The sequence below is a fragment of the Copadichromis virginalis genome, linkage group LG1, assembly GCF_057382275.1.
Source record: "Copadichromis virginalis isolate Kocher_CV1m ecotype Utaka linkage group LG1, C_Virginalis_male_GT1.1, whole genome shotgun sequence".
NCBI lineage: Eukaryota > Metazoa > Chordata > Actinopteri > Cichliformes > Cichlidae > Copadichromis > Copadichromis virginalis.
Genome location: NC_140618.1, coordinates 11680140 through 11824318, shown reverse-complemented (window position 1 = coordinate 11824318; position 144179 = coordinate 11680140). Strand labels below are relative to the sequence as shown.

The window sequence follows — 144179 nt, the reverse complement described above, 5'->3', positions numbered from 1 at the left end:
TTCCCTATGTAGTAAGAAATGCTCTAGCCAGGGTCCTAAGCTTTTTGGACAGTTTACAATTTTCAGAATTTTGCCTTTCTATATCACCACTATAAAAAAGTGAAGTAATATACATAATGAATTGCTGGTCTACTAGCTTAGTAGCATTTAACCAAAGAAGCAAAAATGCTTCAGCTTCTATCAGCAGTTAACACTGCTGAGCCATTTGCAGACATACAAAGCCAAGTCTACCTTTACCATGTTTGATAGGTGATTTGATATGTTCTGAATTATGAATGCTTCCTTCCCATCCCCATAATATTCTCATGTGATCACGGTGGTACAAGTTCATCTTGGCTTCATTTGTCTAAAGAATCCTTTTGGATGTTTACTAGCAAAGTCTACTTCCTGTTCTTGAGTGCTACCACTGACAGGTAAACCCTCATTACATTCATGAATGCACTGTTTGTGGACTTGACAATGACATGCCTAAACAAGTGTCCTTACTTGTCTGTAAAGGGGTATTTCTTGATCAAATAGAAAAGAGTATTTCTTCTTTTTTTAAGACTGTGCCAAATTGTTGATTTGGCCTCTCCTAAAGTTTTTGCCATTGCTCTAAATTGGTCTGTTTTCTTTTCGCCACAATGACAGCTTCTTTTGTAGCACCTCTCTGGTCAACATACTGAGAGTTTATAGAAAGCCCTATCAAAGGTAAATTGAACAATTGGAAATAATTTCACACCAGTTTATTTCCTTAATTTGTCATTTAATAAGAAAAAGCCAGGTCACACATGGCCACGGTACTGCATATCAGTCAAGTTTCCAATTATTATTCAGCCTATGAAAAATGTAAAAATGGGTAACTGTTATATCACCTCGACTGCTTCATTTCAAATCAGTTGTGGTGATGACCAGAGTCACAATTACAACAAATGTGTTATTGCCCAAAAGCTCAGAAACCTGACTGTAGGTCAGTGTTGCTTTTAATTGTAGCAAAGAAAAACATTCTGACAACCTGACAATGCCAAAAGCTTTGCAAAACCACACAGATCAGCAACTGCCCACAACGGAATATAACCCAACAATCCCTCAGAGCTGCTAACAGTACTGGGACCATGACAAATAACATTGCCTGGGCCATAATACAGGGATAAAATTTCCTATACTGAAGGCCCAGAAGAGGACGTCTTAGAGCACTGACAGCAGCAAGTGGCCTGGAGTTAATAATCCTGATAGGAATTAATGTGCTTACAATGGTGCATTGCTGCCTACCTGAATTTATTTTAGATTGCCTACATTACTTCATCTGTCTATTGGGTTGTTTTCCCTAGCTGGGCTGCAGATAACACAGAGCATACATTCAGCAAGAGGAAGAAGGCCTGTTTGTGCACTGGACACTAATTAATACAGTCGAGAAACTTGCTTGCTTGCTGCTCTGCTGACAACAGATTCATTTATACTGTTTTTTTTTTCTGTTTCTCTGACAGCTCTGTTAATTGCATTTAAATTAGACTTTGTTCAACAGAGAACCAGGGCCAACACAGTGGTTTGTTGTGGAATCTAGAAGCAAAACCTTGATTTGGGGCAAAATATTCCCCCAACATTGACGGACAGAGCTTTTGATAAGAGATCCTACTGAAGTAAGATGCAAACATGCTTGTAAAATATGTCATGAATAATTGCAATTACTACATTTCACCACAACAGCTACTCTAATGAGAGAAACTTTAAAGCAGCAGATACTGCATCTTTCTGTTTAGCCCTTTAGCAACTGGAGTACAGCAATGCTTTTACTTCAATTTGAGATACATTAATGTTTCAAACTGCTGCACAATTTTTTTCTTCAGGGATTCTAGGAGAAAATAAATAACGTATATGACAACATTCTGAGAAAACAGTCATTGAAAGTCTTAGAAACAGCAGAGAGCTGGGTGTTTTATGGGTTGAATGAGTCTGGCAGGTGGCTATTTAGATGGCAATATGATGCCAGGATTAAGCTTTGAAAACGTAATGACACAGACTGAAAAAAGTTGTAAGAAGCAAGCTGGCACACATCTAATGATGTAAAATAATACTTCTAAGTGGAATGAATACAGAATATTTTCACAAACCCCACTTACCATTAGCACCTGTGTTAGAATCCGTCTGCCTGACAAAGGTCAATGTTTGTATAGCAATTAAAAATACTTTTTAACCTTGATTTATCCAGCGAAGGTTGAATATGTATGCATTTGTTTCACAATTATACAGTAACAAACAATCTCCTTGGGGATACACTGCAGGCAAAAGTTTGTGGGTTGCCCAGAAAAGACTCTCAGTCTTTCATAAAGCCAAATGAGTTGAGCAATCCTTTAGATATTATGAGCTGAAAGGGATTTAAGGGCGGTTAGTATTAGTTAGAGTTAGGGTTCATGCATGGTAAAAAATGTCATGTACTGCTTACGAGCAAGAAGATTGGTGATTGTTGCAAAGCAAGCAAAACACACACAAACAAAGCCAATCCCAACCATTTGTGCCATCAGCACATTGTCTCACACCAAGAAGATTCTGGGTTTCCACCCCTGTCAGGGCAGAGAAGTTAAAATGTTCGCTGTGCTTGTGTGGGTTTTCTCTTGAGCTCCGAAGGAACCACAGAGGAATCGAGTTTCTCCTACCATCAAAGACACACTAGGTCTTTCATCAAAGTGATCAAGTACCACCAAGCTGCTCCTAATATTAAGGATTATTTAAATACCAATAAAGAATTACCCTACACGGATCAGTATAAAATAACTTAAGAAACTGTAAACTGCCCTTTTACCTAGCTTCCTTAGCTAGGGTCTACAAAGAACTACACAATGCCTTTGAGCACTTGACAGAGGACATTCTAGAAAAAGTTTTTCTTTAATACTTTTGCTCCACAGCAAAACCTTTTTTAGGGTCACACCAACATTTTCACAATAATATAGTAGGGTGCTGGTTTTGAGGCAATTTTAGTTGAGCCGGTGAAGCTGCCTAATGATCATGGAAGTCTTAACATAAGGTGGTAATCACCTCAGAGGCTGCTCCATTCCTCTTTACACAAATAAGGGTACTTACTGAATTAAATCTGAAAAAGACCCAATCATGGCTAAAATATTAAGAGTTGGAAAATGTAAAAAAAAGAAAAGAAAAAAAAAAAAATGATGAGGTTAAAAATAGTCATTTTCCCAATGATTGTTCAGGCAGTGTACAAAACAACAGTGCTAACCTTTAACTAACTCTGCTACCCAATGAAACCTTGAAAAATGTGTAAAGATAGTAAAATCCAGCAGGAAATTTTCCGTGCTGGGTGGGATGGCCTCACATTCCATCTGCAAGTCTATCTCCAGTGTGTCAGGTCATAAATGCCACAGCTCTGGGCTCAGCAAACATTGTTGTTTCCATCTTACTTTCTGTCATCTACTTCATACCCCTCCTAACTCTGCCTCCCTTGCTCCCTCTATCTCCCTACATCATCTCTCTATCTCCTTCCTTTCCTCACTCGATCTCCATCGGCACACTTTTCACTGTAAATGCTGTGCCAGCAGAGCAATGCCGGGGAAATGGTGCCTTTCACATTGAGAGAGCAAGCAGACGGAGTGGGGGTGGTGCTGGAGGGGGTGTTCAGTGACAGTCCTGAAACCCAGCCATCAGACAACACACTGCAGCAATCACACAGCTCCAGAAGATGGGATACACTGCTAAAGCTCTACATTCAGAAAAGGATCTGGAAATCAGAAAAAAACAATGATAGGAGACAAACTGCTGATCCCCAAAACATAATTGTTTTTGACAAGAACAAAGTGGTCAGAATAGGTTGCGAGTGTGAGACAGTGAACGGCCTCAAGAAAAGAGAAGGGGGAAGGGAGGGAGGTTCACAGGCACACTGTCCAGGCAAACAAATAGGCAATGGTTCATTTGAGGACAGAGGCTGCGCCTTTCCATCATTCAACTGTTCATTAATACCAACTATTCCTGTGGGTCTCCCCACACCTAATCTGTGCTTCACTCTGCAAATTTATCAATATCCCAGCAACACAAAAAACGTTCTCTACTCCAGGACCTCAGCTTAAAAGCTGACCAGCACTCTGCAGGGCATTGCTAAAACAGTCTCAGAGATGTCTGATGATATCTGCATATGCTGTGTGAATGCTTTGTTGGAAGTTAAGATGTTTATGGTGCAGAAGTTTAAATTGTACTAACAGGAAAAGAGGTATGAGTATGTGTTAAGGAACACTTTACACAGACTCTCAACATGTTGCTCATGCCAGACTACATAGTGCTTGGCTCAGTTTGGGTAAAGGGTTCATTTTCTCAAAATTAACCTTGTCAAACTTGTGTTCTGCCTGGGGGAGATTTGTATTACTATTGTAATTTTTCAATCAAAGACTGGGGAGAGTGTGAAATTTGAACATGCTTGTTCACACTTTACCTCTTCTCATCTCTCTCTCTCACGCTCTCTCTTTACTCTCTTATTTCTTACTCTTTTTTCCCCCCCACATTCATAGTCCATTTAGAATTTTAAGCAGATTTCACCCATTCTTATAATAGGATTCATCCCTGCCTGAGTGTGGTGTGCTGTTCCTAAGTGTATACAGCAAGCACATTCGCAATATCAACTCAAGCTCGGCACACTCTGCTACTCCAGCAGAAGAGTTCTGCTAGGTCAGAATTAATTACACAAACTGTTAAGTACACACCAGCTGTTGTAAACAAATGCAAATACATTTTCATTTCAAACAAGCCCTCTTGTATCGTGACACACAAAATACTATAAATCTTCTGTGTGTTTACTTACAACTTGGGCCATCATCAAGCTGTGCTGCCGCTCCTACTGAGAAATTACTCTTATTCATGTGCACCCAGTTGCTGAAAATTGCAATCACCACTGCTTTAATTAAGGGTTCCCCTAGTTTATTTGTGGATTTGCTTCTTTTGTTGTCTCCGTTTGTTACAACAAGTTTCAACGCAGTCTTTAGCCAGACACATTTTTGGACTATTTTGGTTTTTGTTGTCTTCTTTTATTGGGTTTCTTGACACAGGTTTTCTTTGATGTTTAGTTTGGGGAAAAAACCAAAACCGTAGAATGATATATAAGAATAGCTTTACCATCAGGGAACAAATCTGTAACGTTTAAATGTCTGGATTCCCATGTACAGGCTGTATTATTAATAAAAGCTATGCAAATAAATAAGAAAAATATTGTTGTGGTATTGACTTGCCTCTCCTAGAAAAAACAAAAAGACCAACTGCATGACCTTTTAAATCACTAGCCCAGAAGGCTTCATCAACATTTTTCAAAATGGAAGACTTTTGTTTGTAGAGAGGAAACAGAGGAGTGAAAGAAAATAACACTATTATATCTATCTCAGCAAAACCAGAAATAGTCCATCAATCCAGCAAATGGAGAAGGGTAATAGCCACCACAGACTATTTTAACAATTACTTTACTTCCCTTCAGTCGTATTTCATTCACACCGTGTTTTTAATACCTTTCTACTCCCCCAATGGTACTTCTGACTGGTTATCTGTGCTGTTTTAAAAGAGGCCAACCAAATTGTTAGAAAGGCCACCTTCCCTCAGCCATCCAGTCCTGCCAATCGGCCATCCTGTTTCCAGACAGCACAGTCATTTCCCAGCCCAGTGGAGCAGCACTCCCTGACCTCTGCCTCGACCTCCGCCTCAACAACCCAAGCTCCAGCACCAGCTTCAGCCCAGAGAGCAGGCTCGGGCCACCTCTACTTATTTATGAGCCATTTCACACAGTGCTGCTCCCATTAGAGACCCAGCCTTGGCCCACCTTACACGGTACTCTCCTTGCACTTAACACATAGAATACACCAGCAGCGCAGGGGGGACATGGATGGTAGGTGGTGGAGGGTGGGTGTAGGAGACTATTAGACCTGTCATACAGGTACTGTCACACATATTGCTAAAGATTACATAAAACAATGAAAGAGAGGACAGCACATCATCCTGATCCCTGGTTAGCAAATGCTTCCTGCAGACAGCTGCTGGGAGGCCAATTGCTTCTTACTGCACATTCTTTCATTATCTGCTGAATAGCTATTTGACTATGCTTAGGGAAATAATAACTCACTGATCTAATTTAACAATGCACAAGAACTGATAGGTTATGCTTATTGGACCATAATTGGACATTTCATTATTTCTCATTCATTTCTTTATATCATTACTGTGACTTAGAAAGGGAGAAAAAAGTTAAGCATCCACAGCAGAAAATTCAACTCATTGATTGATTAACAAAAGCGTACAAGACTTTAATAAGAAATGCTACATATTTATGAATGAACAAAAAAAAATGCAGTGTAAGCTGGTTACGTTAAAAAACGTTGGAAACCAATGAGAATTTGCTTGTTCGCTCCCCACATGAATGAGAAAACTTTTATAAATCCCACCTGTGACTGTAACGGAGATGTAGCCCTCCTCTCCAAGTATTGGGTTGATCAGTCGGCAGCTGTAGGTACTGTTGGGCTCCAGCACCACTGTTAATACACTGGTCACGGTAAACAGCCCTTCTCCATTGGCCACAACTGAAGTGGTGATATTCTCTGTCAGGTTGCGCCCGCCCGCGTCCTGCCATATGACATCACCCTCAGGATAACCACCATAGGAAACACAAGTCAGGGCAACCTCATCACCTGGCCGCAGGTTGGATTGAGGCTCTAAAGTCACCACGGGCTTGGAATAGGGTGCTGGGGAAAAAAATGTGCACACAAAGAAAGATAAGATATGGGTTAGGACTGAAGGAGGGAGTGAAGGAAAAAAAGAGGACTAGGATGAGTAAAGACAGGTGAGAATAGGGATAAGAGAGCAGCAGAGCCATACTGAATTCACTAGTTTTAGATTCTCTGCAGTGAGTGTCACCCTGGGAACTGTTTGACATGATTCCCATTAAATTCTTAATTATATTTAGGGAGCTTAGCATAACACAGTGCTTAAGATCCCACAGACAGCATCTGCGGCACATCCTGATGCTGCATCTCTACACTCTAACGCCACTCTCTCTGGAGACCCAAAGCACTGAGCCACTCCCAGAAAGAAAAATATAGTGCAAGCGAGTGAGGAGGAGGCCTGGGAGAAAACTGCCATGCTGAGAGATTTGGGACGACTCAGCCTATGGCACAGAAAAGAGTGTAGAGGGGTGGAGGTGAGGGGTGAGTCGTCAGCCTCGGCTAGAATCACGCTTTTCCAATCCCTTGAGCTGAAGCATGAGTACAGAGGTGGCGAAGAAAGAGGCTGCTGTATTCCCAGAACCAATCATTGCACAACAAACAATGGGGTGGAGCTGAGGGCGAGATGAAATAAGTTTGTGCTGCTTTTTGAAAAGTGGACTCTCAATACGAAGACGGCTATAGTGTGGCACACACTAACTTCCTCAGCTGTCCATTTGACTGACAGATTTCCGTTGAGAGTTCCATTCATTTTCTTTCAGCGCAGCTGAAGGAAATCTGCAGTGTTACTTTAAATGCTGGCTAAAAATAGAATACCTATCATTCTAATGCATAAAATGAAACCAATTTGTCACCGTTGGAGGCAGTGCTGTCCCTTTCCCCGGCAGAGGGGGAAAAACGAATACATATGAAACATATTCATTAGCACTGCCTGATGCATAAAACAGAAACAAACTCATAACAGATACAGAAATGTGAGAAGGGATGAAAGGCACAAAGTACCACTACAAATAAAAAGAAGAATCCCTGCTGTCAAAGTGGGATGTGTGGTTACCCAGAAGAGAAGATGTTAGCGATGGCTGATTGACCATAACAACGGCTAATAATCAATGTCATCAGATAATGATGACAGAATCAATGTTTGACCAAAATCAATGCTTAATAGCCCAGAGGAAACTATTTACATCTTGAGAAAGGAATTTATCCCAAAGAAGTTAATTGTACGAAAGTTAAATTGATTATATTTAACTGGTGCATATATGCTCATTATGTAGTTGTTGTTAGCGATACTAGATCAAGGTGAATTCATAAAAATGTGCAACTCTATTTCTTTAGCCTAATTCAAGAATCAGAATGAGAATACTTCATTAATCCCTACGGAAATTATGATTCCATTACACCACGAATGTAGAATATAGCATTTATCGATCTTGAAAAACACTTTTCACACTTTGTGCATTTTAATGTGTCACAGACATCACAGCTTGACTTACCAGCCACCTGCAGCAGCAAAGCAGCGCTGCCAAAGTCCTGCACCCTCACAAAGCAGGTATAGCTGCCTTCATCAGCCACCACCACCCTGCTTAGTAGGAGTGAAGCATTGCCCAGGCCCAGCTGGTTGGGAAACAGTCTGGTACGGTTGGCGAATCTCTCTGCCTGGTCTGCCAGCTGGTCGTGTCCCTCCAAGTACCTATGCACACTGCGTTGTGTGTCTGTCAACTGCCAGAAGACACTCAGATCGGACAGGTTGAAGGGGTTGGTGTGGTTAAAGGAGCAGCTGAGTACCACATCACTGGAGTGCAACGCCACAACTGGCTGCTCTGGGACATTCAGTTCCAACACAGCTATAAGAAAGAACAAGCATTACATGAGTATAAATAAAAAGAAAACACTGGGAAAAATACCAGTACTGTAAAGAAATGTTGTATTCTGTCAGCAACAGAAAAAAAATTAATTTATTAAATATACTTTTGGACATTTTTCCAGCAGACATCTGTAGTCAGAAGCCTTTACTATGCCAATCATGCATGCCAAGCATTATCTCTTTGCCCCTTGGCTAGCCTAAAATAAACAATAAATAGTATTATTAAAGACTATTTGGCTCATGTGTAGTATAAACATAAAGTATTCACTGAATCACAGTATTAATTCAGTGTTCAAATGTGAAAGACTGACACCTACTCAAATGTGAATGTCTTTGAAAATGAAATCAATGCTGCATTTTGAAATGGATGCTGTGACTGAAACATCCACTTTGGGCAGCACAGTAGCATAGAAAAGGCGAGACGAGATGAAGGCGAGAGGGGGATGAAGAGTGGAGATCTGGAGGTAAGCATTAGGACTTTGTTTGTGTTCCTATAGGCCTTGCCTCCTGGCGATGGCTCAGTGTGCTGAAACTCAGCAACGGAAGCAACAACATCAGTATAGCTTTAGGTTAAATGTTAGTTAAATCTAAAAAGACTTTGGTGGTGATAGCGGTGGAACATAAATGCAGAAACGTGTGTTTTTGGAGAGTAAAAAGTGACTGTGCTTCGTACTCAGAGGCTGTGCATCTGTATGTATGCATTTTGTCTGTCTAGACTAGGCCAAGCACAAAGACACAGCATAATCATTGTGGATTAGTAGCCATTGCAGGCAGTCTAAAGTACATCCATGGTATTCTCAAGAGTCAGCATTCTCCATTGATCCCTGTCTGCTGTTATACAACTCTGAGACACTCATCAGCATCACAGGAGAGAAAAAAAGCCAGTCGGCCCCTGGAGCAATACACTCTATGCTCAGGCTCTCTAATTGTTATAATCACAGCGTCATTTTGGCCTCAGCACCCCTTTTTGAGCTCTGTCTATCTCACAGCCAATGTCAATGTTGAATCACTTTGCTATGAAGGATATTTGACTGCTGCAGAGGTGCAGTAATTACTTTGCCTATTAACAACAAACAAGTCTTTCATCTGAGAGGGTTCATATATGGATGGATATTGCCAAGTCAAGGCAGACCTATTTTCAATCACATTCAGCCAATCCCAGCAAGGTGGCCTCCACATTACACCCCCCAATACCCTGCTCCTCTGCAGGAACAGTGCCACCTACTGGATTACCTCTCAACTGCAGATGAGGACAGGAAAAAAGCGTCGATTTATGCTAGTAGAATCTCTTGTATGCAGAATACAACTGCATATAAATGGCTAAAACTGAAAACACAATGAGGTTTCTGTGTTTTTACCCAAGTAAAAAAGTTACAGTGAAGGACACGCTGCATAAAGCAAAAACAGTAACATAAAAGCAAAAGCACAAAACTGTTTCTCTTACAGAAGACCATCATATCTGTGTCATAGGTTAATGAGTTGGTATTACCTCAGAGTGTCTGCACCAACAAAGTGCCAGTCACAACAATTCTCTTATCCTCAAGGTGAAAATGGCAGGAGGCTTTTTTTCTGTGATTACAAAAGCTCTACTGTTGTTGTGGGTGTTTTCTATCTCCCTATACTGTGCACACATTCACTCAGCATGGCTACACAATACAGAAGGGTTATCACACCAAAGCGTGGCAGAAGCAGGTGGCATTCTGTCACCACCAATGAGGATAACTGAGCAAATTTCTAGAGTTTGTATTGGCACTGTCTTAGAAGACAGTCCAACCTTTGTGGCAATGAACAGGTTGATGGTATTTTTTGTATAAGTAGAGGGTCAGTGACGGCCTCTACGAGACATGCATGTTGAGGGAGGAGGAGAGAGAGCAATTAAATCACTCCCCGAGCAGCCTGGGATGACTCACACCACTGAGTTCGTACACGAAGGGGGAAGGGAAGAGGGGAATAAGAAAGAGAGGCTGGTGTTGAGCTCACACTTAAAGATAATATCTGGAAACAAGCCAAGGAAGAGGCTGTGGTGGAGCCTCACACACTAATCCCTCAACCCGGACCAGAGCCATGTCAGAGAAGAGAGAGAGATAGAAACTCCCCTCTCTCATTCTACATCTCCACCTCTTCCCACCTCTTTCATTCACTGCTTCTTTAAGCAGTGACCTACCACTCACTCCAAGGCCCTGTGAGGACACAGCTCTACACAGGGACCTTGTGTAGAGACACCGACTTGGGTTTGGAAAGAGAACACAAGTGGGGAATTTTGCATTGCATCAAGGGGAGGGGATTGGACAGGAGAGGAGGGCAAGCTAGGCCGGCTGACGTCATGGAAAACGCACATCTGATGTCCTATTCGTCAGAGGTGAAGCACCACAAGCCAAAGCGAATGAGCACACGCGGTTTTTGATCTGCTGCTGCTTACAACCGAAATCATTTATACGTTTAAGTGCAAACAGCAGAAATCTACATATATTTAAATACGGAAAAAAGAGATATCGGATTGCCCTCTAAAAAAATCATTTGAAATATAATGGTAGCAATGCATGTAAAACATATACAAAAGCACAAAATTGTTGTTTTGTTATGGGGGGTTTTATTCACCTGTGCCTACATAATCTTTGGTTTATAAAGCTGTATGCACTAAATGAAATCAACTCATATAGCATAAAGACAACATCCCCAAGAGAATGCAACTTTACACTAGCATGCTGTACCTTTTTGGAACACTGCTGCACAACAAACATCATCTTCTGTACAACAGTTGACTTTTTGATATATTTCCACAGAGGTCTGCTACCGACACGGAAAAAAAAAACCACGCTTACTGAGCAGAGACAAGCATAAGCAGGAGAAGATAAAGAGTGCAGTGCTTGTGGTCTTCCATGAGGAAGCTGCCCTGCACATTGTCTCCAGGCTATTCATGTCTTCTCAGAGGGTAAGTGAGGATCTCACCTCTCCCTTCTCTCTCTCTCGATAAAGAGATGCTCAGAAGCCATAGAGGGCAGGCTGGGAGATGTCAGGCTGTGGGGATTTACACACTGCACTTTGTGTTTATGGGTCTCAGCTCTGTTTGAGTGCCTGCGAGACAGAGACGGGCACTTTCACAGCCGACATGAAATAAACTCATTACAGCCTTTGCGAGCACTGGCAACGGGCCCCGCTTAGCAGCAAGGCACAGGGCTGGCTAGAAAAGGCTGCAAGTGATCTTAACACTGCTCTCCACTCTACTTTCAAGACTACCCACTACCTTGTCACTATCAACACCTCCTTCCATCCTGCTTTCCTGAGACATGCAAGGTATGGGTGCTACTGGGGTTTCTTCTACCCAGAGTTTTTCATATAGTGAACAGCATGCTCACTAGGCACATGAGATGAGCTTGGAGGCTGACTGTGAGACTGAGAGACAGTGTGATATGCAAGAAGACAGCAAAGGTGAATCTGAACTGTTATACTGGGGCTGCTCACAGGGTAAAGCACAAGTCTGTTGGTAAATAAAACCCACAGATGCCTCGCATCAAACTGACAGATACCGACAGGTGAGTGTGCATGTGTTCACCCACATGCATTTACAGATGCAGTATGTGTTCGCGTTGGATTACCGAGCTGTGACTGTAGGCCTTCAACAGTCAATCTAGTTATTACGATAGGCTTTCATTTCGACAAGTCTGATGTGCACACCTCAATTACTGTGTTATGTGCTGGATTTACAGTTAAACAAAATCAGTCGCTGAGTTTGTGTAATTTTCAACAAATTATTTTTAACCTTGATGTACTTACGTACTTCTGTATATGTAACTGTACAAACAACATCTGGATTAAATGATTAACGTTAGAAATAACCAGATATATGAAGATTAAATAAGAAGAAACAAGAAAGAGCCTCTTAACCAAGTATACTTAAACGGTGGAATGAGTAACTAGTATTGGAAAGCCATGTTTCCAGGGCACTGATATAGTAATAGAGTCTGCTGTGACATTAGTGAAACCAGAAAATACTCCTTACTCCTTGTATAGAGTGAATAAAAAAAACTGACTATGTACAATTTATACTACCAGCTTTAAATATCATGAAAGAAGGGAAAGTATAGTGCCATTGAGCTTGAGTTAGCTTTATACTTGTGGCAGCTTTGTACTCTGGCAAGCTGTCCAGCCCAAACAGCAGACAAAAAGTTGTATTAGAGACAATTTGCAATATTTAAAGTAAAACGCTCAAAACCAAATATATTAAAAAAACAAAAAACAAAACAAAACTGGAAAGATGTCCTGTCATCACTTTCCTCCTGTCACTCACTCACATGCTTCACATGCGTCATGCAATTTACTCATTTCAACATCAACTTTTTTTTATCCCACAGCTCCAAAAGTGAGTCAACAAAGGGATAAAATGTACAAGCACATTCAGCTGCAAACAAGACCATGCACATACACTATTACAGCAAGAGAGAAAAGGATAAGACAGACTTCCAAATGAGCTTGGACATGTGTGTGGGACAAGGACAGTTTAAAAAGGTGCAAAAATGAGAAGAATATCCTGTTGCAGACAAGCATGCACCAATACAGAATACAACCAGGGAGAAGGAAGAAGAGGCAAGTTAGGTAGTGGTTACTGGTCTAAAGCGAAGCATCCATTAGTTTTCTGCTGCTAGATCATAGTACTGCAGAATTAAGATAAAAACCAAGCCTTTTCCAACAAACAGAGGTAAACAAAAATTTAAGTAGAGCAAGAGTGCAAGGGACAAGCTACTACCATATGTTCTTTCTGGAACATACTGAAGTACAGATGAAGACCTGGACAATAACACTCTTATCTTGCATTGTTGTTGATTGTTATTACCTGCTGTGAATCACTTCACAACTGTAATCTAACTGACATGAAATCTCTTTACAACTAGATTTCAAATCTACAAATGGAAGAATTTTTGATAATTAAATAAACTAATATATTAGTGAAAACTTGAGAAAAGTTTCCAATAGCAACAATACACTATGTCTCAAAGGCTGCATTCACTCTTTTGATCAGCTTTAAGTATTCTTTGGGGTGTTTTAGCTTTTATTATGAGCAGAAAGCTTAGAAAGAAAACAGAGGAAAGACACAGAAAATGGCTCTTGGCAGATTCAAACCCAGGCATCTGCAACAGCCTTACGGCATATGAGCCACCTGCTCAGCCTCCACGCCACCTAGCTTTAATCTCTAGCCTTCTCAGAGTCATCATGTTCCAGTGGTCCTAAGTAGGGATGGGTATCGTTTAGGTTTTATCCGATACCGGTGCCAAACCGGTACTTTTGAAACGGTGCCGGTGCTTAAACGGTGCTCAAACCGGTGCTTAAAGAATGGAGAACACAAAATTGGTCCAAAAACCTCTCATGTTCAGCTGTTTTTTTTGTAAAAAGATAACAATGTTAGCCTTTTCTGCAGCTAGAGGGCATATATGGTATCACTCTTGTCTGGAAGCAGTGCTTAAACAATGGAAAAAACACCAACTTTGTCTAAAAACCTCTCATGTTTAGCTGTTTTCCACTTTTTCTTTGGTCATTTTAGCCTTTTTGGCCAGGGTGAAGGGAGCATCTGCCATCAAACAAGAAGACAGCCGCATGTAACTACGACAGTGTTTGCTAGTTCACCTTGCATGCATTAATGTAATAACGTGGTTAACCTACTCAACGTAAATTACACACGAACAACATTAAGCTACTCACGCAGAGAAGAACGGCTGCTGCTGCCTTCATCATTTCTGCTACACTGGCAGGGCTAGGGGCCAGGACTCTCCTCTTCGGGTTTTTGGGGGATGTTGCTAACTCCGGGTCCGATAACAGGCAACCCACCTGGAGTGGATGTGCTCGGTGTGAGGTCTCGCAGCAAGCTATCAAATACGGCGCATTTTTCGGCTTTTAAAAAAAACGCTATGCGTCGCCAGGTGTTTCATCGGATTTGAGGTGTTACCTCCTTTGACAGTATCACAGTATCAGCTTAAAGCACTTGTTGCAGGCTGCTGAGTTTGCATATTTTGCTATGAAGTACAGCCTGACTTTTGACTGCTTCGCCTTGGGCATTTTTAATCTGTAGCTCTGCTCTAAAAGAACGAAACGTACCTGGGCCCGCCTACTATCCTCGGAAACGTAAAATGATTGGCTAGAATTCAAAGTGTATGACATCTCAGGAAAATAAAGCACCGAAATAAAGCACCGAAATGTGCGCTGCTTTTCGGTCTGGTTACTACCGTTTATGTCAGAACGATACCGGTACCCATCCCTAGTCATGAGTTTAATCAAACTGTTGATCGTTGCAAAATCTGATCCCTTCTGGAAAAAAAAATGCTTGGAAAAACAAACTGTGCTGATGCCAAAAAGGGTCAGTTCTGCATGGATGTTACTACAAGATTTAAAAAATAAAAAGATGGTTATGCCATTCCTGCTGTCTTTCAAAGAGCTGAAAGGTTTTGCACAAACAGTATTGTGCAGTAGGAGTAAGTGCTGTACAAATGTGTATATTGCAGTAGATCACTACTATGCTTTGTTGGAAAAGGGAAAGGCTACATAAAGTGTTAGTATTGATGAAATGTATCAGTGTTATCTCTATGAATGCAATTTTAAACAAAATCCAGGTCCATAAACACAATCCTACTGACATATACACATATAGAGACAGAGACACAACTTCATGCAGAAACAGACACCCAAAGGCCAGACAGCACATTGATATTCCACACCTGTATGACTGCTGACAGCTCCACAGCATCACACTGTCAGAGGATTTGGACATGAGGTACCCTGACACTACAATGGAGACACTGTTACAAAGTTGCTCTGGAGCAGAGAGGTTCCATCAGCCACAGACACAAACACACACATGTATACACAGTGCTACATCACTACCCGGGCCCCTTCCAATGTCCTTGACACACACACACACAGACACACACACACACACAGACACACACACACACACACACACACACACGTCATTATTCAAATCAGGAGTTTCTGCAGTAATCTACAAAGATACCTCCAGTCTTTATCATCAATGTCCACTACAAAAAAATATATTTTTAACACTCAGTTCAATAATCATTTTTTAGCACTACAAAAAAGTGTCTTTGCTCCAATTAGAGTTAATTTCATTCCATTCTGTCCCACTTCATAAAGCTAATAATGGCATCAATTCACTAACAGGGAATGGAGCTATTTGCACAATGAGTGTTTAACACAGTAAGTGCATGTTTAAAAGGTACAGCCCTGCTGAAACATGATACAACAAGTGCTAATATGATTTAATACATAAGGAACATCAAGCACAAGCACTGGAGGGGAAATTGCTGGGGCAATATTGACACAGCAAAGCAAACCGGTACGTAAGGTGCAATACTAACAGACTGCACCGACAGTGGGTTTTGGTTGGGCAGGGAGAGACGCAGGAGAAAAATGCTTTTACAATAGTGCCCCCCTCTGTTGATGAATGTAACTGTAGCTCAGCACATTTCTATTCTACACATTACGCTCTACCTGAACATCAAAGGATTTTGCTCAAAGGATCTGCAAGCCCTTTCATACCGATTACTCTTATGATATTACCAATCCCTGTATAAGTCTGAGGGGAACACTAGCTTTTGATTTCATGGTGTCAGAGCAGATGTGCATGTCCATAACACTCCTATTTGAAAAAAAAAATGCATTTGGAAAACATTAACTGAGTGATGGGAGCATGTGCATAGTAAGTATGATATGGATAGAAATCACTGAGGACCGAGAGCTTATTCTCAAAAAATATCATAAATCACAACAGGAATTATCATTGCTCTATTTTCCTTTTTCTCATTCATCTCTTACTTGTTCTCTACCTGTGTTTTTTCTGCCTTTGTTTCTTCATAGAAGTATGTCATCTCATATCCCGTCAATAACTCGTTAACGGATTTCGGCAGTCAGATGGTGTTGGCTAAAGAACAGTGGGCAGATAAAGGCAAGCCTCTGGCTTACAAGCTGGAGGGACAGAGAGCCTTTGATGAACAGGAGACAGAAAAACTAGTGAAGAGATGGTGTACATGAGAGCGCCTGAAGGTAGCAGTAGGGTCATGGGGTCAGATATTAGTAAAGTGAACATGATTTCTAATATTTAAAGCCTAACAAAAATAAGTGCTGCAGTTTGTTTCCAATTACAAAAGGTGAAAAACGAATTCATTTACTTGTTAATGCTCCACTAGGTCACAAATTGTTAGTAAGAACTGTTATTTGATGATGAATCTAGAGCTGATAATTTCTCATACTCTTCAAATGTTTTAGTAACGCCAACAGTGGCTGAAGAAGCTGAAAATTAATCCAAAGTAGGGGAAGGCTATAATTTCAAATATTTGTCACTACGAGGTATCTGAAAGGGATTCAAATGTCACGCAGTTAGGCAAGAAACTGAAACTCAAAATTGGCTCCTACGACAAAATAATTGCAATGAGACCTCAAAATGTACTATGAAGTAGATTTTGCTGTAGTAATGTGCAACATCTACCAAAGAAGGGGTACTGAAGAAGTTTCTTGTACATATCTCACAATTGTGGTTGGGTTTTTTCAGACCAAAAAATTTAACTAAACAATGCAGATCACGCATGCAAATTCAGTTTGATAGGTGTTTGTTGTTGGAGTTGAACATGAAACAACCCGACACATCACGACAAAAGACAGAGGCAGAGTTTTATCCCCACAGCACCTGACGTCACCACCGCCGTGTGTCAGACGCAACACCAGGCAAGCAGGGGTCTCCCTCTGTCAGCTGCTGGGATGCTTTCGCAGCAAGCCAGTAGTAGCTGTGACACTTCCCAAGCACAGATCAGCATCCGTTCAACACATTCATCAAAGCCTACTAGACACACAGCAGGCCCACATATGGCTTCAGGCCTCTCTTCCCCTCCAGAACTGCAATCTCGGCATATTACCTGTATCAATTTTTTAACGATCCACAAGCCAGCATTTTTAAGACTTGTTGAAATAATCATGAGGTGCTTGTTGGGTAATGCACTCTATTTCAATAAGTGCACTGTAAGAAAAGAAGAGCTGGGAAACAGTGAGACAGAGGCAAGCCAACAGAGACTCGTCATTATGTATGCACTGCAGCGAAACCAATCTTTGTTGAGCCTGTCCTCGATTGTTTTTAAAAGGATACTTTACTGGACACAATCAAATTAGCAAAAACATCACTGATACAGGGTAATAACCCTAAATTGAATTTGTGCACAGGCTAAAGTGTCCCCTCTCTGCAGAATCAATTGCTGTGAAGAGAAAAGGAGGGAAGGAAGAGGGTATTCATAGTTAGCAGACCTTTAAAAAGTACACTAGAGATGAAGGCATGAGCGGGCTATTTTCACGCTCTGGGGCCCTGCCATAATCTGTGCCTGGCGACTACTTTACTAGATGCAATCTATCCAATTATGCTAGTTAATTTGAATTACCTTACAGTTGCCATCACTGAGAGTAAAAATCGTGTCTGGTTTTCAATTCTACATTTGCATGGATGCGATTCTCTTTCATTGTTTGGTTTCTAAGAGCTGCCCACAGCGAGCTCTGGCAGCCTAGTGACTGTGCTAACTGAACACAGAGTATGACAACAACAAGCAATTAGCTAGACAGCCCCCTGTTAGCTCTGCAACAGGCTGACACTGCTGTGTGCTGCAAGCCAAGACTGTTACTGTACTCAGCTAACTGTTGTGGCTCAGGCATTACTGTACACAGATCTGCAATTTATTTTGCATTTTGCAGACACCTGTAACCACAATACGTTATAATGAGTGTGTTAAAAAAAATTAAGTAACACTTAAGGTCAGGGGTCAAAGCCAATTCTGAGCAGGGTGGCAATCTTTTCTCTCTCCTGCTTCCTAAATAGAGAAAAACAACATCCACCTACAGACAAGGCTCATCCTAGCTCTGGAGGCAACAGCTGTGCAGTGCTGTATGAGTAACATCAGGGAGAGATTTTACTGAGAATAATCCATCATCTGACTCCTGAGTCAGGATACAGCTGGGAGCTACAGAGACAAAGTTACTATGCTGGGATGACAGTGCTGTCATATGCCTTATTTCTTTTTCTTTTTTTTTACCCCAAAACATACCATTCTCACAAAGTGTTTTGGCAAAGCCCACAAAGTAAAATCACATCTGCTGATATGGGAACTTGCAGGAATTATCAAGAAATGACATGGTTGAGTACAACAAAGATTACAGCAAGTAATCCCAGCGAGGGAGTTAGAGACCTCGGAGACCCTGGATCATATCAGCACAGCCGTCCACACATATAAATAGATGCTCAGTTAAATGCACAAGTCTGTAGGTTTCTGTGTGTGCCAGCAGAAGCTCTCTAAAGCTACAGGAAGTGGTGATAATAATAGTTTAAATAATGTCCACAAAATATGAGACTTTTGTAATATGATACGCTGTTACATAGGCAGACTGTAGTATCAAACTAGACTCCAACTAATTCACTTAGTGCTCCAGTTAGCAGAAAGTGAATCATTGTGTGAGCTACAATATAGCCCATTACCCGTGAGTTAAAGAGCTCCATCAGTCCCTGACACCTCCTCCTCTTCCCTCCCACTGAGGGAAGCGAGTTAGGCAGTGGATGCTATACAGCCAGTAATGAGCAGGCCGCAGGCCCATTTGTGCTGGGAGAGAATGGGTCCCTAATGAACCACTGAAGACACTTAGGTCCACTGAGTCAAAATTGTAATGTGCCACTGATGGCCGATAGGAGGTTGTGTCAGCTCAACCGGAGAGCAGAAAAGGCAAAAAAAGCTCTTTAAATGATGGCATTTTGGACGATAAAAGTTCTTTGTGAACTTTGAGGATTTGCGAACTGATTTTGTCCTTCTTCTTCAGGCTATATATTAATATAGAAGAATGGTACTCAATATGAGATTTAAATTTACATGGCATCAGCCACACACCAACTGAGAAAGGGCTGATGTTGAAATATATGCACTGTTGATACTTCTTTCGGCATATGCCATTCCCTTCTTTTATTTACTGTCATGAGATGCCATCACGTCAGCCCAGGCTATTTGTTTCTTTTTTATGATGACAAGTTTTCTTTGAGCGTCATTTCTACTGAAGTGAAACTTTTGAGTATGCGAGTCATGCATCCTCAGTTGCAACATCAACCACCAGCACCCTGCTTCCCGGTGTTATAAATATAATACGATGACTTCCTCATCACCCTTCTTGAGTCAAGGCAGGAAAACTCAACTTCTAGCATTTTTCACAGCGCACCTTACTTATGCCCAGAGCTCTCGCCACTCCTCACATGCTTGGAAAAGGTCAAAGCTGTTCTCTTTTACAAGCTGAATTATAAAGAAAATACAAAACACCCTCATATGATGAAGTTGTAACCCTTTAAAACTAAACTCAAAAGAATTACTTTGAAAAATATCCCTTTTCTCCTTTAGCCAGACATCTGTTTAAATAGGAATTTGCTCTCTGACAACTCATTTCAGTTGATGTGGGTTTAAACAGGGACAGTTTATAACTTTTAAACTATTGGCACATTATTTTTTGGGAGTAGCCTCATTTGAACGGTTGTTTTTTCCCAGTGAAGCTTTTGAAGGCAAAAGACTAATAGGCCCTGCAGGGTGTATTGTTTAACAAGCGATGACATTTCCCACCGCAGCCGCTCAAATCTAATAGCAGGGCAGAGGGAGCAGCAACACCCACCCATCGCTTGGACAGCCAGCACTGCGGACAGCAGGAGGGACAGCATGGTCTTTCAGGATGGATTCAAAGTGCAGGTCAACTTCTTCAGACACAGCGCTGCGGAGGAAAAAACACAGACATATGAGGAGCCCCGAGATTTTTATAACAAGGACACAATAGTATAGCAACATAAGGTGATGAGCTGATTGGAGGATTACTGAAACCAGACGGGTTGCCTTATACTAATGTGTCTTGGCGTTCTTTAACTTGTTCTCCCAAGTGGAGAGAATTTGAGATGAGAAGACAATATGTGCTATATGAAAATCTCAAATTAATTTTGTCATTTACAAACTTTACTGACAAACCAAGTTACACGTGAAGGTGACTAAGACAGTCCTTTCTCTGGCCTGCTGAAAGCTTCTTTCTTTTCAGAGCGAGTAAAGCTGTGATGACAAATGGGGACTTTCAAAGTTGACAGGAAGCAGCCAAATCATTTTCTCCACTCCCCAGAGGGAAACACTTTGTGAGGACTAAGTACAGCCAGACAAAACTATCTCCTCCTTGTCTACCTCCACTCTCCTATGCATGAAATATTTATAAGATACTTATCTCAGCTAGATTGGTAAAGGTCATTATTTGTATCTGTATTTGCTGAGACAAAGCCCTGATTTTGCATCTTGGATAAAACTGAAGACTATTGTTTTTTCCCCAAAGAAAGAAAGTCACTGTGATACAACCACAGAATATGAACTAGTGGTGTAAAACAGTGTAAAAAACACACAAGTTAGAAAGCACCACTTTGTTACATTTTTTGTTACATTTTGCAACTATTGTACACACAATCTCTAGGTAATGCTTTCTTGAGATAAACAATATTGATGAACAATATTTTGGCTATTAAAGCAGAAAGGAAACTGGTATTTTGTGGATTATAATACTACATGCGTGAGTAATTCTCACATTGTTAACAATGTTAATAACAAAAAACGGTCAATTATTTAAAAAATATAACTTAATTGGACAAGGAAAACTGAACTTTTCATATATGTTTGTGGTCAGAAGTTGACATGTGCTTATCATGGGCATGAATATAAGGGTTATTTGGGGCTTTTAATGATTTTGTTGAACCAATTCTTTTTCCAGAGTGAAATGATTGCACAGCATGCATCTTTAATTACTTAAAAAAATGTATGCCCATGATAAGTATACGTAAACTTCTAACCACAACTGTACATTCTGTAGATAACTCCCATTGCTTCGAGTTAAAAACATCTAGGTAGAAGGAGCAAAAGTCATAAAAGGCTTCTGTAGGTGAAACTGTGGAAGGATCCTTAACGGTTGCCTGCAGCTGCTTTCGTCTCCCATGGTCTCTCATTTGGTCTGGTTTTGGAGGCGTACGACCACAGCATCAGTTGTTGACCTCAGCTTTCCATCTCTTTCTCTCTGGCTATCGTGTAGCTCTCCTGAGCAATGCGAATCTGCCTTTTGTTGCCCCTTTCTGCACCCGCTGACATCCCAGTAGAGACTGTGGGCTGGCAGGGGCCAAATGACTCTGTTTCCTGCAGTATCCCTCGCTTTTTTCATTAAAAGTTCACTCCAAAGTTTTTAAAGATCGAATAAATCACTTGTAAAAAGACACCCTTTAAAGTTAACGTTGGTGTATTTAAATAATCTAGATAATTACTGACCAATATAATCACTGCTTTTGCCACATCCGGGTAGTCCTACCTCGATGCAACTTCTTTGAAAACACAGAAAATTAGCTCAGGGCTTTGTTTTTTTCTTTTATACCACATGAATGAGGATTATCCAGGATTTATAGCAATCACTGAGTGTGATTCACTGCTTTGATGAAAACCCTGAAAATCCAGGTATGACTGTAAGCTGGGCAACGCCCTACCACTCACCACAAGTGATAAAAGTTTCTGGTGGATCATATAAATCTACAAGTTCTGGAAATTTTGCGTTATGTTTTGCATGTGCAAACACATTTCAAAATGGGAAAACAGCTGATGGATCAAATGTTTTGTTTTAGTGCTATGAATCATTTCATCATGTAGCTCCACCTCATGGCTTAGCCAAAGCTTTTTCCATGAGTTTCCATTTATGGCTTCAGCAGAGAGGATGTGGGCCGGAGTGCCGTTTCATCGCATTTTCCACAACAGCTCTGCTCTCCACTCCAGACTTTCTGTATCACAATGTGAATTTTTCTAACCTTAGAGACACTGAATTCTTCACAGCAGCGAGACTCAACAATGAGAATAAATATTCATTGAATAAAAGAGCAGATGTGTATTGTAGCCAGCATTTTTCCAGCTTTACCTAAATATATTCCTAATGGTAGCATGAACTGTAGTCTGCCAACACACCAAACCACAGTCTGACTCAGTCTGTGCAGCCCAGACATCAGTAAGCCATCAAACAGATTTTACTGAATGAGTCACATTGCTGACCCCTTACCAGCTTTTGTTTCTTTCCTTTTTCAATTTAAGATTTCGTTAACTAAACTTGCATGTCACAAACTTTATATAAGAATACAATAAAGCTTAACTGTAGGAAGTTGCAGTTGAATATTATCCATTACCATCTTACATCAATATATAAAAAGTACTGCCAGCTTTTTATTCAGGTTTTGACATTTAAATTATTTTCATGGTATTATAATAGTTAATTGACAGCACTGTCATAAGACCATATAAATGAAAAAAAGAAAGGGGTTCAAAAGCTTGCTTGACAGCAAAAAAAAAGCTCAAATTTCTCTTAGTGATTAGTTGTAAGCTTTTGAGTCATAATTGCCCTTTTATATCATTTTGACACTATATGTTAAGGACTATTAAAGTTCTTATTGAGGTCAGGGGAAAGGGAAATGATTCTTGAGATGTCACAGAACATTAAGATGAACAATTTTGCCCTGCTCATTGTACACAGCAAAATCTCCAGTGTTAATTTAACACTGGAGATTTTGCTGTGTACCATCACTCTATTCTTTCAAGTAATCTCAGTTATAGTGGTCCTCTTTCTTTACTACTACACTCTTGAATCCAAGATATTAAATCTTGACTCACCTTTCTGACTGAAATGTCTGATTGGCATAAAGCATCGTTACCAAGCTCCTCAAATCATCTGGACCATCATTCACCTTAATCACAATACTGACATTTTTTTAACCTTAAAGACAAAAACAGAGCCCCTGAAATTTATATAGAGGCATAACTAGATTTTACCTGAGTCCTCTTAGGAATGACTGGATTCCTTTAGTCAAATCATTTACAGCATTACCTAATAAAAGTATAATATAACATATAATTCGCTCATCAAACTGAAAAGCATATCTTAAACTTTAAAAAAGGGCTTATGGCTAAGGAGCTGTATAAAAGTTTGACTTTTACTACTGAATGCCGAATTTAGTTTTCACTACAGCGCCACCTTGAGTCTCATACTAGTGTTCAACATGTAATTTAGTGACGGCTATGAGGCAGGGGTATACATCTGTATGAATCGATATTTGGCTCTTGGTAATCTGCAAAGTTTAGAGAAACTTTTATCTTATGGCATTCTTGATATATGCTGCATGTGGATTGGCATGGGGAAGCAAAACAAGAACTAAAAGAAGGTAGCGCACCTGTAAAAAAGACTAAATAAGCTCATCCCCTAGCCAGCTCTTTGCTTTTTTTTCAGTGATCAGTTTTCAGAGAGAAATATCCTGAATGATAAATTCTACATCCTCCTGCTTCCCACGGGTAGATCTACCTGCCTGCTAAGCGCAGCTGCACAATCAAGTGACAATTGCAGGATGACGGCAGGCAACATCCTCTTTGTACCATTCCTGTGGCTTCCAACCTTCTAAGCTTGTTTTCTTTAAAGAGCAAATATGCCGACTTCAGAATCAGAATCAGAATACTTTATTGATCCCTGGGGGAAATTATTTTATTGCAACCTCACTTTCCTGACTGTCATCCTGCTGTGACATCCAAGAAGTTCACTCTAGAGAAAAACTTATCCTTCAAGTTTTGCATTAAGAAGCAAAGATTAGGAGAAAGCCTTGTCTTTCTATGGTAGAAATATGAAGCCCCAATCTGTCTTAGAGTACAGATTGGTGACCAATGTAATCTAGGATAACCTGGTTTGCCACTTTATGCGTGCAAGCATTTTTATCCCCCGCATATTGAGATTTGATTTGTCTGATTTGGTTCTAGTTTACAAAAGTAAACACATACAAGTCTCATAAAAATCACATAAGAGATCTGTACTGAAGCAGAACAGCGGCTGAAACAGCAGTTAACAGTTATAACAGTTAATGGAGGAAATATTTGAGTGTAAAGAGACCTCGCACAAAAAAACTTTAGCCTTTATTTAAATTTATAACAGGGGTGTTAAACTGTATTCAAAGTAAATAAAGTATATGTGTTCTTAATATTCAAACCTTTAGCCTGCATAGCTTGTTTGTGTGATTTTAGGTTAGATATATCAAATTATCAGTCTGGTAGGACTTTTTAGTACTACCAGGGTACTATTTACCCCACATGTAGTTTGTTTGAATCTAGTAACGGTAATATAACACGGGCCTCCATCGCCACAGCTCAATCAAAAACACAAAGAAAGAAAATATGAGGAAACTGGAGGAAGATATTGCAGTAGTAAGCAGCTTCTTTATGAATGTTACTTTATTTGGAACTACCGTTAAATGCAATGCTCACTTTCTATCAAACGAGGGCGCAGTCCGTTTAATTCATAAATATGAGCTTTTTAGCTCCATTTTTGATAGAGTACACGGTCTAGCTTAGTAGGCCCACGACTTGTTTAAAAGGTAAGCTACAAACATCTGTACCAGACGTGTCTCTAGACCCGGTGAACAGAGCAGACTAAGCCTGTTTAAGTCAGCCATAGCGCCTCCCCGGTCCGACTTCGTGGAGTTTCCCTTCTCCCCAGCTGTTGCTCGTCTTTTAAAATAACCTAAGTTTCCCGTTAGCTTTTTCACTATGATACAAACAAAACATGCCGGTTAGCTGGTGCTTTTGCCCCCAAACACTATGTATAAATGCTTACCATGACAAGAGGGAGAAACTTGAAAACCACCAACCCTCCAGCGGAGGCGACTCTTTTCTCTGTTCAGCGCTGGCGGTGTGATTTTCCAGAGCAGTTCATTCCTCTTAGAGCAAAGCACGGCTATAACACTTTGTTTTGACGCTGGATAAAACTAGAGGGCGTTTTTCCTGAGTGTTTGGGTATGTTCCATTGATTTGGGACGGGGAGCTCTTCACAGAAACCACTCCTTGCTGCTTCGTCCAGCAGTGATGTCATGCTGACCCCCATCCCCCAGTTAACCATTTAGTGTCGTACCTTTTTTCCGTGAACTCATCGACTTTTCTTGCCACGTTACAGTATTTCAGGATAAATACATGGTTTGACTGAGTACTTCCAAGTCCAAGTGTGTGCAGATCGTATGGTCCTAAAAGGTATGGTGGCCCTAATGTGGTAAAATGTACATTTTTTTAATTAATAGGTTAATAAATAAATAAAATAAAAACACACACACACACAAATAACGAAAGAATGAATTGTATTGTGCTTGGCAAATTTTTGTTTTCACCCGGGGATAACACAAATTATTGTAAATCATTTTTGGATGCTTGCAATTTGGTTGCAATTTCAAAACAACGCCACTGAAAAAAGCCCCCCACACACTGGCACCATCCATGTGCCGCCTAAACAGGAAATTATGGTTCAGCAGTGCTAGTGCACTGGACATCTGTGGCAGTCTGTGAAGAGCTACAAACAGTGTCTGTTGTCAGATAGGGGTTGTGTCAAAAGTATGATACTCTTGCTTGTGCTGTTCTTGGTCCATCAGCCAGCCACAGAGACAAAAACGAAATAAAAATAATGGAAACTGTCCACTGCAGCCACTGTCTGCAATATTCATACAATGTTCAATTATTTGTAATATCTTTGATGGGCTTTTTGTGCTTCTTCCATTCTTGGTGGATTCTGCTGTTTTCTTCTTTTTCTTTTCCCTGTTCTGGTCAGCATTCGACCTATACACAGCACTACCCACATCCAGCAATCTGCAGTTCAGATTGTGGAGGACTGCACTGGAGCACTTTTAGGTTGATTGAAAACCCTTCTCCATAGCCAAATACATGGAAATGGACACAATCATGGTGCCATAAATTAAGCATTATTTGGCACACTTTTTTTCCCCACATGCAGTCATCGACTTTTCTTTCCACATACAGCATTGCTGTATTTCATAAAACACAACATTCAGAACAAAACAACACAATAACAGAGGGGTGTGCTACAAAGTGATATTAATGGCTTGGCAAATTAATTTCACTTTGATCTGCTGACAAACTAAAGTTATGGGCTATGGGATGGTAAAAATGTATCTTTAAATTGATTAAAGTTTGACATTTCAGAGCTCTAATGTGCAGATGTGAAAAAAAAGAAAAAAATATAGTGGTATTTAGAGTGCACTCAGTGATAAATATACATATATATATATATATATATATATATATATATATATATATATATTTTTTTTTTTTTTTTTTTAAACTGGAATTAAATGTTTACCACTCTTCATGTAAATTGTTAAATTGTTAAAGCCCAAGATAAACTATTTTATACAGTATTAATCTTTTGTCTCATTTGCAACATGATTGCATTTTACTGTTATATTTTAGATGTTCTTTATTGATTTTTCATCACAATTTTATCATCATCATCTGCTAATGTCTCTTATTGGAGCAGTCAGCGCTCATAAGGATCATTTTGTGTGAAAGAAGAGTTATGCAACCCATGAAATGCACTTTTTCTTGTGAGCAAGCACAGAGCCTGAAGCAAAAAGCCTAGCTTAACTGAGAAAGTTGATAACCGCTGTCATGATACCCATCATATCCAGCTGGGTTTTGAATTTTGTCGAGCCAGCTACGGCAAAGAAAGCTTGGTTGTGTTGAAATACATTTATAGTATACCCTTCAGGAGAAAACCAAATTATTTGTCAAAAAGCTTGAAATTGGGGCCTAGATGCAGACTGAGAAGGCAGGCAAAGTAAACACACACAAAACGCACCTTTAGTAGCGAATGAATCTCATTCGCTACTAAAGGTAATGTTTTGTTTGTTGCTTCGATCCAATTCAGAAATGAAAAAAGTCCACAAACATGCAAGAATAAGAGTGGGAAACACACTAGAAGGATAAACATGCATGGTGATAAAGGCTGAGGAGAAGACAGTAGACTTTAATATACATAAGGGTAACCAAGAGAAGTGGACAAAGCAGAGTAAGCACACAGATGATAAAAAATAAAGACAATGAGACAGGAGTGTAAGCAAACCTAAACACAAAACTTTAGAACCAACAAGCAAAATAAGACAGAAAGAAATTTCTACAGAGGCCAGACCCACACAGACACCTAAGAGCTGCTAAACAATGAGGGAAACTGGAGTGAAAGAAAGCTGAGAATGTGTCGATAGTTGTGCACATTGTCATTTGGTAGGATATTAGCAGCAAATACAAGCAATGCAAGGGATAATACATAAAGGTTGTTTTTTTGTATAAAGGGTATAATTTTTTGATAAAGTCTATCAATGATTGCAGAACTGGTGATAACAAGGTGATTACAGAAGTGTATAATTTAATGGTATTAGCAGCAGTAGGACTTTTTTTTTTCCAGTTATTCCCTGAAATTTGATTTGCATTATAATACAATCCTGATTTTATGAACTTTAAAAAGCATGTTAAAAATTTTCTTTCCCCCTTCCTTTTCCTTCAGTGACAGATTAGTAATGGATAGGTACAGCTACAGAGAAACAGGCTGACATATTTCCTGTCAATTATGTTTTTCACAAATGTTTACTCGTTAATTGCTCATCTAAAGTAATTGATTAGCTACCCAAGGGCACTTATTGCTCATTCAAAGTGGCCACTTACACTTGTCTAGCGGTTTATTGGTAATTCAGACTAGTCTTTTAAATGTTGTAGCACATGTTAACCAATCAAATCAAGATTTCTAGAAAATAATTGGCTCATTTAATATAATCTATTATTCATAGTATTGTTTACCTTTGTGATAATAGCCCATAGCCCATCCCTGTTTTGTGAGATGTTGTTTTATTTGCTTTGTTGATGTTGATTTTGTGATATGGAAGAATGTCATTATTAATCTGCTTTATGCAACAGACATAGATAGTGACTGATGAATTTACATATTAATGATTCCTTATATTAGAATATTTGCATGTTTGTTTATTCCAATTGGTAACACTACCAGTTCCCTCAGCAAGGCTCTCAAAACACTTTCCTCACACCTGGAAACAATATTCAGAGTTTTACATGTTTCTGTGTAAAACCTTCTTTCAATACTGCATGTAAAAGTGGACTAATTAACCATTCAGTGCAGTATATACTGCATGCACTTTATTGGACAGTCAGTCCAATATAGTTAAGTCAGCATCATCAGAAAACAAAGAAAATATAATATAAAATATAATCTATCCACAGCTGTTAACACAAAGTCATTAATAATCTCTGTCATTAGTAATCTCCATATCAGTAAACTGATGCCCATTCTCTGAATACTGATTTCAGAGCATGAAAGCCCATTTTGGTATTAAGTGAATCCCTACTACAGCGATCAAGGTAGTTTTAAAAAAGTGGTTTACAAAAGGTTTATCAGTTGAGGGCTGGGGAATTTTGGACTGATTCCATCTTGGACAGGTAGGATATGAAAGTCATTCTATGTGGTGTTCCCACAGATGACGTGGGATAGAGATACTGATGTAACAGTCTGACCGAGAGCTAAGTTGGATTAGCATTTATTTTTCATTTGTGTGTGTGTGTGTGTGTGTGTGTGTGTGTGTGTGTGTGTGTGTGTATTAAAGAGTCATCACAAATATTCGAAAATATATCTATCTATGAATATCACAGAAAAGTGAAAACTCCTTCGTTTGGACAGTGGACGTAAACGCAACCTAGACACGTGACTAAAACCAGGAAGTGAATTCAGTGTCAACAAAAGGGTGAGTGTGCAGTTATTCGTATAGAGTTTTAGTTTTATTCTTAGTTCTGTAAGGCTCAGTTATTTAAAAAAAATGTTTTAAATCACCCAAACTAAACGGCATGAAAAGTTTAATTTAGAAAATTCGGCATGCTTCGTGAGCAAACGCTAGGCAGCTAACCGGGTCGAGTGGTAACGTGATTCATTACAACCTCGTAGAAAAGGTAATCGTCAGGTAATAGCGCATTTTGTCGTGAGTTCCTCCTGTGGATCATGGGTCTGAGGTTTATTTTGTGTCAAAAAGACCTGCCTTATCTTCACACTGAAGCAGAGTGAAGTGTAATATTATACTGTTAGCTAACAGTGTATATGTTGTGGTCTACCCCACTGTGTTAAGCTTGTGTTCTGTGGACTAATTGCAGGTGTGTAGGGTTATTAAACAGGAAGAGATGGCCTCGTCAGAATGGAATCTGTCTTTGAAGCTGGTTGATCAGCCCAAATCTACCTTCCACTTCCCGGAGATGATGCCAGGTGATGTTCCACCTGGAGGATACAGGGTCGCCACCCTGAAACAGCTTGTTGCAGCTCAGTTCCCAGACTCCATCCCAGACCCTGAACTAATAGGTACACCCAAAAACCTCCACTGTTAAACTTGGGTTGATATGAGACCTTGACATACAGCATGAAGTGCATGCTTATTGTTCATCATCCTTTAGCTGTCAGTGAAATCTGTGCATGTCTCTATGTGAAAATCTCACCACTCTTCTGTGTGTTTACCAGAGTTGGTCCACTGTGGACGCAAACTTAAAGATGACCTTACACTGGATGCCTGTGGGATTCAACCAGGATCCACCTTACACATCCTCAAAAAGACGTGGCCAGAGCCAGAGAGTAGTCCAGGTCTGTGTGTATGCATCATTTAAGCTTAAAACTGTGTTTAAGCTGTAAATGACATTGAACGTGTGAATCTGAATGTGTGTTTGTATTTTCCAGAGCCAGTAAACAGGGTAACTGCAGCAAGGGAGTTCAGGGTGTTTCATGCTGCTCTTCATTCTCTCAGCTCGGCCTACAGGGACTCGGTGAGTAGAGGAGAGGAAACACACTGACGGTAACTGAGCTGCTTAGGATTTCAGCTAATTTTTAGTGAGTGTTAAAAAGAACTTGATCCTTCATTCACTTCTTATGAGATTTCTCTCTCTCCACAACAACCATTTTGGCTAATATCTAAATTTTGTTTGAGGAAAAGAAGAATCAGAGATCTTTTGCTTGTTAGGCAAATGTGTAAACAAGCTGCTGTTTCAGCAAGGCGTGAATGCTGTTATGCACAGTATATTAGATTAGTTAATGACTTTTAAAATTAACATTGGTTTTCCAGTGTTAGTCCATGATGTGTTAACTCTATTTGAAGTAAAGTACCGGAATAAGAAACTCATTTCAGCACCTGCAACTGACGCATGCAGTAGAATGGGACCACTGAAGGTCACTTTGAGTCTCATGTCTTGTCCTGAAGCTATCATTAGCTTCTTTACTTTCTATCATTAGCTTCTTTACTTTCCAGAGCCCTGCCATTAGACAAGGTAGTTCATCTTTCAGAGAAAAGTACACAAGTGTTGACATTTTGTGTTTTTGAAAGACATTGTACTCTTCCATTAATGACAAGTATGCTTAAAACAGTTGGCCCTAAATATGAACCACTCAGCTGGAAATATTTTGTGGTGGTTTCACAGCTGCTTCTTGTGCTTTTTTTTTATTATTATTATTATTTTTACAGTGATTACATGCCTTGAACAGACAGAAGTGTAGTTCCAGAAAAGAAATGTTGTTTTGTGTTGAGTTAAGGGAATAGTTATCAAGTGAAAACATGAATCAGCTGTAAGAATGGAAAAACAAAAATCATTCATAATTCATTGGCTTAGCTCTTTTTTTTTTTTTAGGCCATGTGGCTTCACAGCTTGCATAAAGTTATTTGACACAGGCACTAAATTTTATTTTTGTCATGCCTTAAACTAAAATAAATACATAAATAAGTAAACAAATAAGCGTTTGTCCTTGACCATGCTGGAATCTTCTCCACTGTCCTTTGGATGATGTCACATCTTTGTTCAGTGGTGTTTACCTCTGATTGCATCACCCTAGTTGCATGTCGGAGCTATGGATAAACAGACCCCAGGCCACTAGGAGCTGCTTTAAACATAAATGAGTTTAACTGTTGCAGCCTTTGCAGCATTCAATCTCAGCAACATTACAGCATGTTGGCTTAAAAAAAGATTGGACTAGGTGGATTCTACATAAACTGGTATAAATAAGTCACTGCTATTGATAGTGCACTATATGAACAAAACAAGTGTGCCACATATGCATTACAAGAGCTGCTTGGCCTTGGTCCACTGGAGCTCCAGGGGCACCTTATTCAATTATTAAATCTTTCCCCCATAAAGACAGCATTTGATGAACTCCCCGTACCCTTAATGATGAGTTTTCTGACACCCCAGAATAAATCTTTTTTTTTTTTTTTTAAAGAGATGTTGTTTAACATTCATTGGAATTGTTTCTGGGTTTTTCCAAGCTGCACAGGCAGAGACCAAACCCAGTAATCTTGTTCTTTAAGCAGGCCTGACATATGGCAGAAGCCATTCACTTCAGAAAAACAAGTTCAACCGTTACTTATAGTGACCTTTAGAATAGAATAGAATAGAATAGAATTCAACTTTATTGTCATTGCACATGCACAGGTACAGGGCAACGAAATGCAGTTTGCATCCATCCAGAAGTGCTTTAGTGATGTCCTTTCAGGGAGTAAAGAGTTATGAAGTGTTTGCCCCAGTTCTTTGGTCCATATAGTGTAGCTCATAAAAGTCAGGTCAGATGATACAGTAGGTCCTGTAGATGTATATAATCAGACGTACTTGTTAGTTCACATGCTTTGGGTGCTGTGTTATGGCCCTCAAACATCATTGCTATCATCCTCAACTTGTCATTTACATTCTATATAATGTACTGTATTTGAACAACTAGTACTTGCCCATGCTACAGTATTGCTTGGCCTGTTTGTACTTTTTGGCATACTGATAGACTGCATTGCCACGAGAAAAGTGAAACAAAAAAAAATCAGGTTAATAGATGTTAACCTATAACATCTACAGTAGATTTAATAGATGTTGTTCCCAACAAGCTCATCTATAACTGGAAGGTTGCCGGTTCGATCCCCGGGCTCTCTGTCCTGGTTGTTGTGTCCTTGGGCAAGACACTTTACCCTACCCTACTGGTGTTGGCCAGAGGGGCCGATGGTGCGATATGGCAGCCTCGCTTCTGTCAGTCTGCCTCCACCAGTGTGTGAATTTGAGAGTGAATGAATAGTGGAATTGTAAAGCGCTTTGGGTGCCTTGAAAAGCGCCATATAAATGCAATCCATTATTATTATTGTTATTATTATTATTATTATTATTATTATTGTAGTAGTAGTAGTAGTAGTATTATATGCTAAAAATGGGTAATTTTAGCCAATTGCTAACTGGTTGCTAGACATGTATAATTCAACTTTTGAGGCTATAAATGAGATGTTACTGGCATGAAAATAAAACAATAAGATGCTTTCATGTGGCTAAAAACAGGTTTTTTTTAGCTCATTGCTTGGTGGCTGCCAAGACACTTGATGACATAATATATCATGAATAATACTACAATTTAGTCATTTTAGTTTGCTAGTTGGTTGTTAGGCAACAGGATGATCTTATCATCTCTGATATCGATTATAAACTCGAGGGTCCTAAGATGCACCCTTGTGCCAAGTTTGGTTACTTAAACTCTTGATGGTCTCTGAGGAGTTTGCGATCAAAGAAACAAAGCTAACCCTAACAGAGAGGCAGAAGTTTCATATGTTATCGTAAGAAAACACTAGTAAATACCACAGCTGTTACTGTAACTGCTGCTACATCACCACTTCTTCTTCTTTTGCTACTATATTTATTGTCTTTTCCCCTCTCATAGGTCTATAAAATGCTGACAAACAAAGAGTCTCTGGATCAGATTATTGTAGCCACACCTGGACTCAGGTCAGACCCAGTTGCTCTAGGTAAGGTCATTCTGAGTTTTATGAACATCTTTAAGCGGGTTTTGTTGTACCATGCAAATAGTAACAATTTCCTTAAATCCACACTCAGGAGTTCTCCAGGATAAAGATCTCTTTGTACAGTTTACAGACCCCAACATGTTGGATGGGTGAGTATGGCTTTCCTCTGATTTCAGCTCTGTTATGACGCATAATATTCATGTACAGTGCGGTGGATGGTTGTCTGTCTCTCATAGGTTAATCAGTTCACATCCGGCCCTTGTCAATGCCATCATCCTGGTCCTGCATTCTGTGGCAGGCAGTATGCCCGCTCAGTCCAGTGCCAGCTCTTCTCGCAATGTATCAGCCAGTTCATACAGCGATATGCCGGGTAAGCAATATAACTGAACTGAAGGAGGAGCATATCGATAAAGTAGTTCCAACTGCAAAATCATCTAAAATTCATTGTGCTGTTTCTTCCTTTTAATAATATTGTGCGTGTTTCTTTTAAGTGAATGTCCAGGTTATTAATCAGACAAAGCTTTTTGTGTTTTTTGGCAGGAGGCTTCATGTTTGAGGGCATGTCAGATGATGAGGATGAATTCCAGTCTGTAAGTCAATACAAAACTGCAAAGATCATGTATAGAAACACTGATGCCGTGTGATGTTTAATGTTGTTAATAGCCATAACGTCACTTGGTGTGCCTAAATATGTGTGACAGAGTAGCCCAGCAGGCCCCTCTAACAGAGGCGGAGTCTCTGCAGGAATGCGTCCAGTGTCCCTGAGCCATAGTGGAGCAACAGGACCGAGACCTATTACACAGAGTGAGCTGGCAACTGCACTGGCCCTTGCTAGCACTCCTGATAGCAGCGCTGTCACTCCGACAACGGCAAGCCAAGTGAGGGTTATTTCCATTTTGCGATAGATATTCAAAAACATGCTTAAATCTTTAAAATAGTACATTTATGCAAAATTTACTTACGATTATAATGTTACACATTAAAAAAAATTACAAAAGCATTATTCCTAACACTCATTGCTTGCTTTTATTTCTCATCCTGTCTTTGATTAAGTCGGACCCCTCCAGTGGCATAGCCCCCATGCCAGCAGGGACACCAGTCAGTAACGATCTTTTCAGCCAAGCACTACAGCAAGCTCTGCAAGCCACCAACATGTCTGCTCTGCAGGTGAACTAACTGAATAAATCCCACATGTGTTCAGTTTATGGAGAAAATAATAATATAACTGCCATTTTCCTCAATGGGTATTGGCTTAGGTATGTAGTGCAGCTGCAAGCTTGTTTAGACAGGGCTATGTGTGGATAAAAGATTAGGCCTTGAACATGTTTTTGTTTTGCTAGGGCCGCTGGCAGTCCCAGATGCAGCAGCTCAGAGATATGGGGATTCAGGATGAGGAGCTGATGCTGAGGGCGCTACAGGCCACAGATGGTGACATCCAGGCTGCCCTCGAGCTCATATTTGCTGGAGGCCAAGGACTCTGAGCCCGTACCCCACGGACAGCCTTTTATAGATAAGAGAGCTTAAAAAAGCTGGTCACCCTGCTGCCCAGAAACAATAGAGCAAATTATGAGTGACAGTGTAAGGATTGCTTAACGTTTCCCAATAAAGAACAGAAGCAATTCAGCTCATCTCCACAGGCCATTTTGTTTCTTATTGATGAGACAAATCTTCTAATAAACTTGTTCATAATTACCATTCAAGCATTGTCCATGCCAGATTTATAGTTTGTTTGCAGTATTAAAACCTTAAAGAATACAACTCAAAGTTCATTTAAAAAGGTATTGGCTATATTTTCTTTACTACCATATATACCATCATTAATAGAATTAATTGACTCGTCAGGTTTAAATGTTGATTTAATTTTGTAATGACTAAAATTAACAATTTTTTTATTTGGTTTCTTTTCTGCCTAATGACTTGAAGGTATGCACAGGCATATGGCCCATTGTAGATTTTTAACATTTCCCACACCTCTATAAAAGATCAGTTTTCAAGTTGTTGTTTCATATAAATGTGTTAAATAAAATCTTCTTTTATTTCAGCTCCAGAAGTTCCATTTAATGCACGTAACACTTATTCTGTATTTACATTATCCTGCCTGCATATGCAATTCCCCTTTGTGTACACTAGATGGCAATGCAGTAGTTTAGTACTGTGGAGAGTTGCCTGATTATCATCTTAGCACACTTGCTGCCCTTTACCCCCCCTATTAATTTAAAGTCTTGGGTTTGATCAGTTTTTTGCTGAACATTTCTTGGTAAATGGTTTGTGTTTGAAGTTGTGTGCCTTCATTTCCTTCAAAGGAGCACAATGCGCCTAGACAGACATCAGCATAAAAGAAAAAGTTGCACAGATAAGGTGAAAGCTTTATTAGCATTCTCTGATATTCCTGTGCTTGTTGGAGAATTGTTACATTAGTTAAGCCCCCTTTCCCCCCCAGCATTATTACAGACGGATACATTTGCTTTGTTTTGTTGTCTCCCGTTGGGGTATTCAAGGGGAGGACATATTGTTAACCCCCCCCCCCTAAACACGCACACACATACACCCTTCCACCCCCTCTTCTTCTGCTACCTACCGTTCTCCATCTACAGTAATTGCCCTGCTTAGTTTTATTACGGCATCTGTGAATGTGACAGCTCAATCAGTGGATTGGCCTTTCATGAGCACAGCACCCAAACAGCGCTTTGTGTCTGTCTGTCCCCATTACCATTTTATATGCACGCACACCTGCGGGCAATTTCCACCTCCAACTGCCTCCAAGGGTATTTTAAAAATAAAGCATTTCTATTGTGCTGAAGGAAACTGTGTCACAGGTTCAAAAGAACAATGGTGAATAAAAGTGCCATTGCCTTTCTTGCATATTAAAAAGGAGACCGTTTCAGTCTTTCAGAAAGAATTGTTTAATTTGAAGCCAACAGAGTAGATGTGGCTTATTGGTGCTTGCTTTAGCTGCAGAATAAATTCAGTTCATATTATATATACTGGTGTTTTGAATGCATACTACTGTATCTAAAGCACAGCTTCCATACTATTCTGAACAGTTTACTGTGGCAAATGGCACTATGAGAAGTTGTCATGGAGATGCTCGATGGTGTGCGAAATGCTGCCACACATACAGTATGGAAAACATGTTATTACACACCATATTTAAGTCCCTTTTGTTGGCAGCTGTAGTATTGACTGTGTAATCCCTGAAATTATAAAACACTATAGAAACTGTTGGTACCTGTCGACTCTGTTTTCACCTTTCCATCTATATCTATATCTCTCTATATCTATATCTATATCTCTCTATATCTATATCTATATCTCTCTATATCTATATCTATATCTCTCTATATCTATATCTATATATATATATCTATATCTATATAGATATATATATCTATATATATATATATATATATCTATATATATATATATATATATATATATATATATATCTATATATCTATATATAGATATAGTAGGGGTGCAACAATACACAAAATTCACGGTTCGGTTCGATATTTTTTTGATACAAAAAAAAAATGTTCATGCCTTTTTAATTTGTCCTTTATTAAATTTTCACGGCACATTCCGCCCCACATCTCTGTGCGTTCATCATTTGTTTGAAGCCAGCTCACCTCCTGCAACTACTTTTCCGAGAATACGTGCTTCTTTTGTGGTTCGGACTCCTTCTGACATTTCTTTGGAGGTGGAGGAACATCACAGTAATTGCTTAAAGGAGCTTGCTTCTTCGACATCTTTAAGAGTTCTAAACAAATGTCTGTCCTCCTCCTGAAAATCTTATGTACGCAAACACGCATTGCAACTTCTGATCTTGTGCCCGTTTTTTATTTTGACAGCGAATGCGCACCTGCGGACCACTTATGTGCAGCCCTGGTTATTTCGCTTGTCATATTGCAGCCACAGAAATTCTTTTGTCCATGAAACCATAAAGCTGCACTTTCTTTTTGCCTTATCGTCTGATTTGTCATAACTTTTCCGTTTTGTGGTAAGCTTTTCTTTGGCTGTCACTTCTTCACCCCGACCTGTCTTATTTGGCTCAGCAGAATTAAAATATTGTGGCGAGCTCAGACAAGGAGGAGACGAAGGTGTCGTTTGGTCTTGCTTCCCGTGAGCTAGCCAGGGAGCACAGCCGTTTATTGACATCTGCAGAAGAACACTGCCGCTAGCTAACTGCTCAGCGCGGCAACAGCACAGCAACAACAACAACAACACACAGGGCTCCCTCTGACCCCGGAAGGACACACCGTCGCAGCGAGAGGGCGTCACCCGTCACTATAGCAACATAAACAAAACATAACTGTACAAACAGAACCCCGAACAGCCCTGACCCGCTACATAGCCCCCACCTAAGGGGTCAGTCGTCCCCGACGACCCCATTACCCCACACAAAGTCCTGCAAATGTCCAGGTGCCTTCTTTTGGCGCACCGGCTGGTCACGACCGGCGGGGGGAAAAACACTCGGGTCAGAACAACATGGGGTGCCACCATCATCCCACTTCTGACACCAATGTGGCGAGTTCAGACAAGGAGGAGACGGAGGTTTGGTCTTGCTTCCCGTGAGCTAGCCAGGGAGAACACTACCGCTAGCTAACTGCTCAGCGAGGCAACAGCATAGCAACAACAACAACAACACAGAGGGCGCCCTCTGACCCCGGAAGGGCACACCGTCGCAGCGAGAGGGTGTCACCCGTCACTATAGCAACATAAACAAAACATAACTGTACAAACAGAACCCCGAACAGCCCTGACCCGCTACAATATATATCCTGCTGCTTTTACACACGCACTCACATAACGCTCAGCGATTCTCTGCGCGATCAACCTCTCACATGTTTAAGCTTGCTGCAGGAGATTTCACTTGTCATGTTTGCATAGTAAGCTAACGATTGATAAGACAACGTCAGAGGAATTGGTGCGCAAATTATCATCACTCACCAATCAGTGCTGTCGCTCTCTATACACAGTTCGCACGATTGCAAAGTGAAAGCAAAAAACAAGCGCAAATTCAAACGCGATTTCAATATGTCACATATTGGCAGTGGCTCACCGATGCCAATGACATAATTACTCAGCTACATTTCTGAAAGAATGCAAAAGCATTGACATATATTTTTCCTTCCTACGATAGCCCGACGGGCAGGGCAGACTGGAAAAATCGCTAGCCCCAGGACGTGGGGCTAGCGACTTTGCGAGCCCTGTATCTGATTGAGGAATCACTCATCTTTGGAAAAGAGAGTTTATTACAGAGAAATGTCTCTTTCCAAAATAAAAGCTATACTATCCGCTTCTTCTGGGCTATATTCTCAGCAGCATATTAAACATATCAGGTCCCCATAAGAAGAATCATGTGCTAACGGCTGTCTAAATGACTGGGGTAAAGTTTGTAGCATGCGTGCTTGTTGTTTTTTTTCTGCTTCCACTTGTCTTTGCACTAGGATGATGTCGGTGTAAATGTGCAGTCATATTTGTTGTGTTCCCACTCGTTGACATGAAGTTAACGCCACAACACGGCAAATCTCTGTTAACGAGCTACCGAAGATCGCCCGTGCATGGGGCTGGACAGCCAACACCTTAACGAGCTAACTGCGCTAACACACTAGCTCCCACCCATGTAATTGAGCATTGCGTGGCACATCCAACATACTGTTTTACTTTAGTCCATGACGCGCTTACCTTCAGGGTCATATGTCACATGAAAACCAAAATAGTTCCAAACGCCAGATCTGAATGAGGGTGGGGGAGGTTCAATTTGCCATGTTGGAAGGAGAGCTTAACTTCTGTCTCGCTAGCTTGCCCTGCGCTCAGTGAATCTGCGTTCGACTACTCCGCTTAGGCTGCACTGTCGAGCGCAGATCCACTGAGCGCTCAACACAGACAGCATCGTCAGGAGGAAAGTTGATAAAATAAATTATATATATACATATATATACATACATATACATACACACATATACATACACACATATACATATACATATATACATATGCATATATACATATACATATACATATATACATATACATATATACATATACATATATACATATACATATATACATATACAGATATTTTTAAGACATGGACCAGAAATGGCTTAAACAGTTGGAAAAGGGTCCTTTTTAATGAATCAGGCCCTGAGCTTTGAAGCTGGCACAAATCTGCCCAATTATTCCCACAGTGACCTGGGATTCAGGTAATGAGCAAGGTTCTGGAGCGTGTCATTAAGGGCAATATATTAGGCCAATAGAAATCATCAATATCAGGCCTTTTGAAATGGTGTAAAAGCTTGTCTAATCAAGCAGCTTCACAGACAAGCAGAACATTACCAACACTATTCTCTAGATGAAATCCTCTGACGTGCTGTTGCAGGAGGATGGGATAGGGCTGGTATAATGGCTTCCATGCACTTTTGTTTTTCCTGAAAGGAGGCAACTCACATGTTATTAACATAAGGTCTGTTACCTGAGATTGCTTTCTGCCCATCGTGACTGAGCAGAATATGAAATGAGCTTCTGATAGACACGAGGCCATTTTATCCCCTTGTGGCCCATTCATTGCTTTCAAGCCATGCTTTTATTCGTTAGCCTTCTTTTGCGGCACACTTTTTGCCCACAAAAGGTTCTTTGATGCATTTCATCCAGGGTGCTTTAACCCTTCACGGAGCTTCTCTTAAGGAGAACAGAATTGAAGCAAAGAGAAGGGTAAATATTCTAGAAAAACTACTGAGGGGAGTTTCTGAGGGTACAAAGCTTTCTCCAACAATCCAAAGACACGCATTTCAGTTTAACTGGTGATTCTAAATTGGCTTTAGGCGTGGATGTGAGAGTGTGAGATTGTCTGTCTCTCTGTGTTAGCTCTGTGATGGACTGGCAACCTGTTGAGGGTTTTCCCCATCTCTCTCTGTGGCAGCTGGGATAAGCTCCAGTTCCCTTCATGAACCTAAGCTGCGTAAGTGGTTAAAAAAACTGAAAATGCAAAGTTCTGTTTTAATTGTCTCTTTTTGACCGAGGTTGTAAGTCAGATTAATTTGTGTTGGGTATGAGAAAATGAAGGAAAATGTAAACCGACAATGTTCACTGTCATTTTTTATTTTATAGTTCTGCTAAGAAATTGCTGAAAAAAAAGAAAATACACAGAACAATTTGATTTAAACTAACCTAAAGTTGTGGCTTTTGCATAGTTCACCGTTCCAATTACCTTCAACAGCTGGACTCAGTATATGATAGTGCCATGGTGAACTGTCTGGTTGAAAAGTAAAGAACTAACAGAAAACAGTGCAGCTTTTATCCATTTACAGGAAGTAAATTTTTTAGAAAAGTTAAAAAACAAACAAACAAAAAACTTGTCACATTAAACAAATTAACGGCACTGATTTTTTTTCTTCTTTCTAGCAGTTGTTTCAGAAACCTTTACAGACCTATGAATAAAACCATCACCAGGGAAAATTAACAGTTGGCCAAGAAATGGCTGCTCAATCTGTCACTTGAGGTTTTTTCCAAATGCTAAAAAAAAAAAATCATGTATTATTCACACTCTGTAAAATCTAGGATGGATGAGTACACCTTACATATAATTCTGATGTACAATAAAGGCCGAAAGATGTGATTAAAGGGAACCGGGAAACTAAATGTAGGAAACGCTGCCAATTAAACTTCAAAGGCAAGTCAAGATAATTGTACTGGAATGAAGAACAGAGTGAAAAATATATTACGAGACTGCAACAAAGTGGATCAATAAAGAACAACAAGGGTTTGCAGTACTGGCTTGATAATAGCTTCAGCATTCTGTCCTTGACTCAAACAATGGTCGCTCTTCACTGTTTATTGAAGGGCCTCACCATGGTAACTGGTCATGGCTGAGATTCTGAAAAGGGTCTTTTTCCCCCGCTTCTTTTACCAAATAATTACGAGTTTGCTTTATTGATCTGAGTCAGTGTAAAACAGGGACTGTCAAATCAAACCCAACTTTATTTTTGAAATGTATTTATTTTGTATTTATTTTGAACCTTGATGCCTCTATGTCCCCATACAATACATTCAATATATACATTTGGCCATGAGGGACTGTACAGAGATATGTTGAAGTAGTGCATACATACATGGCACGAAAATGTACACAAAGAAAACTCAAAGTTTCCACTTTACCACAGTCAAGTCTCAGGGCAAGTCTGTGGCTGATGGCTGCTTACACCAGTGCACACACATGCGCGCGCACACACACTCACTCATTCAACAAACACTGCTTCAAGCATGCACATTGTGTGTGTACGTACACCAACACACACAAGCTTTAAGACACTTCCGAGGGAGGAGAAGGGTTCTTTCAGGTTCTCATAAATAGATACACAAACGTAAAGAGAGCGTCTGCTGACTGCATCACCCTTTTTTCAAGAACACCCTCTCCTCTGTCTCCTTTATTCTTCTTCTACATCTTTCCATCTTCTTACTCTCCAAAGCTAAGGCCTCTCTCTAGACAGTGCTGCCATCATACGCAGGATCTTTCCTATAGTAGGGTAACACTCATCAGCAGCAGTAACTTAATAAAGAGCTACTTTCAACATTTGATCTCTTAAGTAGTGAACATTCGCAACATAAAGAATTCAACACACACACGGTTAATTTTAAATTTGCATTTCCTATTTGGATATCTTCTCTCGAGAAGCACATAGGTCCACTTCAACAATGCACTATTCCTCGATAAAGCTGCAGTGCCGTGATGAGACACCCTCATGCGATAACAGCACCTGTCTCTTCACTTAATGCACCAGCAAAATATACCTCTAAATACATACCACATTCTGCAGTTTATTTTTTACTAATGCCACTCTAGTGATTAAATTTCTTCCTGGCAGACATCTTGTACCATCACATTTGTCATTAACATTTGTAGGAGGCACACACCTGACATTTTCCCTTCAATGACTGTAGTTTATAGTTGCATAGCACACAGCAGAGATAGTATTAAAGCCAAAAGTTAATTTGGCTTTATACAGAGTGGTCATGCTCACATAAGTCAGTTTCTAACTCTTAGTGTCTGTAACTTTTAGGTAGGACTAAAGCCTCTCCCCCCCCCCCCCAACTTTTTTTTCTAATTGCTCATTAAACCAATGGGTTTTTCAGCTCATAAAAAGTGTTAAAGTTCACCAATGAAGAAGAAGTTTGGTCACACATGCATCAGGCAGCCTTATTAAAATCACTTCGCGGTGCGACTACTGTTGGAAAACCGGCTTCTTCGGCTTATAATTTGCCAGTAACATTAGAAGCAAGCATGTCATTACTTTGAGTTGTTAAAATCCAATCAGCTTAATGAAAGAATACAGGAAGAAAGGGGGTAAAAAAAAAAAAAAAAAAAAAAAAAAAAAAAAATAGTAAGCCATAGGTGGGGGGGGTAGAGGTGACAATCTAAGAGGTTTGAGCTGTACCTGTCACCAGGGGCCAGCGGGGTTAAAAAAATAATAATAAGAAGAAAACGACTGCAATTCTGAGTGTGTGCACACATTCTCATGTGCATACAAATACTGCACACACAGACCTGTTGGACACATGCATACTCACGCTTACACCTAGTATAGACATCTGGAGATTTTAATGAAAAGTGGAAGCATGACAGGTTGAAGGTAGGTGATTATCCGGTTTGGACACGCTGGACTGTAATCGATGTGTGTGCGGACGGGTACGCAATCGTCTCTCACACGAGGTTTGACAATCCTGTCGGACAGGAGACGCGGTGACTTGTGTCCCAGAGTGAGGCCACCGAGGCAAACTTGCACTTAGCAGAACTGGAAACAACAAAAATGCTGAAGCACCACAGCAAAAGAGGCTGGAGTAGTCCCATAAAACACGATCACGTTGGCACAGAACGATGAGGGTAGGGGTGGGGGGGAACGGGCCAATCACAAAGGAGTAACACATCAGTAATAATCACCCCAGAATAAATTACAGTCACAGAACAATTGTTAAAAGCAGAATTAGAAATCGACTGATCTAAGCGGACTGATTTGACCCATGCATTTTATAAGGCATTAACCAAACATTTCTTACGTTGCACAGTATTATAATAGTCACTATACATACAGTTGCTGATCTGAAAAAACAAAAAACTGCTTGTGTTTTCATTAAACAAATCTCAGATTAATTGTATAAAAAAAAAAAAAAAAGCATATTCCTAAAACTAATGATGCATTCTTTAAGGGAATTGGGAATGTCGAAGAGAGAGCAGATCAATGTCTGCAATCCCATTGTACCTATTGATCTGCACATGGGTGAATGAAATTGATTTTCTGAGGTAGACAATACAAGCATATTTCATTCTCCCGATGCAAAGCCATTCTAAGCAGGGGTAGTGGGGATAATTTGGTCCATTTGGACAGGCTCTGGTCTTTAGCCTCAGCCAAATGTACTGTGTCAGATGGGTTGACCCATCCATCATGCTCTCCTGCCTGTCTCAACACCACGGTACTTACATCGTCACTGGTGTGATACACCCACTCAATGATGGATAGCAGACAACATGCACTATGACAAGATAGAGAGATCAGTCTGCACAGCTCACAGGCTTGTTGTTTCCACGCAGCTGGGGACGCTCCATTCATACACAGCCAGTTTATTTAATATCCCGGCCACTGTATGAGGCACACGTGGACAATATCGTTCGACATGCATCATAAATGTTGCTTCCCTTACAGAGGTCTTATAATCTTCAAATCCCCTTTGCAATATGATTACAGTAGCAACAGAGCCTAACCGAATGAGACACTCAAACAAACATTTCAAATATAATCGTCATTTTGTGTACTCACAGGGTACAACAGTTTATGCTAAAAGGCAAATCCCAGTGACAAACGTTAAGTTGTACCTTTCTTTTTCTTTACGTCTTAAGTGCTATGGGTAATCAGCTCAACAGTCAGTGAAATGATGTTCTGTAGATAGTCAGTCTGATCTACTAAGCAGATGTCTATCATAAATAAAATAACATAACATAACATAAAATAAAATAATAAAAAACTTCTGCAAATCTGAGTCTGTATGTATGAGATAGTAAGCAGAGGGCCTTCAAACAGGTCTGGAATCTGTTGGCCAGTGAGGTGAGTCAAGATCAGCAGTTTAGGATGCCACTGTTCATCTTCCCGTGAGCCTAGTGGGCTCTTTCCAGAGGGACAGGAAACAGCGAGCCACAGGTTGGCCCAAAGTACTGCAAAGCAGATGCCTGCAAGAGACCTGGAGTACTATAGTGTCCTGATGGCTACAGGGTAGAGCAGGGACATATGTTCAGCACCTTTGATGGGCAGCTTGCGGCTGGAGTAGAAATGGATGATCTCAGGCACGCTGTCGAAAGGGCAGCTGTTCTGGCCCAGGATGTACTTGTTCTCCTTGGTCCGTGACAGCTTCATGTGCATGAAGCCCTGGCTACTCCTGGAGACAGAGGAAGACAGAAAAAGCTCAAAACAAAATTCTGATCTTTACAAGACAAAACCAGATTATTTTTATCATGCTCTGACACAAAAAAATCTTTGAAAAAAATAATTTGTTTTGTCCCCACTTCCTATATTTCAGGAGCAAAGAGGCCTTTCCTAGCTTCAGGCTCTGTCCTTTCACCCAAAAAGGAATTTGATGACAGTCCATTCAGCTGACGTAAAGACATTTCACTCAAAACCGTCGAAAACAGTCGAGCCAATTTGTAAATGTTCTAAATACTGTAGTTGGGAGATATCAGTATGGATCAAAGCAACGTATTGACCGATTAGCGAGCAGACTGATATTGCCATTCCTGGAGTCACACCACAAGCATGCCTTAAAAAACGCTCACAAGAGACAACAAGTATGTCAAAAGCATCAATCTATGGGAGTCCCAACAGATATCCTCTTTTGTCAGCTTCCCCTCATTTACTTCTCCAGTAGTTGTTCCCCACAGTATGTGACAGCGCTCTGAAAGCTGGATTACCTCTGATAACTTTGGAGGTGTCAGGGGAGGGGACTAAAAGGCAGGTTGCTTAAGGTGCTGGGTTTCACATGCAGTGCATAAGGATGAGGCTAATGAACCCCCAGGATAAATCACTCAAGCTGCAGCAATAAATGCACAGCAAATTAAAAGCTCCCCGCGTGTTCCAAGGAGCCTTCGATCAATACATTTTAAAAGCTTGCCAGTAATCTTCTGCTTTAAAATAGAAAATTACTTTTTTTTTTTTCCACTTGGGAAGAGATGCAACAGTAAGCTTTAGCGAGTAAGTGACACAAAACTAATGTTCACTGTAGCATGTTTTGTAAATATTCTCTTTTAGTAATTTGACTTTACAGACTAAATTAGCATAACAGCTTTTTCAATCAGCAGCTAATACCTCCAGCAGGTTATGATTGCTTTAGGCACAGTTCATTGACATTATAACCTGTCCTCAAAAATAAAGTGCACCAGCACCTGCCTAACATTTATTTTTTGGAAAATAAACTCTCGTGCAAAAGGTAAGAGGGGATAATATGTTAACCACATGTAGTAATAAAACTCCTATTTTTCACTAACCTAAGGATAACAGCTGTAAAGGTATTTACTTATGAGGCCAGTCAGTATAATCTACACTATTCCATTCTGTGCTTCAAAGTTTATACCGAGCAGGGCTCTTGTGAAAACTGTGAAAATGCACTAACCACAACAGACAGGAGCAGTGGGCTGTCAAGGCTGTTGATGAGGCTGCCACATGAAGCAACTACAGCAAATAAATTGATGTTTTTCCACAGTAAATATATGCATATTTTTGTAGTTATGCCCATTATCTTTGATGAACAGGAGTGACAACTTGGCTTTAGGCACCTGAAGCATCAGGCCGTTCTTTACTTATCTCCTAATTGCATGTATGATGCCGGTGGATATGTTCTCTCTCTGATGCACAGAGAAAACCCAGAACAAAGATAGCAATAAGATGAAAGGAAAAACAAAAAAACCAACAACAAAATACACATATACATACATATATACATATAAATACATACACATATATACATATACACACACAGGTTCAATTTAGGGACACTGATCAGGAATAAAGCACAGATTTTTCTTTATTTTAACAGATAAAGAAGTGCGTGTTTTGGGGTTAGCATGATTGAGATTATTACTATAAATATCCAAAATATTTCAAAGCTAGTTCGGAGCTTTTTATGTGTAAGAACTGAAACAAAAAGCTGCAGGATTTCTAAGCCATTAAACTGAAATACACACGAGTGCCACCTCTCCATTATTGTGCAGATTTCCAAATCTCCGTTGCCACGGGTCTCTAAAATGCTATGATTCTGCAAATTGTGCTTTCAGAGCTCATTTACAAAAAAAAAAAAAAAAAAAAAATCTTTCCTGCAAAGTGCATTTGATGAATCTTCACATGGAGCGCTGGGAGAACGGTGTTAGGTTACACAGAGGCACACTTAAAAAGGCAAACACATCAATAGCATCATTTTTAGATTCCCAGCTGATTTTCCATTTGGTGCTCAAAGCTGCTTATTATGTTACAGTCCTGCAGAGACAGAAACCAGGACAACAGAGCAACACGGCAGTGTTGCTGATAAAATGAATACGGGGCTATTTTTGAAAAGACAGGCCTTTGTGGTGTTATCATAACACTGCGTTCGTGAACTTATATTTGTCTAATCAGGATTAATCTGACTGGGGAGGTGTGCTGTCTTGTTTATTGAGGTTTATGACTTTGATTTAAACCGAGTACCACTCAGAGCAGGAACAGCCTGACAGCAATCACAGCTTATCTTCTCCTTCCATATATTGGATGGCTTCATGATTGATACTCTCTGTGTTATGAATCTAAGGCAGCAGAAAAAGCAAAGTCATATGCCAACAAGATAGTGAACCATAGCAAAAGGGCTGACCTTTTTAAGCCTTTCTGGGCATCGGATGTCGTATGTACTCATGATTTTATATTAGCATACACTAAACCTCCCTGGGATGATACCATTCTGTACGTTATCGACGCTAAGGTAAGTGGGTGAAGTGGCAGACAAATAAACATACAAACAACTCTTGGCATAGTTTTGTTCTTCGGCTGAGAAAGGTCAGGCTAATTTTTGTGCTCCATGCAGTCATTCGTCTATTATGTGTCATAATATGAAGCTGACATTTTGCATCTAAAAATGTTCAAAAATAGTGTCTTTGGAGGTGTTCCAGCGATAGAACACACCAGTAAGTTGCTAACTTACCCCATTTACCCCACTGGCATCAAACAGTCTTTGGGATACATTTCCCCTCCTCAACCAGTGGAAACAGGCTCTGCAGAGCTCTCTCGTGACGTGAAAAATGAAATGACACTGTGCTTTGAAAGCCCTGTGAAGGCTTTAATACAACTCAAATACCAAAAAAAAAGGTTCTCTCCACTGAGAGTAAAGAAGAGGAGCAGGTGGGGACAGGTGAACATAAAAAGGGGTTTAGGAGGGAAAAGCAGACAAAAATGCTTTCCGTAAGGCCAGAGGACTCTTGAGGCAGGAGGTCTCAGTGACGTCTGTCTTTATCAATAATGCAATACACATATGTGGCACCTCGCGGCCTCATACATTTTTCAGTAACCTCAGACATGTCGGATCTTCACCTTGGGTTTCCACTCATTTTCTGTGGCAGCAGGGGAGACGGGCTTGAGTGAGGAGGCTGAACTCATATTTGTAGGGACATGCCATTTCCACAAATGAGCATGACGATCGTTTTCTAGGTTTCAGCTGGTTTACATCAAGAGCACAAGATTCTATAACCCAAATGTGCTGACACACAGTTACACAGAAATTATGAACAATCTGCTGTTATTTAAGTCTATCAATACAAAAATAAGAAGGTTAAACTCCTAAGATGTTTGGTTGCTTACAACTTTAAGATCTCATATGGTTAAAGTGAGCTCCCGCAACAGGGTGTGGAATAACAGGGGGAAACCACTGATTTCCAGTGCTATTGGCAGACCACAGCTATTCCCAGGCAGCATTAAACCTCATTCTACTTAAGATTCCAAAAAACCTTGAAAGTAGGCCCTGGAGCGAAACGCTCTAACAGACAGTGAAAAGGTATTCCTAAAGTGCTCGAGACACTTTATTCTATAGTTCTCACTAAGTCGAGACGAGTAAATAATTCTGCATCAACACTAATGACCTCATCGGCATGGCCTTTGTCCTCTCCTTGTTTTCAGACTGACAAACAGCTATTAAATGTGTCACAGAAGCCAGTCAACGTTTTATCTCTTAAAAGAGTAACCATCAGAAAAGCGCAGTAACAGGGGAGCAGAAGGATCCGACCTCACGAAAACACTTTCCAAACTGTTCTCTGATAGTACAGGCCATTATTATAAAGGTCCATCTGAACATCCTTTAAATGTGGATTAGTGGAATGAGACCATTACTGAACTAGAAGGTTAAAACATGTTTTAACCTCTCATCACTAAATACAACTTTACTGACCATTGCTCTTATCGTGGCCTGGCTGTGTTCAGTATAGAAAAAAAAAAGCTAAATAAGTTTCATGGCTCCAGGCCTTCCTCACTCCCCCGCCTCCCTTCTCCCTCACTCAAATAATCTAACAATCAGCTATTTCATTACTGGAGGTAACCCCAATGGCATTAGACGGCCAGTCTCTTTTTAAACATACGAGAGAGATGGATGGATTAATACTCTCAAGCCTGGCACAAATTATCAGTGTTGGGACTAACGCGTTATTAAGTAACGCGTTACAGTAACTACGTTATTATTGTGGTAACGAGCACGGTAACTAGTTATTATGCCAAAATCAGGAACGCGTTACTCGTTACTGGGATTTAGATAGGGTCGTTACTCGTTACTTCGTGTGGTGGCATCGCGGAGCTTCCACAGATTCAGTAACATTAGCAAGTGGTGGAGGCAGCAGGTGGATGAAGGAAAAGGGACGCAGAAGGAAAAGAGACCCGAGGTGGCCGCCGGTCCAAGTGTGAACTGAACTTCAGGTAAGAAGTTATGACCTGCAGTCTCTCTGGGTCAGATATGAACCAAGCTTAGGTGGAGTTTATTTTTGTTATTCTGACTTTTTCCGTACTGCGTGCTAGCTAGCATGACGGAGTTTCTATACAGCTGGGTGGGTGCTATGAAGTTAATGATGTTGAACCTTATTTTGTTCATAAGTTATTAGAGTTGCCAACCGTCCCGTCTGGTATTCAGAGAAAATATTACGCGTTTCTTATTGAGGTGAAAAGGAACAGTTTGTCCCGGACTTCAGCTACAATGAAAAAGGCACAAAGCTGGAGTTACTCTGTGTCTTTACGTTGCACAGCTGCCTCTTCTTCTCTCATTCTCCCCCCTCCCTCTCCCGTTTCTACTTCAATCATGAAACTGATCAATGATCAGCTGATCGGCTCTCTTGTTTGTTTATCGCCCACTTTGCGCCGAAAGAGGAAACCAGCGGATATTGCGCTAAACAACAGCAGCACGTTTAAGCTTGATCAGCTGTTGTTAGAATTTATTTAATATTAATTTCTAGTATCAGCTGATGTTTGCTGGAGCCACAGCTGCAAAAAAGCTGCTGGTCATGATATGGTTTGGTTATCTGGTGAGAGGGAAACATGAAGATGAAACCAGGAGATGTCCTTACTGGATCATCAGAGCTGAACAGGTGATGGAGAAACAGGTTTACCTTTTAGGTGACATGAATGAGTTGAAGGGAAGTTATGAACTGTTTCTGAGAGACAAATAACCCCAGGATCCTTTTCTAAGTAGCTGACAGCTGGTAACTGTGCAGGTGCGGATCTAGCAAAGTGTGGCCAAGGGGGCATGTAGGGCATTAACAGGGAAAGGGGGGCACAAAGAAATACTTTTCTTCCTTATTCTCATTTAAAATGTCTAGCTTTTAAAAAATAATTATCTGAATCTTACAACAAACGATTGATAGATTGATGCATATATACCATCAAAACAGTGTACATCACTGTCACAACAGTGTTTGTTTTCATTCAAAGGCTTTATGATTTTTCCTATAATGGTGGGCCAGTTTCTAGTCAAAATGCCCGGGCCAATTTTCTTTCCCAGTCCAGCTCTGTATGCAGCTCATCTGCAGTCTGGTGTTACCTACATCTTCCTATTCAGAAGGCAGAATTTCTGAGTTCTGAGTACAATCGAAAGCACCACGACTGCAGTTTTTGTGTTGGATGTAAAAGGCGCACATGACTCTGTGACGTAGGCTAGAATCATGGCAGCAGTCAATGACGGTCCAGGCGTGGGATTTCTCTCGTGGAAATATGCACGTTATCATATCCTTTCTATTGGTAGGTGGCACAGTGCACTTGTGGCAAGTAAGCAAGCTAGAAGACTGGCAAAGTTATGGAAGAAACACATTAACAAGAGAATTCTGAGTAAAACCAAAGTTACTTTCCCTAGTAACTAGTTACTTTGAAAGTAACGAGTAACTTGAAGTAACTGAGTTACTTTTGAGAGAACTAGTAATGTAACTAAGTTACTATTTTAAAGTAACTTACCCAACACTGCAAATTATACACTACATTTTCATATTTCAAAATGGGGCTTTTGCTTATTAGAGAGGCTTTCGTCAAACTCGCTGTCTTCATCATTACTCTGCATATCATCATCCCGCAGCAAAAATATTCACTTGTTATCTTTACCATTTTGTTAAAAAAAAAAAAAAGCAGACTTTTTACTTTTCTAGATCACATATTCAGGTTTGCACTTTACACACATCAATATGTGTCTTTTGAATGCTAAACAAGTTATTTTTGTTGCTTAAACTGACATTATTACATATTCCTAACTCCAAGGAAAATTCTTTTGGTTTTACTTTCCCAGTAACTTCATATTAGACTGTTTTGTGTGCCAGTCTTCTACAATGACTATGCAATAAAACATCTGTGCATTAACTGTTAACATGTCTGTTTGTCTTTTTATAGTGCTTAGCTTTAAGCATGCATTTACGACACAATGCATTTAATTCAAAATGACAACATTTGGGACAATTGTTACATATTCAGACAAATATTTTTCTCCTGCTGTTTGCAGTCATCCAAAAGCCAGTGTACTAAGTCAGCATCCTAACAGTGCGTCTTCTTTTCAGTCAGCAAGGCAGAACAAGAAGCAGTCATACAGATGATCAGCCAATGAGACAGGGAGTTACACAGGCAGTCGACTACGGTACTTGTCAAGAGAATTGGAGCAGCAGCAAGCAGAATTATTATCTTTGTCTTCCAAGTTATATAAGCCTCCAGCAGGCTGACTCCACTCAAAAAACAAAGGCTAATCAATGTGTCTCTACATACTACAGTTTTATTTCATCTGATGGCTCCCACATAGTTGCAGAGATTTTTCTAAATGTCATGGGACTGAACCTTGCCTGCAATGGTTAATGGAGCATATATAAAGTCAGTTTGACAAGACTATTTGTTAACAGATATCGAAGCCGGTTAAACACTGTTGGTTTTGGAAGACTTTCAGGCCGTTTCATATTTCTGATTATGTTTCCGACGCCGTAGCCGTGACACCTGGTAGCAACGATCGTCAAAACAAATCCAGCAAAACTCCACATTCCTATCAAAGCGATGGGACTGCACTGTAGGACTTCAGGCTAAAGTAACCTCTTCCAACTGTCAGGCTACACGTAACATTTCAGAGTAGCTTTTTTTCGAACCCTCTGCTGGACGCGGCGGGGATCAGGAGGTCAACGATGAAAGTGCACCATTAGCCAAGTTGCGGGTACATCAGCAATTCGAGGAGCAGATTCTGTCAGAGGGGTTACTGAGCGGAGGTGGAGGACGAGCCACGGGCAAGGTGTACAGCAGGTGGGGGATAGAGGTCTGAAGGGTGAAAGCTATTACCATACAGAAATGGAAGAGTCAGCAGGTATGTCCGCACCTCGACAGGGAATGATGTTACACTAGTCCACTGTGTGTACTCTGCCACTAAGTAAGTGTAGCTACTATGATAGGTCACACTGTTTCGTGAGTGTGTGTTCCGTGTACAAATCACTGACACAAGTTGTCACAACAGGCAAAACGGCCCCGAGTATTTGGAATCACATTTTCACCAAGGCTGCCAACCGAAACTGTGCATCTGATTATACTGTTTGTGGATGGTCATTTAGGAGACGAGAGCAGAGTTCTTACTTGAGAGAGAGGGAGTAGTCGTTCTTGCTGGTCTCGCTGTTTCTCACAAGATAGCTGGCCTCCTTACAGAGCCTAAGCAGAGACTCTGCATCTGTTCGGCTGATGGCTCCATGGTACCAGCTACAGCAAACGACAGGAAACGAAGATGAGAAAGGAGGAGGAACAAAGGAATGTTAAGTAAGAAAGAGTCAAAGCTGCTAAAGAAAAACCAAGATTTGACTCACAACTGGCTTTCCAGCGGCATTGTGGGATCGATACGTTCCCCGAGAGAGGAGCTGCAGTGGTCCAGTGAAGTCATTTTGGTGTTGACCAGACAGCCACTGGAATGTCGCTGCAGCGGCCGAGTTTTCCCCTCCTTGGTGGGCGACATTCGAGACTTCTCCACACCATCAAACTGGACTGTAATAAGAGAAAATACAGCTGAAAAGATTTCATTCTGGACAGATTTGATGGTTCAAAATGGCTCTTAATAAAGACAAACACCTGTAAACACCATTGAGCTACACTTCAGATTAAGGTCACTTGGAAAAACAAATTGTGTTTACAAGTTACAACATCCACGGTGTCACATGTATCAATTAAACTCGACTACTGCAAAGTGTGAGAACCGAAATCCACGCTGTGCTTTTACCAACTTTCACACACGCGCACACACAGAGCCGCTCTGTTTAACTCATCCTACTGAAGGACATGTACACATGATGAAAGAGACATAAATCAATCTAGCTTGCCCGTGTACACATTCCAGTTAGGCAAAATACACACACACGCAACCTTCCTCCAAAACAAGCTCATGCGCCTGTAAATAATCCCATATATACTACTGTATGGCTGAGCATTTTCACTCTTTAAGTACACGCAAATGTGCACACACTTAAGTGCACGCCCAACTCCAACACCCAGGTTCTGCAAGTTAAACATTGAACTAGCTTTTCAAACTCTCACGGTCAACTGTGGACATGACAAGCTCTCTTGGCAGCCTCACAGGGATGTGTTTGATGGTGTTTGGGGGCTTAAAGTGACCTATGCGCACACATGAAATGCCAGGGGTCACGGGGCAACTTCACAGCCAATCAGCAAACAGAAGATAATGCTCTCAAGGACATATTAAATGTGAATTTACACTTGTGGGAAAGAGTTGCACAAGCTAAAGGAATAAAAGGCTGGACAGTGGATGTAAGAGTAATTATCATGCGTCACAGGCAGCTGAGACATTTTTCCTCAGTAATCCATCACTGTGCTTCATGCCATAACATCTAAAGCTTCTGAAATCCCCCCCCCCCCCCCAAAAAAACCAAAACAAAACAAAAAAAAAAAAAAACTATTTAAAGCTACTGACACGCTTCTCAAGCAATAACAGAGGGGCGGCTTCCTACATCAACCGTATGACAAGCTTTTCCTGGTTATTGTCGCCTGCTTCTATATGGCTCAAGACCAACAGATAGCCGTTTTTGTTTTTTTGATGGAAGTGGTTAATGTCGTATGAAACTCGCATCTACTAGGCAACATCAAACTTTGCTGCTCTCTGTCACTAATGGCCATCCTTGCATCTAGTGTTTAATTACCAGGCAGAACATGGCAGACACTATACACAGAGACAGGCAGTGTGATCTTAACAACACGTCTACATCTGTCTAGACTCTGCATTCCAGTCAGAGGATAGCATTACACTTTACAGATTGTGAGCTTGCCAAGTGCCTCTGTATCACACTGAGTGGAAGGGCTGACAGTTTAAATCAATTCAACACTACTTACTACAAGTAGTTTACTTGAGTATTTAGATGTTGTGCCACTTTATTGCTCACCTCTATGACATTTCAGCTACAACTGATACATGTGTTTCTATAGAGCCTGCTCTTTTTCAAGATATTTCATTTAAAAAAAACCCAAAAAACCCCCCACATGATCAGCTTATAAAATGCAATTAAATGATAAAGAGTGTTACCATTCAAAAAAAGCTGGTTAGTGGTTGCTGTCATGTGTAAAGTTATTCAATGTTTAATTACCAGCAATTAAAACAAGTATTTTAATTATAGTAATTAAAAGAAGTGCCACTTCCATTAACAGTGAACTACTGCTTATTAACTCAGGATATCGGAAGAAAAGCTTGTAATGAAGTATTTTTACAGTAGTGCAGTTGTAGTCCTTTAGGAATATCTTCTCTTTTTCGAATACTTTCTATGACATACCATGATGTCATCGCAAGCAGTGCTTTTTTTTGACAGATTACAGCTGTTTCAGGTCTGACCACTAGGGGCTCCCCTTAACCTCCACACTCTACTTGCGGTTGAACTCGTTGGCCTTTGGCTCAATGATGCGATTCCCCAAACATAAACTCGTGGAAATGATTATTTCAAATCATTCCGGCTGTTATCTTTGCCTCTGCACATTTGTTCATTAAAGGCCGACAGCGGGCTGGTAAAATGACAGCAAAATTGTACTGTTGCATGACAGCTGGGTAAATTCTAGGTCTCACCCTTGGAAGAATACAAGTTGCTGATCCATGTCCTTGAGGTCTGTCGCTCCTAATATAGTAATTCACATTATGATCCCGTGTTGTGTCTGCATTATTTTATATCATAGAGTCCATTTAAATTACATGCTGAATACTGGGAATTTGATCCAAGTCAGATGAATATATTGTATATGTGTAAAGGTGAGAAATGGCGTTTCCATGGAAACTGACCAAGGGGACATGGAAGATGCATGTTTGTTCCATTCAGCTCCTGTCAATGCTGACAGATCACAACATGAAGATGGAGCCAATTGCTCCCTGTCCTTTGCTTTCGATTTCTCTCTGTTTGCATGTGTCCAACCTTCTTCTGCCCTTTGCCTTCTCTTCTATCACTCTTGCCTCATCATTCTAACTCTGACTTTTTCCCCGAGCTCTCTTGCCACTCAGTGGTAGAAACAGATAGGGGAAAATGGACTGTGGAGGAATGTCTCCACAGGAAAAAAGGGGTGTTTTGATCTGTTATCTCTGATGGTCCCACTGCAGGGCAGACTGTCGCCAATTACACCTACTACTACAACAAAACCCTTAAACAGTCTACTTGCACTTCCATATTGAGAATTGACTGTGAACATAATATTATCATCTCTTCACTGATTAGTGACGCAACCATAAGAGGCTGGAAAAGGTATCAGACATCGTTAAGGATACAGGATGCAATCTTGGCTTTTCCCTACATAGTCCATATTGTATCTACAATCCACTCACTCATGTGCCTGACCTCAGCTCTTCACATTTCCCTCCTCTTACCCAGACACAACAATCAGTGATTTATTTGATCGTGATTAAACTGTTTTCTCCCCCCTCTCCGCTACCAAGAAAGGGTGGGTTGAGTGGCTATTCTTAGTGTAGCTCACCCCGTCAACCTTTCTTGTCAAAGTGGAGGCTTCACTGCAGGCAGAGTGCAGTGCTCTACAAGGAGAGTATTACCCTGAAGAAAGAGCCCCCCAAACTAAACAAAAGCCATCATTTTTATTTGCTCAAGAGTGAATGGACTCATGTCTGCTTTGTTAGCTGGGCGCCTCACCATTACCATTCCGAAACTGATGTAGAGTTATGTTTTAAGGCAGAAAATCAGTGGGAGTGAGGCAAACCAATTCCCCTCTCTCATTCTCCAGAGCACACAGTTCGAAACATGGACGACAGGAGATTGACTAGAGGATTGGCCCACGGGGGAACAAAAGCCGTATGAGGAAGCTTAAGAGGGACGAGAGGGTGAAAACCTCCACACGCACGCGCACACACACACGGTAACACACTTCTCTTGAAATAAACACATAAAGGCACATGGGCAACTGTGTATGTTATCAGAATTGTTGCTTGTAAAGCACTGCAAATGGAATTTGTGTATCAGATTGAACTGTCAGTCAGATGGTGACAGATGGCTGAAAGACCTGTCCCCTTCAGACACACAGCTTCCTTTAGAGACAACTATATAAAAAAAAGAAAAGTAAATAACACGCACACACACACCCCACACACATAAGAGGATGGGGAAAGAGTGCATGACAGAGCGAGCTGATTGGCTAAGGCACAGATTAAAAAGAAATGGCAAAAGGACATTCCACGATTACAAACCACGAGATAAAGCACTGCTATGTAATATAGTGCTGCAGAGCAAGGCACAGGTCAGCACAGTACATAATAATGTCACTGTCTAACAACATAAAAAACACTCCAAAGTAGAAGTCACAGTAATCAAAATAAAAACAAAGGGAATCAAAAAATAAAAACCACAAAAGTGTAGTGACATCTGTCACTGAAGACTCAGCACAATTTAACTACTACTACTGTCTCCTCTTCCCCCTGTGCACAGATTTCTCTAATTAAGCAGGCTAATTAATTCTCATTTACTAATGATACTCCTATTACAAAGGATGACTAGTCTGAGGGGCAAAGTGTTTCATCGGCTGCTGCATTGTGAGGTGAAAATTAAGTTTTCCAGCTAGGACTTGTGAAATGATTAACAGGTTTCCAGCTTATTAGAATGCAGTGCACGCTAAAAATAGGGTTAAACTTTTACGCCGATATTAATTATATGCACCAGGAACTAAAATAATTGCTGCATGGCTTTTATAATACTATATTTTAGAGCCCCACTGTGGCCGTTTGAAGCTATAAGCTTTATCTCTGATGAGTCAACCATCTAGGAATACGCTCTCTTCTTTTAAATAAATTTCAAAAGGAAATTCCAAATTAGGTTTTCCAAGACAAAGGAGTGACCCTACCAAGTGTCAGCTGGGGAATTCATTTAAAATTAAAACTGGATACTTTTTAATTACTTTGGTTTCTTAGATTAAAAGAAAAATGAGGTAAGATAAATGCTTCAAAGTACATATAATTAATTCATGTTAAAAAAATTAAAAAGAAAAAAGTGTCTGGGCGTAAGGTGTAGATGTATTATTTGTTCTGCTGATCTGCATTTGAATTTTGGTAATGATGTTATATATCTAAGGACTAAACAAATGACCCTATCCAGCTTTCTAGTCTGGCTGACTCATGTAACAGATGACTAATGTCTTGATGTGTGACTGAATGTCTGCCTATATGCTGAGGTCAAGAGAGTACATTGCAACTGTATTCACAAGGGTTGTGGAGGCCATCAAGCCCCCTCCCCAAGTCTACCACTTGGACCTTTGACCCCTAAAGATGTAGACTAGGGCCATACCGGCTGAGACAGAGAGGGGATCACTTTACAGCTGGATGCCGATCTTAAACCCACTCACTTCACCGAAGGAACCAGAACCTTTCTCATGGATTTACGGGCATAAATCAACTCCTCGCCCTGTCCTCGCCTACAACACACATTGGTGTCCTCTTACATGGCCTCACTAAGTCTTTCCACTCTGTCAGGGGAAATCCCATTCCTGAAATTAGTTCTGCTACATGTCCTTCTTTTCTCTGGATAATGACAGCAGACAGAGGGCAAGTGTGTGAGAGAGCTACAAAAATAAACTAATGGCTCTCTCAGTTAAAAATAGGTCAATTACTTATCCACTGCATGCAATGAAAAAGGTAAATATGGCAATAAGTCAAGAACTGAATTCGTCTCCAATGAGTTTGATTTCCTAATTCGTGTGAGCCACTTGTAGAGAACAGCAGACCAGAGGGACATCTGGGATGGTTACGAGTATGTTGACAAGAGGAAATGGGGGTCACAGCGAATGGCAATTACGCATGCAGAAGGCAGTTCGGCACAATTAAAACTAATGAGGCTTCAGCCTAAAACCTGCAAAAGAGTTGGTGATTTTCTGCCACATGTATTCCAGATGGAAAAGAGCAGTCATTACAGAGCTAATACCTATAGTCAGATTTTTCAGTACTTCTCACATATGGTAACTCTTTCAGTACGTCTTCAGTGACCAGAAAATTTGGGACAAACATAATCATACATTGCAGTAGCAGACTAACCCTACCTATGTTTTGGTAGCTGCATATGCTTGGCTAGTAATGTTTTTTAAATGTTCAGTAGAACTAAAATACTGAGCTGTATGCTATGTAAAACACCATGCCTTCATTAATTAAAGACGGATGGATGGATGGATGGACGGACGGATGGACGGATAGACGGATGGACGGATGAAAAAATGGACGGACAAACATGCCAACAGGGAATAGGAAGATGGACTGGAGTGCCAGGGTAACTGATGGAAAGGATGCTGGACAATGAACACCAACACCCACCATGGTGGTGCTGGTCACAGCTCGTCTGTCCTGGCGAGGGCTGAGCTGTCTGGGAAGGAGACTCAAGCTCCTCCACTGGGGGAGGGCTGGTGTTGAGCTGGCCGACAGGAGGGGGCCATGGTAGGTCCTTGATCACTTTAATCTCTACTGCAAGTGTCACCAGAGGAGAGATGGAGGCAAGGAAACGATAGCAACAAGAATAATAAAGAAAGGAAGTGAGTTAGGAAAGGGAAGTAATGACAGAAAACAGAAGAAAAAGACAAAAGGTAAAAGGGGTAAGTGAAAAATACTGTGGATAAGAGCAGGAGAGTTGGTTTATACTGTGATCCAAAATTCAGCAGCAGCTGTGGGCTAGAAAAGGAAGGAATACAAGAGGACTGGAAAGGAAGGAACGTTAGTTCTAAAAGTAGGGCTGGATTTTATATCCGCTTCCACTCTGATGCAGAGCTGGATACTCAGATTGCTGAGAGGCCCTGAAGGTAACAAAAGGAATGTGAAAGTTTTCAATTATCAAATTCAATAATACACTCAGATTCAGCCAATAACTACAGTCTCACCTTGGGAGAGATACACTAGATAGATGCAACAAGAAGTTCTTAAGGCCGAATTGTTCAAGCTCTAATGCATGATACAGTGCATAATATCCTTAAATAACATTCAGGCCCAAGTAATAATACTGTACTTTTAATGAGCAAACTATAAAATACAAACCTGCCTTAAGCCAAACTAGATGATCAGTGAAAACAGCACAGCTGCATACACTCTACTGTAACAGTTGGTGCTGTGTTTGATGACAAAGACCCCAGGCCTCTATATTAAGCCAAGTCAGAGTGTAGACAATATCTGTAGCTAAAAAGTACCTAAGAGTAATCCATGAAGGCAATGGACGCTACCCTGGCTTTGCCCCTTAAATAATGTATGCCTCATGCAGTTGGGGCTTTACCAGGATAATTGAGCACTCATGCAGCAGCACATCTGTTTCCAGCACAGGGCCACTTTTTAACCAGCCAAGGATAATTAATGAATGAGACAGAAAGGGGAATGTTTTTCTTCATACAAGAGAAAGCCAGTGATCGAGCCAAGGCTAATAAATAAATGCAATCCATGGGTAATAGCTTTGGTGAACGACTGCATGTTCCTCGGGTGGTTGTGTTATTTTTGCTTAGATTTTGCAGAGGTCTCAAAAGACATCTTTGTGCCATCAAAGCCACAGCGATTGAGCAAATTCTAAGGTCACTGTCCATGGTGCTGGAGATTTTATTCCAGTTACGAAAGTACTGTAAAAGAAAAGAATTTTAATGTGCAGCTACTTTTGGCACATAACTATTAACGGTTTCTTTTAAGGTCTTATAAGTTAAAAACAAAACCAAAAAACAAAACACGTCATCCTATTAAATACATGTCATCCTTCATTCTCTTATCTCCTTTATCAAAACCAAATGCATTCGATGAGTACGTTAAGTTTAAAGTACGGAACAACAATGGCAAGAAAGGCTCTCAGAACAAACCCCAAACATCCGAAACCCTCATTGTGACTGATATACAGCAAATATTCGGTCATCTGTCCAATAAAGGGAGTGGCAGAATTGTTCAAACATGGACAAACAACAGGCAAATAGATGGGTTGATGCAAATCAGATATACTATTAACGCTGGTGCACAGACTAGTTTTTAGTAGGAGGATGAACATAATGTTATGAACCTGTCTTCCTCCCTGAAAGGAATTGAACCATGGTGGTGGTACAGGACATGTTAATGAGAAGCAATATCAGCAAGCTAGATGAAGGGGAGACTGGAGAATATTCAATCCGACAAGCAATTAAATAGCCGGGCCTGGGGTGTCAGGGGGCTAATCTAGAGAAAGGTGGCTGGAAGGAGGAGCTGCTTGCTGTCTGTCCTGATGGGAGAGGTGTAGGCTAGAGGAGTGGATACAGAAGGTCAAAAACTCTGCTAGATAATATAACTTCCTCTACTTTGGGGTGAAGTAGGGGACTCTCTTCCTATGAGATTAAAAGCCTAATACTCATTTCACATTGCAGATTAGCGTGTAATTGTTTGGGGGAGCAGAAGGCTGCCTCCACTCTGCAGCCTCAGTGTGGGGACGAGGAGATGATTTCAGCGAGCGTGGTTCAGACTCGCTTGGTTGCACAGCTGAATAATAGCATTTAGCACTGTGAAAATTAAGGAAAACTGATTCAATAGTCAGGGTTTTGGGTGTGTTTGTGTGCGTTTTTTTAAACCTGGGTGCCTCACCTTGTGAAGCATTTTAAGGTATTGTTACTCCTAAGGTTGTCACTGACTTTAGATGCCACGCTGCTGCACAGATGAGTGCATCTTTACACTGCAGGGACAAATTCATATTCAGCACCGAGGTGACAACAGCAGTTCAGGTGATTTACACATGGACCTGAAGGCTTAGCACACTGCAGCCCACATTTTCACAGATCACACTGCCCACACTGGCTCTATCACACTGCCCTCTATCAATACATACCTGTTTACAGCTAATGTAGATTTAGACCCATTATCAGGTCTGTGGGTGGTAAATTGTACTCTGTGTACAGGTTAACTGCATCAGAGACCGCACACGCATATCAAGTAGAAAATGTAAATCATGCTCAGTATGACATAAATACTGTGCATTTTGTAGGTTAGGTTAGTTATATGTGTTAATAACCTGAGTCATATTTGCACAGCACCTTTCTAAATGAAAAGAGAAATAATGCAGAGCCCAATTAATAATTCTGAACGCTCATGTGAATACATCCGATCTTTTTTGTCGTCTAACCTTCCTCACCTGGATAATCCTCATTCAATATTAGTACACACCTCCTCCTGTCGCTCAAAAGTGGCCATGTTAAAAATTTGAAAAGAAAACCCATCACTCATGTCCCTCCCATTGTACTCCTCCCATTGGATATGTACTTTGTTTTGTGTTGACAGTGTAGTAAATAAAAAGAATAAAAAATAATGGATAGGGGTATGCGCTTTCCTTTCCTTTGTTCTTCCAGGAGCCGTTCTTTTTTTTTTCCTCTCAAAGCCAGGTATTTGTTTACCCGGGCTTTTCATTAGCACATGGCACTTCATCACTGTAAACAGTGCAGCACCATAAATCACCAGCTATGCTTGTTTTCCACCAATGCCGTTTAATTTAGTTCTGCTTAATTTGGCTGGCTAATTGCATGCATATTCAAAACAAGCTGGAGTATTGTGATGTTTATGCCGCACATTATGAGCGGAAGAGCTCGAAATACAAAAACAGCCTCTTCCGAAGACGTGTTTGTTCCATCTGCACTCAAATCATTACAGATAACAACTGTGTAATGCTCCAGGGGAACTGAAATGCCACTTCATAATTTTTCCGGTATACTGTATCCATCACATTACATAGTCCGGCTTTCTTTTGAAAGGACCTGCGTTTGTATTAAAAATGAAAGTGACACAGAAAATGGGTGATGGTTAAGAGATGACAGCAAGGCCTTTTTCCATGCTCTTCCATATAGAGAGAAGGGAAAGATGGGTTACTGACAGCTGGCCAGCAGGAGCTTCCATGGGGGCTTTCTGGCAAAACGCTGCTTCTACACTTATAGCGGGAGGTTTACAGTGCTGTTATGTGTGGCCAATGTGTGTGAGTGAAGATAAGACCCATGGCAGCAGCGCTCCGTAGAGAACGGTGGGACACATTTGAGGCTCATGAAAGAGGGCTGACAGGAAGGTTATCAGCAGGGTGTTGCAGCAGAGGCCAGTAGGACGAGACAGCGCTGCAGAGTGACAGGCAGCGGTGGGGGATATCGGATCAGCCAAGCACAGAGAAACTGAACCCCGACACCCACAAAACAGCTGGCTTTAACCCTGTTGCAAGACACCACGGTAGGACTGTAACTGAATCAATTATTTATTTTAGAACATTAGAATCAGATCTCAGATTTCTAGGTCGTTAAGTCCATGAAGATTCATTAAAAAAACCCATAAAGTTTCCCAAGACCTGAGGGGCTAAGCGACTAAACTGCCTCTGATCTTCAGTGTTAAATGCACGGTACCCTGCAGGCCAGGAGTCAAGTGAAAGGAGTTAGTAGCAGGTAACAGGGCAAGGAGATTAGGTAACAGTGGCTCTTAGTCCCACTCCTGCTGAGACAGCACTCGGATTTCCAATGGCGACGTGTCCACGTCTGGCTGTGAGAGGGAGGATACTATATGCAGAGCCAAAATGTACAGGGTGATAGACATATGGACAAACCCTACACGGGCCTCATATACTAACGCTTCATATATGGTCAAATTCTAATGCATCTTGGTCACACTTCACCTCCAGAATCATCCATCACTTACTCAGCATCCAGGGAGTAAGGATAGAGGTTGTGTCGAGTACCTGTGTTCGGCAGCCGAGTATGGTGTGGCGCTGGGGTGGAGAGGGACAGTGAGGATGAGTGATTAACTAAACCGCAAGTACACAGCCTCCCAACCCCCTAACAAGGCAGAGGATTTACATTCCATTGCATACCTGTCAGGAGATAGTTCAACAGTGAATAATAACACCAGACCAAGTGTTGTGAACAGGCGTGCAGGCAGGCTGTGATAGGGACAGCTGAGGAAAAGGGGGCTGCAGCAAGGAGCATTACTCTACTTTGCCTGCCCAGCATTAATGAAGACAAATAGTCTTTTATACAGATTGCATTACCGTGTTATACCACTGTGGGAGGGCGTAGGCGGCACTTGGTACTTATTTAATTGTTTTTTTTCCCTTTATTTTTGAAACACCTACTGCACAATTTAGCAAGGTTGTTCATCTTTTTTCATTATGTGCTAATACTTTGTTTGGCGACATTTTCATTTCCCACATAATTGTGGGAATATGAACTGTGAAGGTTTTGATGGGTTCAGAAAACCGCTTCTAAATCTAAATGGTGAACAATATCATTAATCATTTATATTACACAGGCGTAAAGTGCTTCAGCAACTATAGAAATGTTGCTGAGGAGAAGTGCCCTCTGGAAACCTAAAAAGCCCACTGAGCTATAATTAGTCCTATTTTAAAAAACAGGCTATCTGAGCACAGAAAGGCTGGAATCACAACTTACCGCAGCCTGATAACGTATTTACTTAACTGCTGACATCTGGAGGCATGGCAGCATCACCACAATGGAAATCAGGGAGATCTGAACATGAACAGTCAAACAATTACAAATCTATATATAAAACAAATAAAAATGTTGTCATATTCTGCATAAAACAAACTTAAATCAGATTTAGTCCTACAAAATCTGATAGAAATTTACAATGGAAAGCTTGGAAAATATAGTTACTTCTTTAAATTGGTGGTTTGGGTAATATTTTTAAAGCTTATGATAAAAATTAAGCCAAGGTTTTTGTTTTACATGTTCATGTATGTTTAGTTTTTAATTTGGACCTTTGTTTTTTTCTGTCAAAACATCGACTTTTCTGCAAAAATGGTTAGTGGTTCTGAAAATCGAACAATCACTTCAACTACAACTAGGTTTGGTAAATTACAAAAAAAGGCGTTTAGGCTTCTCAAGCTCTAACGCACAGAAAGTTCATGATCTAAAATTACAGGACCGCCCGAGTAACCCTGTCTCGACTAAGGGTGTAGGACAATTCCGTATTGGATCTGTGACTCATTTATGCCACAGATTTCCTGGCAATGAGAAAACGAATGGATCCAAAATATAATCGACAGCGGTGCAATAAAGCATCTCTGGGAAAAGACAAGAGTAGCTGGGCCCTAACCTAACTCTTAAAACCGTGCCAGAAGAGATTAAATGGGGATAACTGCTAAGCATTTGGCTCACATGACTTAAACATTGAAGCAATGTATAATGTCCTGAAGTCGCAGGTAAGCTTGTTGCAAAGATCAGAGACATGGGTGCAAGCACACAAACTTCAAGCTTGAAAGGTATGAAACTTTCTCTAAGCCCCTTGATGTCAGGATCCAAGGCTGGTCTGCACTGACACCTGCGAAAGCAACAAGCCCATGCTGACAAGGCTTGTCCTAGAGATGTCTTTCTTCTTTTTTCCTTTCTTCCCTTTTCTGGTGTTCAAATGTTGGGGAATTATTTCGGCTTGACTTAAGCATAAAACAGAACACAATCCAGTAATAAATCAAAGTACTTTTTACACTGCAGCTTTCCTTGAAAGACAACTTAAAGACTTATCTCTTCAATTCCAAACCAATATACTTTGACATGCACTGGAAATTGAATTAATCATCATCAAAAGAGGGACACTCTCTGTAAGAGGGATGTGTTGGTAAATAGTGTCTTAAACAAACTCTCCTGAGTGCTGCTTGACAGAAAAATTATGAGGGAGAGAAGGAAAGTGATTAAGAATGCAGCATCCCTTATTTAACTAATCACTAGCACAGGCAAAAGAACGCGACTCCTATGAAAACCTCGGGGCCGAGGGTACACAGAAGTAAACAGGAAACAGAAATTAAGTGGAAACATGGAAGGATGACAAATGAACACACTGACAAATTTATTTTATACATTTGCCTACAGAGTCTCACTACACTCTGCCTAACATGAGCCAATGAATCCCTTAAATCACAACTCCTGCCACAGTCAGATACATCTAGCTGAATGCTATCTATCTGTGGAAATCTTCAAAACTAGCCCAAAACCTCTCAGTGGACAAAGATAATTTTCTCATTTATTTCAAGAACTTATGCTATCTGTAAGCACCATTGATTGGTACATACCAGTACTCTCATTACCTGCAGGTATGCACCAAATACTCTTATGAGACTATTCTCCAGCAAATGAGATTCATGAGTTTGTTTCCTTTGCAATGCCACATAAGACTTTACACGTACTTAAAAATGAGGGAGCAGACCTTCTCCATCATTAATAACATTACAAATAATCTACACAAATAGAAAAGTGCGCTATTCCAGCGATTTGGGATGGATCCGTTTTGAAATAGTCACTAGCTCTGACCGGCTCTTCGAGGCATTACATCCAAATTAGATTCAACAATTGTGATGAAAGTGGGTTGGAGATGTGGCATTAATTACATGCTTTATTGTTGGATATTAAAACGTAGCTGTGGATGTAAATGATATTTATGGAATAATTCCCTTCAACTGCGTGACTGTGTGAAGTCCGTTGAAACAACCCATTAACAGCACAACACCACAAGGGATTAATGCCTCTTTCATCTTCTGTATTGTAACCGTTTTACTTTATTGCAGTGCACTTCATCTGTGATTTCAGAGCACAAAGGGAAAAATAAAGGACACATAAAATAGAGACATTTGTAGAAAAAATGTAACTATAAAGAAATTTAATTACAAAAATGTGAATTATTTTTGTACTTTGCATCACAGTGAGTTTTGATTTACGGTGCTATACCGCGCAATTACTTTTGCATGTCGAAAAACCAAATTACAAGCTTTGCCACTTGTTCCCCCCCCTCAACTATACACCAAAATGAGCCTTGAGGCCATGCGTGGTTTTAATAATGCATGCGTGTTGTTTTTATTTTGCTGTGCATCAGAGACCACTTTGCCATATTTTCAGTTTGTATAATGATCATTTCCACAGAAAGCCAAACCGCACTATTCTTGTCATGGAAAAAGAATAATTAACACTGCAAAGGGTGGACGAGTAAACACAGTTTGCTTCACTTCCACCCCTGCACCCTTCAACCCCATTGCCTCTTCTTTTAAGCAGTGCTACTGCACTTGCTAAAATTGTGCGCCTGCTGAAAGACTAATCTGAAGTACTTCTACCATGCCTTTGCCTTTTTTTTTTAGTCCACTTCAAGCTCTGGGGGATTGTGCAAGTAGCATACTGATAATGTCATTCTAATTAGCAACATTTTCCAAGGCGTTTTTCAGTAGGTGACCGCTGGGTTCATTTGGAGAAAACAGCACTTAGGACTCAAATGTTAATCAAATCGTGACATCGCTAATAAACTGTAAAACAAGCTTGTAATTTTAAACAGCATTTCCAGAAAGTAGAGTGCAACCCAGAGGTTCAGGCATCAGTTTCAAAAAGCTCTAAAAACATCATACAAAAAAAAAAGCAGAAAAAAAGAAAAAGAAAAAAAAAGGAGACAATCCCCAGTCCCGCCTCCATTGGTACCTGTGAGGGATTTGGAGTCCTTTCTGCCGTAGGGATCTGATCCAGTGCCATTTACAGAGCCCTCGTAGCTAATGCAGTCATAACAAAGCAGAGCTGTTCAAGGATGAAAAAGAACAAAAAAATATATATATGAAGAGAAAAATGGGGCGATTGAAAATAGTCAAGGACTGCTGATTTTCTTGAAAAAAAGGATAAAATACTTCTTTTTTTTTTTTAAATTTGGGGTGCATATTTATATTCTGGCGGCATATCTTTCCAGGAACAGCCCTGTTTGATGTTATGGCTGTTTTAGCCATGCTGAAGCTCTTAAAACCACAGTGACTACCTGGACCTACATGCACCTGCGCAACCAATCATGCCTCCCTGAGCAGCGTAGGTATCAACTTAGTTTAAACAGGCAGGAGCTGGATGAAAACAGTAAACAGTGTTCTGGACACCTGCAAAATGAAAGTAGCAGGTGCAGAGGAGAGGGGGGAAAAAAGCTTAAACAGAAAGGTAAAGGCAGCAGCAGCAGCAGCAACGGGAGCCTCATAACCTGACAGAAGCCATAATCAAATTTGTTAGTGCTGGAAAAACAGACGTCTGGGTTAGTAAAGAGAAACAGGTTCAGATTACGTTGTGTTAAAAGCTTGACAGTTGAGCCGTTAGATTCAGTCTCTGAGCATTTGACATTAGAACAAAGACTGCGAAACAGATCGAAATGAAATTCTGTTTGTTTTTTCCCCCCTTTTTAAAGATACTTACTAAAAAGGTAGAAATAATGTTTTCAGAGTAAAAGTGCATTATGCATCTCTTGTTCAAAAGTCTTCTTTGCAGTACTTTCAAGATTTATTTCACTTACTTCTCTCTGTGCCGTAAGTTACAGTGAGGTTTATATTCTCCTTCAGTGGTCATAACAATTCGGTCAGTCAGTCCTACCTGCAAAGGCTTTGGAAATCCTCTCCTTCTTCCACTCCCAGGGCTGGTCGTACTCCTCAGGGGGTCGCTCATCATCCTGGGGCAGTCTGCTTTCTCTGGGGCAGCGCAATCGGTCAGGGTCTGGGTCGCCACCGTTCTCAGCTGGCTCGTATGGTGTGTCGTACAAGGGCAGCTGCCTCACGGGTCCGTCCTTAGGACCTCTCCCGCCAGACCTGATCTCTAAAAAACATGAGAAAGACTCATTGTTAATGCTAGGTCTCTGACATAAAACTTTATAGATGAAAGCTATAAAGTTATGACTGTAGGTTCACTGGCAAACACAAAGGCAACATATTTTATCAGGCCTGAAGTGGATATTTCTTGTAAAGCACGGAATATGGAAGAAATATGGAAGAAGTAGCCTCACATTTACACTTTTAGCATCTGTGTTAATACAGGAATAAAACTGTGACCAGTGACATCAGTTTGATGGCCAAAGGGCACAACTAGCGTCACCTATCAAGCTGAAGACTAGAATCTTGTTTTCTATGTGTTCAAATGAGAAAGTATCCATAGGCTGAGCAAGTCCCTCACTTAGTGGGTTTGGCAAATTTACAGTAATATAGAAATAATAAATAAAATATAATAATAAATTTAGAAAATAAACAGCAAAAAAACAGACTAACAATGTAGTAACTTGTGGTGAGCCAAGTTATCAAAACACTGTTGTACAATATTAAAAGAATGTGCTTTGTCTAAAATACCAAATGCATTTCTTGTACAACAGCTAGAAGCATCTCAGTCAGAGGCCATATGTAAAATAGCAAGGCAATGCAATAGTTAATACCGGCATAAGATGGGTGCAGATAGCACAAGTCCTGCGATATCAGGTACAGAGCACTGTCAAAAGCAGGCTATTCTCACTGAAATCTGCCATCAACAATAGTCAGAAAGCAAAATTGGGCATGAATAAATTGAAAGGCAGGGCCTCCTACAACTATTATTCAGTGAATGGCAGTGACAGTTTGCTGTTGCTATTTGCAGAAAGTGGGAAGCGAGTCTGCACTGAAATAAAAAAAAAGAAAAAAGGTTGAGTTCATGCAAAAGCAGCTCTCTGCAGAAAGCGTAGAAATCACACAGCGGTCCTCGATGAACATGCCCATCACTGTCAGAACTGAGTTGAATATAAAGTACCAATTTTCTTTCTCTCTGTAACATTTAACAACTCTTTGAAACCAACAGAAACCGTCACAAGCGTTAGAATAATTTTGTCGTAAATTATGTGAAAATGTCAAAGGGCCAAATAACGCCCCTGATCTTGATGTCACAAAAGCGAAGCAAGCTGTGGTTTCTTTTAAATAAAATGTTTTGTAGCCTCAATTTAGTTCTCAAGCCACATAAAGCCTTAAATCCTTTGAGCCTATTCCCTCTAGTGTAGAAATACTTTAATCATTGGTTTTGGAGGTGGATCCCAGAATAACTATTGATATAATACAGGAACGACAGGTTAGCCACAATAATAACAGTGTCACAAAAAAAGCAATTCCCAATACACTGTAGAACAATTTTCCATAATATCTGTATAACTGAGTAATAAAAAATAGCTTGAAAAAGCAGACAAACACCTATTATGTAGTGATTCACTGCATTATGGCGTCACCACACAAAGTGGTTAAGTACTGACACACGACATGCTCGTTTTAATAATACAAAAACACAGAAACAGTGCTACAGTGTATTCATCAAGTATCACTTGAAGAAGAAATATGACATACTAGATATTTTCCCCACAACCTACCTAATGTATGATTTCATAGCAACCTTTGTACTACTTGTCAGCATTTCTCCATCAGACTTAAATTCTTGGCTAGACGCACAAACAGAAATGATGACCACCTGGTGACCTAATGCATTAGAAATTTTTTTTTTTTTTTCAGATTGACCTCTCTTCAAGAAACACGGATGTTTGCAACTGGCAGAAAAGATGTGGGCACAACCCACATCCTCAACCCTGCTGTTCAACCCAGAAAGGGATTTTCCTTATGAATGTGACATCATTTAGCAGCAAATACTTATTGTATTAAGTTTATGTGCCACCACTCAGGAAAAGATGAAATGCAGGAGAGGATTTACAGTGCCAGAAAAGAAATAGCAGGATCAAAAAAAAAAGGAGGAGGAGGAGGTGATTTTATCTATCATGGTGGTTGGACAAAAACAAATGTGGGCATAATGACATTATACTTTGTGCAATCTTTGTAGAGTTCAAGAAAGGGCTCCGTTTTTAAACTTTGGTACCCTCCTGGAACATACACCATTAACTGGTTTCTGGAACATTGCCAGTTTGTCTATAGACATCAGTTATAAAACGTCTACGTTTTCTTTTGTTTACATGTATAATCATCAGTGAAACAGAAGGCATTGAACGTTGCTTTGTTGTTCAAAGGCGGTGGAAATACAAAGTAAAACATCTTAAGCGTGTTAACCAAATATGACTTTCCCCCTGTAACTGTTGCATGCAAGGAGCTAAACTGTCAATCCAGTGTACATTTTTATACTCATGAGTCACGTCGCAAATCTAGTTAACATCACCTGACCACAACTAAAACGCATGCCCACCCTTTCACTCTCCATGTAAGAAGGTGAAAATGACCTGACGATGCTAATGAAGCATCATGCCCTTGAGAACTCTCCTCTCCCTCTTCCACCGCCTCCTCCCCTCTCCAACCTTCCTCTTCTCACATGAAGTTGTTAGCAGCCTGCACCTTTCCTCCTGGGCCACATGAAGCTGTTAGCGGCCAGAACCACCATAGAGCAATGCGATGTGAAGAGAATGAAATATTATGCCACACTACTGCATAATTGCCTCTTGGCCCAAGGGAGCTCTTGCGGAAAAATGAGCAATGCGTTGAGCCTAATGGAGCTACCCGCCACTGGTGGTGGTGTAGGGGTGGAGTGAGGTGAGGCTGCCAGGTCCCGTATCTGAACGTAATCCCGCATTAGACAAACTTGCACTCTTTGATCTTGGCAGTTAAAAGCCTTGGTGTTATGAGATCCTACCACGATTAGGCCCTACCTTTGTTGCAGAAGAACAAATAACTCTGGAAGAAGGGAAAGAAAGCAAGTTGCAAGGAAGGGGGAAAATTAATGGGGGAGGTGTTACATTGGTGGGGTGAGTACACCATGTGGAAAGAACCCTTTAATTGAAGGCATGCTGCCTTCAATAAACTGTTGCGGTGGACTGAGACTCCCTGCTAAACCAGGCTTGTGTATGGAGACAGGAGCCTTGTTGGCCTCCTTACCTTTATTTGCATTTAAAAAAAAAAAAAAAAAAAATTCTTCCTCCCAACCTTTCGTTCTTCCTTCTTTCCTACTGCTCGTCTTATTCATCTCGTCAGTTCCTGTTGATACACGTTTAGTAAACAGGGAGGGGGCACATCTGTCAAGACAAATTGCAGGGACTGGCCTGACCGTGGGGTTGCATGTAGCAACACTGCTGCAGCCTATATTTTGCATTTGACCCCTACCCTCTGATCAGGGTCAGAAGTCAAGCACCACACCCTCTCTTGATCTACCTCATACCTTCCCCTCCCCGGATGTCAGAGTTCCTGTCCAGATGCTGCACTTCCACTTTTTGCTTTTTACAGCCACCCCCCCAAAAAAGCTTGCAAAATGTGATTTATAAACCTCTCTAGGGGGCAGCAACATTGTTTTTGTATGTTGGAAAAGCCCTAATACAGTCCACCACCCTCAACAGGGTTTTCAAAAGTCATGTAGTGGCAGCAATCTAACACCCACAACCATCTGTTTAGTGCTACTAAAAAAGATGTTTGCGATGGCAGCACACTGCTGAGAACCGAACATCTGCCTTTGCACCGAGAAGCAATTTTCCCTAATGAAAAATGACAAATACTGCATGCCAAAATAATAGGTGTCCACAACTGAAGGCAAAAAAACCAAAGTAAAATAAAATAAAATAGGAAAAAGAAAATTTAATCTCCAAAATAAGAGGCAGATCCAATCTTTGTTTTCATTTTTCTTCCTGTGGTTCCAAACTAAGGAGATTAATTCTGAGAGAGAGGAACATGTTCCTTGCTATAAATCCAGGGAGGCTCCTGTTCTACTTACTGCATGAGTAGCCCTCTGGGCATATTATCATGGCAGCGCAAGGGCAGTCAGAAAGCTCTGGATTAAATCAAAAAACATTAACTGCAACAAACCTGGCAGCCGCATCCTGCTGCACATAAAGAACTGATCAAACCATCCTGCCATCACCATCATCCAGACCGATTCTGTGTTATTTTCCTCCATTTCCATTATTGACTGTCAGTAAATTCACTGCATTTGCAAGAAAGTAGCAAACAACTACATAACCGTGCTTTTATTGCGAGGCTAAAGAGTGTAATATGTAAAAGAAAAACACATTTATCTGCCTCTCTGGTTGACTACCACCCACCCACTCACACTGAGCCAGAGAGAATTTGCTGCTGTGAGGCGCTTTCAGGGGCACAGGGAATATCTGGATTTGATTGAGGGCATCTCTTGAGCACTACTGAAGGATTAAATGTGACTGACTTTACACCCCTAGAAAACAATGTGCAGAAAATATCCAGGCTTAAGGATTTGCTCTGCCTGCTCTACCAGCTAAATCACTCTTAAAAGAAATCCTTTATCATTTGAGTTGGCTTGCTTTTTAACAAGGTGAATTTCTGCTGACAGCAACTCCTTAAAGTTAATTACAAAATATCACAAGTGAAACTGGATGTAGAAAATGAGACTAAAAATGGCTTTTTTGTTCATGTATTAAACAGATACATTTAATTGCATTTGCTTTCTGATTCGCTAAAATAATAAAAGACATGGTCCTCCCAAAGACACATATTTAACAGAGGTAGAAAAGGAGCTGATGAACAAAGCTTTGATTTCGTTCCGTTTGATTGGCCTAGTCTGTGACGAGAAAACGGGGTTGATCTGGTGTTCAAAGCCAGAGATTTGAGCAATATCGGGGGCCACCCACAGGTACTGTCAGAAAGCTCACTGACAAGTAAAGGTGTTTGTTCATTGACCCATGGCGCCTCTGTGTTGAGTATAAATCTGCTTAGTGACTAGAGCCAAGAGGAGGCTCTTGCTGCTGACGGTTCCCCACAGATCTCTGGGAGAAAAGTTTCAGTAAACAAAGACACCACAGTCCTGTCATCTTTGTGTCTGTATCTTGGCTAAATTATGATTTCATCTCTATGTTTTATAGAACAAAAAGGAGAAAAGACAAACATGAATACATTTATGTATGCCTTTTTAACAGTCTGAAAATATCAACTTAAAAAAAAAAAATTCATAATAAATATATATTATAAAGAGTTTTTGTGAACCACTCAGCGTAAATGTTTTTCCTATCCATGCTCATGCTGTGACACGTTTGTCCACGTGTGTGGAGGACATGCATCTGTGTGCTGCTGTGTCTCCATCAGCCTCCTGCAGATGGAACAAAAACAGCCATGTCGTTTGTTCTCTCGCTCCTCCTTTCTCCTGGCTTAACACTGCACTTGAGGTGGATACACATTGAGGCCTGTGACAGTCTCTCACACACACACACACACACACACACACACACACACACACACACACACACACACCTATGTATATATATATATTTATGGGAAGCCTGGAAACTAAGTGTCAGATCTAGTCTATTCATGCTTGGTCCAGAGAGGAGAATATTTTGGGTCTTGCCACACTATTTTTGGTTCGTTCCTTCCTATAATTTCTGTTTCTGTTGAAGGCTGTACTTACTGAGAAACAAATGACACACAGTGACAGGCGCTTGTCAGCAAACCCACATAATTGGGTCACCTTTGTGAACTGGTGAAAGAAAATCTATTAAAATTATTTAATACAAGACATAAATATGTACTAATTTGTTCAGCGATGGTACAAAAAGAACCTTCTATCAAAATAGCAAAACATAAAAGAAGGCATTGGAACCAGCCAGTCACATATCATATCCCAGCGAAGGCATGCCTGTGTTAGTGTGTGCACTTTATGCGTAAATTGTTTGTTTCTCTAGGTGGCCTGAGGGAGTAGAAGATGAACAGTGTCTTCCACAGCACTCTGACATGTATATGGATTCATTCCCTTAGTGGAAAAGAGAGTAAGCCTAAAGAGACAACATACACAAAGCAGAAAACAAGACAGAGGCGGGCGGTGACGGAAGTAAGCCAGACAAAGTAGCGGAGACAGAGAGCGACGAGGGGAAGAGAGGAAAGCATCGGAAGGAGACAGTAGGGATGTATTTAAAAAAAAAAAAAAAAAAAAAAGACAACAGTGACAGCGAGTGAATAGAGAAGGGGAGGAAAAAAAAGAAAATTAGAGACAGTCAGGTGATGCAAGTTTGCCACAGAGAGAAATATAAAGAGAGAACATCAGGAAGTTGAGGAGAATGAAAGCAGGAAGCACAGATGGTGGGAGAGTGTGGCAAGAATAAATATACATAATAAAAATCCATAACAGCGGACAGCTCTAATGAACACATATCACTTGATATTTGAAGCTCAATATTAAGAGACCACTGCTTCTGAAGGGTCAGGAGCCAAGAGGAGGCTTTTGCTGTGAACTGGTTTTAAATATGAAGGAGACGTAAAAATCCTCTTCAACATAGTCTTCTTGCTTTAATTCTCATAGGAGGGGAAATCCTTACTAATCAGTCACACCATTACCAACTATAACTAATACACAATACTCTAAATTTTACCAGCCTCTAAAGAAAAAACATCTTCAGATTTCCTTTACTGCATTTCTTATGATGCTTTTAAACTCATGTTTAAGATGATTTCTTTCTGTAGAGTGATCCATGTCTAACGTGCGTAATATGAAAACAGTTTTTTCCCCAGATGTATCCGAGGTCTAAGCAAATCAAAAACAACCATTTAGAGGAGCACACTTAACTATTCGTATCAGGAAAGGCTACAAAGAAAACAAGTGTACCTAGTATTGCTTTATAGAGAAAAAATATATATCAGTGCTGCCTTCTGCAAGTCATCAGTTGCAAGATTTATGACTTAATTACTTTGGCATGCAGACTAGAGGAAGCGGGAATCAAACCACTGAACCTCTAACTGGTAGACGATCAGCTCTACCTCTTTAGCAATGTTTACATTCAAGAGAAACACCATGAACCCAAATACTTGTAGGTGTGGTGGAACAGATTTAGTCTCAGAAGTAACAATGCTAAAACCATCAAGCGTGGGTGGGTGAGCTTTTGACTATACCATAAATTTTGTCTTTTGAACATTTACAACCAGTTCTAAATGCAGTTTTTCAAGAGTGGAATGCAGTCTGGAACTCTTGTTCTGCCTGCTCTACAGAGGTGGCATACATGTATATAATCGCATCATCAGCCTAGAGATGTACTTTTGCTGGAATGCTTGCGCCAAAATAAATAGAAGATAAAATCAGTCCGAAAATGACCCAGCCTCTAAACTCCCCAAATTCCAATCTGATCACTTCTTTTGTATGTCCAGAATGAATGTGATTTCTAGATGCACTACTTTGCAAGTTCTGTAGGTTGTGCCCCTTGCTAGACTCCACAGCGTAACCTCGGAGATCCAGTATCTGGACTGTGACAGATCAGGATGCATGATGGGAATTTTCACAACACTGGTTTCAAACATTGTCTGAGAACCATGAATGTTGTCTACAGCAGGTAAAAACCTAAGAGATCAACAAAGTCATCCAGAATTCATAATACAGTTGGCAAATTGTTATGCAAATATTTTACAAATATCAATCTGACTGTGGTGCTAAGACACATTGAGAGATTATCAGTCAGCAGGATTCAGGTCATATTTAAATTTTGGCCAAAGTGTTGGACTACTCCCAACTCACTGACATCGTCATCACTGTCAACAAACTACTTGATGAGGTCAAGCACTCAACACACACAAACTTAACACTTGAATAAGTCTTGAGTTAAGCCTAAGAGCTTCCTGTTTTATTTAAAGGATCAGCTTAATAGCTGACACAGTCTGGCAGTAATGAGTAATTAACTGGATTTTCTGATTACCATGGGATCATTTAACACTGTAAAATCGACTCCCTGTGATTTGATTCTCGCATCACTGTCTGATTGGCACTGCCTCACCTACATAAACGCCTGCCCACTGTAGGACCAGCGCATATAAGGTGGCATTGATTCTTTGCGTAGCTGCAATCACAGCTCATTAGGACTGAGGTAAAAGCTCATTAATAGAAGATTAATGGGAACAGTGGCTTGGACAGGTGCCTACCTAACAACATGAATCACAGCATAGTCCGAACAGCTAATTTATACCGCTTCATGGTGAACAAACAAAAGACAAGCGACAGATCAGCATACTGACACAATGACAGCAAGCACAGATACGAGAAGTCATTTGCTCTGGCTGTCAACTGCACTGCAGTAATAGAAATTCCATTTCAACCGACAGTCAAACACACAGAAGCCGAAATAATTTCTCGACAAACAGTGAGGAAGACTTCATGTGAAGCAGAGACAGGCTGCTTGGCTGATGCTGCTGGATGCAGTGTCCCACAGCCTTATGGGAGCAGAACATTTTTCTGACGACTGTAGCTCTGAGCCATGCTACACTCTGTAGCTATTGTTCCTGAGCTGAGATAAGACATACGGTGGATTAGAGGGGAGTGCATCCAGAGTTCAGGTTGTGTATAGCTGGTGAAAGGAGAAGACAGCATGGGAATGGGATTGGTTTTGGGAATGGAAATGGGAAGAAGAGAGTGGTAAGCACCTTTTGTCCTGATTCCTGGGTGGTCACAGAAGAGGGGGACAGGGGAGTCAGATGACACGTGGATGTGGCTATGATGTATTGCCACTTCATGCCTCTACCCCATTGGGGGTCAATAGCCCATTAATGTTGAAAGGCCTCCAGCAACAGTCAGCAAAGACCCACTCGCGCCCCCACCACCTTGCTGCCACAACCTTCAACTAGCTCACATTCCTCCCGGGAATGTCAAGACAGCTCATTCTACTTCTCTTTTAGAAAGAAAATGCGTTGGAAAATGGACTGGACATTGGAAAGGAAAGTGCTATATAGGGCCTACAAGGGCTGTCTTATCCTCCCCAAATTATTTGCCAATATAAACAAACAAAGAAAGATTTAAATTGTAAAATTTTACATAAAAAAGATTGATAAAAAAAAAAAAAACATCCAAAAAACCCCAAAGATTACAAATTTCCCAAATATCACCATTCAAAAATCATACAATTCCCAATTAAATATATAGTTTATACGATCTGCAAATCATCTTCTTGTGTTTTTGGTTCACAACTTTTTAAAGATAAGTTTGTATAATATACAAAGATAATCACGTTGGATTTCCAGTTATACTTCCCCAAGAGTCTAGCTTCAACAAATAAAAACAGAAAAAACAACACACGCACTAAACACTTAAGCGGTGAAGGCGCGAGAATCTCATGCTTTTAAGTCTATTTTTTTTTTCTACATTTTGCCTCATTGTGTGATAATCTGATAATCTCCCCCTGCAGCACAACAATGCAGACAGAAGCCGCAGCCTAGAAATATGAGGAAAATTAAGTTCTATCACCTCCGCACTTAACGGTGCTGACAGACACCGCGCTCTCCTTAGGCTGTCTCTCATTAGTGGAGATAGATTCATGCTCAAACGCTGACATATTTTACTCTCAAACTGGGTTGCAAACAGAGGACAGAAGCAAATCATTTCTTGTGGCAAAATTATACAACCTGAACTGTGCGTGACCTCAGTTTTGCTACTCGTAATTCACAGTAAAGTCTAAACTACAAATACACCCAATGAGCATTTAAATAATAAAGCATAATGCCACTCTTACTATTCCATCACTTCAAAGTCATGGCTCATTTATGAGTCATATTGCGCATAAATGAGGACGCTATTGCAACGAAGTAGGAGAAATAGTGTAATTAGCTCAACAGAAAGGCATAAATATTTATTATGTCCAAAAAAAGTTAGATTTTCAGGCTAAAGGGGGGGGGGTACATAGGGAGACGCCAGAGTGCTTGGTATTGATTTGTTCTCTTTATCCGAGATAGCTACTTCTGCTGGTGCAGCATTGTGACCTGTGTACCAATCCTGCTATTCCAGAGGACGTACGTGTCCTTGGGGAAAACGTGCATTAGCGAGGCTCGGGCAATGCAAATAGTTACACAGCATTGACCGTGGTCTCTCTTGACACTTGTGCTGTTTTGACCTTCAGATGAGTGCTGCCTCTTGGTAGGTGTTCCCCACTTGATTACACATGAGGAGAAGTAAATACAGTAAAGGCGGATTACCACTGTAAGCTGCTAACAGTGTTTACATGACTGCCTGTGATCTGATCCCTGTCACCCTGCTTCTGAGCAAATGAAACAACATGACTGCCAGCAGATTAAACAATGGGGAACACCAACAGTCTTAGAGAAAGTGGGTTCGAAATATTTTACAAAAGGATAGTTGCAGTCCACTTATCAGATTTCCACAGCAAACTGCAACATATTGAGCTAAAATGCAGAATGAGCAATACAAGTCTTTTGGCAAATACACAAAATAAACTTTCAAAATTGGACCTTTGTTCAGGAAATGATCGAATTTTTACTGAAGTGTATTTTGCCAACAGCATTCAGAAAACAGACTCCCTTGAGGTCAGACGTAATTGATAACTTGATCACTCAGGCATTTGTGCTGCGCTGGTTTTATTTTAGCCATTCAACTTCATCCTCTATAAAAAGAAAAGATGTGGCAGAGATGTGGCTCTAACGATATAATGGGAGAGTGGATAATGTTTTTCATGTTTTATGTTTCTGGTGGAATGCATTTTTTATAAAGCCCACGCTCTAATATTGAAAGCATCCAGTCCAACGATCAGACATGAATCATTGCAAATAGCCAAAGCCTAATTAAAACCTACTGTAAAAGTGTCTGACTACAGCTAGAGACTGCGCTGTCGGTTACTCCAGCTAAACTTTACACATATGCACTGGTTTCAAAAAGCAAACAAAAGAAAAAGAAAACCAATAACATATCGTAAAAGCTTTATATAAGCAAAATGATTAACGTCATACACTTCACTCCTCTAGCGCCTTTATGTACTTTGGTCTTTGGATCTGCAATATATCCAGTGAGCTGCACAAGAGTGAAAGTCTACCCTGTGTGTGTATGTTAGTGTGTTTGTTGTCTGTCCTCTTCAGCTTCCATTAGATCAGACATTAGACAGCCTGGAGAGAAACCTCTGATAAAGTCCAGTCAGACCTCTCAGCTCTGTCCAACCTGATTCAGTCTGACAGGGCTGATAGACCAGAGCTGGGAAGGCACATGAAATATGAGCTAGCAGTAAGGGCCACGGCATTTCTTATAAAACTAAGGTAAAAAGGACCGAGCAATTTGCAATAAAACATCCAAATGTGCATCGTTCTTTCTCTGTGCAACCAAACCACATTAAATCTGGGTTTTAGAAAGGGAAGTGCAGTAAAGTCCTTATATGCTCCCACGAAATCTCTCTTCATTTTCATGGACGTTTTACCCGCATGCCTACCAGTTGGCACAAATATGCTAACCAAGCTCCCAACAGGTGTAGCTGAGACCAAGACCTGCCTGACTACAGCGCAGACTGGAAGAACAAACACCGTCGTAGCAGATGGTCATTTGCATCATTTTCTCATGCGCCATTGTGGCACTGAGGAAAAGGCAGAAATGGAGTATAACAGCAGGGGTTTTTACGCAATATTTCACCATTCTTATAAGATGTACAGAGAGCGAAAGTAAACATGAATGTTGGTCATGCTAATGAATGCATCCACAAGCTGGAATGCATTTGTGTCACAGTACAGTTGCTGTGTTGCTGTGATATTCAGATCCAAACAAGAAATTTATAGCATATTTTTATCTCGTGAATTTGTACCCGTGCCTTTTATTAACTCACATGATGTATTGATTTCTTTTTTATTAAAGCTTTTCTCTCTTGTTTTATTACATCATCTTTCATGACACTCAAAAGCCTTTTGATTGATTTGTCACACTGTATCAAAATTAAAATTCTTTATCCCTTGTTGGTATTTAGGTCAATATTTGACAACAGCGAATGGGATGATGCATATTTTTTGTTTCCATACAAACAATACATATTAAAATTTCATTAGCTTTCACATGGCTCACTGTTAATCAAAGCGTTTTAAAATTCATGGCACGAGCTTACACATCAATACTGCTGAGCACCTGCCCTTGAGGAGTAAACAAGACAATGCAATAGCTGGCAAAAAGAAGAAGAAAAGAAATGTCATTTCAAAAGAAAGGACAAGAATACATTTCAACACGGTTGTCAATTCAAATCTTGTTTCCAACCAAAGTCGATTTTATTAAAAAAAAAAAAATTGTTATAAAAGTTGACGTGTAGTTATGGTGAAGATTAAAGGCACATGAGCCAATGTGTGCTCATGGTGACGGTATGTAATGAAACTCAAACGTCAGTTCAGTCTCACTCCAAATGAAGCTCTTAATTTTACTCTTCTTCAAATTTGCTTTATTCACACTCTACAAGGAGCTATCCCATAAAAGCGAGCTCATTTTCCTTAATGAGTCAAACACAAAACAAAAACTCCAGATGACTGAACAATGAATGCTAATCGACCCCAAGAGTGCACTGTAGAAAATGAGCTCTTGTAAACAAAACTGATTACCAGTGAAAAAAAAAAAGTTGCAAAGTAAACCTGGAATAAACTAGTTCTATCGCTCCTCATGAATACATTTCTTAAACACCTAAACGACTTCCACAGCGCTCGCGTCCTTAAGTGGGGTATGACATGTGGCACTTCATAAACTACAGGAGCAGGAGTAATTTATGGACAGCTGATTGATGGTGTGTGGGAATTAGTGCTAAAGATTTTCGACTTTTTTCTATGTGTCAGGTTAAAGTACTACCATAACAAAAGGGCTCGTCAATAAAGGCTCGTAATGACCGACCCTAGAATTAGTATACAATTTTGACGACAGGATCTCTGCTTTGCATTTTCTTGTGGAAATATTTAAAAAAAGAAAGAAATTCAGCAGAAGTTTAACTTCACTCTTAACCTTTTTTTTTTTAAATTGTTTTTTTAGCACAACTTTTTGCTCATTTATTTACACTTGTAACGTTATTCTTCTTACTCTTAGTTTAAATTTTATTTATGAGCTGCTGACTTTAATTTAACAAAGTATAAATTGGCCTTGCAGACAATCTGAAATCATAAGTGCATCCCAATCTAGTCTTTAAAAAAAAATTCAATCAAATATAATTTAAAAAATGTGCAAAACTGTATAATAGCTACGAACATGATTTAATCAGATAGGATTGAGGAAAGACAAACATAGCTGCCTTGATTCGCAGTAAAAAACAGCTCGCAACGTAATAATACGATGTCAGTGTCTGCTATGCCAGGTCCCACACCTTTTTTACACTTTTATGACACCTCTCTGTTGGCTGGACCCCAGACATGTGCCTGCAGTATGCCATGTGGGCTTCTCCACAAATTTGCCAGCAGCAACAGCAGCAGCGCTGGTCGTTCCTCTGCCAAACATCCGTCAGCGCTCTCCTGATTTTTATAGTTCAAGTTCCAAAAAAACACCACCAATGAAACTACAGTTTGCCAGCGCTGTATTTTGGGAAAGAGTGTGTCACTATTGCAGAACAGTTATTAACATTTGACCGGAATCAGGCTCAGGACTTGCGTTAAATGTCCCTTAAAATATATTCATACCCTGCCTTTAAAAGTCAGCGGGAATCCTGTAAAAACACTCATGCCAATAAAAACTGGATAATGCTGAGTGAGTAATTTTTGCCTCATCCCTTTCCCGGATCCAATAATGGTCCATGCCATTGCAGAGAAAACAAAAAACAAAAAAACCCAGCAGAAGGCTGAAAGAACTGCCAAGCTATAAGGCTCATCCCACTGATGAAGCAGCAGAAGTTGGTGTGACAGTACAAGTCAAAAGAACGGCTTGTTTGCACTGCAACTAACTCTTTGTGGCAAAAAAAATAAATAAAAAATGCACTTTTACATTTATAGTATATACGGAAGCCATTGCAGGCAGTCAACATGTAGTAAAGATGAGCCAAACTAGGTTTTACTCTCCCACTTCTTCCACTGTTTCCCTCAGGAGTGTAATCATCCTCCATGTGGTTTGGCCGCCTCCTTCAACCCCAGCAGGAATGCCTTCTCCATTGCCAAAATCCCTTTCACAAAATGTGGATGCAAGCAAAACACAAAGAGCCAGGCCGTGGAGCAGGATGAAGCTCATTCTGTCACTAGGGCAGGGAGCGTGATATCAAAGTGTTATAAGCAGCTGCCGAGTATGTTTTGTAGGAATGCTACTATTGATTTAAGCCAGCTCCCTCTGTATATCACGCTAGTTGGAAGGAATGACATGCTGGCCTTTTTTTAACAATAGTTATTCACATACTCAAGCATGCACGAGAACACACATACAGAGAACTCCACCTTTTAGGTCAAAACCATCTATTACTATGGTCTAAACTACAATATCATGGCTTCACAAGGCTGCATACCTGCTGTTAGTCTGGTATTTAGCTGGTTATAGCAATAGCGAGTGGGAGGCTTCTGGATTTGTCTCCTTCTGCAGCTGTGTGGGCGACTGTATTCAAAAAAGGCCATGTTAATGAAAGGTCACCTGGTACGCACAAATATGAGACAAGTAGCTACATGAACACATTTGACGCCACAGACGATTGGCACAAATGTGTGGAGAGCACACAAGATGCATACCAGTGGCTGACAATCACACGCATGGATGTGCCGCACTGCCACGAAAAATACTCCCTACCCCACCTCCCTACAGAGTAACAGGGGTGGGCTGACAAGACCCATCCCGCTCAGAGCTGCTAACACATTCTTGCACCTGCTGCCTCACTCCCGACTGCTCCTCATGCGCTCTCTTTAGGGAGCACACACGCCGGATTCCACACGTGTCGCGGCTGACTGTTGAACGGTCATAATCTTTCTGCTATGCACAGTTGTGCTGTTAACTTCTGACAAGTGTATTTCTAACTTGAGCGCTCTGTTTTCTTCAATGAATAAAACATAGTTTTGCTGAAAAGGAGCCTCTACGGGACTGACAGGACATTAGGCAAATGAAGAAATGTTAGCGGGGAGGAAGGAAGCAATCTCTGCCATCTTATGCGAGGAGTAAGACTTTTGATTGTAGGTCTACTTGTCTATATACGTGTGCGTGTGTGAAATGTGTGACAGGGAAAGAAACAAACATGTAGGCAGGCCCTGCCCTACAAAACATACGGAGGAGACAGGGGTTCTGTGTTCTAGTTCTGTGGGCGTGGAGATGAAAGACTGAGAAGTCTGACTTTTTGCACTTCCTGCTGAGACATAGGAAGCTACCAAAATCCTGTCAGGAACAGGAGGGGCCAATTTCTTCTGGCTCAAATTTTCTATAACTTGTCAGCCTCTGCTTCACACACTACAGAGAAAGACAAAAAAAAACAAAAAAACCCAAGATTGCTGAATGACATTATCACCTTTCTTGTGTGTACTCTATATGCGATCATGTCACAAGAGAAACAGAACGATTCAACACTTACAGTCTAAATAACAGTGGGAAAGACGAGAATATTGTCGGAAGCGTCTTATCATCATGCTCTGTGTGTACTGACATTTTCCACTGCTGTTGTGTAAATTCTTGTGGACACAGTGTGGAGGATGTGGCACCAGCGAAAGCATTCTCTGCTGGCTAAATGATACCTGACCTTTCCACTGGCAGTCTGCAAAACAGGGAGCCCAGCTCACAAGTGAGTCTTGATAGGACACAAGGGGCGGAGCGGCAGATGAGGCTGAAAAATATTTACGGCTCCAAGAACTCATGAATACACGCGTGAATGGATGAAAAAGATGACACGGTTGTTGCAGATGAGGAGGATTATCCCATCCTTACGCTTTTGTTCCCTTGAAATGGTTAATTTTGAATGGCTGTCTGCTTGCATTAGCAGGCTTCATTAATAACATTCATTAGCCATTCAGGGTCTATTTGAACAGAGCATCAAGAATCTTCAGCCTCCCCTGGCTCCCGTCCTGATACACTTACATGGACCATGTAATGCCTGCAGGACAATTCAATTAGGAAAGAGGCATTTGATCACCATTAAGACTTAAGACTCACATCTTAAAAGCATAATTTATAACCATCAAGGTCTATTGTATGACAGTGCTAGATTAGACGTCCTGAGCATTTTCTGGAAGGTGACACATAGCTTCTTAGAACTGTTAGGGGTAAATGAGATTAGCCTAGTCTCCTCCTCTCTTTAAAAAAAAATGGAGCCCCGAAGAACTAATGATACAGTCTCACTTGTTTTTTATTGTTTTTACCTACAATAGATCATGACTGAACACAAGCCATTTGTTGTCCTTCTCATCATAATTACACAGTTTCCAGGAGAGAGCAGCAGAGGCAGAAACAATCAATCACAAGAAGCCCATCTGCAGATGTCTCTTTAAATCATCCACAAATCAAGGCCATGAACAATATCCACCGAAACCAAAAAGGGGAGTTGTATTGAAACAAAACCACTCCAAGGTCCATTTGCGGTGAATGAAACCTTGCCAAGTGGAAGGAGAATGAGCAAGAGTTGAAAAATGGGATGAAAAAAAAAAAACAGAAGAGGGGGAAATGAAGATGCCAGGAAGTAAGGCAGGGTAGTGTGTGAACAGCCCTCTGTGCCAGCTGACCCACTGTTGGCAGGTCTGGCTGCTGGGCTCTTGCTACTCTCAACAGCACCCAGACGCAGAGGGGAATCCGAGGTAATTTGTCCACTTGTTTGGATAATCCACCATCTGCCACACTGCGAAAGGCCTCAGGCCCAACCTTAAGGCTCAGTGTTGGACTCAAATGCTAAACATATGGGGGCAAGCAAAAATGAAGTCCAATTTTTTCTCAGGGCACCACAATTTCAAAACAAGACATAATCAGGGAGCTCCAAAACAAAAATCGAAAAAGCATTCTTTCTGGACAAATCAAGCATGATTTATGATGCAACATTTTAGTCCATTTAGTAGCATTTTAGATAATTAACGTTTATTTTCCAGGTTTATTTTTAGAATTTGGGATAATCGAAAGCAGCAGATTTTCTTTACTTCTTTTAAGTGTTTATAAGTGTGAATATTTTGCACAGGGCAATAAGACATGGACTGCAGCTCAGCTCAGTTATTGCTTTCATCTCTATCGAACATCACAGGTCAACTCCAATTTGGTGCTAGCTGTTTTGTTTGCTAGCAATGGATAAAGCTAATTTATTTTTATTCAGTTCAAGTCTGTTTCCTTATAAAGTCCCAAATCCCAACCACGGTCAAAAATGATCTTTGATCAGTATCAATGCAAACTTCAGCCTTATTTGGCAAGAATTCTATGTCATTGCTACACAGTAACTGCAAACTTCTACAATATAACCTATGACGTAACCTGCCATCTGCATTTCGGGCTACTTTTTGTTGCAATTTTTGAGTTTTTCAGAAACAGAATAACAACCATGTCACAGTATATGGAATACAAATCATACAATTAATATAAAGACTCACAAATGTTAGCAAATTCCTGAAGAGCGATTGAAAAATATTAGAATGGAAGTGAGGGAACGTAAAAGGACAAAAGAAGAAAAACATGTTTGCACCCTGAAAACAAAGACGACGACGCTGGAAGTAAAAAAGTCCCAGCACTTTACTTGTTTGCACTGCATATAAAACTCTGGGACATGAGCACAAGTTAACTGACACATAATCTACCAGCACAAGCATAAATGCAAGCAACGCTGTCAGCCACTTATGTAGGTTATGTATTAGACTCCACAGTGATTCACAGCAGGAGTCTAAATCAGGCCTCAGTTAACACATTTTTTCGTTTGTCTCCAAATAACCTGGTACCATTCTAATATTCATGAACAACATCGAATTAGTCAGAAAAACACGATATAAACCAACAAATGCAACAGCACAGCACATTTGTAAATGTGCACTTGCAGGATGTAAAACATGCTATTACGGGAACTCCAAACTGCAACTTTACTAAAGCAGAATCTGTAAACATAGATAAAAACACACACGCTCAGTGATGCGCAGTGACTATCCTTCATTATTACTGTAGGTTCAATCAGCTGTTGGTGCTGCAGTTTCTCCAGCAGTGAACAATTAAGAGACAGACAACCTCTTAACTGCACTCTCTTGGATCAAAGACCATCCTGGTCTTCTGAAGTTGCAACACAGCCCAGCACTTAACATTCTCTGATGTGAATTAGAGAAAGCTGTAGAATAAATTCATAATATTTAAATAGAGATTGCAGGTCTGCAGCACCCACACTGGCACAAGGGAAACTATATTTGTACCACCAAAAGGAGGATAGCAAAGCGTACTGAAATGTCATGGAAAACCCATTTCAGGAAGGTTTACCATTCTATCAAGAATTATTGCTTTCAATTTCCTGGTTGTTTATAAGGATAGGAAATGGAGGAACATGCGAGGCTTCATCATTTACATGACTGGGCCCTCAAATGACCTTTGAAAAATAGAAAATTACTTTCCAGATTCTGGAGTGAAAGGAGAACACAGTTGTAAGAAGTGAATACTGAAAACAGCAATATCCAAGTCTATCATTATCAAGTGAATAAACATGACAATATTTTGGTGCGGTGAACATCATCCTTTGGAAATTAAGTTCTTAAACCAGCTTCAGCGCAATACAGGTTAGCTTACTGCACCTCAAAACAATGAAGAAAAAAATGAACAGGTAAGCCGACAAGAGTGGAATGAAACACAGAGTGAGACTTGGCAGAAAGAAATCCAAACAACAACACTCTTGGTCATATGCCTAAGATTGCTCGCCACACTATTTCTCTGCTGTATTTCTTTTGACAACAGAGTGTTGCGGCAGCTACTCACAGTGCTTTGAAGTGCCGTGAAATGACACAAACAGTACTTTCGGAAAAGGATGAACTGAGTCACCGGGCAGTGGCGTGACCAGGTCTGGAGATGATTACTGCGAGGAGGCTGTGAGGAGAATAACTTTGGTGAAGAGTGTTCTGCTTTTTGGTCCTTAGCTTGGCTGCATGGCTGCATAGTTAACAGGTTCCCCACTAAGAAGATGACTTTGATTTATAGTCAAATGAAGTAAACGATTATCCTGGTGATCAAAGCCTGGATTTCCCCTCAAGTCACCAACATCTGCTGGTCTTACATAAACATTGTGCCCTTAAGGAAACATCACCGTGTATCTATTAATAACTGATGATTTTCTATCACTAGCTTTAAGTCACACAAACACTGCATATTTCCTGTCAGAATTTTTGATTTTCCACAATCAAAGCAGGTCAACATTCTATTCTATTCTATTATTAGCAGGAAACCATTGCCACAAAATGAACTGAGTCAGCAGGTTACTGTTTGTATCGCACACACGTTTTGCTGCCATCTTAACCGCATGCAATGAACAACTTCTTCCAGTTATGGGTACTAGTGCAGGGAATTAAAGTTTCTGTAAGGCTAGCATGTGCTGAGAGCAGCTGGATCCCCAAAGACTGTGCTCATCCATATAGGCAGTGTCTGTATGGATGGACACAGACTGTGCTCATCCATACAGAAACTGCCTATGAGAGATACTTAAGAAGTCTGCATTTTGGTTTAACACTGAAGCAGAGCATTATGGCTTTATCATTAAAACCATTTATTTAAAAATACTGAAAACAGCTATGCCTCTGAGGAGATGTAGTGGAAATTAGAAGTCTTCATAGGTCCGGTCAGACCTGTCTTTTTGAACTCAGTTGAGTTGGAAAAGGTGCAAACGCCACTTAGTCGAATTGGGTCAGGGAAGATCCTTTACAGGATTTGTGGGTCAATATGTAAAATGTCTGGATTAATTTTTATATAAAATTATGAAGCACATAAGCAAACTATTTTAGTTCCTTTTAGTTCTTACTCGCTGCTCGTGTTATTCCTTGTGCTGCCGATGAGGTTTCTGTTTTCTCTCCATTACAGCCTCATTATGGACTGGGCTCAGCTATCCTTCGTTTCAGGTAGGCTGTTTGTTGGGTTCAGCTATCCCTTTTTTATTGGAATCCTAATGTATGCAGATCAGATTCCACAGGTCTGCTTCAGATGGGGTCCAACGTTTTTGGAGCAATGAAAAATCTCAACCGCAGACCACCTGCCAAACTGCAACAAAAATCCAATAAGTTACAAGGTCTGGGAGAAATCCCGTCTGAATTCTCTTGTGCCATAATTTGCATCTCCTATTGCTCGTTCCAGCTAGGCCATATGTAGACAAGTGAATGGATGTGTTCTGGTTGCCCAAATCTGTAATTTGACAAACACATTACATGGAGTTCTCAATGTTATCAGAATTACTGTTGTTTTTTGAAGAGCGGGACGGGTTCATTTTCTCAATGCTTACCGGTGCAACTTGAGCATCTGCATGCTCTCCCAGACTGCTGAATGAGTGCAAATTGCTGTAATGAAGCTATTTCATTATGGGGATGAGCAGTGCTGAATAAACAGGAACAACAAGGCAGAGTGCTTCATTGAGCCATCTGTGGAAGTACTTTGGCAAAGAGTATTGCTGTGTTTACAACACTGATGGCTGGCAGTAGGACACAGATGACTTCTTGCTACAGTAAGTTGAACAAAAGTCATGTCCACTGATCTACAAATATAACCACTTCAAAGCAGTGGGGTGGTGACACCAGAAAAGAATGGATAGATAAGAAAGCTCATAGTTGAAAATTAATCTTAAGTATTGTCAGTGTCATCTTTATTGCAAGGTCATCTGATTTTAAGGCATATTTATAACAGCAGGAAATTAATTTTAGCCTTACAGCTATCTAATCTACCAACCTCATTATGAGACAAATTAAGACAGCCCCTTTATAAGAGAATGCTTGTACTGTAGTAAACTAAACACAACACAGAAGAAGCAGATGATGCAGACTGACAGGACAGTCAAACAGTAATAAGAAATATACCCAAACTAAAAACAACAGGTAAATCAGATATATAAGGTAGAATCGGCTTTCTACCTGATTTCCTTTGTTCTCACTTAAAAATAATACTTTTTTTATGCTGAGGACTTGACACAACAAGACACAACGTAAAGCTAAAAAACACAGTGAAAGCAACACTGTGCTGACTTCAGGGAGTACTCAGGAAGGAGAAAAGGAGCCAGGGTCAATTTCAGCATTTTTCCGCCACCCCCTTACAGAAACGGATGAGAAATTGAGTTAATAAAAGAATCGAAAAATGGGAGAGAGACACCACTGTGTCAAACAAATGCCTTTGTAGTTGCTGCTGCTGGTGCAGCATGATGCCATGCTGGAGACTTAAGGCGCTCTCTGACATCTGATAAAACTGAATCTAGAGTTGATGCTCCAAGAAAAGAAAAAAATCCACTTTTTATACACACTCACTGGCCACTTTGTTAGATACACCTGTCCAACTGCTATTTAACACAAATTTCTAATAAGTTCATTCAGATAAGGCATCAGTGTTTTAGGCTGTGAGTGGTGGTGGGGTGGGGAGTATTTTCAACAGTGTAGCAGTCAAACAAACACAGAATGTTTATTGTGGAGTTTTTACCTTACAATATAGAGTGCCTTAAGGTAGGGCTGTGCGATATGACCAAAATCTCATATCCCGATATAAGAATTCTATCGTCCGATAACGATATAAATCACAAAAATGTAACATTTTTGCAGATTCTGTGAATCTCGGGCAGCTCGACTTGCGGGAAGTGTTTTCAGCTGCGCGTCATGTACCTGGAGTCGAGTGTTTTAACCGATGTATGAAACTATAAATTTTTAGACATAAGTTGTAACGGCCGCCGTTTTCTTTGTGAGTATTTATTACACGGCGTGCTGCGGGGAAAAGCCTGTTCTAATGTTTGAGTCTAAGGTTTCTTTTTTAGCACCTGGCGGCTCTTTTTTACTTCTCATCCGTAAATAATCTGCTCTTTCACGTGATTCAGTTTATTTTGAAAAATCTCAAGAGGATGTTGAGGTTTATTGTGAAAGGTTTATGTGGAAAATAAACAAGTGGACACGCGATGGTGTTACCGTCGTTGTTGCTAACCACAACGCATAAAAACAGGCGCTTGTCTGTCCTTAGTGTGGTTATATTAAATGTAAGAGAAAGAGAGAACTTTAAGAAATTAACATAGCCACTACAGTGACCATCAAAACGATGAAAAAAAATATTGCCGTAAAGTGACACCACGAAACAAACAATAGCGTAAAATGAAACGATAGACGTTTTTATATCGTCATCCGATATATATCGTTATATCGAACAGCCCTACCTTAAGGCAACTGTTGTGATTTGGCGCAATATTAATAACATGGAAATGAATTGATTTGAAAAGTGGGTGTGTATATATTTAGACATCTTTGTGGGGACAGAAAATACCCATGCTACTATACTTGTGGGGTCCAACGGTCACTAATAAGGGCAAAATGCCCGTCCCCATGAGTTTGAAGGAATTTTTGAAAACAAAAAATTATGAAAACAAGCTTGTATGTGTATGTACAATACTTTGTCTGAAAAGCAGTTGTTTAAGGAGGAGTTGTAATTTGTCAAAAGGTAGCTCATGATGGTACTGTAACAAAGACTGCATAAATGAGTTAATTTTCAGTCATGACACACTCCACGGATGATTACACGATAAAGACGAATACATCCAACGCATCAATCGCCAGCCTCACAAATGTCCGGATCAGCTCATTTTCATGCCAGAGTCACATTCTCCAGACATGTCATAATTACTTGTCTCCTGACATTCATTAAGTAACATGCTGATTTCCCTCCTTCTCTCAATTGGGCTTAATTGACCGCTTTTAAAAGCCAAGCCAGTTCTTCCATTAGAACAAAAGCCAGACAGCTAAATGTGTCAGAGAGTGGAGAGTGCGTGTGTGTGTGTGTGGGCACCACTCTGCACATTCGCAGCAGTAATGGGTTGGGGCAGCTGGTCTCAGTTTTTCTGTCATTCCTGTGACAATGATGGAGGCTAGATGGCCGGGCAAACAGCAGCACTCAGCCCTGCATCTTATTCTAACATTGTGCTGCTAACGAACAGAACTGCTCAATGAGCTTCACGTTACAGAGGCAAACTGGCAATCCTGTTTTACTCAGGAATGAGAAGTTTAACAAAAAAAATATGCAAAATATTGTATTGCTGTACAAAAAAAAAAACTGTAATAATTTTACTTTAAGAATGACTCTTAAAAGTTACCTGGTTTCTTAAACAGGAACACCTGTGGTGAATGCAAAATTTAACAATTGCCTATTTTCTTAATCGATCTTTTAATGGAAGGAACACAGATGGGCTTTATCCACATCACATTTATCTCACATTTGCACAGTTATCAGCTTATCACAATCAGCAGTAGCTGCTGAGCATTCCCAATTTCTCATTTTCTTGTCACTTAAAACAGAGCCTTCTGTCACTTTGCTGGCTGTGTGCCATGTCTCAATTATACCTGCTCTCACCCTGGTGATGTTAATACCTTTAATTCTTTTTAATGCCATTAGAAGTCACAGCCAACCATCCTATCATCACATATAAACTCAAGTTCAATCTAATTTCCACTTCTTCCATTTATTTAGCGCTCTACTGTCCGTAATGGGAGCAGATTAAAATATCTTTGCATGGTCTGAAAATTGAGGACATTTTAATTAAATATGTCTTGAATGAAAAGGTGTGTGCTGTTAGAATACAGAGTGGCAGTCAGACGTCAGACTCTGTTAGCTGGCTAACTGCAGTGCTACTGCAACAGAAACCGGACTAAGGAGCACTGGAGGGAGCTGAAATGTGGCTGGATGGATTCATGGCAACAACAGGAGGACGTGTAACCCTTTGGTCTAAACTAAACCTCACACTGCATTTGGAACTCTGCACTGCTGTTGGGTCTGAATAAATGCATGTAATAAGTGTAGTTAGGAGAGATACGGTGCATGACTGGACCACTGACCTTTCACTTAACTTTTCCCCTCAACAGCAATCCTCAAGACATAATTTAGCAACCACAACTAGGCCTGTCAAGGCCTGTCAGGCTCAGTTTTCTCCAGATGCTAAACTATATTTATTGGGATGTAGTTAGAGTGATACTGGGTGGCAGTGTTTTGTTTTTTTTAAACCACTTTTCCAAAACTATACACACACATTCAGAAATCAAAGGAAACCACTAAAATGTGTGTTTATGTGCCATAAATGCTGGCTAGTTGGCTCATGTACATCCTTAAAAATCAGAGTGGTTCTCCTGTCTAATAATCGCCCCACTTAATTAAACCACTGCATTCATATCATATTACTTAGTGATGCAGTACTGAAAGTGTTAAATCTGTGTATTTTACAAACACTTGAAAGCTAGCGTGGCACGGCTTCATTCCTAATTTTCCTAAGAATGAAATTCCATGATCAGAGATTCAACCTTCAGTTTCATGAGAGGCAATGTTATCGCAATCCACTGAAATAGTTCCCTACAACACGAACAATAAGGTCTTTCAACTATGAAAATGTAGGGTCAGGTCAGGGGCGCACAGGACAAACTCTATGAATATAAATCAGCTATGAAGGAGAGCTGCCAATCCAGAAGCAGATATTTGGCAGCTGCACACAGAACAGAGTTGGAGGCACCATCCAAATGTGTCAGAAAAGTCAAATATCAGCTTAACAGCATTTCCCCCTGCATTGCTACGAACCTCTGCATTAAATTCATCAAACGCTAACAGGAATAAACACAGGAACAACTGACAGCTTTTGACTTGAACATCACTGTGCTCTCTGAAACTGAATCAGGCTTACTGTTATAAGCCATATGTTTATCATTTTCCTGTCTGTGTCCCTATGTTTACAGTATTACTCAGCAACAACAGCAGCAGCAGCTATGTAAACTAATTTGTGAGTGACATTTATTAATCCAGATAGGAAGATCAAAACCTTCCTGTGACACCAAAAGCATGCTTTCACAGGGTTGTAAATCGCAGGCATTTTGTATTTTCGTTCGCTTAAGGGGGGAAGCTATATTGCCTCAGCCTAGGTAATGTCAGTTTATACATTAACTCAGGTAAAAATTACATTTGCTGTTAGATGGCACTGAACATGTTATTTTATTTTAGCCAAAATAAATGGATTACAGGCTGATTTTGGAGACAGTAAAAAAGATACTAAGCACTAATAACTGAGAAAAATCTATAGCTTTTAATGTAAAGTAGTGAGATACGCTCTTTTTTTTTTTGCTCCTCATTGATTGCATTTGTTTTGCTTTCTTACAAAAGGTAACATAAAAGACCTGTATCTCAGAAGGGTGAGATAAGTAATGTTGACATGACAGAGTCCTTAAGTAGCTGAATGGACACATTTCTGTGTGTATCCATTCATTTTGTGGTAGGAATGCCTCAATGAAATGAGTGGTTCAAAAATAGCTGGAGTGCTGCTGCAGTTGCATCACTGCAGCTGTGTCGACAAACTTACAACTGCTGACTATTTACAGTATTAGGTTACAAAGCATATACGTCTGCATCACCGAGCTGATGTTGGCTTTATTTAGAAAACCTTTAGCTGTTACTCTCCATTGTCTCAATTCAAGCTTTTTCTTTGGGCAGCTCTCAGATTGCCACTGTAATTCACATAGAATTAGAATTCCAACAGTAGACCTACCATAAGAGCAGTAATAATAGCCCTTTACAAGCCACACAATTGCTTGCCTGTCATAAGGAGAAGGTACAATGAATCAACAGTCATACTTAACTGGAGCAAGATGACATACCTTTTCCATATGAGGGCATCTGATGGGTTATTTTCAGCTATCCAATAACTTTCAGTCTCAGTATTTACAATGCTGACTCAGGCACAGGTGAAGTTTCAACACACCAACCGTCGAGACTAAGAAAGCTATTTTTAGAGTAAAAGTTCCATGCTATGTGCAAACATAAGGGTGTTAAATTAGCTTAATGCATAAACATGCTATTTACAGTATTACAGTCTGGCAAAGAAAACAAATAGCAGTGCCAAAACAAACATCACACATTTGAAGTAATATATCCATGAATCCTCACAAAAGAAAAATTAAGGTACTATAGTTTAAGATTTTATAAATCACCAGCTCTGTGGCAGTAGAGGCCAAATGGGAGCATCAAGGAAACAACAAAAGAACTCCTCGACTCCCAACCCGATAAAAACTCATCTTATCCGACTTATCGCAGCAGAAGTAGAGTTTACACAACTCTACTTGAAAAGTGACATTGCCGAACGGATTTTCTGCCCTGCATCTCAAGGGCCAGCTTGAACTTCAGAACATGCCTGAGGCCACTTATGAAGTGAGGACAAATCAACCTCGAGGCCCACAAATGTAGTGAAGTGAATACATAATGGCAGCACCGGCACTAAGGTCTGCATTATCTTAACTCATATATTGTGGCTTTACGACAGCAGGGCATGGCTGTGCATTAACTGGGAAGCACCGATCTTAGGAAAACAATCATTTTAGACATACGGAATAAAAGACATATATCCAGATATCTCATCGTTTTATATCTTAGACATTCTCACCATTAACCTAAGGCAGTGGCAAAATTTCAGCATGGCAAGCATTCAGATCCTGCTCTTTGCAACCTCATCTCTCTGATTCAACACTTTCCTGGATCCGCCTCAGCTATTTAGGACATTTTAATAATGCATCATCTAATGATCAAAGCCAATTAATAGGCAGAAGAGCCTTTTTGACTCTGTGGCTCTTAACCTTGTAAGGCCTTCAGTTCTGTTGAATAAATTATCAGCCAACGGGATCTTGTGTTTGCATAGTGTCGTTTCAAGATTGAAAGGCCTGTGTGGGCAGGAGTGCACACTTATCTTTTTAGACTTACTCAGGCCTCTTGGGTATTTCTACAAGACTTGGTATATCTGCAGCCTTGGCAATACTTCTCTTTGTAGGAAACACTGATAAACATCAGCTGACTCAGTCCTAACTTTGGCAGTGGACACCTAGTCCCATTAGTAAACATCATCAGTATGAAGAAAAGGTGTCAAAGCAGTGAGGCTCAACAATCGGGAGTGTGAGCACGAGAATCCTCCGACAAACAGGAGTGGCATTCTCAGATGAGAGATGGCGGGGAACCAGATGCTTTATTTATTTTGGGAAAAAAGCAAACATGCTCTCTGTCAGCATGACCTTGTTACACATTTAAATATACATAGAGTACGCCTTGCCTTGTACTGACAGCGTTGAACTGCAGGACAAACATGGTCACTGAACAAAAGCTGCAACCTTATTCAGGGATTAAAGTCAATCAAAATGAGTAAAAAGGGAAAAAGCCAAAGCTAAAAGAAAAGAAAGCTTTAGAGCAAATTCAAACATTACACAACAGCACCACACTATGTTCCATCCGTCTTGTGCAAAGACAGACAGGCTTGCATATAAAACTCATATTCACCAGCACATACCCATCCATCACTTTAAAAAAAAAAAAAAGGGTTCATAAACACAATACGTAAACAAAGAATTCTTAGCCTACATCCCAAAAGGTTTACTGTAATATTATTATATTACAGAAAATGATAGTTCAGTAGCTCTTTTGTATTATGCTACACACTAGAGACTGTTTTGTTTTGCTTTATTGCAGGAACTGCATACCTTTTCTTAGGACAGAAAAGTATGTTGCATGTGATACAGTTTGTTAGACTCGGCTAAGTTTAAAAAATAAAAATAAAAATAAGGAACCCAAGATCATTATAGGTAGTGCAGAGACGGCGGGATGTCAGACTGCCTCCCTTTCATTTTGTTTTAAGAACATGACCTATTTCTTTCAATGTCTCTCCTGTACATTTCGTCTTCTTTCCCCTGGTACATTTCCGTGCTTTCACAGAACAGAGGCCTGAAAAGGAATGGGAGTTTTCATTCCGGATCTCCTTTTCAATTAAACTCCTTCGCTTTGCCCGGAGTTAAAGCAGTCCAGCGCTTATGCAATCTTCCTCCAAACACTGAGGCTAAGTGGCAGAGGGGGAGAGAAAGAAACACAGAGTGAAAAGAGACAAAGAGGTACGAAAAGAGTGCGGGACGAGTGATCCTTGCAAGTGTCTGGCACCGTCTGACCCGGTGAATGGCTTTCCTTTGTCAGGATATGGAGAGCGTGGGTGGGTGGTGCTTCCGTCTTCATTCGCACACTTTCTTCGCAGATGAAGCGACTCTGTTGCCACACGCCTCCGCGCAGCTGTCATAATCGGACCAGGCAGCAGATAAACACTGTGTCTGCCCACCTGAAATCAGGGGCCCCTGTCTCTCACCAGGTCCCCAACTGTTCCATTAGAAATTCTGAAGTTTCCATTGAACGGGCTACCAAGCTGGAAGACTTGGAAAATAAAGGGGGCCCGGCTGGAACTGCAAAGGAACTTTGATATATGTAGCGGGTGATAACAAAACTCCCCAGGGAGCAGGAGGCAAGCTGGAATGAGAAATGGAGAAGCCACAAGGTTTCGCAAAAAATGCTGCGGTTGCTGTACATAAACCCCCTCCTCTCCTTCCAAAACCCTAGCAGCCCCTCTCTGCATCCTCAGTGTGCACAGTCGCTGCAGGAAATACTGGGTCACACTTGTCTAAGAAAGACTGTGGGCTGCTCATGCTGGGATTTTCTGCATGGCACTTCACAGCTCTAAGAAAGCCCAAAGAGTCTAATTACTCAAGATGAAACCACAGCATGCGAACAAGTCCTACAGAGAAAAACGTCCACTATGAAGAATGGGCTTCATAGATGTACAAAATCCAAATGAGTTTAGTGACGGTTTATCTATAATCCAGCTGCGATGGCATAGCTTTTACCTAATGTAAGTAGAAATGACACAAGTCTTTTACAGACTTAAATATGTCACTCTTCATAAAGCCATCTGGCACTCTAATCCCTATGTTTACACATATATGGAAACTCATACACAGACTCACTTCACTGTTTGCTTGCAGTAGTTTGAATAATCACTACCTGCATACATAAATCCAGTATTCATAGCAAACAATCCCTCGGGACTTCCAGTTAAATATGAGAAGAGCATCCAAGGAAGAGGCCTCAGAAAATTCAATGCATCTGCAAGTAATGGGGATAAAGCCTTCGATATTTTAATCTGGGCATATTTGTGCGCATGGGGCAAGTAAATGAGAAACCAAATACATGCTCTATTGCATTTCAACATACAAAACATTAACATAAAACACTCAGGGCCAGAATGTGAGGTCAGAACTGCATAGACACAGCAAGTTCATTTCATTAATGACCAATATTCTCCAAAGAGCGCCACAAATTAGTGCATCAAAATTAGCAAAGAGGACGAGGGACTGAGCAATCTAACCAAAATAATACAGCGTAAACACAGGTATACGAATCCATTTCTCTTCAGAAACAGTATGCCAATTCAAATCAATGAGAAGCAGCTGAAGAAGAATCCATATCGTTTTGATATTGAGACAAATGCTTCGGTTAGAAATTGCTGAGGAGTGCTTATCATCTTGCTGGTTGAGACTGTGGTTTTCTGGAGAAATGTGTACCAATAGGTTGACTGCTTATTACAAAATATTCAATTATAGAAACTAACTTGACCTGTAGGCTATGCAGAAGAAGAACATGAAGCATTTATGTTTATTATTTATTACTGGCAAACATCAATTTGGTTTCTAACAGATACCAGGAAGGATACATTTTTAAAAAGGTTTCTCTGTGTGCGTGAGTGCATTGAGCACAGGCATGCATGAGACACAAGATATTTTCGTTATGTGCCAAAATCTGAAACACTGCCTGTACAACAACATGCACCCATGTATGAGTCTCGTAGTGGGATTCTCCAGCTCCCTCGGATTCTCACTTTGGTTCAGTTAAGTTATGCTCCATTTCATCAAAATCCCACTACTCCTGATGATGAAATATGTTGGAATCAGGTTTAAACATGCAGAGTGAGGACTCAATGTAGAGTAAAAGGACACGGCAAAAGCTTAAGGACTAGGCTCACAGCATTGAGCGATCCACCTTTGACATCTACCCACTTCCTCCGATAAAATCACTCCCCCCCCCCCAGTCCACATAACCCTCCTAGTGTCAACTCCCACAAAAACACCAGGCATAAAATAAGGCATACTTTTTATTATATTGTATACAATTAAAAAAAAAAAAAAAAAGTTGCAGTAAATTGCCTGCTGCAAACCTTAGCAAATCATGCTTCCGTGATTCAGTTGAATAGGCCCTCACAAAGTCTGTCCCTAAGAAAAACTTCTACAAGCACATATTGCAAGGCTCTTTGAAAAATACCTGTATCCAACATTTTCAGTCACCAAAGTGACCCTGTGCCCCTTTAGTAAACACCGGGAGTAGCTTTTTAAAAAGGGTTTAAAGAGGTTGTTTGTTTGTTTTTTGCTAATGCAGACCATTAGTAAATCTGGCCCTTGGAGTACTGTAAAGTAATAAATTTTTTTAAAATCCATTTCTCAATCAAATCAACTTATGCCTAAAGCTGTTTATGCATACACACTGTTACAAACATTATCCCACTGAGAAATGTTTGGCGAACAGATTTGCTAAACACTGTCTTAAGTTCACATATAATAGCAGCTTGGGTTCCTTGCCCTATGCTGAGGATGACGCCACTTGTACAACTAAAAAAGTGGCTCTCTCACTCTTTTGGTCACTTCACACAAATCATGACTACAAATGAGAATTTGAGCCACTGGAAAACTGATAACTTCCACCTCCAATTCCATTTTCACATGACTTCCTGTTACTAAAGTGTCAATCTCACCCTGGAAGATTTCTAATCAAGAGACAAAAATCTCTCAATTTCTTCTTGAAGGTAGAAATTTGCAGAGGTGTGGACTCGAGTCACATGACTTGGACTCGAGTCAGACTCGAGTCATTAATTTTATGACTTTAGACTTGACTTGAAAAAATGTTCTAAGACTTGTGACTTGACTTGGACTTTTACACCAATGACCTGGGACTTGAATTGGACTTGAACCGGTTTACTTGAAAAGACTTGATATTTCACCCCAAATATAAAACTTAACATGCATATTATATAGAGATTGAAAATGTGATGTCATTCAGGGGTAAAACCGCAAAGGATTCTGGGAACTCGTGGCAAGAGGTACTAGCGCACGCAGGCTTTCAATTGAAATCAGTCACACAGCGATAAAAAGAAACACAAAAATGTCAAGAAGCTGTTGTATTATTAACTGCAATAGCCGGTGTTGCATGACAGCCACGGGAAGCCGACGGGTAAAGAGATCGGTTGTTATCGGATTACGACGTTGAAGAGAAATTGTTCGAGCCATGTTTCCGAAGTAACAAAGACGCGACGGATGGTCTGGATTGCAGCCATTCAAAGATCAAATATAACGTCCCAGAACACTCCAGCTCACAGGTTAGTCTGCTCCAAGCATTTACACGAAGGTCAGTGTTTTTTAGTAGTTAATACGTCATTTTCATAACATAATTGGTGATATAGGTTACAAGCAAGTCTGGCGCTGAACAGAAATTGTCGCGCTATGCTCCTTTGTTTATTGTGCATAAACAGTGAATTGTCCTGACACAATATTGCGCTAAACTTCATGAGTGTGTGCACTCACTCCAAGAACCGTATAATTATAAATATGCATATAAATATGCTACGATGAGATAGCTGACTTCATCTAACTAGCAAATGTTTTCCAGGCTACGTTGGTGATACAGTTTTTTTTAATATGTATGATATTTTTGTCATGCGATTTTAAAGCTGGTCCTACAACCGCATCCAAGAATAACATGCAGCTTATCTCAGAACTGTCGGTGAAAATTATTCTTGGAGCTAGGTTTAATTGAGCTGCATTTTATAGAGGTGCAATTTCACAATTTGTGTATATTTTCTAAGTTCACTATTTTGTCATGTGTTGAGAAAAACACAGATTTTAAAATTACATGGTCTAATATTTACATTTAGCATATAACTGCAACATTCTTTTTTCATTTTTTTTTTAAAGACTCGAAAGGACTTGAAATTCAAAGTTTAAGACTTGTGACTTGACTCGGACTTTTACACCAGTGACTTGAGACTCGACTCGGACTTGCCTGACATTACTTGAGACTTGACTTGAGACTTGAGGATAAAGACTTGAGACTTACTTGAGACTTGCAAAACAATGACTTGGTCCCACCTCTGGAAATTTGTTCCTGCTTCCTAAAAGTCCAATTTTCTATTTGCCAACCATGGCCCAGGACTACCTAGCACTGATAATCCTGTCTGCTGCATGTGAGGCTTCAAATTGTTCACCAGCATGCTGAAGGCCACAGGTTACTAAAAAATACTTTTGTAATGCCATCATTTCAGTTTTTTTACTACTGTCACACACATTAAACTGAAAATATTTCATTTAAGTCGTTTTCTTAAAAATAGCAAGTATCTCAAAAATCAAATCTTAACTGGCTTTTACAAAAAAAAAAAAAAAAAAAAAAAAGTTAGGTAATGTTCCCTTAAGTGGCTTTGGTGTTACAATCATCTGGGGTTACTGGGTAAAAATGTTATACAGGATAAGAAAAGCCTGTTGTTATTCTGATGGTCCTGGAGACTCAACACTGCTTTTGTATGGTCAGGAAATTACCCACCTGGTGCAATCCAAGTATAGAGGCTTTATTGCTCAAGTGTTTTGTTGTACTGAATCGTACCTCTTAAGACAGAGGGAGTACTGGTTACTGAGCAGAGACTGAAGAGGGTAAGGGTCTCTCCATCTGATCCCTGAGGAGCTGTCCTTTCCACAGAATTCATTGGTAATGTCAAGTACATCAATGTACCAGCAAAGCGGGGAGAGCTTTCAGGGTGCTCAGGGTATTTGCATACCCTCATAGTGGGTCAAAGATGGAAAAAAAATAAATAAATAAGAGCAATGACCATATGTACATATGAATATCTTAAACAATTTCATGAGCATGGTCACAAAACAACCACAGGGGATGTGTTGGCTCGAAGTCAGACTGACTTAGCTAAATGTGTTTCCAGGAACAACATGAGAATGAGTTCATTGTCACTCTCTTTTCTAGTTAAATCAATGTAATCAAATTAGACTGCTTCATTCCTTCGCACTTTGGAAAAAGAATCTAAGCTAACACACTGTCTAATTAACGACATCACATACAAAAAGCATTGTACACAACTTCATTCTCTTGTCGAGTGAGTCTCACCGTTCTCTGACTAGCACCAACACCATGTCCATAGGCAGAAATCGCACGCATAATGTTCTTTGATACTTGCAGTTAACTTAAAATTACTATGCACCACCAGCCTTTGGTGTGGAGAATCGTTTTGACTGAAGTTGTTCACTTCAGTCTGCTTTATCTGTCCTGTTTATTCTATTTGCTAAATCCAAACTGAGAAGGCAGCCAGGGGACACAAAGGCAGCAAAAAGAATGGAGTGAGAAGGGAAAGAAATAGAGCCAAGTCTCCTCTGTGTGTTTGTGGGTGCTGATGAGCTAGGCAGAGAGGATATGGAGAGGGTTTCCTGTGGGGCAGCAGTCTGCTCTGAATGGGCCAGCTGTTCTTTGCTCATTCTCGTGTCCCAGTGCCCACCGAGCAGCAGGTCTCTGCCAAAAAGAAGGACAGGCACAGCTTCACTACGGCGCACACACTGACAAAGCCTGCTTTTGTGAGGGGTTCCATTCAGAGGTGACCAACAGGCTCCAGGATAGCTGGGAAGACCATATGCTCTAAGCAGGGCAAAGCTTCTGCTCCTTCTTCGGCTTTTTCCTCAGGACATAGTCCACCTCCATTCGACCCCACGACTGGCCTGGCTTGACCTGGCACAGATAGTCTGCAGGTGGCCTCGGGGACCCCAGGGAGGTGTTGATGGGCTTGGAGTCCAAGCCTGGATGCCCTGCTAGTGACCCACTGACAGTGACACGTGGGCCTGCTGACGGAGCACTGAGCGGGAGCAGAGAGGAGCACGGTGAGGCCAGACATCTGTGGACTTATGCAGGGCAGTGGAGGGTTAACCCTGAGATGGAGGGGTTGAAAGTAATGAATACCTTTGCTTTGTTTTTCAGTGAGTGCAACACGAGCGCATATGAACAGACGAGGAAATAATGGAACAACTGAGTGGAATCGGTTAATCATTTACTTCTGAATTTCTGAGAGTGGCAGGTCTTAAATGTTTCACTTTACTGGCAATGGATCCACTCTGGTGGAATGCAAAAAACTTCCCACCTTTGGAAACTCTAAAGGAAAGCCTAACGCCTTTCTAACTAATCTCAGTCATTTATCTTAATGATAAAAGTTCAAAAGAAAGCACATATGCTCAGCCTACTGAGATACTCTGGCATCATCATGAATAATAACATGGTCCCAATCACCCCACTCAATCAGAGCAAGAAGCAAAACAGGCACTGGAATTGTCCTGAGTAAACAAAGATATTGATTATATTCACGAGGCAATAATCACTGGATGTGAAGTTGTAATTACTCTTTAATCTCACTTTCAAATGAACTTCATGGCAGAATCCATTTTTCATCAGAAAGAAATTTCACGCTGCTTATGTGATATCATAAGATGCAAATGTGATGTGTTAATAAACATTTTTTTGCAAGACTTGTGATTTAAATATGATTAATGATAGTGTTTTCATAAAAATAAGACAATGTAAATAATAAATGTAAAGCTGTTACAATTAATTAAATAAAGAAAGAATAATTCAATGTTTACTATCATTTTTCCTAACATAGGCTTGACTTATTAAACGTTTAAAAATGTATTTCAACTATTAAACATATTCTAATTAACATTTAATCTTATCTAGACTGTATTGAGACACAGACATACAGCACATGCTACTTAGACTGGTCTCTAATTCACCTGCTGCCTTGTGTAAGCAACACATCTCTGTCTGCCACATCTGCTTGGGTTTAATGAGCTCTGAGGTCTGATAATGAAATTACTGCCTGCAGAAAACAGCACTGTGAAGAGGTTTTCTTCACTCACATTCAGGAGCACTCAGCACACAATACTGATGTGCTTGCACATATGAAAAGGGTGAAATGGTTGCATTATCAAGCATCATGTCTGTAAGTATCACTGGAAAAATAAATACCCCAAATAAAAACACCACATCAAAAAACCAACTGACGTGGGCACAGTGCAAATTGATTCTTGTGCACCTGAGGACCATTTTAACACACACGTTGCTGCACTGGATGTGTCTCTTTGGCTCTGGGTGATTGGTGACTGCTCGAGCAGTGAAAGGCGCACCATAAAGCCACTCTTAACAGGATGGAGGATTTCCTGCTGTCAGCGAGGCCTGAAAATCGGAAATGTCACTAGTTGTGGTTTTTGGGATATTTATTGCCACTCTCTTCACTTTTACTCCTTCAAGCCCAACGCTTTAGGTGCTCGTCATCATGAACAGTGTCCGAGCCACGCACAAGCCCAAATATAACGCAGGCTGATACTGCTTAATACAAATATGCTTTGACAATATTTCAAGACAGGATATAGGATTCTGTGTATAATATTTGGTGTGTCTGTGGCTCTGTTGTAAAAAGTTCCAATATGCTCCTGTTTTATTCATAGGTAAAGAATCTGGGGGAGTCAACTACCTCTATTATATCAACTATATATAATTTTTAATAATGTCCATTTTAGGTTACAATACAGGGAAGGTTATGTAGACTGAAGATATACCAGTGCTCAAAGGTACATCATCAAAATCTGTCTCCTGACAATACAATGCAGTAGTATTTAGACAAGACTTAAATTCACATCCTATCAGGTCAATGTAAAACATCACAACTGCCACACCTCTGAGTAGGCTTCCAACATGACGGACTATAACATGTTCTGATTCTTAGGATGTAAACAAAAGCAGTGATTTATAATAGACTAAGGCATGTGCCGTGTTTGCCAGTGCAGATCCAATTTACTAACAGCGAGTGGCAGTAACTCAAGAGCAAGTGACGCCATGAAGGTTAAAAGGAAGGTCCGTGTGTGTGTGTTCAGCCATGCTTGCTCACTGGCTAACCAACAGTAAAGTGAAGACTGGCCACGATTCTTCAGAGGATGAGTCAGATCACAGATGACACATCTGGCTGGTTAAACAAGGACACATATATGCTGGAAGTTAGACTGATGTTGTTTTAAGACCAAACCAGAGACTGTGAGGTTGCGTTATCCCTAACAGGGCACTGACTCTGAAATCTGAAGTGGCATTAATCATACAGAGAGAAAATAAACACAGGTTAAAAGATGCCGTAATCTGAGAGGATAACTGTCAGCTTGGTATTAATGATGTCATGATTATACTGAACTTTGATTGTTTAGAGATTTGGACAATGGTCATTTGAAATGCAAATGCTCTTCTGTAAAAAGCACCACAGGCTGCTGTAACTCAGAAAAGAAAGGGATGAATATGGACAACTATACCTTTAGTTTTTCCTAAAACTAAAAAAGAAAAAAAGAACTTACAATGTGTAGCTTCAGTTCCTGTTTTTCAGTCCCAAAAAAATCTATTGTCATTCTGTATTGTGAAGGCATGAACCAGTACAATCAGGTAGCCTAACTGTCCGCCAGGGACGACTCCAGGTCAACCAGCCAGTGCTTTATCCCCTGTAGTGATCCCACATGAACAGCGGTCAGCTTCTAGCTCCTGCTGGATTTCTCTGAGGTAACTTCACAACCCACAACCCACTCTGACTCGCTTTCTTTTTCTGATATACTCCCTGACAAAAGATAGACAGCTATGGAAAAAAGGAGAAAGACATATGCAATGGAGAAGACATGTTTTGAATCAAAATGTTGCACAAGCTAAGTACAACTCATAAATTCAAACTGTGCTACAAAGACAGGAAAATTGTGTGCTTTGAAGAATAGCAAACCTGTGTTTTAGAAACATAAAAATAGAAAACAAATCAAATTATCGCTCCACAGTCAAATATATACACCTAATAAAATGGGAATAAAACTGTGAAAAGAAGCAGTTGTTAGAAGGAAATCAATTTCACTGCAAAATAGTTTGTAGGAAGCTAAATATGAAACTACCCAGACTGAAGGAATGTGTCCTCTTTCCCATTTAGTTTTGAAGATTGAATAACCTAACATAAGAAGTAAGGATGCGTGAGAGAAGAACACAGCAGAAGAAGCAAAAGCAAAGACACTACTTCAGTTCCAAGTATCCACTCATCTGCATCAATACAGCCATCAGTATTTTCAGATCACTGAGATGTGGGTTAACCATGACCCTGTTGCTCTGGGCAAGGGCCACAAGGGATAGGCTTGCTGTGAGGTCCCACCCTCCCGAGTCTGTGCTCAAGTCTGGCCCCAGCTCCCTTAATCACCACCACCAGAAAGTCAATACAGCGCACGAGTCAATTACCTGGGGAGGAGAACTCAAGGCTCGACATCCACGAGTTTCCCTTATCCAGACCACCAATCTTTCTGACAGCCAAATCATAGGCAACTTATTGGATTCGGTGGAGAAGGAGATTTTTACATTAATAATTCACTCTGTCCGTGGCTGCATCTCATCTCCTCTGTGCTACAAAAAAAAGTGAGACCACACTGGTGCACAGAGCAGGCGACAAAATGCAATGCTTGAATGGAAATGAACCTCTCTCGCTGTACTACCTCATTCTCTGCTTCCTTGCCTCTTCTCTCCTCTTATTTGTTTCTCCAATATTTTTTTTCCCCTCTCTCAGCCTCCATCTTCATACTCATTCTGGTTGGCTGGTGATAGCAATCCTGTGCCATTTCTTCTGCTTCTCTACTGTCACAAACACTCAGCCTCCCACACTCTCTCTAAACCAACAATGCCGTTGAGAATAAAAAGCGGATGACAGCCTCGAGTATACTTTCTGACTTTCATCTCAAAGATTTATTTTAGTCTAAATGACAGGTAAACTATTCTGGGGAAAACTGTGTGTAAGGTTTATTAAAAAAAACAAAAAAAAACAACAACAACTCCTTTCTGAATGGAGTATTTATGGTCTATGGATGAGAGTATATCAGTGCCCCTTCAGTGTCCCCATTGCTTCTCCACTTATGTTTGCTGTTTTAATACTGTCAGACCTAGAGTCTTTTCTCCTTCACTTTCATCCTCTTTCCAAATGATGTCTCTTCCTTTCCTCCATCTATTTACCTCCATCCCATTTTGCTCTTGCCAGTGGTGTCCTGCTGGTGATGGAGAGCCGCATTTCCTTCGGTGAGCTGCTGCCCTTAATGAGGCTCCTCAGCCACACACCGTATCAAATTAACGGGCTGCACCAAACTATTACAACCCATACCCACCAGCCGGGCCCCGGGCAGACCCAGCGCCTTACCTCATTGCACCCACGATCGCACTGTGTGATTGATAAGATGGGATGTGAACAAAGAGAGTAGGGTGTGCTACAGACCTAGAGAGAAAGAACACCAAACTCTGAATTTTGTCCCGTAATGACAAATATTAGGCTTTCCAAAGAGCAATTATCCTCCTGATGGAATCAGTAATGAGGGGAAAAGGTCACAGATTGCCTGTGTGAAATATTTCATCTTTAAAAAAAAAAAAAAAAAGATTTAAGACACAACAACAGCTGCCATAGTCTCCCAAGGCCACGTTTAAATGCTAGTGTTGGTCTTATAGCTGCAAATGTGTATCTTTTCTTTTTCTGGAAAACCTTGACCCCTGTTTCAATCCAGGGGGTCAATGTGGACATTGTGGAAGACTATAAATATCTTTGAGTGTACATAGACACTAAACTTGACTGGGTTAAAAACACCACTGGACTCTACAGGAAGGGCCAGAGTCGTCTCTATTTTCTGAGGTCTTTCAGCATCTGTCAGACAATATTGAGGATTTTTTACGAGTCTGTTGTGGCCAGTGCCATCCTCTATGCTGTTGCATGCTGGGGCAGCAGGTTGAGGGTCGCAGATGCCAACAGACTCAATAAACTGATCCGCAAGGCCAGTAATGTTGTGGGGATGGAGCTGGACTCCCTTAGGGTGGTGTCTGAGAGGCGGATGTTGTCCAAGATAAGGACAATGCTGGAAAATAGCTCCCACCCACTCCATGACGTGCTGGCTAGTCAAAGGAGCATGTTCAATGACAGACTGAGATTACCAAAAAGCACCACTGAACGACACAGGAAATCGTTCCTGCTCGTGGCCATCTCCCTGTACAACTCCTCCACCTAACACACTGTAAACACTGCAATAGTTACACTCTGTCATTTATTATTTTACTGTAGAGTGTGTGCAAAGTTCACAGGTTAGAGTTAAATGTCAATGTTATATATTTCACTACTGAAATATTCTTGATATTTAGAATTGAGTGATTTGTATATATTAGTGCCATTTCTTAAATTTGTAAACTTTGTAATATATTGTATTATTTAATTAGTTTAGTCTGTTACTGTTACTGTCTTGGAGCAACAGTAACCCACATAATTTCCTTAGGGTTTATTAAAGTATTCTCATTCTGATTTAAATGTTTGCTACAAAAACTTGCAGTTTTAAAGACCTAAAAAGATTTTTTTTCCCCAGCACCAGGCTTAAAACATGCAGATGGGAATGTATGCACAGGAGAGCGTGTTATGCTGTAACCATCCATCTGGCTAATTGGATCTCGAATCTTAGAACACACACTTGACATGCTCTGATAAGGTTATAATCTCCCTTGTGTCTTTATAGTGCTGGTTCCCTATTTTAATTAGTCACCTCAAGTTTAGGATGGCATCTTCTATAAAGAAGAGGGACTCTGACATCACGTGCTCGTGAGCCGAACGGAGCAAAGCAGAACAGATGCGCTGGAGCCAAAATGACTGTTAGGTGATACAGCATTAATAGAAATAGTACACACGTATTCATTGTTCAGCACAAAGACGTGAAGACATAAAAACTAAAAAAAAGGAAAGGGTAAATGTTTAAATCAAGCTACAATAATAGCTGGATTACTCTGCTAGGGGAGATAACGGCGTGTGTCTGTGGAAGACAAATCCGGAGAAGGTCATTCCTGAATAAATGTCACCAGTAAATTGGCTTCCAGGGAAGGAAAAAAAAAAAAGCTGGGTTATTTTACAAGACAACAAGGCTTATTATAAAGGAGCTTAATCCATTGTCTATCACAGGGACAACAGGAATGTCCCAGACTTCTGCCTCCTGGCTAGATGATAGCAAGAACCTGAAAAACCATGAGGTGAATACTAGAGCAAAAAACAAGACAAAGAAGGCAGAAAGAAAAGGAGAGAAGAAGTATGCTGGCACTTCAAACCCTCTGAATCCAAACCTTTTTGTCAACGGGCCTCTCCACCTGCATTAATCACAATGAAACAGCAGTTACCGGCCAAGTGTCTTCGGACTGCACTGCTCACACAGACAAGCGCGAGCAATCAGATATAAAAATAACCCGTTTCACCCAGAAGCACCCAGAAACAACAGTGAGTAGTAACACTGTATATAAGAAATTTAAAGTGCCAGAAAAAATGTAATCGCAATATTTCTCATTTTTCTAAGTCTCTAATGAAATGAGCCTGAGACATTCTGGGTGGTTTGGTGAAATATCTGATGTGAGACATCAGAACTGGAGCTTGAATGAAATTTCAGACACTATAAAGCTGTTCTTTTGTATGCACTGCAGAGCATCTCCTTCCTCTGTTTCATTCTTTCGCTGTCCTTTTGTATGCACTGCAGAGCATCTCCTTCCTCTGTTTCATTCTTTCGCTGTCCTTAAAACACATTCACCTAAAGTCAGGTGAATGTGGAGGTGAGCTTAAACTGCACGCGAGCACGGCTTGAACTGTACAGTTACAAAAGTGACAAACACAAACTGTAACACTCTGAGACTGGCTTTCTACTTTATGAGATTTATGAACATTCACACACTATCACCTCAAAATTCATGCCACTGAAACTAATAAACTAATGAGGCACATTTTGAATCTTTCTGTCATACAAAAAAGAAAAAAGAAGCAGAGCCTTCTATGCCTTTAAATGTTTTGTACTGGCTTAAGTATATTGTACATTTGCATCCCTGTGAGTGCCGAGTGTTCCAGTCTTTCCAGTTTTTTTTTTGTTGGTTCCCCATCTGTTCTTTTCATGTCCTTCAACAGCTGCAGAGTGCTAGCCGCCCACTCGCACATACTCACACCTAAATGCTCCCTGTCACACCGGAGTGTCAACAGGCCGATTTCCACTCTAGCTCAACCGTCGATTCCGCAGAGAAAAAAAACCCAAAAAAACCACACACACACACACACACACACACACACACAGGTCTGAGGTGAGGTTGGTGCTATCAGTTTGTCTATTAGTAATTCAGTGAGTCTGTCATGCTCTCGCTTGTTCTCTCAGCAGCCAGCCAATAAAAATCAGACCAATAACTCCCATAAAGTAACTGCCTCCAACAAGGACACAAACTACAGCCTGAAGTTCCTTCACCACTTCAGGGCAAATGGCTACTTGACATATAAAATGACTCAGTGAAAAGTGTTAAGGAGCGCACGAGAGCAGCCTCTGTGCATGCACGCGTGCATTAGCAGAGCTCATGCATGTGTGCCGCAGGCCCCAGGTAGCCAGCAGCGGGTATGAATTCTGCCCTGTCCTCCTCTGCAGTGGCCCAGACATGGATTAATGGTGTCATTAATCTTACCTTTAAAATGAATGACTTCAGCACCTCCAACCTGCGCCATAGCGGTTGCCCAGTCCCTCATCTCTACTCCTTACCCCCCTCCCAATCCACTCAGCTGTGACGGATGGATAGTGGGTCTGGATAGTGGGTCTGCCATCCTTGGCTTGGCACAGACCGACTCAGTGGGATATCAGAGGCCTGAGAGAACTCTCTTGCCAGTACCCATTGCTTCCTTGCAGACGTGCTGCTAATTTTGGTGCCTTTGTGTCTATGTCCATCTGCAAGCTTGTTAAAAATCATTCATTGTCATACCAGTTGTAGTGTGTGACCATAAAACACAATAATAACAATAACTGCAGTTATATATAAATATTTCCTCGACGGACCAAATTACGCTCAAGTGACATCATCACAGAAAGCATGATAAGGGCGTCTATATAGTGGTTTTCATACCAGAACTGTAATGTGAAAGTCACGTTACCTCCTCACTTTCCATTTCAAAAACCTGCTTGGCTCTAGGAATCGGCTCTTACATAAGTAACGATTTCATCATGTTTTCATCAAAAGCCAAACAACATCATGTGATTTATGGATGAGTGACGTTGGAGTAACTCAGTTATTTTCAATATTGACTAACCTACTGCTGCTTTTTCAGTGAACCGCTGAATCATTGAATCTATCAAATTTAAAAGAATAAGAAAGAAAGTTCATGTCGTCAGATATTTTTGCTTTTGTATTTACCGAGCGAAACACCAACGGCTAATTGAAATGCTGTTCTCTCATCACCGCGTGTGTGAATATCTAATGGAAATGCAGAATATATATCGACAAATGCAGCACCGACGTGCACAAAGCCATGTGTGAGCTGCTTGAGCTCCAGTGCTGGATGCCATTCATCACTAAGTGAGAGGGAGGGAGGTTATCAGGCTGAGCTAGAGATTTCTCATTTCATCAATAAGTCGTCAGTCTTCCTGTTCTTCCCTTCTCCTCCCACCTCCTACACCTTCCGTTCCTCAGCTCTGCCAAATGACCGTCCACACCACGGAGGCTGCTGGCCATTATCCAGCAGGCCAGAGACACACTTACACATACACAAAACCACATAGCCATAACCTGCTGGACTGTATGTCACTGTCAAAGTCAAGGAAGCACACAAAAACTGTTTTAAAAACACCAGTATAGGGAGGAAATATTTTGCTGAGCATGTGTTGTTGTTCAGCACCGCGCACAGTTCAATAGAGGCTCATTTTTCACATTCTGGCGGCTGAGCATCAGATAAAAGTTACGTCCCTTTTATTTGAACAACAGTTCAAATAACAGCAAAATTTCCACGTGTTTCTTTGAAATAACTTAGCCTTTACTTCCTCTAACAAACCAGAGATTATAGCCACAGGGAATCAAGGAAGAGGAGGAAGTCAGACTATTTATAAAGTGGGTGTCTTTGTTTAAGCTAATTATTGAGCAGAGCTTGACATTTATCTTCCTTATGTGAGGATAAGGCTTCATAAATGAATCAAAGAACCAATGAAATCTTAGAAGTAACCAAAGAAAATCTCCACATTTTATTCATTTGTAGTTCATGTTCTCATGAAATAATGAAAAAGGAAATTTATGTCCCAAAACACCAGCATACCATATTGAAACCCATCAAACCGAACCATTCCACGCTGAACATAACAGCTAGATGAAACTGCAGTTCTTCTCTAAATGTTGTTTCTTTCTTGAGCAGGATCACTTTACAGTTCAGTATTTCTAGAAATAAGACCCAGCTCTGCTCTTATTACACAGCGCATTTTGTTGACAAGACCATTTTTAAAAGTTAAAATAATATGGGCCCAACAATAGCACCAAGCCAAAAAAGGACCACCTGACACCAGCTCTGGGACTGTGAAGGACTGGTTTTGCATCACTTGGTACCACCCTGTCAGATCAATGTGTAATAACTGTCAGTCACTTCTCATGGGATCATGAAGACGTGACATAAATGGGTAGCTCGCTTCTGACAACATCTGGCAAGCAGCAGTGAATGGGGTGCAGACTTAATGACCAGTCAGAGAGCAGAGTGTAAAAGAGGACCGTTTCGCTGTTATCTATTAAATAAACACTCATAAATTATAGTCAGCCTCAGTGGGATAAGTACAGACTCTGTGGTCAGTAGAAAACCTTGAAAATAAGGTTACTGTAACTATGGAACCCGGTTGGAAACAGGCAGGCACGCAGCCCCTCCCCTCACTAACAGTCGAACACATGAAAAGTAGTTGATACGCACAACACCGAACAGCATGTTATGAGAGGTCAGTCGAGAGGTCAGCCAAGCTGCTGTTTCAGCAACGTCTAAGAACTGTATCATTTTCAATGCTAACATGGGCAGCGCGCACAACTAACGTAAGCCATCTGTTAAGTTATCAGTATGGTAGTGGCTATTGGCTAACGTGGGAGCTAAATAGGAAACATTACCTGTCCTGCCGATCTAACATTAATTTGACACACTGCAATAAATCATGTCTAAAAAGTGTCCAAGTCCCAGACTGAAGAAGGGGAAGGTCAAGTAACTTAATAGAAACTCATTATATTATATTAGATTATATTAGTATAAACATATACACATGCTGTATCTTTCTGCACTACAACTTAAAAAGAGTGACGCCACTGATGTTATTTTTATTAATACAGACTCCTGGATAAAGTTTGTTAGTGAGGTGCAAGCAGTGAACTCTGGTGACCTCACATAACTTCTCCTGCTTAAAGCAGAGGCTGGCATGGAAACGTTTCCCACATCTCGTGCTGTTGGCTCCACAGCTTCATTATAACAGTTTACCCCTGAGAATGTAAAGTAATGCACTTTCACTTTTGATTTTTCTTTTCACTATGAATGTTCTTCTGCTAGTCATTGTTGTGAAATCCACCTACACTTCTTACCCCAAATTAGCAGCACATCATAATGTTCCAGTCAGTACACAGTACAAAAACTGGTTGTAGACATTTCTCTCATTTGTTAGGAAATCTTCATGTTTTAACTTTTTTTTTTTTATATAAACTGGTACAAAAATAGAGAGAGAGGAAAAAAAGAGCAGCTTTGAGTTAATTACATGGCCCAAATGAACTTAAATAGTAGTTTGTAAGGTGCAAGAGAAGGAGGAGGGTGTTAATTATTCACTTTCCTATCCAGTTCACAGCTACTGGCCTTGCAGTCAGCACTTATTTATAGCTGCCTATAATCAGCTGGGGTAATGCATAAATGTTTTGCTGAGGTAATTCTTAAGTAATTCTTCAAATACTCCAAGACTGATGTGAAGGAACAGAAAACCAAACCGGAGAGGATAATTGCTGAATCATTTTATGCTAAACTAACAAAACACTCCTGGGAATCTAAATTCATATAATGATTGCACGGACTTCCAGAAATGTTAAAAAACATATCACTTTACAAAAGTGCCACTGTCAGTACAGGCTCCGGATATCCCTCGAGTTACAGCTTGAGGCAATAAAAGCCGTGTTACAGGCCAAGAAATGTGCAGCCACATGTACCTGCCATTGCCTGGGGTGAGTTTAGACTGCCATGACAGAGTGTGGGGGAGGTGGAAACCTTTTGGCACACTATGCTTCCATTCTTTGCCCTTAAAAAAAAAAAAAAGACTCCACAAAGTAACCCACAGGTGCTGTAACACGAATTTGTTCCCACCGTCTTTGCCTCTAGGTCTCCTTCTCTTGTCACTCCCTTTACTTTCTGTCATGGACAGTTGCTCTCTTTTGATTTAGTTTCTCCTGCCTTTTGCTTTTATTTCAACTCTTTGCTTTCACTTTCTCCATCTCCAACAATGACACATCTAAACATGTTCTCTCATCCACTTAAACTAGTTCTAAACTGGTAATATTCCTGGCACCTATATTGTAGAGGCAACAGAGGCTTAACACCACACTATCATGAGTAACTGAAATAACTAACTCCACTGCTAATGAATCATCCTTGGCAATGGATGGTCTCCACAGCATTTTGAGTGCGGTGCATGAGGTGCCAAATCTAGGAGCTTTTTCCCGGCATGTGTTTCAGTCACAAAAGAGAGAGAGTAAGAGAAGGAATGAATACCCATCTACTCTGAGTCAACCATCATGGAAAAACATCAAGGTTTTTTTCTTTTTTTGCTTTGGGCATTTTGGCCCTCTTGCACAACTCCCATGCCGTGAAATGACAGAGCATGACCTAAAAGATGGGATGAGGACAAATTGAGGTTACAACTTTGACACTGTGTGTAATAAATTCACCACTAGCATAAAATATTTCACACTGGGTTATTTTTGTACGATACCTCCAAATACAAACACATTTTTGGTGTGGTGTAGCTACGGTTTGAGGACTGGCAAGTGGGCCGCGCTGGAGTTTGTTTGCTCAGGAGAGCTCAATCGTGCAAGATGTTTGCACAACAGGCCTCTTCTGTACTGTGGGAAATCTCTCACATGGTTGTCTGCCTGGCTAGCTGACTGGGAAGCATGAGGATGAGTGTGTGTGTGTGTGTGCGCGTGTGCGCGCGTGTTCATTGAGAAATAGCTTGACGCAGGCTGCCCTGCAGTACTAGTCCAGCCCCTTGTACTTGTCAGTGGAACAAGTCTCAACAGCTACAATAATGTATGACGGAGTCAAGTGGAGGAGATAATATTAAAAATAAAATTTAAAAAAAAATTGCAAGGGTTTATTCAGGCTTTTCTTTTCCCAAATAACTCCTCCTATGATTAGGTCATAGGCTATTTCCTGTAATAGCTGAGGAGATGTGTGTGTATACTTGTAGGGGAAGGTGTGAAATACTAGAAAGGAAAACGTCTTTTTGTCATAAACATTCAAATTAGTTGCATGCCACAATAAGCATTAATATCACAAGTAATAAGGGGGGATAGTCTTCTATTGGGGTTATACACACATGTACCACAGACTCCTACTCTCAAACAGAAATAGCACATGCAAAGGCTGACGCGTGTAGACATGACAAACATTCAAGGCATTCTAGAAACACACGCAGGAAACATAAAGACAGTGTGTCTGTGCACATCTTCACATAACTACAGGAGGTGCAATGATTCCCTGCCAGCAGCCAGTGCGGAGAAGCTTATGGGGGGTGGGGCTGGCTTTTCAGGTTAAGGAAGTTGTGACATGCCCCTCCAGTAGGCCCATAAATCAGCCAGCTCAACCTCACTAAGGATGGCTCTTGGGAAAAGAGACACGGAGCACACAGCACATACACAGGCACACAGGTCTCGGTCTCAAACACATACACACGCGTACAACAGTACCCGACAGTGCGCGTGCCAACACACACAAATAGCAGGAATGCACACTTTGTTATGTAAACGGCTGTGGCACTTCACCTCAGGCCTTACATGACACACCTCCCACTATGAGGTTGAATGTGTGTCTTTGTGTGTTTAAGGTGTGAATGTTGTTAAGGAATTATAATTGTATCTTCAAAATAACACCTTCCGGTCTCAAAACAGTTCACTTGAAACCAGTTAAAAACATAATTCTTTTTTTAATAATAGAATCTATACAGCAATCTTTTTCAGGTGTGCAAGCTTTCAAATTTCATTTATAGCAATGGCAAGGGATCAAGAAAACAATCAATGCATGTGCACGTCAGTGGAATATGCCTTTGATACAAAGTTGTAAAAGATAAGCATCCTTATATAGTATATAGTATAAGGGGAGACTTTCTTTCATTATTACAAGGTATGATCATCAGGGTGCAGATGTAAAATAGACTGGACTCATCTTCGAGGCAGGCACTGCTTCCATTACCACTGTCACTTGTGACCACCTGCACATGTGCATCTGTAATGTACGCTGGATTTCCTCCAACTCAAGTTTGAGAGTTGCCATTTTGACACAGTGAAGGCTTTTCAGTGCACTGTGTGTAGGCGCACAGCAACAAGACACGCACCACAGTTCAAGTTATGTTCATCCTCAGTTGCCTTAGGATGTTAAAGTTGAACTGATTCTAAACTTGACCCTCGAAATGAACTCATGGTGCACAAAGTCTTGTTGACACTGAAGATCAGTGTGCTTCTTCTGAGTTTGGATGCTACAGACTTTTCCACTGAATTCTTCCCTTTCATTTTTAAATCCTAACTGGAAACCAAGCACTTGTCACCAGTGAAATCTGGGTCAGTTTAACACAGAAATTGTGTTCAAATTTGAGCTCACAGTGATCACAGACATACACATGTAGGTGACCAGAATACACCTCTAGGGAGCAATCTGAAAATAACAGCAATGCTCAAATGTTCTTCTTCTTTTCCTTATATTTCAAATTGCTGGCATGTCCCAGTCTTTGAAGTAACTTCCGCTTAGTCATGCTGTTGTTCATACAGCTGCCTTTTGGCTGATCACAACCAAATTTCTACTCAAAGCTGTGCAAAACCACAAGTAACGATTAAACTCTAAAGATGTCATCAAACTCTTGGAATTGTATACCTGAGTCTGTGGTTCCCGGTGTTTATGACATGGCTTTTGTGTCACAAAACAAGGAACTATGCAGTTCAAATGAGGTTATCTGAAGACACTACAGTATAATTACTGTCACTGATCAGAAAATGTATTAAACGCTCACACTTCGACTGAACCAACGTGTGTGTCTGCTGAATGAGGTGAGCGCAGACGTGTAGACACATAAAAAGCTAGAAGAAGATGATGAAACAGTTAAGATGAAACAGTTTCTATAAAGAAACAGTTAAAAAGTCAGCGGATGAGTCATTTTCAGTCCACTTCTTAAAATGAAAACGACGGAATTTAAATGAAAACGACGGAATTTAAATGAAAACGACGGAATTTGAATGAAAACGACATGAAAACGACAGAATTTGAATGAAAACGACAGAATTTGAATGAAAACGACAGAATTTGAATGAAAACGACAGAATTTGAATGAAAACGACAGAATTTGAATGAAAACGACGGAATTTGAATGAAAACGACATGAAAACGACGGAATTTGAATGAAAACGACAGAATTTGAATGAAAACGACATGAAAACAACGGAATTTGAATGAAAACGACATGAAAACGACAGAATTTGAATGAAAACGACAGAATTTGAATGAAAACGACAGAATTTGAATGAAAACGACAGAATTTGAATGAAAACGACATGAAAACGACGGAATTTGAATGAAAACGACAGAATTTGAATGAAAACGACATGAAAACGACGGAATTTGAATGAAAACGACATGAAAACAACGGAATTTGAATGAAAACGACAGAATTTGAATGAAAACGACATGAAAACGACATGAAAACAACGGAATTTGAATGAAAACGACAGAATTTGAATGAAAACGACATGAAAACAACGGAATTTGAATGAAAACGACATGAAAACAACGGAATTTGAATGAAAACAACGGAATTTGAATGAAAACAACGGAATTTGAATGAAAACGACGGAATTTGAATGAAAACGACATGAAAACGACAGAATTTGAATGAAAACGACAGAATTTGAATGAAAACGACAGAATTTGAATGAAAACGACAGAATTTGAATGAAAACGACATGAAAACGACGGAATTTGAATGAAAACGACAGAATTTGAATGAAAACGACATGAAAACGACGGAATTTGAATGAAAACGACGGAATTTGAATGAAAACGACATGAAAACAACGGAATTTGAATGAAAACGACAGAATTTGAATGAAAACGACATGAAAACAACGGAATTTGAATGAAAACGACAGAATTTGAATGAAAACGACAGAATTTGAATGAAAACGACAGAATTTGAATGAAAACGACAGAATTTGAATGAAAACGACATGAAAACGACATGAAAACAACGGAATTTGAATGAAAACGACATGAAAACAACGGAATTTGAATGAAAACGACAGAATTTGAATGAAAACGACATGAAAACAACGGAATTTGAATGAAAACGACAGAATTTGAATGAAAACGACAGAATTTGAATGAAAACGACAGAATTTGAATGAAAACGACAGAATTTGAATGAAAACGACAGAATTTGAATGAAAACGACATGAAAACAACGGAATTTGAATGAAAACGACAGAATTTGAATGAAAACGACATGAAAACAACGGAATTTGAATGAAAACGACAGAATTTGAATGAAAACGACAGAATTTGAATGAAAACGACAGAATTTGAATGAAAACGACAGAATTTGAATGAAAACGACATGAAAACAACGGAATTTGAATGAAAACGACAGAATTTGAATGAAAACGACATGAAAACAACGGAATTTGAATGAAAACGACAGAATTTGAATGAAAACGACAGAATTTGAATGAAAACGACAGAATTTGAATGAAAACGACAGAATTTGAATGAAAACGACATGAAAACGACATGAAAACAACGGAATTTGAATGAAAACGACAGAATTTGAATGAAAACGACATGAAAACAACGGAATTTGAATGAAAACGACAGAATTTGAATGAAAACGACAGAATTTGAATGAAAACGACATGAAAACAACGGAATTTGAATGAAAACGACAGAATTTGAATGAAAACGACATGAAAACAACGGAATTTGAATGAAAACGACAGAATTTGAATGAAAACGACATGAAAACAACGGAATTTGAATGAAAACGACAGAATTTGAATGAAAACGACAGAATTTGAATGAAAACGACAGAATTTGAATGAAAACGACAGAATTTGAATGAAAACGACATGAAAACAACGGAATTTGAATGAAAACGACATGAAAACAACGGAATTTGAATGAAAACGACAGAATTTGAATGAAAACGACATGAAAACGACGGAATTTGAATGAAAACAACAGCATCTGAATGAAAACAACAGCATCTGAATGAAAACAACGGAATTTCAATGAAATGAATAGAATTTGAATGAAAACAATGGAAGTTTAAAACAAACAGAATTAGAATGAAAACAACGGAATTAAAATTAATTGGAAAGATGTTTTCATAAGAGACTATTTTACACACAACTTTGAGTTTGCAAGTTGAGACGGTTACGGTCCATTTTATGAGAAGGTAGACAGACCATTTTATAGACGGTATAAATTTGGCCAGCAGTAATTAAATAATTAAAACTTGCTTTGACAGTCATAAATAGAAAAGTTTGTGTTGTGCTGGCATGTTTAGGGTTTGGTGTCCATCTGCACCCATCTGTGGAACCAGTAGTGACATAATTAGACAGAATTAGGGCACTTTTGCTAGAGTGCAGCAGTCTGTGCAATAGTTCCTCCTTCTCCTGTTAGCTGATGAAATTCTGAGTGTGCAGCTCTGCCTGACTAAGATGCTGTCAGAACGAAAGATGCAGCAATTACTCTATAGCATAGCCAGTATGTTGATGCATTGGTGCGTGCATCCGGCCTTGCACAGTGGGAGAAAGTGAAAGAGCCTGACCCTCATATCTCTGAGACGCCCTTGGGTGAGGCATTTGACCCCCAACTGTACCAGTGGGGCTGTAGTGTGCAGCTTCCAAGTTTGAATCTGGAATTTGGTAGCTGTGTGAATATGGAGGAAAGCATTTACTAAAAAGATTATTCATCCCCAGTGTTTCTTCTATACTTGGTTCTGTGCAAAGGTCTTGAGCCACCCATAATTTCTTTATATATTTTGCCAGGGGAATAGGTGCAGCGATTTACTGCAACATCCGCAAACATACATGGAAATACAGGGTATAAGGCAAAAACAGAGTTTGTACATTTCTGATATTTGCTACGATCGCCTCTGCTGTTCAACACAGCCTGAACCTGAAGCTTTCTTGTGGTTTCTTTAAGTGGACTTCATGAATACATCTCTTAAAAGACAGTCAAAATGTATTTTCTCTTTGGATGTTGCTTGGCTTTTGTTCCATTCTGTGTCAAGATGATCCTATACTGTTGAGGTCCTGACTCTGGGGAGGCCAATCCAAGGGTTTTTTATCTATCCAGGTATGCTTTTACTGCATCACAAGAACATCTCGCTTCTGGGCATCAAAATATAAACGATCGAAGGGGATGTTCAAGACTTTTGCACAGCGCTGTATGTTGCCAGTATGTTAAATGTAATAACTTCTTTCATGTCCCTGATGGCATCCATTGAGGAAATAGCAATCCAAGGACTTTGAATATTAAAATATAGACAGTAAGTATATATAGATCTCTTCAAAGCTCTCTTTATACAACACCCCACCAAAAAATGGCAATCAATACATATAAAAAATGAAAGCAGGAAGCCTGAAAATAACACCACCTCAGGTTACAAAGATAGCAACGACCAGAAAAATAAAGTGAAAACTTAATTGAATCAAACAGACAGCTACTGCCAGAATAGAACTGTTTGTCAATATAGCCAAATGCAGAGCTGTGTCAAGTAAAATTTATAAAGCAGCCAAGAACTTGGAATAAGCTCAAGATTCTAGCGATACCACAAGTCTTGTTGAAATTTCTTTTTTCCTTTTACGGCTTTCTCATTCCGAGAGAGGAGATTTATCCTGAGTTTTTGTACTCTGCAGAGGCAAAGACTCGGCCAGAGGTCAAACCAGTAAGACAGATAAAAACAAGAGATTGTCTGGAGGCCCATTAAAAGAAAATTGTTGTAGAGGGACAGAGACATTCACGTCCTGCCTCCGTGGTAGCAAATGGAGCAATGTAAGGGCTGGTTAGAGGAAACAGTATACGGATCATATGTCTGTGGATCGGGACTATCATATACAATACCTTTTAGTCAATTCACAGTTCCAAATCTGCTATTCATATTTTCCATCATCCTCATCTTGGATACTAAAGTCAGTAAAAGAGAGGAAAACAGCTGCCACTTGTTTTGTTTGCTTAAAGATATTTCCTCAGTTCTCTTTTTCCTTGTGCATATTCCTTGCTCTTTGTCACCGCTTTGCTCAGCCACAGGATGAACGTGCAGTGACGAAGCCATATGGGGAATGTGGTTAGACTAAATTCTTGTGTTAGCACACAGCTATTGTTGTCGAGAATTTTAAAAAAAGCCTTCCTGGAAATCACAGCAAGCGGTTGTCTCCGTGTCTGCACAGTTCAATGAAAAATATATACATCTCCTTCTCCTAGAAGCATTGCATCATTTAAATCCTTGCATGATTTTTTTCTTATGGGCAAAATCACAGCTTTTGAAAATGGTTTGACATCTTTTGTGACACACTAGTCATTTATGCTCTGCTGCACCTGTCTTGTAAAATGGCATCAGGGCATCTGAGCCTCTTCATTAATTCATATAACCTCATCACACTGCATATTAATGACCACTCCACTACAATAAGTCCTTAACTTGTGATTACTGCAGGTGTGGAGAGGGTTAGAAACAGTCATGTGACACATGCGGACACACAAAAGGGTGACTAGAGAGAAGATTTAACATGTTGACCTACCTGCCATCATCTTCTGGGCTTCGTATGGCTCCATGTAACCATCGTTCTCAGTTGTCACTTTTTCTGTGGTGGTCTGAGTGCCGCCAGCCTGCTCGGCATCAAAAGGGTCCGCGTAGTCTTCAAGAATAATGAGCTGTAGGAGATTTTTAAAAAAAGAAAAGAAATAAGGTCAGGTTGAAGGAGAGAAAAAGTTTGAAAGAGCAACCGGGGAACACTGCTGAACACTCAACATGAGTATGGTGCTTTGTGACAGACACCACTTTGGCCCTGGACAGTACCAAGCAATATCCACTGAGGCAAGCCAGAGAATAAAGGGTGAAATACATAAATAATGCCCCACCTCTGCATGCCCCAGCACACCGCCACAATGCCTCAGCTTTTAGCCTTACAGCACACTCTGCTACTGCTGGTTTGCCTAATTATATGATAGCCTTGTGACAGGCCTACATTTCAAAAGTAGAGGAAAGAAGACCACAACTGCTCAACTTTCTTAAGAGAAACAATTTGGCAGATTTATCCCGAGCTGGCAGTGAGCCACGGCTAATTGCAGTCTTGCTTTTTTGCTGAGCATTTTGTGCAGTGGATGGCAATTAGGTGGATGTCCTGAGACCCAGAAATACAGCTCAAACCTTTAGGGAGCAAAGCTAGCCCACTTGTACAGTGCCTTGGGGGGATATTGCTTTCCTTGAAATGTTTGCTTCATTTATGAGCACACCACTTCAAAACTATGGACCTTGAATTTGAAAGGATATAAACTCCCATTTGAACCATCTGTCCTCTTGAGCACTGGCTCTAATAAGGGTGTGTGACTGAGGTCATTTGGACCAGTGGCTAGAAAACGCACTTTTTCTCTGGAGCCTCTGTCTGCTCCTACCAATCAGTGGTTACAAGAGAAGAGAAGGGCAGGGCAGGGCAGTGCGTGTTACGTAATCTGAAAACATGTTAGTAAAAGGGCCTTTTTTTTTTTTTTTTTTTTTTTTTTTAAAGGTCAGTGCACAAACAAGAAAACACCTAAATGACTGTGTGAATATGTACGACTGGCACTACACCCAATGAGTCATGTGTAACAGGAAGGGATTTGGTCTCATTATAAACAAGCTCATCACTCATCTGGTGGATGGGAGCGGGAGGGGCAGAGTGGAGGTGGACTGAGGCTCATGCTCGCCATGCTGTGCCTCCACCGAGCCAGCGTTCTTTTGAGAGAAACCTCTGTCCATTTTTGCCGCAGAGAAAGCATACTCCCCGAAAGCCAACTCCATATCCAGGCCACCCATGAGAGTGCCACAAACACACAGACACACACACACACACACACACACACCTGCCAACCCTCAGGGAAGAAAATGCACAGATACACCCTCAAAATTCGTGCCAGAAACGCAGGAATTTTAACATCATCGATCAAGGTTAAGTATCATTTAATGCAGTCACACATTTAAAAAAAAGAAGAAAAAGACATCTTGAAAAGTTTCCAAGTATTAAATGCAAGTTCACTGTCTAGGGATAATTTGTAAGCTGCTTAGTGACAGGGAAACGCTGGCAGGTATATTCCTGCTCAGATCATCCTCACTATATGTGGATTAGGCTATAATAGCATAGAAAGTAAAGCACCGCGGATGTGTTCATAGCAGCTACTCTGAGTTAAATCTGCTTTCTTCAGTATTCACTCTCCATCTGTTTGGGGAAAATAACTAGGACTTTTCTTCTGCCACAACATAATTATGGGTTCCTTGAATGTTTTGCTGCTGTGAATTCAAACAGCGGGAAAAATCCAATACAAACATCGTCCTGGTTTGTTTTTGCGCTGCAAAAGATATACATATTTACAGAAAAGCGAGATTAAAATTCAGGCAGTCTGATAAGTGACATCTTTGCAGCCCAAGAGACCCTAAAATTATGCATCAGATCCAGTATCATTACCATCTTGCACCTTCTTGCTTGAAAACAGCCATCGGTAATCATATTATGTGGCAAATCCACTTCAGACACAGAAACTACAAACACAGCCAAAATCTAAGAATAAGTAACCCTCATTAATAAAAACGGGATTCTCCTTAATGGCAAACAAGTCCAGTAGATATCTTACTGTGGTTTACTTATTGCAGCAGAGTGACTCTTAAAGTGACTTTAAAAGGTGTATCATTCATTTACATAACTGCTTTCCTCCAGATGAATTCACTTTAACACAATACAACTGCACAGCAATGTACGAGTACAAGCTAGAGCTCCCATGTTCACATAGCAAAAACTATACTATACTGTATGTTTACTCCTAGCAGTGTGTTAGCAGAGCTCCCTGCTTGAACTCAATCACCTTACCACTTAATGCACCTTCATCATGGGCCAAAGGATGTTTGAGCAAATTTCAGGAAATAATGGCAATCACTCGAGTAATGCGTGGAACCACACCAAATGCATGACATCATACTTTGCCTTTCCTGTTGACATTATGTAGGACAAATAAAGGCTGGGCACAAAACTTCTGAAAGAGAGGGGATGGATGCGATCGTGGATAGAAACCAAAGCCATCATTTGAGATTCAAACGCCATCCTTTGTTTTGCCAGAAGCTTGAATTTAAATTAATCAGTCTTGCAGTCTACCAGTGCTTAATGTTCAAGGCTTCAAAATGTTAGCTGTTTAACAAAGATAGTAGCATAGCACGGGTGGGCAGAGAAAGCAAAACACTTCACTCAAACGTAAGCATCATTTTACCTTCCTAAACTACAAACATAAAACAGCTATGTGCAATCAGTGATAAGTGGGCCTTGAATTCTTCTTCTCTGCTTATCTGCAGGAGCTTTCAGTATTTCAAAAACCCTTTAAATAATTTAAAACATTCTGTTTTGGAGCTACAATCAAGAAATCTGTTGGACGGATTAAAGGGATGCATCCACACTTGTGATTAACAGTACTATTAATCATGATCTCTCATTCCTGCTCATAAGTGCTTGTCATAATGATTTGCATGGTAAAGTGCATGTATATATGAGGCTCAAAGCTGGGAAGTAAATGGTTTTTCGGCATGTTGCTTGTGTTTGCATTTCAGTTAGAACCGAATGTGAACTCATCTTTTTTTAATTCAAAACCAAACTTAAGTATCAGACCAACTAGTTTTCAGTCTCCCCACCAATATCAAATGAAACTATGTAGTACTGATATATCGAGGTCATCAGTTAAGTTTCATTTTGAGTTATGAGGCAAAATCTCATTAAAAAGAGTGACACTGAGCTGTTTGATAAATACCTCACGGAAAATTGTAGACTATATGATCATTATTATTATTTTGGTCTTTAGACCAGTAATGTGTACACGTATGGTATTTTATTGTCATCCATAAGCTGGTAAGAACATTATGAATTTCATCCCACGCAGGTCATTGTTTTGCACTTGGAGATCTCTAAACTACTCACAGTCAGATAAAGTCTATTTGGTGCCATCATACAAGCCCTGCAGTCCAATTCAAGATAGGACAGAGGAGGTGGTTAATATATCCAAATTGTTCCAATGTGTTCTTCTTGTCCCACTGCACTAATGACTACTTGTCAGTAGGACGAACAAGGGGCTTTGAGGAGAGGGGTGCTAGAGAGCAGTGGCGTCGCCTGGGGACACACCATCTGCCTTACGGCATGCCAGGGTGTGTCAAGACTGCAGCCAAGCCACACTTGTCATGAAAGTAAAATTCCCCCCTCAGCACAAGACTGCAGTGCCTCCATATATCAGGTCTTTGCTAAGCTGTGATGTAAGTCTATATAAATCTCACAAAGCCACCTGACGGGCTTAGGCCATGTCCCTGTGGTATCTAGGTCCTTTACTGGTCTGCAGCATAGAGAGAGAACTCACTCAATTACTTTCATTCCACAGTTCAGATTTCGGCTGGCCACGTCTTATACCTGCCAGAGCTCTGGCAGGTATAAGACGTGGCCAAGGAGATAGCAACAGACTTCTTGAACTGCACTGCGGCTCTCAGGCGATGAAGCCGACTTCAAATCAGTGGGAACAGAGGGAGAACATTAGCAATGGAGGGAGGCTATAATAGGCACCTGCCACTTTGGCTCAATGTCCGTGATGCTAGAGCTTCTAGGATTACACTTTGATTTTACCCTGGTCTTCCATTAGAAGTGAGAAAGCGCAGGCTGCGATCCTCCAGCAGTCTTAAAGCATAATGTGTTTAGTCGGCTCATCAGATAATCAAGAACAAAAGAATCCAAACGAAAAAAATTGAAATCCACAAACTGCATTAGATGAAATTTGAGCACAAATGGTTTAAGGGCAACACAATAGATCGCTGAATACTGAGCAAGCTACATGTCCATTGTTGGCATTTTACAACCCTAATCCATCAGCAAATGGATGGTTTTTTCAGGAAACAGAAAAAAAAAAGACTTTAACCATAAAAAAAAAAGAGGAAAATTGGGATTAACACCACTCCTGTTAAATAAATGCAAGCAGAGTGATGATATTAATGTCATATACACATGAGGAATAGAATGCATCAGAGGCTAGTCAGGGTTCAAGCCCTATAACTACCACAAAAGTCAGCAGGCTGCAGAAAGAGGGAGAAGGGAGAAAGAAAAGAAAAACGAAAGAGGACTGACGTGTGTGATTTATGTCTCGCGCCACAAGGGATTTCAGCCACCGATAACCTAATACAAGTCTGTGCTTAGTGGGTCAATTGCATTAAGGCATTTCAAAAGGCTTCTTTGTTCTTGTTGCTCTTTTGTTCTTCGGTGTAACAAAAAAAGGAAAACATGCCACTATTTAAAGAACAGTCAAGTTAAAGAATATAGGAGGGGAGGGGAGAAAAGACAAAAGCTGAGGAGACACTATTGGAGACTGACTTGTATAAAGAATGCTTTCTCCTGTGGGGTGGAAAAAAATGTTCATGTAAATCCAAACTCAGCAAGCTGTACCTCATTGAAATGCCTCTGCTGATAGCTCTCCCATCTTATCGTTGTCTATAAACACAGGATGAATGCTGTGTGGGCAGTCATCCTAAGATAACGTGGCTACATTTCCCCCCCCCCCCAAAGAACATACCAGTGAGAAACACTCCCTCAAGGCAATTTATTTAAGCAAAAGCGATCACAGGCTCTCTGTTGACATAACACAGTTACCATCAATAAGATACTTTTATGTTTCTAAGAAGCAAGCACAAATCTGGTTACATTTCATTGAAAGCCCCTTGTGCAGTCCTGAGCTTTGCTGGGTTCTGCATCTCCCAAATAGATTAGGTAGATGGAAAACTGGCTTTGCCTCTAAAGGAGAGACGGTGCAGGAGTGCAGTTCCTACCATACAGGCCTGACATTAATGAAACTTTATTGAAATGTTTCCTAAGAAACATGGTTGCTGTTAGAGCATTTTGCCTCTTTGGAAGCTTTGAAGAGCGATGTGCATCCTTTAAAGGCCTGCTTAGGAGTCTGCAGGGGTACCTAATCAAATTAATATATTTGCTCTAAAGGCGCTGCCTTGCAATCAGTCACAAGCTACTGCAGTCCATGCAGCAATGAAGAGCACTTCAGTGGAAATAAACAAAAACCCTGTTTATTTCAAGGTGTGTTCATTTGATTTGCTTTTAATCTAATTGGAGAATCAGTCGAGAGCAGCAATTCAGTGTCAGTAAACATGCATCAGCAAGGCAAGAAAAAAAAAATGGAGACTTCGAAGGAAACAAGATAAAAGCACCCCCCACACTTCTTCAGAGCATTTATAGCCTGATCAGGAGTCGCGCTGTAAAATAAACAGAAGCCCCTTTCATTTTCTTTTCATAGCACCATTTAGTGTACCAGCAGCTACTATTAGCATACTCAAAAATACTGCAGCCCATGCACAGCCATCAGTTGTGCACGTGTCGTCCTCAGACATCTGCATTGTGGGTGCTGACTTATTTATTACACCCCACCCCTGTTAAGATTTAGACCACATTAAAATGTTGTTCTGATCTCTGCACTCTTGCCCATGTGGAGCGGCTTTCGCACGCCAGCTAGGGTGAAGCTGGTTCTTTTGGCACAAGTGATTTAGGCTGTTGTTAATCATGGTTTGCATGGGAATGCTTCCAGATGCAGCAACAGCAAAACTGATACCATGCGTCACAATTCAGTGGAGAGACAATCCGGCAATGTAGAAAACAGTTGAGTCAGAAAGGAAGGGGATGTAAAAGATATCAAGTACACCTGGATCGTCCCCACACCGGCACTGTGAGAGCACCATTAACTGTGCAGTGAAATAAAGACAGAGGAAGAAATACAACTGTCAACCACAATGACAGCAAGTAAAAATGACAGAAGACTATGTTATTTTTACCTTTTCGTGATCTTTTTTCAGCTCAGAGTAGACGTTCTGGAAGTTCTTTGTGAGCTCATGAGAATCAACTTGGATAGTTGATACTCATGAGTAATGTGGACTGATAACGAACACTTTTGGGAGTGTTCAAGGCCTTGCTGAAACCCATCTCAATGTGTGCATTTGTTCAACTTGAGCAGACACACTTGTGCAGTGTTTGTAGGTTTTAAATATGGTATGTTTTATATCTGTATAGCATGTGCCTTTATACTAAAGGTTTAACTATGTTCAGCAAGTCTAATCAGCTGCTAGTGACCCAGAAAAGCACACATTTCACACTTTAACATCACCACCTGTGAGTAGACTTCTTTACTAAGACAACTGCCAATCATGAGTATCAAATCATTTGCCTTCCTTATCCCATTTACAAGTGGATTAGGATTCTCACAGATCCTAATTCAATAAGGGAGATTGACAGAATCACATAGTGTAATTTTTGAAGTACTGCCTTTGTAGTGCAGAGTTCTTTTTAGACATTATTACCTTCCCCAAAAGCATCTTTAAAAGCAAATGAGAGTAGGCTATAGAACCTCTACACTCTAAACTGCATTTTGGTTGTACTTAACACAGAACACTGCAACCTCGACCACAATAATAGGGCAATTTAAACAATCGCTCCAATTAAAGCTGTCTTGTGCCTTTTCCTAATTTTATGTAGAGTGCTCACAAAATTAACTTGAAACAAAAGCTTGTTCTCAGTGATTATAATAATTATTAAGCCAGTCATCGTTAGCTATTGAAAAAAATGTATGGCTTTTTGTATCGACTTGTTGGGGGAAGCTCAAAAAGTCAGAAGAAAGACAGTGTAAGAAAATAATTTGGTGGCATTGGAAAAAGGCAAGAAGTAAGGGTTTAAATTAAGATTCAGAAATCATCCAAACAAGCTACAATGTGACATTTAAGCCACTAAACAATCAATTTTACAGGTCAAAAAGTAAGTAGATATAAGCATGTTTTATGACATGGTCTCTTATATTAATTGCTCAAACAACATTTCCTGCGGATCTACTCCACGAATAGTATCCAGTGTGGATTATTTCACATATATAAAGAGCTAAATCTGCACCCCCACTTTTCTGCAATTACCTACTCTTTCCCGATCTCCTGATAAATGCATATGCATAGTTTGTTAGCAGAAAACACCCCAACCTGTCCCCAAGGATCCCCTTCATTGAAACGCACTCCACACAGCCACTTAAAAACTCCAGCGAGGGGAAGGGAGGGGGGGGGGAGAGAGAAGCCAGCGGGTTGCACCCTGTAGAGGGGACGCTGCTTTTAATATGTGACAGATATTCAAGATTAAGTACTTGACGACACGCTTGACAAAATCCAATTTCCTTTCTCTGTCCCCATCCTTGTGTGATAGATTTATTGGCAGTGTTTCTGCTACATACACTAAGTGGTGCCACACAAGAGTCAAGAATAATTCAGGTACTGTGATGGAATGTAGGAATTTTCATTAAATATGATAATCCTGTGCTAGTGTGAACAAACAATTTGTCCTCAACACTACAGGCATTACGATATAATGCCTCGGTTTTAAGATATAAGAATAATTTAAGATGGAAAGAAAAAGTTGTCTGCCCACTGAATGTTTATGCTGGCATTTGCAGTGAAAATGCAATATGCTCCCATTTGATGGTTTTATCATAATGTACATGTAAAAAAAAAACGCCATATTTTAGTGATAGCTTCTATAAGACAAAGTGACAAACAGGAGAATAGGGCTTCATGTAATAACACGATGGGATCCACAGGGAAAGAAGCTTTGATTATGAAAGTGTGATTCACTGAGCAGGGAGGAAAACAAAACGCACTGGCGGCGTTAAACAAAGCTAGAAATGTTTTCACGCTATGTGAGGATGAGCTGACTGAGACTGGGAGCTCTGTGGCCTCAGATTGCCTCTGCTTGGTGAGGATGTACTAAGGTTGCTATACACTGCCCACTGTGACAATAGAGCTAGCGCAGGGTGGAGTTCCATACCGCTGCTATTGCTACGCGGCTTCCCACCTCTCTAAGGAGCATAGCGAACGGCAAGAAAGGCTACGTTCAGATGGTTGAGGAACAGTCACTACTCTGTTTCAACAAAGTTATGTGCCTTTTGCCACTTGAAACTTTCAGAATTCTCAAGTAAAAACAGCCACCAGGAGCATTTTATTAAAAGAGGGAAAAGCAGAATAGGCAGCCAGAAAAGAGGGGCAAGCACAAACTTGTCAAGTTAAAAAGGGAATGTCACCAAGTTGTAAACACTTCCTGTCAGGAAGGGAGCACTTCCTTAATCCTGGAGCAACCAAGCCACTCTGCATTTGCTACCATACAACTTCAGACAGTGGTTTAATTCTATTCCTTTAATCTTATCACCAAAACAACTGATTAAAAAAAACAAACAAACAGACTAATTTTAAGAAACAAAAGGAGTAAAACACTATCTTGTCTGCATAAATGATGCAGTAGCATTACAGCAGTTCTATTTCTTTTACTCAAATCTTCTCTCATTCAAAGAATGCATGAAATGAAAAGTCTGGAATCCCGCTCAGAAGAAATGGAAGTGTTCGGCTTCCTGGTGGGCACTTAGATCACAGGGCAGCTCTGTTTGCAAGACGGAAGTCTGGCTGCCTCCTGCAGTGTGACACAAAAACAACAGCAGCCACTTGCATGCACCAAATTAGAAAAGAAAAGAAAAGAAAAAAAGCAAATCAGTCTATCTCTAGGACCTCTACAGCAAGGCAAAAAAAAATAACTATTTGGTTACAGATGAAGTTTGCATGGCTTTTAAATCAGAGTTAGAGTGAGCTTGCAAAAATACGGCAAAAAGCCACTGCTTTATGCAAATTCTCTCTTTGTGTCTCAGATGGCATGCAAACTCATTTGTTTCTCTTTTAATCTGTGTGTGACGATCTGCCTGCAGACCAGGGCTGCCTGCTTGTACACTCAGCTACACACACTGTCATTAAACAAAACAGAGCCATGTGTCTACAACTCCCTAGCCGCCAGAGCTGCAGCACTAGTCTGCAGGCTAATTGTGACCTGGTGGAACTATACGACTGATGTTTCGGCGCAAAGCTGGAAAAAGCAAATCGAGCAACAAACACAACAGACTCCATCGGGACTCTTTAAAGTGGGAGGAAGGTTCCCTGTTGGAGAGAAAAGAAAATGAGCAAACAATGGCTAAGGGCCATTATTCCCGAGGCCTACAACTTTTATGCGCACGTGGTGGGATGGCTGGGGGAAAAAAACAAAAAACAAAAAATCAACTTTAGCCATGGCTAGTTATTACACTCAATGATGTTAGCTTACAATGTCATGATGTAAATTAAATGGATTTGTGTTTCCACCAAAATGATATCTTGACAAAAGGCAAAACCTTTCCATACTTTAAAAGAGTAACTGTTACATGATGGCTCACATCTTCCACAACAAGATGACCTCATACTGTTTTAGACGAGGTGGAGCTTAAACATTTGAGTTGTTAAACTCAGTGATCCTTCCTTCCGTTCAAAGAGCCCTTCTAAGATTCTTGTTCAGGTCAGGAATGCATTGTAAAGCTCTGTTATCAACAACAATAGAGCATAGAAACGGTGAGTATAAAAAATGTTTGGAATGAAAGACTACATCTGTGGCAGAGGGCAAATAAAACTTATTATTGGACAGTATGATTAAAAAAAAATGCTGTAGATGCTTAGCATAACTCAGGAAATTCAAGGCATTCCTGAGCCCTTTAGTGGATACATGGGTCAAAGTGGAAATGAAGAAAACACTCTTACAATCAAGCTTGGCATATCTCACCAGTAACATCACTGTCTAGTCCTCATTGCTATGATTCAGAAAAGCCATAACAACACGCAAACTTAATTATGTGACACAGTTTAACACAATTTATCAAAATAGTGAGTCACAATGTGCCCGCAACTACCGAGCATGATTATGAGAAACAGCAGCTGCAAAACACAAGACAGCACGACACAGCTTTCACACCAATCTGTTGATTATTTCAACTTGGGCATAAAATTGTCACAGCAGTGGAAAAAAAACAACAAAAAACACCACACATCCCTTTTTAGTACTGCTATACAATAATTCCATTATACTATATTTATTCAACAATTCAACATACGAAAGACATGACTTTAAGATATATTCTTCCAACTGAGCGAACACAAATAGGTTCGTGAAAGACTAGAGAAACAGCTGCCAAACCGCACTGCTCCAACAACCAGTCAGGCCTGCTATCAACCTCGCCAGCCTCCGTCTGATACAAAAAGCCAGAGAACTGCAAGTAAAAGGTGAGCTATAACAAAACATGATGGGCTCTCATGTTTTCATCCATTTTCTGGCTCCCTGAAGAAAAGTACTCTCGCAGACCCAGGTGATATTGATGTTTGTGCTTGACATTTTTCCTATCACTGGCAGAGATGAGACCGTGAAAGGCCAGTGGGATGCATTTATACAACTCCACTGATGTCTGGAGTGCCAGGGTGAAAGGCCAAGCGGAAATATTCAGGGTGTGGGGAAATGAAGCTGAGCGGAGATTAAACATGCACTACCGGCAGTGTAATGTGCATGCAGTCCAGACAGTCTGACCAATGCAAAAGACAAGGAAATGTGTCGGTAGAAGTATATGAACTCGTACCAAGTTTGATGTTTTTGCATTCCCGACCTTTTTATAGTAATACAATCCCTAAACTTTACCCCAAGACAACAGCTATACGTGAATGCTATGGTAAAGTTAAAAAAAATAAGAAATAGCACATTAACTTTTCCCAAGCTGATCACTTTTAATGCATATGGCTGATAAGATTGGATTTTAACCCTAGCAAATGTAGGAATCTCTGTGTATCAGTCTCTCATTGCGTTTATCGACAACTGTTCACCAATCCAGTTCAGATACAAGGGAACATATTAATGGGAACTTGAGTAAAAGCAGTGACAAGTGATTTTTTTTTTTTTTTTTTGGGGGGGGGGGGGGGGGGGCTGTACTATCTGTTGGTAATGGAAGACACTAGCAGCACATAGTACGTTCTTATATCCTCCAAGAATGCGAAAAACACTACCGATCTTGGGAGGGTATACCACAGTTTTTTCTCCTCCAGCAAAATCTATTGAAATTCAGAGTGAGGTCTTGTAAAAAGGTGCACAGAAGGAAAATAAGCATAGAGGATATCTGTCTATCCAGATGCCTCTGCAGGCTGCACAACAACTGTCTGCAAGCCTGATCCAACTACTCATTTCTATAGACAGAAATACAAGCTGGCTTGTGGGATCACTGAATCAAAGGTACTACGGGCAGTAAAAAGAGCCAAAGTTAGATGGAACAGCTAGGGCTGGGCGATATGACCCAAAATTCATATCTCGATATTTTTTAGCTGGATGGCGATATAAGATATATATCTCGATTTTTTTTTTTAAGCCATAAAGTAAGAACAAAAAGAGAGTTCTTAGTCAAAGCTGTGTCCCAGATGTCACACAGACACTTTTATTAACATACAGCACAGATGTACATGAAAAATTACTCAAAATTAAATTATGAGCATTCATTAAATAATAATGCTCCATAAATAAAAGAAAACAAGGTTGTTTTTGTGCTAAACAAAGAGCTCACAATTGTGCAGTCAAAATGTAAACTAAAAGACGCTGAGCGTAATAACAAAGACAGACAGATTTCACAGCTGCTCTGTTCCCAAGTTTTACTGTGTGACTGATAGCCTGGAGTTTGAAATCCGCTTCATAACCACGTCTCTTACAGGTGCCATTTATGGTCCTTATACACACACAATACGGTAATATTACGTTGATGCACAGTACATATCACTCCGCGAAGCTCCTCGGTAGCCGTAATGCGCCGACAATCTATCAAGCGGTGCAGCTCCGTAGCTTACCAAAGTCGTACTCAAACATTTTTGACAGATTGCTGAGCGCCGTGTACCACATAAAATCAGTTCGCGGCCATCAAGCACAACCAGAATTCATACATAAGGCGCGCTATCAACTTTTGAGAGAATGAAAGGATTTTAGGGTTAGCGCTGTTAGCTCGTTAGCATGTTTAGCTCGTTAGCACGTTGACGCCGTCCAGCCCCACGCATGGGGCGATGCGCAGTAACTCGTTAACGGAGATTTGCCGTGTCCGTCTTGTCGCTGCCTGCATGTGAAGCGATGGGGGAGGAGGGGGAGTTGTCTTCAGTGAAGGCGAGGTGGAGTAACGTTGCGTAGAGACAAAAGTGGACGAAAGAGAGGCAAACTTGCGGCTCCACAACTATAATTATAACGTAACATAGACTATATCGATATAAAGGATATTGTCACATCTTATATCTCGTATAAAAATATATCGATATGTTTTAAAAACTCGATATATCGCCCAGCTCTAGGAACAGCCGTTTCCCAGGTGCATTGACAGATACCGATGATGACAGGCACCACTCCGCCCAGATGGAGCACCCTGTCAGCTCTCCGTTATTGCTTTTGTTTACACATTTTCAAATGGAGCTCATCACCACTTTTGGGTGTCCTTGAGAGAAGTTAAGTTAGTGCTGAGTAGAGCGATGAGCTGGGAGATGAGGCCTTTAATTATCTCCAAGGCAGGATGATAATTGATCATCTCTCTCAGCTCACTGTACCATGAAGGGCTTGGCATCATTAAAAACAAAATGCATCACAATACTTTGAAAATATTAATCTATGAGTTAAACGCCATAGTCTGCATAAAACTCCATGTTAAAAGTGCAAATCAAAGTAAGCGCAAAAAGATTATTTGAAATTTTATGAGATGAAATGGAACACTTTGAAATTGTAAGAATAGATACAGTGTTCTCACTTCAGAAAATTCACTCCACTCTGCTATTGGCATTTCAGGCATTAGGCAAGCAGTGATATAATTAGAATTCATGAGTCAAGTAATTAAAACATCAATGTAACTGAGCAGTGCTGTTAAGGCACTTGTGCGCTTTTTACAGAGTCTCCTAGCAGTCAGCATTTAGTCTGCAGCAAGACAAATAACTATCACTATGACTGGGAATCTACGCTTAGATATGTGCTACAAGGTGGAAACACACTTCTTTTTATCATTATGCAGATACCCCTACATTTGTGGTAACACAATGCCTAAAGAAAAATAGCTATGAAACTGTTAAACACGAAGAACTCACAAAGACGACCACCTACCTTTAACCTCTTAACATTAGGCTTACTGCAGAGATTGATGGAACACACAACTTCATTAACAACATTTTTAAAATCCACACCAGGAGAATCCCTTTAACAAGGATTTACAAAAATTACCGTGGCCGGCAACAGTCGGAAAAGAAATCCTCAGCTTCCACACAAAATGTAATCCTCACAAAAGCCTCACAATGCTCTTTCAGGAAGTTAAGGAGCGTAGCTTACGGCATTTCAAGGGCTTTTCTCCAAATTTCTCATCCATCATTTAGAGAAGTAAATATATGGGACATACCCGTGTTTTTTTGTGGGGGAAAGATTTGTGAAACAGTGTAATATTTTTTGGCAGCTATTTTTGCTACTTCATCTCACTCCTCTCTCCGTTACTGCACGTTTTTATTGAAACTTCATCACCTGACAAGAAAGCCTTAAAAACCTTCTCTTGACATACTGCTTAAGCTCCCCAGCTGTCAGTATTGATTTAGCTCATCTATAACACCAAACATGCTTCTCGGCGTGAGGTATTTAGCCCATACTATGCCATCAATTGTCTGTACATTAAAGCCATGTGTGCACATATGGGGAGAGAGGTGAAGCACAGATGCAAGTGTAATTCTAAATTAGTGAGATCTAAATAAGCTTCAATTAACAAGAGACAACTGTAATTTCTTTAATCAGCTAGAACAGCTGCAGTGCCTGGTTAAAACTGTGTATTTTCATTTCCTGCTTTTTCTTCTGATAACACATAGCTGCCTGATTCTCAAACCGGCATACCAAGTTAATGAGGTCTGATAAAAAAAATAGGGAAAAAAAGAAAACGAGCTGACAGTGTGGGAAAACAAACACTGAAACAGAATATCATTTTATGAGTTTCACTTGGTTCCTGTTTTTTGTGTTGAGGGTATATGGGAAATTCAGGGGATGGTAACAATCTTCTTGCGCGTCATTAAACCTGGACTTCCTTCGCGCAACACTCTTGTGGCAGGCTGCAGACACACTGGAGTATAAATGAAAGTGTTGAACACTCCAAATGTCACAAGACAAGTGTGAAAGGTGCTGGAGGAAGTAACATGCAGGTGAAGCCAAGAGGCACGCAAAAATTTTATAAGAGAGGTGACTGAGGCGTGCTCTGAGTTATGAGCACAGGTTTCAGTTAACAAGGTATGCAGAGACTGAAAATATTCTTAAGCTGGATCAATCTTATAAAACCACATGTCCTTACGCCCACTAATACCAAACATCTCAGCTTTCTCCAAATAAGCCCAGTGCATGGATTCCTGAGAAGCCTGGCATGACAGCATGCTCCAAGGCACAGCGTGTTGTCTGGCTGTCAGTCTCCACATTCACTCTGAGAAAGTTAAAAAAGCAAAAGGTGCGAAGTATGTGCTGGCAGAGCCAGGAGAGGATCAAATTAGAGCATAATATATCCATAAACTCATCACAAGTAATTTCCCTCTAAGACAGCAGGCTTTACTGCAATGAACATTCGCTAAATTGGTCTGTCTAGATAAACAAGATTAGATTAAAGTTCAATTAAAGCCACTGTCGAGATCACAGTTGCTCGAGAAGAAGCTACAGATGGGCTGACAGCAGTGCGTCTGCACGTGAAGGCTCAAAAGGTGAGCGAAAGATCATTTTTTGCATTAAAATGAAAACCGGGCATATCAGCTGACAAACTGAGCTATTTATCATACGGCATACAGTCTCTGTGGTGTAGCTTTTTACAGGGGCTGATGTCGCAATTCTGGTGGAAAGCCGTTGTGCGATTGTGATAACAAGTTCTGCCGGTTGTGACGATTAATTCCTCACAGCAGTAAAGTGCCATGTTCACCACACACGTTTTCCCTTGAGTAAAGTTTTAAACGAAATAGCTCTAATTTGGTTTTGAGGGAAACGATTTGTTCACATACAAATATTAGTGGGAGGCAGAAAGTTGTTGCTCTGTATACGACTCGGGGGCAGGCTGAAAGGACCAAACTTTACCCACCTTCTCCTTGTTGTCGAGGTCCGAGGGAGGTGAAGTAGGAGATTTAACGCTCCCTACGGGGACAGCCTGGGTGACCGTGACACCCCCGCCGGGAGCTGGGCTGCTCTTTTCGATTGTTTCCACCTTGATAAGTCGGTGCTTTGGTGACACATACTTGATATCCGGTGACCCCACAGTGTTCAAGCTCGGGGGGAATGAGATATTTCCACCTGGAGTGTACGGATCCTCGAAATCCAGGTCCTTTTGTAGTTTGTAGGCAGCGAGGATGTCCGGCTGAGCGGGACTCGGAAAGGTGGTCCCGGAGCTTGTTTGTTGGAAGCCAGGCGCACCGGGCACACCGGTGTGACAGTGTCTGTAGTCCGGTTTCGGAGGAGCCGGTGGTGGTGTTTTGGTAGTTTTGAATCCTAGGTGCTCCTTGAACCACTTGGCCATGCTGCCAGTTCATCGCTCTCAAATCAATTCATGTAGTTTAGTTCCACCTTTCGTGCCAGAGCAGCCCGAGTCTGGTCATCAGTGAGGGATTCTCGGGTCACACGCGGCCAGCCGACTGGCTTCGGAGCGTGTCGCCAGTCTCGTGCGACTCTGGCGGTCCAAAGAGGACTGCGCGAGCCGGCCAAAGAATAGCTACAGGCACTTTCTGATCTGCCCTGCCGCAACTGTCCCCGTCACACACACGCACACACTCTCGCGCGCACACACGCCGCTGTCGCTCTAAGCGCTCGGCTGCGACCCACGTCAGGTTTAAGCAACATACGAGCGCTTGTGCAAGAGGAACACACGCCCCCCCACTCCTCCACAACCTGCCCTCCCTACCTGAGAACACTGCACTGCCACCTACCGGACTTCGGGAAGCTTATCGTAACCGTCGAAAGCACAATCGCACCTCTGTGTACTAACCAAGTAGAGTCTAATCTCTAGCTTGTCTCTCTATTGGCATCCATGAGGACATGTTCTGGTAAATGCAGAGCATGTCTGAGCTTCTGGGTGTGAGGCAGCCGTTGAATAACACAGGGAGGTTTCTTAAACTTACTGCTGGTCCTTGACAATACTTGATGAATCGCTTGCTGCCATATAGTTGGAACGGTTTATGTTGACTTTGAGGTAGCTTACCAGTGAAATTGAGTCATTAAAATAAATAGGACCTGTCCCATTCTTGTGCAGTTGTCCAGACATATAAAGCAGTATTAAAAAGAGACCTTTTTTCACCAGTGGAGCTCAAGGGTAAACTGTCATTTGCTTATTCTTGTTGCTCTTTTGTCCAGATGGCCACTGCAGTGCGTTTTAATTGCAAACTGCATTGCAAATGACCAGCCAGAGCCTGAACTAAAATTGCGTACCTTCCTGCTAAGTCCATTATACAAATCCACGGGTAGAGGATGTGATTTGTTTAAAGGAACAATACAAGTAAACATCTCTCTCCAATGTGTCTTTCAATCTATTTGACTGATAGGGTTTTGGGGCCACAACACTAATTGCCTTTGCAATAGGAGGACAGATGAAAAAAAAAAAGTCCCATTCCACCTCCCAGAGACAGCAACAGTCTGCATTAATGGGAGTCCTGGTTGCAGCGCAGCAGGTTTTTATGAAGCAATATTTCTTTTTAATAACACCACACACATAGCCTTGAGCAAGTCATGGTGTGCAGATCAGAGTTTAACCCTGGCAGGCCCCTGGGAGAGACAACTCCATGCTCTAGAGATCAAAACTAAATCTATTATTTCTGTCCTGAAATTCTGCCATTTCTGCACAATCGACTTGCAAAAAAAAAATTAAAAAAAATCTGACCATTGTAATTCCCGTGCACTTTACGAGGACAATTTTACCTTGCCGCCAGGGCATTGAACTGATCAGCTAGTGTATTATGCATTTAAAAAATCTTTAAAAGACAAGGAATGGGTTGGGATAGGCTTAGTTATTGCAGCACTGTTCTTTTATTTCTGGGAAAAATAGCCTTTCAAACAGAAGAAGACAATAATTTAGGCCTCAGGTATATTTCAAGTTTGCCTTTACAGTACACACTGCATGTTTAACTGCTCTGCTGCATTTATTCGGACTCACAATGTAATAAGTACAGAGAGTGATGCTAGCTAATAACCTGTCTCCTCCTATAGGTCTAAGAGGATCAGTGTTAGGCAAGAGCAGGTGTGTCATTTAGGTTGCCAGGCTTGATATTACAGATCCTTTGTCCCACTGCTGCAAATGCATTCACCAGTTTTCTCCGGCTGCCTTCAACAACACTATTTAAAATGCAAACCCTGTAATCCAGCACCTCATAGGATTCAAATAGAGTCTTATGGAGCCTTCAAAAGCAGGGTTTGATAAAAATTAATTTCTGAAGATATAGTATTGAGGCTCCAGCCTCCCCACAGCCCTGGTAAATAAGCTGAAGAAAGGTGATGTACGTATGGATGGATATATAGGATCCTGCTTAAACCATAGTATTAAAACCGTGTCAGAAATGTTGGTAGTTTATTGGCAAAAATATGAGTACTTCTCACAAGAACAGACAGAAAAACCTTTCATACTTACAGAAGTGACAACCCCTTCTTTAAAAGAAATGGACTGAGTCAGAATTTCGGCAGTGTTTGATTAATATGCTAAACTGCTTACATTCCCACATTTGCATTTAATCTAAAAGGGAATCTGTTATTCTAGTGATCATTTGATACTGCACAAGTTATTTGCTGTCTAAATGAACTGCGAGTATCATCAACAAAGTGCTACTAATTAAAAACAAGTTACTTAGAGGATCTGGTGCAAACTTTCCTTTCATCGAGGTGACAGTAATAGGGGTGTTAGCATGGCAGGATTTTCATCTACAGAGTTCAGACAAGATGACAGCTTAGGTTTGCTCCAGGTGAATATTAATGCATTCAGGAGTTACTGCTGGCAACTCAAATGTTTGATATGCAGTGCAAGACATATGACAAGTTTATTTTCCTCTTTACATCTGCTGGCTCTGAAAATGTGGGAAGAGAAAATGCCCCAGTGACGGCTGAAAAAAATAAGAAAAACTTTAAAAAGTCATATCAACTAAATATGAAACTAGGCTATGTAGTCTCCATTTTTATATTTTTAGAGTTTCATTTAACTTAATGTTTTGTGTTAAGATACAACAGTTTTTATAGACAGTTCAGCATCTTCTAAGCTCACTGTTTTCAATATTGTAATTGCATGTTTTATTATCACAACAGCTCAGCAATAACTACTCGCAAATCCTTTAAAAATGTTTTTGGTAGCATTTAAGCTTTGCATATGAAAAGAAGCTGGTAATCCTTCTCACTTATGCTGTGAATCTGTGAAATAAACCAGCTGAAAAGAAATTACAGTATGTGAAAAATTGCTGAGGAAATAACTGAAGCACTCTATATAAATATGTATGTTTATGTTCAGTTTGACTAATACATTTCTCAGTGGTAATGAGAAAAATCCAAGATGACATGAAAACAGCTTAAAAGAAACCTAATCATATTTGCATGCAAAACACACTGTTGTCATGCTAAATTGTGCTGTAGCACACAAGACCATTGTTGGCTTCCTGACACCTAAAATAAATGTAGCAAACACACACACACACACACATACACACAAAAAATCAATGTAATGTTTATTTTTCTACTGAGGACCAGTTAAACACTGAAGTTAAACCATTGCTTTCAACCATAATCAGTAGGGAATCAGTAGAGAAACATACATTAGCTAATCCATTATCTTTACAAAGATATGCACTGGTACAGATTTAGTGGTATTAAACACATGACACCAGTCAAATATAGGCTTTAATCCAGTATATAACATGTCTAGAGACTCTACATTACGAAATGTCAAAATGAAATTTAAGATACAACCTCTACAAGTTCAGTGCCCAAACCAAAAATGGAGTTCGGAACAAAAGTGATGTAATATATACAGAAGAGGTTAGAGCACCAATACATGCATGCTATTCTGTGGGGTTTCATCCCTTGTGTCTCTGTGTGCGTCAGTGTTATGCTTTTTTTTTTTTTAGTCTGACTGTGCTTGCTTTCCCATGGCTGTCAATCAGAACAAACACTGGGAGCTTAAAAGCTACCTCCTTTAGCAACAGCATGTATGTCATCTTTGAATGTTAAAGAAACGATGGCTGCTGCAGACTGGTGCTCTGAATGCATCATAATTATAATTACTATAATTACTAATTTGACTTAAATGTGGATCTTTCCATCTGTTCAGACGTAGGTGGGGATGTACATTATATAAACAATGTTGGACTCTGTAGTTTTCTCTGGTCCCCTCCCCAATCAGACCAGACCAGGAGTGACATGTTTAGCTGCATGTTCTCCTTAAATTGCTGGCTGTCTGAGTGGTGTCCAAAAAACGATGTGGGCTTCATAGATAATTGGCAAACCTTCTGGAGGAAAACTGGTCTTGTTAGGATGGACGGTATCCATCCCACTTTGGATGGAGCAGCTCTCATTTCCAGAAATATGGACAAATTTATTAAACCCCCCAAAATATGACTATCCAGAGTTGGGACCAGGAAGCAGAGTTGCAGTCTTACACACCGCTCTGCAGCTTCTCTCCTCCTGTTACCCCCCAAAAAACCCATCTCCATTGAGACTGTGTCAGCTCCCAAACAGACAAAAACAAACTAAAAACCAGCAATAAACAACTTAAACATAAAAAAATCACAAAGAAAGAACAATACAGTATCCACATCTGAACCAAAGAGTAAAACAGTGAAATGTGGATTATTAAATATTAGGTCTCTCTCCTCCAAGTCTCTGTTAGTACATGACTTAATAATTGATCAACAAATCGATTTACTCTGCCTTACAGAAACCTGGTTGCAGCAGGATGATTATGTTCGTTTAAATGAATCAACACCCCCGAGTCATTCTAACTACCAGAAATCTTGAAGCACAGGGCGAGGGGACGGTGTGGCAGCAATTTTTCACACGAAAGACCAAGACAGACTTTTAATTCATTTGAAAGCCTGATGCTTAACCTGTCCACCCCAGCTGTGAATCTCAGAAACCAGTCTTACTTGTTATCATCTATCGTCCACATTCATGTAGATGCTAAAAATTACAGGCTCAACATGGCATTTAATCTGTTATTAGACTCAATTGGCTTCTCTCAAAGTGTAAAAGAACCCACCCACCACTTTAATCACACTCTAGATCTTGTTTTAACATATGGTATAGAAACTGAACATTTAACAGTGTTTCCTGAAAACCCTCTCGTGTCTGATCATTTCCTGATAACATTTACATTTACAATAATTGATTACACAGCGGTGGAGAGTAGACTTCATCACAGTAGATGTCTTTCTGAAAGCGCTGTAACTAAGTTTAAGAATATAATCCACCCACTGTTATCATTTTCAATGCCCTGTACCAACATAGAGCAGAGCAGCTACCTGAACGCTACTCCAACAGAGGTCAATTATCTTGTTAATAATTTTACCTCCTCACTGCGTACGACTCTGGATACTGTAGCTCCTGTGAAAACTAAGGCCTCAAATCAGAAGTACCTGACTCTGTGGTATAATTCTCAAACACGTAGCCTAAAGCAGATGACTCGTAAGCTGGAGAGGAAATGGCGTGTCACAAATTTAGAAGATCATCATTTAGAAATAGTTTGCTGCTTTATAAGAAAGCCCTCCGCAAAGCCAGAACGTCTTACTATTCATCACTGATTGAAGAAAATAAGAACAACCCCAGGTTTCTCTTCAGCACTGTAGCCAGGCTGACAAAAAGTCAGAGCTCTTTTGAGCCAACCATCCCTTTAACCTTAACTAGTAATGACTTCATGAACTTCTTCACAAATAAAATTTTTATCATTAGAGAAAAAATTACCAGTAATCATCCCACAGATGTAATATTATCTACAGCTACTCTTAGTACCATTGATAACTTCAATAATTACTTCCTCCAAACTATCAACGTGTCTTTTAGACCCCATTCCTACAAAACTGCTCAAAGAAGTCCTGCCATTAATTAATGCTTCAATCTTAAATATGATCAACCTATCTCTAATAATCAGCTATGTACCACAGGACGTAGTTAAACCTTTACTTAAAAAGCATCTCTAGACCCAGCAGTCTTAGCTAATTATAGGCCAATCTCCAACCTTCCTTTCATATCAAAAATCCTTGAAAGAGTAGTTGTCAAACAGCTAACATATCATCTGCAGAGGAATGGCTTATTTGAAGAGTGTCAGTCAGGTTTCAGAGCTCATCACAGCACAGAAACAGCTTTAGTGAAGGTTACAAATGATCTTCTTATGGCCTCTGACAGTGGACTCATCTCTGTGCTTGTCCTGCTAGACCTTAGTGCAGCATTCGATACTGTCGACCATAATATCCTATTAGAGCGATTAGAGCACGCTGTAGGTATTTCAGGTACTGCACTGCAGTGGTTTGTATCATCATCATCAATAGACTCCAATGTGTGTATGTAAATGGAGAGTCCTCTTCACACACTAAGGTCAGTTATGGTGTTCTACAGGGTTCAGCACTAGGACCAATTCTGTTTACATTATACATGCTTCCCTTAGGCAGTATCATTAGAAGACATAGCATAAATTTTCACTGCTATGCAGATGACACCCAGCTCTATCTGTCCATGAAGCCAGATAACACCTTGGAGTCATTTTTGACCAGGATATGTCCTTCAACGCACATATTAAACAGATATGTAAGACTGGTTTCTTCCATTGGCGCAGCATCTCTAAAATTAGAAATATCCAGTCTCAGAGTGACGCTGAAAAACTAGTTCATGCATTTATTACTTCCAGGCTGGACTACTGCAATTCATTATTATCAGGATGTCCTAAAAACTCACTGAAAAGCCTTCAGCTAATCCAAAATGCTGCAGCAAGGGACATGGACTAGAAAGAGAGAGCAGATTTCTCCTGTTTTGGCTTCCCTTCATTGGCTTCCTGTTAAATCCAGAACTGAATTCAAACTCCTGCTCCTCACATACGAGGTCTTAAATAATCAGGCCCCATCTTATCTTAATGACCTTGTAGTGCCATATCACCCTATTAGAGCACTTCGCTCTCGCACTGCAGGCTTACTTGTTGTTCCTAGAGTATTTAAAAGTAGAATGGGAGGGAGAGCCTTCAGTTTTCAGGCCCCTCTTCTGTGGAACCAGCTTCCAGTTTGGATTCGGGAGACAGACACTATCTCTACTTTTAAAATTAGGCTTAAAACTTTCCTTTTTGCTAAAGCATATAGTTAGGGCTGGACCAGGTGACCCTGAATCCTCCCTTAGTTATGCTGCAATAGACGCAGGCTGGGGATTCCCATGATGCATTGAGTTTTTCCTTTCCAGTCACCTTTCTCACTCCGTATGTGTTAATAGACATCTCTGCATTGAATCATATCTGTTATTAACCTCTGTCTCTCTTCCACAGCATGTCTTTTATCCTGTCTTCCTTCTCTCACCCCAGCCAGTTGCAGCAGATGGCCCCGCCCCTCCCTGAGCCTGGTTCTTCTGGAGGTTTCTTCCTGTTAAAAGGGAGTTTTTCCTTCCCACTGTTGCCAAAGTGCTTGCTCATAGGGGGTCATATGATTGTTGGGTTTTTCTCTGTATCTATTATTGTACAATCTATTGTACAATATGAAGCGCCTTGAGGCGACTGTTGTTGTGATTTGGCGCTATATAAATAAAATTGAATTGAACTGAATTGAATTGAATATGGTGTATGGAGACATTGACATGCTGACTTAGTTTATATAACATGCTTTGATGGTGAAGGTGCAGATGCAGTGTGTTGCAGTGAAGTGAAGCCTGACCTTGTTAGCTATGTGTGTGTCTTTCTTCTTGAGTATTTAAAGCAAAAAAATTTGTGGTCTGAGCATTTTTAAAAGTAAAATAAATTAACAGAAGTTTTTATTCAGTATCATTACATAATTTGAATACAGCTACTGATGCATTAAATTACTGGCCACATCTCCAGGTTTTAGCTGGTTCATTTGAATTGCCTTATAAAATGTGGGGTAGTTTAAAATTCACTGTTTCCAAAACTCTGAGCCTCCTGGTGAAGATACGTTTGTCACAAATCTTTTCTTACCAGCTCATCTGCTTCAGGGTCACAGGAGCTGGAGTCTATTCCAGCTGTCATG

The 144179-nt window shown here is 40.5% G+C and overlaps 3 protein-coding genes across 9 annotated transcripts in view; 1 reads left to right on the top strand and 2 right to left on the bottom strand.

Annotated features, from left to right (window-relative positions):
- cd276 (CD276 molecule) overlaps positions 1-25491 on the bottom strand; it is a 71938-nt gene extending 46447 nt beyond the window's left edge. Inside the window, exons 1-4 of the mRNA XM_085451009.1 lie at positions 25243-25491; positions 20218-20313; positions 8168-8518; positions 6399-6695 (exon numbers count right to left, since the gene is read on the bottom strand). Of these exons, the coding sequence (XP_085307135.1) occupies positions 6399-6695; positions 8168-8518; positions 20218-20263 (694 nt within the window). The 5' untranslated portion in view covers positions 20264-20313; positions 25243-25491. The remainder of the gene's footprint in view (positions 1-6398; positions 6696-8167; positions 8519-20217; positions 20314-25242) is intronic.
- A 3645-nt stretch (positions 25492-29136) lies between these two features.
- ubl7b (ubiquitin-like 7b (bone marrow stromal cell-derived)) lies at positions 29137-35303 on the top strand. Of its 3 annotated transcripts, none has more exons than XM_085450984.1 (11): positions 29137-29215; positions 29616-29817; positions 29974-30093; positions 30187-30272; positions 33181-33265; positions 33354-33411; positions 33499-33632; positions 33803-33852; positions 33964-34140; positions 34316-34429; positions 34603-35303. In XM_085450984.1, the coding sequence occupies exons 2-11, from the start codon at positions 29643-29645 to the stop codon at positions 34741-34743; spliced, it is 1140 nt and encodes a 379-aa protein (XP_085307110.1). In that variant the 5' UTR covers positions 29137-29215; positions 29616-29642; the 3' UTR covers positions 34744-35303. The 3 variants fall into 3 exon arrangements, with proteins under 3 accessions (XP_085307110.1, XP_085307127.1, XP_085307119.1); XM_085451001.1 differs by lacking the exon at positions 29137-29215 and adding an exon at positions 29223-29417; XM_085450993.1 differs by lacking the exon at positions 29137-29215 and adding an exon at positions 29223-29428.
- A 5043-nt stretch (positions 35304-40346) lies between these two features.
- shf (Src homology 2 domain containing F) lies at positions 40347-136814 on the bottom strand. Of its 5 annotated transcripts, XM_085450971.1 has the most exons (8): positions 136070-136814; positions 120589-120721; positions 67597-67815; positions 66679-66771; positions 58577-58723; positions 52605-52779; positions 52381-52500; positions 40347-44689 (listed from the first exon to the last, which is right to left on the bottom strand). In XM_085450971.1, the coding sequence occupies exons 1-8, from the start codon at positions 136499-136501 to the stop codon at positions 44503-44505; spliced, it is 1506 nt and encodes a 501-aa protein (XP_085307097.1). In that variant the 5' UTR covers positions 136502-136814; the 3' UTR covers positions 40347-44502. The 5 variants fall into 5 exon arrangements, with proteins under 5 accessions (XP_085307097.1, XP_085307079.1, XP_085307068.1 ...); XM_085450953.1 differs by lacking the exon at positions 58577-58723; XM_085450942.1 differs by lacking the exon at positions 66679-66771.
- Between the last annotated feature and the right edge of the window lie 7365 nt (positions 136815-144179).

What these genes read in the sequence shown, in the direction of transcription:
- ubl7b (XM_085450984.1), top strand. Translation starts at nt 29,643, where the DNA reads ATGGCCTCGTCAGAATGGAATCTGTCTTTGAAGCTGGTTGATCAGCCC. An exon ending in AGAGCCAGAGAGTAGTCCAG is followed by an intron (nt 30,094 to 30,186) that starts GTCTGTGTGTAT and finishes TGTATTTTCCAG; the next exon opens with AGCCAGTAAACAGGGTAACT. An exon ending in GACCCCAACATGTTGGATGG is followed by an intron (nt 33,412 to 33,498) that starts GTGAGTATGGCT and finishes TGTCTCTCATAG; the next exon opens with GTTAATCAGTTCACATCCGG.
- shf (XM_085450971.1), bottom strand. Translation starts at nt 136,501, where the DNA reads ATGGCCAAGTGGTTCAAGGAGCACCTAGGATTCAAAACTACCAAAACA. An exon ending in ACCTCGACAACAAGGAGAAG is followed by an intron (nt 120,722 to 136,069) that starts GTGGGTAAAGTT and finishes AATCTCCTACAG; the next exon opens with CTCATTATTCTTGAAGACTA. An exon ending in GATTTCCAAAGCCTTTGCAG is followed by an intron (nt 66,772 to 67,596) that starts GTAGGACTGACT and finishes ATCCTTGAACAG; the next exon opens with CTCTGCTTTGTTATGACTGC.